At 41.8% G+C, this 123,361-nt stretch overlaps 7 protein-coding genes across 7 annotated transcripts; 3 read left to right on the top strand and 4 right to left on the bottom strand.

Moving 5' to 3' along the window:
• Nucleotides 1-3,492: 3,492 nt before the first annotated feature.
• On the bottom strand, nt 3,493-4,059 carry LOC119735292. The gene has a single exon (XM_038208991.1). The coding sequence runs from the start codon at nt 4,057-4,059 to the stop codon at nt 3,493-3,495; it is 567 nt and encodes a 188-aa protein (XP_038064919.1).
• Nucleotides 4,060-19,912: 15,853 nt separating this feature from the next.
• On the top strand, nt 19,913-24,319 carry LOC119735291. The gene is made up of 2 exons (XM_038208990.1): nt 19,913-20,024; nt 23,475-24,319. The coding sequence occupies exons 1-2, from the start codon at nt 19,913-19,915 to the stop codon at nt 24,317-24,319; spliced, it is 957 nt and encodes a 318-aa protein (XP_038064918.1).
• A 1,034-nt stretch (nt 24,320-25,353) lies between these two features.
• LOC119735290 (uncharacterized protein K02A2.6-like) lies at nt 25,354-27,032 on the bottom strand. The gene is made up of 3 exons (XM_038208989.1): nt 26,702-27,032; nt 25,948-26,589; nt 25,354-25,481 (listed from the first exon to the last, which is right to left on the bottom strand). Exons 1-3 carry the CDS (start codon nt 27,030-27,032, stop codon nt 25,354-25,356), a joined length of 1,101 nt encoding a protein of 366 aa, XP_038064917.1.
• Nucleotides 27,033-48,117: 21,085 nt separating this feature from the next.
• LOC119736195 lies at nt 48,118-53,576 on the bottom strand. The gene is made up of 6 exons (XM_038210221.1): nt 53,058-53,576; nt 52,584-52,692; nt 51,414-51,527; nt 49,698-49,757; nt 49,020-49,232; nt 48,118-48,345 (listed from the first exon to the last, which is right to left on the bottom strand). Exons 1-6 carry the CDS (start codon nt 53,058-53,060, stop codon nt 48,152-48,154), a joined length of 693 nt encoding a protein of 230 aa, XP_038066149.1. The 5' UTR covers nt 53,061-53,576; the 3' UTR covers nt 48,118-48,151.
• Nucleotides 53,577-56,751: 3,175 nt separating this feature from the next.
• Nucleotides 56,752-102,860, top strand: LOC119735692. Its single transcript, XM_038209546.1, is given in 31 exon segments — nt 56,752-56,994; nt 60,799-62,839; nt 63,836-63,906; nt 65,444-65,642; nt 66,284-66,569; nt 67,561-67,608; nt 67,785-67,834; nt 68,372-68,613; nt 70,182-70,307; nt 71,013-71,123; nt 71,335-71,472; nt 72,721-72,813; nt 73,198-73,318; nt 74,873-74,986; nt 76,329-76,516; nt 76,648-77,947; nt 77,950-78,137; nt 78,235-78,422; nt 79,645-79,799; nt 81,309-81,433; nt 82,244-82,351; nt 83,757-83,915; nt 85,145-85,341; nt 85,991-93,153; nt 93,448-93,759; nt 94,384-94,520; nt 95,779-95,933; nt 96,721-96,804; nt 97,034-97,163; nt 97,864-97,959; nt 98,820-102,860. Coding segments are annotated over 31 exon segments (14,727 nt in total). The 5' UTR covers nt 56,752-56,766; the 3' UTR covers nt 98,994-102,860.
• LOC119735289 lies at nt 99,003-100,244 on the bottom strand. The gene is made up of 2 exons (XM_038208988.1): nt 100,150-100,244; nt 99,003-99,806 (listed from the first exon to the last, which is right to left on the bottom strand). Exon 2 carries the CDS (start codon nt 99,801-99,803, stop codon nt 99,003-99,005), a length of 801 nt encoding a protein of 266 aa, XP_038064916.1. The 5' UTR covers nt 99,804-99,806; nt 100,150-100,244.
• A 5,143-nt stretch (nt 102,861-108,003) lies between the features above and the next one.
• On the top strand, nt 108,004-113,379 carry LOC119735288. Its single transcript, XM_038208987.1, has 2 exons — nt 108,004-108,643; nt 112,534-113,379. The coding sequence occupies exon 2, from the start codon at nt 112,687-112,689 to the stop codon at nt 113,377-113,379; it is 693 nt and encodes a 230-aa protein (XP_038064915.1). The 5' UTR covers nt 108,004-108,643; nt 112,534-112,686.
• Nucleotides 113,380-123,361: the final 9,982 nt, after the last annotated feature.

The raw sequence follows: 123,361 nt of genomic DNA, 5'->3' as shown, positions 1-123,361 counted from the left end.
GGAATGTTTAATTACAAATTCCAAAAATTTAGATTTTACCTAATTTTCAATGCAATATGGCCGACTCGTGAATAAGGCCCATAATGCCCAATGTAAACACAACTTCCACAACCACCTTTTGAAAATGAACAAACTTTTAATGAAGAAATTAACATTAAATGTACAAATGTGCAGGGACAATTATTGTTTGAAACATGCTTGCCACTTCAAATATTATTCGAATTCCATTCAATGTCTTTGATTTTGTTCGTGAATTTAAGTTATTCATTTAAATAAATAAAGACAAAGTTAATTTGCATAGATGGAAGACACTCCAAGATGTCTTTCTGAACAGCCCAATTTGGTTTCATTAGTGCAACTTGGACTTCTTAATTTGCAACAGCTCCTCCTCCACTTCGAGTTCTTATTTTGTAGCCTCAACAAACTAATTTTCTTGTACATTAAAGTAACGCACAAGGTGTCCAATAAAGTCAATAGGCCTACATGCAACTTCTTTGTCACCAACCAACTGCAAAAGAGACCCGTCTCCGTCTCTTGTCCTCAGACTCCATACTTTGTCTGCAGTGCCAAGGCATCTATGACTAGTTCAAATGTTTCCTATGCTGGTATGGATCCTCCTATCCTGGTAAGAGACAAGTTCAGAATAGGAAATGAGATGGATTTCTGGAGAAAGGCATGGGTCTCTATTGAGTAACAGTTGACCAAACGTACAATTTATTTGTAGAGGTTACACAATTACAACAAAAAGAAAGGTGATTTTTTTCACTAAGTGATTTCAAACCTTCTTGTAAGAGCCACGAACCTAAAAGAAATGAAAACATATGGCGCCGACATTTAATCACCACATTTTATCAAAGCCTAATTAAGAAAATCCTGTCTATTGTCAGGCAGAAGAAAACCAGTTTGGGGTCTTGGATTACCTGCAGCCTGAGTCTGGACCTTCAAATCATTCCATTTCTTTCTAACAGCCATCCAGTCTCTTGTCGGTGGTCCTCTGGCTACTCTGATCAACTTGGCTGCTTACAGCGATTTTGCTCCTAGTTTCAACCTGATTAATAACCATACTACTTCAGCTATTTTTGGCATGTGTTGCAGTAAAAGAGCAATACAAATATCAAATATAATCTGCTCAAGATCTCGTACTGTAAATACCAGAAACATTTTTTGCCATGCAATATTGCAATTTAACATTTTGAGTCGTGAGGGAACATTCATAGAGTTGTATATTTGTGGCCTATTGTTGTTTCTGGCACTCTACACTGTTTTTTTTTAACTGATTCATTCAACCTGCCATCATGTTCATTACATTGTTTAACATAATTATGCCACATGTAGTCCCATATGCTGGGAGAGACAGCCTCCCAACCCAACACATTTCTGGTCCTACTTTTTCTAAATACATTTTCAAGGAACACAAAGCATTCTGTACGTGCAGTTATATTCAGACATGGAATCAGGATATAAGATTTTTACAGTCTGGCACAGAATTGTTTGGCAGTTTACAACAGAATTAGAGGTATTCTAAAAGCTAAGACTTTTGACTCTAAATCAGTTTAAAACTGACTTAGAGTCAAAAGTCTTAGCTTTACCTGTAGCCATTTTCTTTGCTTGCACCTGACGTATGTCAGTCCATTATCTGGCCTGTGGACCACCAGCCACTCTTTCGGCACCAGCTTTTCTTCTTCCTTGCCTCAACCTTTCAAGTAATGAAAAAAAAAACATTTGGGTGAATGCCATAAGGACCACAGCATTCAATATATGATTTATCTGAAAACAATACTAGCCACAGAGTTTTTTTTATAGAGACACAACATCATAAAGGAGCCAATTAAGATTCTTGCTAAAATGCACATTGTTAAACCATGGAGGTATTCCTATCTCCATGGTTAAACAAACATTAAAACAAGCCTTCTTGTCCACTTAATTATTAACTAATTGATTAATTAATTAAAATGGATATTTATACACTGATTTTGTTTTTATTTAATTCTTTTGGCCATCCATACACCCTCTGGATTGACGACACACTAAACAAACACAACTATTCAATTGTACATAGAGAAGTAATTAGAAATATTCGTTACCCCATTATGTGGATCAGGGTATTAAGTCCCTGCTTGATTCCACGGGTTTTCCCTAGAATGTCATTCCGGGGTTTTCCTCCCGCCACTAAATTTGGTATTTCCATCCATATCCTCTACCATGCCAACAGACCCAACTGAAAAAAAAGTTGAGTTAGCCTACTGCCACATACATGACATAGGTTATCCCAGCCACTTGTCAAATAATACATACTACTACCTACATGATGTAGGTGTGTATAAGTTGCAAATCGCGGAAGTGACCGTCAGGTTGCAACATTTTTTTTACAAATAATTTGACTTCAGCATGTCCAGACAGTTTGTATAAACAGGGGCCCTACACTACACATTCGCATTTTTTTTTTAAATAGGGGGCCTATATTTTACTTTAGCATGTTTAGTGACAGAAGCCCTTTGCCTTTGTAACATGTCATGAGCTTACACAGGCACTTCAGATATATGTGGGTTTTTTCACACACAGAGTGGACCATAATTTATAGTTCACGACGAAGCAGGATATGCCGGTTAGTTATATCATCATCATGAAGCTATCTAACACGGCGATCATGAAGTGTAGGGCCCCTGTTTTGTTTTGATCAAATAAGGGTCAAAAATATTTTTTATTGCTCAAAAATCACCTTTACAATCAAAAGCAGACTTTCTCAATTCTAATGACACCCATTTTGCAATTTGAAAAGATTCTTGGGGTAGAAATCACGATTTTGGTAGGTCTAACAGTTTGGTAGGTCTAATAATTTTAAAGTGGATTTTGTTCCCTTATTTTATCACGATCGCCTATATTTTATCACGATAAGGATGCAACGTTAAACCATACCTCCATGGTTAAACAAAATAAACTTTCGCCGATTTTTTTAGCTGAAAAGTAAAGGCTCAATAATATAATAAAATCCCCATCACATCTTTGTAATTTTTCTTTTAATAAAACTGTTAACATTATCTGCACACTATAATTGAAAGTTGTAAAATTTGGGAGTTCATAAGATAAGTATTTTTGCCGTGCGATGCAGAAACGCCGTGCGAGTGCGTTGAAATTTACCGCACAACTTGATGACGTCATCCACAGTTTTTCCGAGCTGCACAAGCATCCCGTATCTGCATCGATTTCTAATGGTCCCTAATTCGTCGGATCAGTGCGCGACATCGCGTATAGCTGCAATCGGCTCAGTGAGAACGCGTCTCGGACGCTGAATTCAAACACAATTCAGCAACTTTTGATTTAAAATTGAGATCCTAGAATGCTGTTTTTCTCGGAATACACAGCTGAAGCTGAGCTGAAACTTCATCAGGTGAATTGTTCAGTATCCTTCATTAGATTTTGAACACTTGTGTTGCTTCAAACGAACAAACTGCACAAATTACAAATGATGGACTATATCTTTAACAAGCAGTCTCAAGGCTGAGGGATGCAAGTCACTTTTTTGGTGGAAATATACCGCCGAGACCCATCCTTCTTCCGGACCAGCACCACCGGGGATGACCAAGGGCTGTGGGAGGGCTCGACCACGCCGTCCTGCAGCATCTGTTTTACCTGTCGGTCAGCCTCTTGCCGTTTATGTATCGTCAATCTCCTCGGCGGTTGACGTATAGGCGTTGCTGTCCCTGTATTTATTGTGTGTCGGGTCAGTTCGGTCTGACCAAGTTTGCCGTCCGGGCCGGTGAATGCTCCAGCGAATTCCGTCAGCAATTCAGCCAGTCGGGAACGTTCAACACAGTCAAGGTTCGCGGCTCCTCGCTCCAGGAGGTCTTGCAGATGGGGCGGTACCTCTCCCTGGGCATCCGTCCTCTGTCCGGTGTCATCCAAAGGGAGGTGGTTGACGGCAGATCCTTGTTGCCCGTCCTCCAGCTCAAACACATCCAGACCCTCCATCGGTGAGAAGAGAGCCAAGCGGCTGCCTTTGTAGACCGTAGCGACCGTGACCCAGCAATTGTCCGTAGCCTCCAAGCTGGGGTAAACCATCCCGACTCCCATCCGAGGATCGCCTCGTGACCAGCTGGGATTATCATGTTCTCCGTCACCTGCACTCTCGCCACCATGGATTTGTGCATAACACTTCCCAAGGGGACCGCCTTCCCGTTAATGATGACAGCGTTGTCTCCCCATCGCCATTCGCAGTGATACTTTGACAAGAAATCAATTCCGAGTATCACGTCTGGCTCGATATCGGCCACAGTAAAGGTGTGGTTTGCGCACAGATCCCCCACTTGTAAATCGAAATTGCCCCCTCCTCTTGTCGGCATGGGGCTGCCGTCCGCCATCCTCAGAGCTGGAGATGACGGAAGGAGGTTCGGTCTCTCGGCACCGGACCAGGCGTTGTAGATTCGCTCCGAGATCAGACTCACTGTTGCTCCGGTGTCTAGGAGGAAACGCACTGGTTTCCCCGCGATCCTCCCCACCACGTAGTTCGCCTTAGACGTCCCACCCGAGGCCGGTCTGGCCCGAACAGGCTCCGGCACAGGAAGTTTCGGTGTTTCCTCTTTCTGTGGTCGTGGCTGGAAGAAGGCAGACTGCCGTTTCTGATGGGGGCAGTACCGTCTGATGTGTCCAAATTCGTGGCACCCATAGCACTCCACCTGGGCACGCGCACCTGGTGTATACATGGCCCGGGGGCCGATTTGGGCTCCTCGGCAGGGGTTGGAGGAGGCTGGGCTACCGACCTCACGTCCCTAGCCATCGGGGTTTTTTTTCTGTTCTGCGCTTGCGACTCCAGAAATACTTCCATTTCGGTCGCCAGAGTGACTGCCTCGGTCAAAGTCGTCGCTTTCCCGGAGAAGATGTGACGCTGCAGCTGTTCTTCTCCCAGGGCATTGAGGAAAGCCTCAACCGCCAAATCCTCACGGGCCTGCGTGGGCCACTTCGGGTAGCTCTTCAAGACCAACCGTCGGATTGATTGTCCTAGGCTACCAAGTGACTCGTCCGGGCCCCTCGTACGCATAGACAGCTGTGCCCGGTGTAGCGGAATCTGTGCTGTCTCGCCAAACCGTTGCTCGAAGTTTTCCAAGATGGAGTAATATTCCTTCCGTGCCTCTGGTGTCATATCCGCCAATGCCTCCTGAGCCGCACCCTTTAGGTGAGATGCAAGGAACATCGCCTTCCCCGCCTCACTCCACTGATTGACTGCTGCCACACTCTCGAAATGGATCAAGTAGTCCGACCACGATGAGATCCTGTCAAACCTGTTGGGGAGCATCAGTGGTCTCCGACCCCGCTTGACTGGCACTGGGGTAGCGCTGTCCCCTGTCTGTTTAGGGGCCGCCCAAACATCGCCTACAGCCTGCCGTCCCGTAACAGCAGAAACTGGGTCGGTTCCCCCTGGGATTACCGGGTGGTGACATCCCATGGGATCCCCCAATTGCAGTGGTGTAAGGCCGAGCAGCCGGGTCGGTTCCGCTCCATTGACTCCCGTGCGGAGTAATCTCGTCCCATTGGTTTGTGCGCGGAGCAACCTTGCCGGCTCCGCCCCATTGGCCTGTGTGCGGGGCAGCTCTGCCCCATTGACTCCCGTGCGGAGCAGCTCTATCGGCTCCGCGCCATAGACGTCCTGCGGAGCAACCTTGCCGGCTCCGCCCCATTGGCTTGTGTGCGGAGCACCCCTGCCGGCTCCCCTCCATTGGTCCGTGCACGGAGCAACTCTACGGGCTCCTGTCCATTGACTCGTGTGCGGAGCAACTCTGCGGGCTCCCGTCCATTGACTCGTGTGCGGAGCAACTCCACAGGCTCCACTCCATTGACTCGTGCGCGGAGCAACTCTGTCGGCTCTGCCCCATAGACTCCCGTGCGGAGCAACTCCGTCGGCTCCGCCCCATTGACTCGTGTGCGGAGCAACTCTACGGGCTCCCGTCCATTGACTTGTGCGCGGAGCAACTCCACGGGCTCCACTCCATTGACTCGTGCAGTGCGAGCCTGCTCCGAGTGGAGGTCAGGACTCGCCATACTGCGATAGTGGGGACGAACGTACTGTAACGGACAGTCTATGCACATTTTTTGTTGTCATTGCTTTCTAGCGCTGGTGCTCCGGCGGAGGGGCTCCGGCGGCGCAAGCCTGACCTGGTTTTGGGTCTGGCTGGCGCGCGCTCCGGAAATAGGCTCCGGAAATAGGTTGCTTAAGTGGGTTTCTTTTAATGGGGGACGCGGGAAAGGTCTGGCAAGATGCCGGGGTCATTGCAAGTTGTTACAATTGTATACATGTGTTCAGACTGTGTGTATTTCTATGCTGGGAATCAGCAGTCGTGGTACTGGTAGCAGTGTGGCAGGTTGACCACAGAGTTGTTGTGCTGAATAAATGAGAGTTTCTTCAGAAGTTGGAAATCCTGTGTGTTTGTCCCCTTTCCTTGCGTTTGGCCAGACTCGGAGGACAAGAACCCAATAAGGTCCCGTTACAGTACTGCTGGGGGAGATCCACTACCGGTCGTGCCGCCTGAGGCGCGCTCGGACGGTTTCCCGCCCCCATTATATGGGCAAATCCAACCTGGGGGCGCCCCGAATGGGAGGCCGCAACAGTCGTATCCATGTTAGCACTGAGTGGTGCTTAGATGTGGGGCCTAGCACTATTTTCATGAGCGTAGGGGTTGTGGGTTGCCCCAGGACGAAAACCCGCCCCCGCTGCATCAACCAGCACAGCTCGGAATCGCTCCGAATGGAACAAGACGTCTGCTGCGCCAGCGTCTACAGCACGGGGCGGCCCCTCGCGGGACCTGGCATGTACTGTGTTATTACCAGCAAACTGGGGTATGTCCCGACGAAGCCCCGCCCCCGCTGCATCGGACAGCACAAATCGGGATCGCTCCGAGTGGAACGAACCATCTATTGCGCCATCGTCTACAGCACGGGGCAGCCCCTCGTGGGACCTGGCCTGTACTGTGTTATTACAGAATATCTGGGGTATGTCCCGACGAAGCCCCGCCCCCGCTGCATCGGACAGCACAAATCGGGATCGCTTCGCATGGAACGAACTGTCTACTGCGCCGCCGTCTACAGCACGAGGCGGCCCCTCGTGGGACAGGGTACCAGTCATTGATAATTTATGGTAATGAGCATGCCCATCCCCCGCAGGGGTAGACGTACTGCAATGACTTAACCCCCGCCCAAGTCCCGAAATTCCACATTACCACCCCCACATCCTCCCTCATGAGAAAATCCGTCCCCAGAAACCCCCTTGTTTCCCCTTTCCTCCCACCAAAATTCCCCGGACTATCCCTCAAAAAGGATTCCAACTCGTCCACCGTGACGAAGGTACTGCCGGCTGATCCACTAGACGGGCCCCCACTCCGTGAGCCCGCACTCCAGCCTGCCTCCACGCCGTGTTGCGAGTTAGGTGCCAGACTTCCGTGAACTCCTGATTTCATTGCAGAAAATCTCTGAAAAAATACCTGTTTTTCCGCCTTCTGCGTGCCGCTGCTGCTACCAATGTAATAATAATAATAAAATTGCATTTATTATGCGCATATACCAGAAAATGTTCAAATGCGCATTACAAAAATTGTTTAGCTAAGATATTAAAAATACAAATTCGAATTAAACATTAATCTTAAATGTAAAAAACACTAGATATTTTAGAAAACACTGTCATAGCAATGAAACTTAAAATTACAAAAACAAGACCTACATTAAAAATAGATATAGTAAAACCTTATACGAATGCCTTTGTAAAAAGAAAAGTCTTAAGCTTAGTCTTAAAAACTGTTAGAGACTGAACAGACTGAAATTCAAGCGGTAGCTGGTTCCATAAGCGGGGAGCGGCTTGTGCAAATGCACGATCCCCCATAGTCTTTTGCATTCTCCCAGATGGATAATCTAAAAGCAAGCGCCCATTGGATCGCAGGGAATACTTGGAATGGACCTTAACTTTCAACATATCTATAATGTATCTGGGAGCAAGATCATGAAGAGCCTTGAAGGTCAACAGAAGGATTTTAAAGTGTATGCGAGATTGTATAGGCAACAAATGTAACTGATAAAGTAGAGGAGTAACATGGTTCCACGATGGTTTGCCACAAACAAGCCTTGCTGCAGCATTCTGAACCCGTTGAAGCTTAACTAATTGTGAATTTGGTAAGCCATAATATAGGCCGTTGCAATAATCAAGGCGACTGGTTATGAAAGCATGCGCTAAAGTAATCAATGCATCTCTTGACAAGTATTTCTTGATTCTTCTGATATTGTGAATGTGATAAAAAGTAGTGCAGCATGTGGTAGTAATCTGCTTATGCATACTCAATTTTGAGTCGAACCAGCAACCTAAGTTACGAACTTGTAATGAAGGTGATATAGTACAGTCTCCCACATTGATACCAGATATAGTCAGTTTAGATAATTGCTGTTGACTACCAATAATGATAAATTCAGTTTTGGCATCGTTTATCATAAGTTTATCTTGTAGCATCCATAGTCGTATATCCCTTACACAGTTTTCCATGGCAGTCACCGCTTGCTCTTGGTTGTCTGAACTACAAGGTTTAAATGACAAGTATAATTGGGTGTCGTCGGCATAGCAGTGAGTGTTAGGAAGATGTTGTTCTACTATGTCGAATAGTTTAGATGAATAAATACTAAAAAGGAGTGGTCCCAAACATGATCCCTGTGGGACTCCACAATTCAAGTTGAATTTATCCGACAATTGTCCGTCCAATAAAACACGTTGACTCCTACCGCTTAAATAAGAATTAAACCAGTTTAAAGCTGCACCAGATATTCCAATTTTAGACTGAAGGCGGTTGAGTAAGATTTTTTGGTCAACCGTGTCAAAAGCAGCGCTAAGATCTAAAAGTACAAGTAAAGTAACATGTTGATTATTCATCTTCATTAAAATATCATTCTTCACTTTCAGTAAGGCAGATTCGGTGCTATGATATTTCCTGTAGGCTGACTGAAGTGGTGGATACAATGAGTTAACAGTCATATGGTCATGGATTTGTTCAAACACAGCCCTTTCAGTTAACTTTGATATATACTGGAGATTACTAATAGGCCGAAAATTCTGTAAGTTTGTGGAATCTAAATTGTCTCTTTTCAATATAGGACGAACAAGGGCTTCCTTCCAATCAATTGCGAATACTCCTGTTTCTAAAGACAAATTGATGATCCTGGTAATAACAGGCACAAGAACATCCAAACAATCGACAACCAACTGAGTAGGCATAGGGTCCAAAGAACAAGACTTTTTTGAGCCTTTATCAATGAGAGCTCGCACATTGTACTCAGTAAGTGGTGAGAATTGGTCAAGTGTTACATGTGTCTGCCCAGGTGTGTAAGAATCATTGTTATCAGGCACAGAGTGTAAGTTACAAGAATCAAGCTTTGCATGAATGTCAGTTATCTTCTGAATGAAGAACCGGCCCATGGCATTAGCCAAATTACAGGGATTGTTACAGTTAGATGAAACAATATTAGCTTGTGGTTTCAAAAGTTTATTTACAGCGTTAAAAAGATGTCTAGAATTACAACTGTTCTCCTCAATAAAATTAGTATAAAATTCTTGACGAGCTTTGTTCATTAGGTAAGTGGTATGGCTTCTGTGTGTCTTATAAGTCTCCAGATCCATAATGTTACCAGTATTTAACCATTTCTTCTCTGCCTTTCGACGCAACCTCTTGGCAGTTTTAATGTCGGGATTAAACCAAGGCACAAGTGGTCTAACTATGATGTTCTTAGTTTGAAGAGGAGCGTGACAATTAAATACATTCGAAAGAGTTTGGTTATAACAATGCACCAGTTCATTCAAGTCCCCTGTTTGGTGTGAACACACAAATGTATTGGCAAGATCAGTTTTCAATGAATTCATGTTCACAGATTTAGTTTTCCTAAAAGTCACATGTCTGACTGGTAAAGCAGGTTTACCTATTTTCAAGTTATACAAAACAGAAAAATGATCGGAAAACAAATAGTCAGAGATTGGTAGACCATCTACTATATCGTCACAGCCACGTGTGATGACAAGATCCAATACGTGTCCTTTTTCATGTGTTGGTTGTTTGACATGCTGTTGTAGACCCATTGTCTCAAATAGCTCCAATAGTTGAACTGCATCAGAGTTGTTAGATACGTCCACATGTATGTTAAAATCTCCAGTGATGAGAAGTGGTTCTGAAGCCAATACAATGGATTCAAGATAGGTGCTGAATTCGGCTAAAAATAGAGCAGTACTAATCGGATGATTAGCGGAATACGGTGGTCTATAAACAATGACAAGTTTCAGGGTATGACCACCGTACTTAACAATCCATTCGGAGTGTTCAAATGACTGGAAATTCGTTTCAGTTATTTCAACGACGTGCATGTTGTCTCTAAAGAGTACCGCTGTGCCACCTCCAATCCGTCCAATGCGAGGACGGTCTTTCAGCTGGAATCCCGGTGGAGTTATTTCAAGTTTGTGAGCTGTATCCGAGTTGGTAAACCAGGTTTCAGTCAGTGCAAAGATGTCAGCCCCGTTGGTTGAAGCATAATCCAGAAAATCAGCAGACTTACTCTTTACTGACCTTGTGTTCATGGTACAAAGTTTCAGGGACGATGAAGTATGTGAAGTCGTCGTTTGATGAGTTAAAAAACGCATAAATGGAACAGGGGTTATTATGCGTTTCTTCTGAGACTGCAGACGTATACATGTATGTCTTTCTTCTAGATCCCTTGGGTGACGTGGAAATTGGTTGATAACAAGAGTTATGTTCCGTCTACTAGCACGTTTTCCTCTGTATCGTAGAATACCACACATCTTAAGTAAGTGAAGGGTGTGGGAATCAATGGAGTGTCTTGTGCGTCGCATACTCAATAACTGAGTGCGTGAATATTTAACTTTCGCCAAACTAGGGTTAGGTGATTCCAAGTCTCTGCTCTCGCACAGTGTGTGTTGCTCAACAGAACTTGGGCCTGGGTTTTTGGAGATGTCGTTGCATATAGTCACATCAATTCGAGGGTCATATCCAGGTATGGCTAAGCTAGTATAGCCATGCTTTCCCCAGCTAGATGAGGGAGTTCGTATTAAAGTAGACTTGGTACAATTTAACACGAGTATGCGTGCAGGAAATCGGGAATATCGCACTAAGTCATATCCAAACCATACCTCCTGTAGAATCCCACATGAATGACATTCTGGATGGTATGCTGGCAGTCCAATGTCAGTACTTGTACTGTAAAAGCCAAGTGCGAGTAGTTGACTGGAGAATACTAAACGAAGAGTCATGGCTGCCGATAATGAAATGGTGCAACCCACAAAAAATTTGAACAATCCCGGCGTATAACATCAAAAACTTCACAAAACTGCACAAAACTCACAAAGTCTTCAGCAGAGCAATGTAGCGTAGAACAATTGTGGGGTTCCTCACACGCACTCCAAAAGGACTCCAACACAGGTATACTCATTTCTGCTGGCTCTAGGCTGTTTATTCCTCACAAAAACGTACACCGCAAAACACAACTATTCTCTTCAGCAACGAGGCAACAACAGTACTACTGCGCATGCGCAGCCCGGAAGAACGGGCCTCCCCGGCCGGCCACCAGGGGCTCCACTGCGCGGCTCCACCGTGGAACCGCGCTGGCGGCCGACCGGCACGGACGCCACAATACTTTTGTCAATCCTGGCCAGCTTGGATTGGATTGTTTTTGTTTAGTTTTGTTTACTTTTGTGGATTGCTTGTTGTTACTTGTAATTTGGCCGAATAAATAATAAGAATAATAATAAGAATAATAATTTTCCCCAAAGCATAAAAATAGCCATCTTGAAAAAACGATCCCCTCGCAACCTGGCAAAATAGCGCCACTTTCGAGCCCAATTGCATCCAAAATGGTCAGAATTGTAAACACCAAGTCCGGGCCAGAGGTTCATTGCCATATCTTTTTAATTCCTTATATAAAATATTTTCAGGGTATAATGTTTATTCATGAGCTCGGCGGATGGGTTTTGGCCGATTTACAGGTGTGCACCCCTCTGCGCACGTTGGTGCACAGGTTAAGAGCGTCGTGTGCGGGCGCATCTTCGGAGAGCCCTCGGAAGGAAGAGGGCGTGGCGTCTCTAGCTCTGAGCAATGCTGGTGCGGATGTTATTGACACCGGACGTTGAAGGCTTGGATCCTCCTTCCATCCTCTTTCAGGAGGCACCACGTTTCCGATCGTTGGAGTAGCACAGGGAAGACACAGGTGGTGTATATCCTCAGTTTTGTGTTAAGTTGAGGCATTTATTCCGCCACACGCCGTCCAGTTGGCTGAAGGTTGAAAATGCAAGTCCTATTCGTCGGAAGATGCCAGGAGAAGAGATTTCAACTGGCTGACCGAGGACGGTGCAAAGAGGTGGAGACGGGCTGAGACTGGCGCAATTCTGGATATAAGTTTTGGCCCATAACGTGTACATTCCCATTGTCCCGGCCGCTACTTTAAACCTGTGGAGGGTGGTTTGCCATTTTCTAGTTTTCCCAAGAACAAGGCAGCATATTCGGCGTAGTCCAGGTCAGTGAAGAGTGTGTCACGATCTGGATTCGGTGGTCAGGGTGGCAGCGTCTTTAGGATCCAGTCCATGGCACAACAGAATAAGAGGATGCATCCCTGCCGGACTCCTGATGTGGTAGGAAAGAGGGTACTACCATCTGAATGGTACATGGCAGACTGTAAAAACGTATTTCTTAAGGTGAAAGTTATGTAAAGGATCACTGTGAGTAACCGTAAATGAACTACGCGTTACATTTTACGGACAAACCCGTTAAAGGCCGCTCGCAGTTGACTATGGGATTGGACGCGCATGTCAGCAACCTATTCGCCGCTATCTTAATTGCTTTCCTTAGATATTGCGAAACAGACGGGATTCTTACCAATTGAAGGGCCAAGTTTCTGCACGATTTAATTAGTAATGTAATATTATTTTGTGATCTGGCGACTTTAACATAAATGCACAGATTGACAGTTGCCGGGTAGAAGATATTTTGATAGAGTGATGTAAACAGTTAATTTGTTCGGCGTTTACGTGCAAGCTAACCCAGGAAACTTTCTGCGCATGTATGTAAATACATTTTTGTTTTATTGTGTAAATCGAGGATTTTCTAGTGTTCCTTTTCCCTTTTCCTTTGTTTATACTCTTAACGGGACACTGCGTCCTGGAACAGCCCAATTACAAAACGCGCTTTGAACAAATTAATGTTAATCGGAAAGATCATTTAAAAGTAGGATATAAACATCCACCCGTTTTTGTGTTATTCATGTATTATGCGCCTATCAAATGTTCCCCCCCCCTCCTCCCCCCCCCCGCGCTACCCCAGGACCGATGTCGGGATTTGGTCACGTTTTTCATGCCCCAGGGTGGGGATTTTGGTCACTCAAATTACATTGTTTACATTGGCGTACTGCATGGAAAGGCAATCACTAGTGCGCCTTTTGAGGACGTGTAAGAAACCGCAATTTGTGCATTGGTACTAGTCACCGCTGTTCGCGAGCACGGTGCTGTATACGTGCGTTATAATAGACACATACAACGCGAATATCGTACATTGACTGAAAACGACAGGAACAAAGTATTCGTAATCCGTCGTGTTCGATGAAAACAACCGGGTTTTTTTTCGTCTTTCGTCGGAACGGTAAGACATTCGGCTGGTTTTCTTTCAACCAGATGTTTGAAATAGGATAAGTAAACAATCCAAAACATGACATTTCCGGGGATTTCAGGACCTAGTGCCCCTTTAACTTTTTTTGCATGAGCTCTCATTGGTTTAGTACACGTTTTTTAACCGAGGAGTCCTCGAAGTGGTTTCTGTCCTCGATTCATCGATGTTGCACGTGTGTGTACTTGATTTACACACACATGACATACCGCAGTGTAACGTAAGATGGGCTAGGCCCACAGGCGTAAATGACAGATGAGTTTAAAAAAGGCCAAGATCATAAGATCATATAGGCCACAACCTGGAAATAGCTCAAGCTGAATACGTCAGGATAGGTCCAGGAATATGAATAAAATAACATATTAAAGTTCCCTGGAAATCCTGCTGGAGCTCTCTCCAAAATTCAAGATGGCGTCCAAAATGGCCGCAATTTTCTAATTTTATTATAACTTTGCAACCAGACAAGTTGTAAATACAAATAAAGTGTCAAAACATATGTTTTAAGGCACAATGAATCTAATAAAATCAATATTTTTAATGTCCAAAACTTATAAGTATCCAGAACCAAGATGGCATCCAAACTGGCCGCCATTTTCAATTTTATTATAACTTTGCAACCAGAAAAGTTGTAAATATAGGTTTTCCCGGCTATTTTAAAACATTTATCATTCGAATTCAACGTTTTTAATATTCAAACTCGTCCATCAACAGTGGCGCACCCAGGATTTAGCTTGGGGGGGGGGCTCACAATTTTTTTTTTAGAAGTATTTTTTTTCAAAACATTTTGCCCAAAACGTTTTTTTTGGGGGTTGCAGAATTTTTTTTTTTTTTTGGGGGGGGGCGGAATATTTTGACGTTGGTGGCGCCAATTACATCCCCCTATTATACTCGACAATAGGCCACATACACACCACCAAGGTCAAATCGTGGGAGAAATGAGATAAATTACCAAAAACACACACAAAAACAACATTGATTTAGTGCACTTCCAATGTTTAATTTCGTCCTTTGTCAAGAAAATTTCAAATTCAGTTCAAGCAAAATAATTCAAACGATGAACACACGTTTTTCGTCCCGGAGTATTTGATTTCATCTCGTTTACGCCAAACCTTGTTATTCAGAAATCAAATTCGTCTAATTTATTTATATAAGACGAATTCGATATCTTGTGAGGGTGACCAAACTATGAAATTGAATGGAAAATTGGTTTTGTTAAATGCGTGTGAAACTTTTTTCGGACGAAGTTGAATGTTAGAGTTGGTGAATTGGAGTGAAAAATGTTTTAAAATAGCTGGGAAAACCTATACAAATAAAGTGGCTAAACATATGCTTTAAGGCATAATGAATATAATAAAATCATTATTTTTAATGTTCAAAACTCATAAGTTTCCAAAACCAAGATGGCACTTTAACTAATCTTAATGCAGATGTTCTCACGTGTGTCTTTCACGTTGGCAAATTCCGATAAGACATTATCTCCAACCAGATATTCGAATGCATGATAGAATTACTTCTATCATGCAGGAGGATGCTCCTCTTATCTACGGAACTTTCCCAAAACCTCCGAGATCTTTCTTCGTTTGGCATGAACCTTTCCTATTTTGATCAAAGTTTAAATTGATACAATGATGACTACTGTGGTGTATCTATGGTTACAATGGTAACCTATTAACAACATAGGTGATTACAAATTTTGAGTTAAAAATTAAAAGTATGACTTCTTGTGGGTACAAGCTTTATTTGTCAAAAGCAATTAAGTATTTACCTTAGAATCAAAATCATCACACGATGAACTGCAATTCATTGGCAGCTATTAACGTTACCCACAGGTTGGTTTAATTGTTCGTTGTTTTTGTTTCATCGCTCTTTCTGGTGATTTCATGCATTACAAATTCAAAGCGAAATTTACTGGTGCGGGGCTTCAACCTGAGAACTCCGGATAACCGTTCAAGTGCCCTTACCAAATAATGGTAATAATTCTTTTGTACTAATTGGGGAATCCCCATGATATTAATTTGACAATTTGTTTGCCGATTGAGGGTTTGAATGCCGACTGGAAAAAAATGATGGGGTTATTACCCCCGACTCCCTCCATCCCCCTCTCCTCGCAGACACGGCTCGGGTTTATGCAGACGATGTATGACGGTGGTTAGCACTGGGTCTAAGGTTTGTTCATCGTTTTGACGGGAACCCCACAAAAACTTCTTCCATATAAGGGTTAGCCCTTGGACGTTGTGTAAAAACCGGAGCTTGAATCACTCTCAGAAACGAGATATTGGGTCGTATGCATAAAAACTAGCATTTGCTTTTACTATCTATTTTTTAAGCATTTAATTGCATTTGTATGAATAAAAATGAAGCAAATGCTTTCACTGGAATGCATTTGCTAAAAGCTAAACGCGTTTACATTTTACTTTTTAGCTTTTGCTAGATGAGAAGTGTTTACTTTATTTCGTTTAAATAAAAAGGAGTAAATGCTTCCGATTTCAAGTTTTTACTGGTCATTTATCAAGGCTGGGTTGTGGCTACTTTGAGAAAATAAAATTGCTGCATTTATCAATAATATTTACGCTAAAATTAACACAAAAATAAAAAAACCTTCATAATTATATTAATACCATAGGCCTTCACTTTATTTTGAGTAACATAATGTGCGAAAAAAATTGTTTATTATTATTAAGTCCATTACTAGAAGAAACAATAATTTCGCATTTTGTTCAAAATATGTGCAAAGTATTTTAAGCGTAAAGTTCATTACCGCATAGAATGATTAGGGAGAAATGTTATCAAACGAGACCCTGGGGACCGAACAAAATGAAATCATTGTTTAGTTTATCAGGTCACCAATCTTTGCCACTATGTTTTTTTATATTTCAATAATCAAAAACCTTTTTTACCCGCTCAAAAACGTGTCTGTGATTTTTGATGCAATTGTGACATCTACAGAACACTGTGGTCATTTACAATGTTCATCTATGATGAAAGTATACTTTCTGTATTCTGCAAGTGGTGAAAGTGTCTTCATTATTTTTGCTGGATTTGAGGATCAAATGTAATGTATGCATCACCTTGATTTGGACTATTTCCCTATGTGTACACCCTACGTATGTGTGGCAGCTCGTACACACAAAAGAGGTCCTTTTGTTGACAACCATTCGTCCATGAAAACAATCCAACAGTAAAAAGCGTTTGCTACCTGTTGTCTAGTGAATGCTGAACATTGAAGGACAACTTTTATTCATACAGAATCAAGCATTTGCTTTTCCTTAATGCTTTTAATCCCAAGTCAATGCCTTTAATCCCTAGTAAATTCTTTTAAATTTTGCTTAAACTTCCTAGCATCTGCTAGTTTTTATTCATAGTTACGACCCACTGTATAAGACGGTACATCTCCTATGACTCAAGGAATGTCTCATGAATAATAATTTGAAGTAGCAAAGGCGTACACGACTGAACGACTGTCATGGATAAATAATGTTCCACACATCTCAATCTAAATTAGAACTAACATTTTCTTTTCAGTCAACTGAAGAAATCATCCCGCCAAGAGAATGTGGGCAGACAAGAGTACACGAGTCAGAGATGACAAGACAATGAAGACTGGTGTAAAGGAACTACGCGTGACAGGTACAAATGAAGAAAGACTGATAAGGTGTTAAACAGTCAGTTTATAATCAACTTTTTAAGAGGTTTAATTCCTAACCTAATGCCAATCTTCCTCTGACAAGACTAGTGTTTTACTGGTCCCAGGGGGCAGCCTCTAAACCAGTCAAAGCATGCTATTGTAGGGCACGCCTATGGTTACAGACCAGTAAATAAACTTCCATAGACCCCAATGGTAAATGCTCCCACTTCAGAAATTCGGGAAAAATACTCATAACGCTCCAAGGTGTTCGAGACACACATCAAATTAAAGCTTATTTCATCATCTTTTCTTTTCTTTTCAATTTTTGGGGGTCAACTGATGACTTTTAGGAGAAATTTCCATCCGAAGATGATCACCCCTGAAAATAGTCCTGAAGCCCATCGCCATTTTGAAAAACGATGCCTACACTCCATTGCAAAATAGAGCGCTTTAAGGCCCCAATTTCATCCGAATTGAACGGAACTACAAGTTTACAGTCCCGTGCACGGCTTCCACCCATATTTTTTTACAAACCTTCAAGTTCATGGCCCACAGCATGCTCAAATACTGAAGATTTTGAGGGCTTGCAAATCATGATTTGGCCGGCGTAGGCAATTTTGGACCGATTTACTGGTCTGCAACCTATAAAGAAGCGAGGTTTTGAAAAATTCCCCCAAACCAGTTGTACGGCACGAGGAAGGATGGATGACTCATATCTCATCAAAAAATTGCGAGAAAAAAAATCTCTGACGGCGATTTCTGGCCTGAAAACAAGCCCTCTGTTTGCGGCTACCTTGCAGTAGGGCGCCCCCAACGGCAGTTAATTGAGTTTTTGCTCCTTCCAACCCCAAATGCCCCTCCCCCCTTGTCCGCTCGACATTGCTGTGATCGGACGACGGTCCATTAGCCCAATTCAGATTTTTGGCGCATTTGTTGCGGAACCGCCATTGGTGACCCCTTTTGAAACGCTGCCCCCTCGTCCCGCGCCCCTGAAAAAAAAACACTGTCGTGGAATGTAAAGCGCAGGCGCACACATTTGACAACAAACGATGGAAGGTGCCATTTTGAAATTATAAATTTGCGAGGTTTTGAAAAATTCCCCCAAACCACTTGTACGGCACGAGGAAGGATGGATGACTCATGTTTAATCAAAAAAAATCAGAAAAGAAATCTCTGTCTGCGATTTCTGGCCTGAAAACAAGCCATCTGTTTGCGGGTACCTTGCTGTAGAGCGCCCCCCAACGGCAGTTAATTGAGATTTTGCTCCTTCCAACCCCAAATTACCCCCCCCCCCCCCCCCCCCCACCTTGTCCGCTCGACATTGCTGTGATCAGACGACGGTCCATCGGCCCTATTCAGATTTTGGGCGCATTTGTTGCGGAACCGCCATTGCTGACCCCTTTTGAAACGCTGCCCCTGCCCCCCAGGTCCCGCCCCCCTGAAAAAAAACACTGTCGTGGAATGTAAAGCGCAGGCGCACACATTTGACAACAAACGATGGAAGGCGCTATTTTGAGATTTTCAATAACGAAAACAAAGTATCAGCTATAAAACAAAACTACCCTATTAAAGGAGCCGTACAGAGTGAATATTACAGCCAGATTGAATTACTGACTGACTGCCACTTTTGACTTGACATATAATTGTTGGCCAGTGAACAGAACCGGGCGTGCCCATTTATTTATTTCTTTTTTTTTTATGCTTCAACCTAGTATAGTCATTGGCCACAATGCGCATGCGTAAGTTGGTAATAAATGCTTGTTCGTTAAATAAATGCTTGGATCCGTTTTCGATCAGTATGACTTAGATAAAGAAATCTAACTTTCAGGTAGAAAATAAAGTAAAACATATAATTCCAGTGTGACTCAAAGGCGCAATCTGTAGCATTGTGACTAGACGAACTAAAACATCAGACTTAAGACGTACATATTTAAAATTTAATTATTTTCTGAGACGCTGTGTGATGTGCTAGATAAGAACCTTTTTTTTAATTATTATTAATATCAGGCCAAAGTGATGCTACGCTTTCTGCCGTGGATTCTAAACTATATGAACTTCTTTCAAACCACATGATATAATTTGTTCAATAACGAGATATGTTTGACACATGCGTATTAACGTGAATGACTTAACTTGCCAGCCAATAACAAAATTGCGAGCCAGTGTAGCGTGAATTTAGAAAATTTAGGACTCTCGTTGGTAGTATTGCGCATGCACAAGTATAGATAATTAGAAGAGTGACCGGTCACTCTGAGAGGGTTTGTCCAGAGTCCGATTGGAGTCCGATTTTTATGATACCGGCCTTTCATCTATGATAACCCCTTATGGAATAAATCCGGTCCATTGTAAGCACAAGAAACATGAAAAGACTTCCAGTGCTTGGCCAATGTGAATACATTGTTAGGAGTTGTGTATGCTCTACTGTCATATTTACCAGACTTGCCTTGTATTTGATTTAGAGCTAAAATTAAACGAGGAACACTTGCGTCACCTGGCTCGTAAACTTGGTCAGGAATGGAAATCCTTGGCTACATTCCTCGGTTTCAGCAAAGTGCAAATCTCCAGGTTCAGGGAAGACAATCCACATGAGACAGAAGAACAAATCTTTAGCATGCTCGTCGAGTGGAAACAACAAAATACCTCAAGCTCCCATGACCAGGTTGAAACATTGAGTAACAAACTGAGAGAAGCTCGCAGAGTGGATCTTGCTGATGAGTGGTTAGGTAGGTGTGTCTTAAAACTGTATCACCAGAGGAGCATTGTCTATGGCCATGATTGTTTTCCTTTTCAAAATGTACTTGAATCCATTGGGAAACAATAACAACTTTTGGTTTGATCAATTTGAAACAACAGTTCAAGTTGCTTTAATCATGTTTCAAATTCTTTTTTCCCTACGAAGTTTTAAGTACGTGCTTTTTTTTTTCAACAGAAAACACAATCTGCATTGTTTTCTTATTTGCACGTTTTCAACCTCTGAAAATAACTTGTTATTAACAGTTAACTTGTGATATTTTTTTTTTATGTCAGGACAGAAAAAGGATCACGAATATCAGCCTTTCAGTGGAACCATTTCTATTAATTTGAAAATAAGATGCATCTCTTGGGGTTTGATAAATTTCAGTATACATTTCATTAAAACGGACACCTTATTTCAGGGTTAACGAGGTCATCAGTTACAATGTGCAAATAAATATTCATTTAGTTCGGAGAGGATACATGCTCGTCATGTGAAAAGATCTTATGATGGATGGTAAAGTGCATTAAGTCCGGTTTGACGACGTCACAGCATTTGAAAGCCCAAGGTGAACATCGTAAGGCATATTGATATTATTTATGCTACGAACATATTCATTCGACACGAATCGAATGATTGATTTGATATTAAAATAAGCTGATCATTTTCAAATTCTCCCTACTTTATTTTTCTGTCTCCTAACGTCATGATTCTGAAAACTTGCAAATAAATTTGCGGTTGTCCAAAGAATATCTAGGGGCAATTGGGTACAGTTTTGATGAATGGTTTTTAAATTAAAAAACCGTCTTTGATGTGCCGCTAGAGACCGCCCTTTCGGATGATGACGTAATCATGTTGTTTTTATGGTTTACATTCTCACTAAACACTTCCATATCTGTCGTAAAATGCTTCCATTTTCTAGTTATATTCAATTTATTTTCATTGCACTTCCGGTAACACTGGAAGTAAAGTCAAGCGGCTTTGTGCCCAGGAGTGTAAAATATTGCAATGTATAACTGATCACAAACAGTGAGAACGGAACTCCAATCTCTCGAAAAGTTATAGTTCAAAATAATTATTCAAATATGACCTTAAATCGCTTGTAATTATGATATCTGATAACGTCATGGTAAGTTTTGACATCTTCGGATCCAAGTTCAAGTTCATACCAGGTTTGATCTTCATCCCATGATTCGTTTGGAAAAAAATTGGATTGTTTGATTTGAGCCTCAAGTGGGTGTTCTTAATTCACCTAACTTTGACCTTCCGGTAGCCCCGGAAGTAACAGTCAAGCGACTTCACGTGCGCGACCAAAAAATGTTGATTAATGAATGATCTATGACACAAAATACAATCATCATTGATTATTTTGCTCAAGAGTTAAAAATGAAAGAAGTTAGTCTCTTGTTCAACTCAAATCGCTTGTAATTGATACCTTATGATGTCATCATGACGTCAGAGGAAAATACACACCTTTTGATCGGGATGATGTTGATTCAAAATTACATACCAAAAACTGTTAAAGAGAAAATCCGCGGAGAATTATTGAAGGGACGGAAAGAAAGAAATAACTAGAGATTTGCGTTTGTCGAGTTAAAAACGCAGGTTGATCGGAAAGACATTTTGTTCATTTGCATTGCCCAGTTTTAAGTTTTGAATATTGTTACGTCAGAACAGATAAAGGATCAAAATTCAGCCTTTCCAGTACACAAATTGGCCAAAAGTTGTCATTGCTGGAATGTCAAGATCATGTGTCCCTTATAATTCCGGTATTCCCTGAACTTTTTATTTTACACCCTAATTATCATATCCCACAAAATATTAATATGATAGGGTTGATACTTCATATGATCATGCAGCAACATTCAAAGATAAATATATTACATTATTATTACCTTCTAGTTTATTGTTCTAGAATTATGATGTCATGAATATTTAATTTTCCGCAACCATTCTCAACAATAGGCTGAACGTTCACCCATGGCGGCGTGCTTCTGGAACCCTCGAAGAGAAAAAATATTACTATTATATATTGGTTTTCCCGGCCAATTTCCTAAAATGTTCATTCCCTTATAAAAATCGGTCATTCATTTTCGTCTAAATTTGAGAATCGCTCTGAACACGCGTTTAAGTTTCGCTACCAGAGCATTCGATTCCATTAAGTTCAATCAATTAAGTGACTGAGCAGCACTTTTCGTTTATGTCCATTCAGATTTGTGTACAGACTTCTTTTTCGCTTTTAAAGGGCGATTTCAAACATTCACCATTCTATTTCACTTTTAGTTTAATGCATTCGGCACCAGATACAATTAGAGGTTTCTTTTTCATTAACCGTCAATCAAAATAGATATACCTGAAATCAATTTAGAAAAGGTATGCTTGCATAAATGAAAGCACAGGTAATGTACCGGTAACCGAATGCACGGACAATAAAAAGATTGAACTTTCGTTGAATTGAAAAGGGATTAAAGGCGTGCATTCAAATTCAGAGGAAAACGAATGACCGATTTTCAGACGTGAAAGAACATTTCAGAAAATAAGCCGGGAAAACCTATATTAACGTCAAACAATTCTAAAATTTGCAATTATTTTTGGTACACTAATTTTTAAAAGAAAAGTCACCATCTAACAAAAAGAATTTGTAAAGTGATAATAGCACCTCAATTTTTGGAAACTGAACAATTGCCTGACTTGAAAGAGAAATATCGTGCCAAAAGTCGACCGCTCACTTCCGAAAATCTAACATGTACGTGTACTACTGGAACTCGGTGTTCTCCTGCAAAGTTTAAAACGTACGAAATAATTTTGTAGCGGTCATTGGGTGAAAACTAAAACTTAGAGATGAGACTAAAATGTTTTTAAGGATATACAATTTTTTTTAAATAAACTTGAATGACTCATTGGCACTTGCAAACAAAATCTAGAATAACTTCCGATAAGGACTGCCTTCAAACCAATCTGGCTAAATCTTGAACCTATCGGCTATAGGTAGGTAACTATTCGCGTCGTCATACAGGGTGTCCCCCCAAAAAATGTCCCTCTGGAGGATGTACAGAATTATCGTAATTTATGAAGAAAATTTCAAATTCAAATATAGAATTGATGAGCCCAAACATTTGTCTTTATTGTGTAAAGTTTGTGTTGAATTCGGTGCAGAGGTTTTTGTAAAAAAAAGGCCTTAATGTAACACCAGTCCATGTTTGGGCTTATCAATTATATAATTATATCATTGAATTTGAAATTTTCTTAATGAACTTTGAAAATTCGTTACATCCTCCAGAGGGACCTTTTTTGTGGGGGGGGGGGGACACCCAGTACATTTTCGTTCTAACGTACACGGCATCATGCTGTTATGGTGGCGGAAGTATCGCAGAGCCTTTTGATTTATCCACTGGAGTTCTGCAAGGAGATGTGCTTGCTCCTTTTGTGCTCATCATAGTTGTTGACTACCTTCTAAAGAAAGCCACCGCTGGTTTGGATTTTGGAGTCGTAACTCACCCACGTCGATCTAGGAGATATCTGGCAAAGCAGCTTAATGACCTAGACTTTGCTGACGACATCGCCCTTTTTGAGTCTACGTTACCACGGGCCCAGGCACAGTTATCCAAGACAGCTTCTGTAGCAGAAGGCGTTGGCCTCATAATCAATGTACCCAAGACGGAGTACATTACGTCGCATTGCGAGCCTTCCCCCTCACTTCATGTCCACGGCAGTCCATTTAAACATGTGACTGATTTCAAATATCTCGGATCCATGGTAGCATCCAGCGCAACCGACCTCGAAAGACGCAAGGCACTTGCTTGGACAACTTTTTGGAAGTTGGAACAGCTGTGGAGAAGCCCCTCCTTACCAATTATCACCAAAATGAAGTTGTTTAACACAACATGCATCACAGTTCTCCTCTATCGATGTGAGACATGGGTAATCTCCAAAGACATGGAAAGTAAAATAAACGCTATTGTCACCTCTTGCTACCGCATTATGCTGAGCATCAAGCGCACCGACAATGTCCCCAATGCCACCATCTATACTATGACAAACTCAAACCCTCTTGTGGAGCGTGTAAGAACTCGGCAGCTCAAGTTCCTTTGGTACATACTCTGCATGTCAGACGATGAGCCTGCAAAAGTGTATGCCCTTTATACACCACCCCAGGGGAGGAGACCAGGAAGACAACGCACATCATACCAAACTGATATTCAACGCGTGCTTGGAGATAGTGATGGCATGCTGCGACCAGACCAAATTGCAACACTTGCCCATGATCACAGTAAATGGAAGTAGCTTGTAGTCGACTGATCCGCAGCCGAGGGATGATGAGGATGATGACACGGTATCGACGAAAAACTCTCCTGGTCAGCTCACATCTCACACATCTCAAACGTTATTTCCCGGAAAACTGGCGATATTTCTAAAATGCGTCACCTTCTTCCATGCGACTTTCTTTTCTCACTTTACGATACCCTTATTCGTCCTTGCTTAAACTACTGCAGTATCGTTTGGGATCACACTTCTTCCTCTCCACTCCACTCACTCATTGTCATTCAAGAAAGGGTCATTCGGATCTGTACTTACTCCCTACCACGTGATCATACTGCACCTCTTTTTGTCAAACAACACTCTGTCACCGTGTCTGATATTGATCAAGTTTACTAATGATCTCCTTCCTGATACATTTTCTTCTTTTTTTACTCCAGTTAACGTCTTTCAATACTATCACACTAGATCACACAGCAACCTATACAAACCTTTCACGCGCCCATCTCAGTACAAGAACACACTTCACTTCTTCGGTCCCAGTCTTCGGAATAGCATTGACCAATCAATTAGATCCAAAACCTCCGTGGGCTCTTTTATGATCTCTTTCGATTTTTGAAAAAAGGGACCCGATGTGAAAACAAACGTTAACGAACAAAGAGACCTATAAAGGTGTTGTGTTTATGGGTCCTTTCAAACCAGTAAATAATGGAACGAACTCACCGAGTCTTCACACGAACTTGTGGCATGGGCGCCGCCATTTTAATACACACTGTAACTCATGGAACGTGTAGTTGGTGTCCCTCACAGAACGTATCATAAATGCATGGACATACGACATCTCCCCCTTTAAGCTGTCAACAAACAAAACTGGTTAAACACATTAACAATGAACAATAATTAACAGTAAAAAAATGGCAATGCTCTCTGGCATTCAAACATATGTTGTGAATGCTGGTGGAAAAGTGTACTTCAGTTAAGGTTGTTTTGGTCTGAAAATATGTGAGATTATTCAAGTGCCAAAATCCTGAAATTGTCCAGATTTGTGAGCAATCTAGAGTTCAGTTCTGTGGAGTGTAGAGTTCAATGTTCCAGTTTAGTGCCAGGTTTAGTACACCACATAATCCTGGTGCCAGCGTGGAGGTTTTCCTGTGCGTCGTGGTCTGACTGTTGTTGTTGGCTTGGGATTCTGTGGGTGAATTGGGTCAGGTGGGGTCTGGACTTCAAGAACTGGTTCTGGTTCTGGGATAAGCAGCAAGTGGCGACAGTTACGACGATACTCGACGCCCTGAACGTTGACAATGTGGGAGCGTGGGGGACCTGCTTTTCGAACCACCTCACCCACCGGACTCAGACGTGTTTTGTTGCGGATCCGCACCGTGTCACGTGGTTTCAGCTCACACAGCTGACGGACGCCATGCTTCTCGTTGAAGTAAGACTCGCTCTTGGCCTTACGTTACTTTTCGGCTGCCTTCGGCTGGTGCGTGTTGATTACCCTGGGACGGAGATTGCGAGGGAGTGTTGGCAATGTGGTGCGTAGTTCGCGACCCATCAGCAGGCGTGCAGGACTAAGGTTGAGGCCTGAGATTGGTGTGGATCGGTAGGTCAGCAATGCTAGTTTGGGCTAGAAGTAAGATGTTGGATGTCATACTCACTTGCAAATTGGTTGAACTCGGTCAGGAACTGTGGCCCATTATCGGTGACAATAACCTCAGGTATGCCAAAACAGGCGAAAGTGGCTTTCAACAAGTAAATGACGGCCAACGACGTTGTTGTCTGGAAATGATGGACCTCAATCCATTGCGAAAAGTAGTCGACTAGGACAATGTAGTGTCTCCCACTGACCTCTGCCAGATCACAGGCAAGACGTTGCCAGGGTCGTTCAGGAAGCGGAGTCAAGATTAGGGGTTCCGCTCGCCGTGCTGACTGCTTGGTCTGACAGAAGGAGCATTTCTCTATGTACTGGGCAATGTCGCTCCCAATACCTGGCCACCAAACGGCTTGAGCAGCTCGGAATCTGGACTTTGATATTCCCTGGTGACATTCGTGGATCCTCAACAGCATATCTTGGCGCATCTTTGCCGGGATGACGATGCGGTTGCCATGGGTGAGGATCCCCTGGACTAAGCTGAGGTTGTCTTGGTTCTCCCAGCAGAGCTTCACTGTTGTTGATTCAATGTCGCGAGAGTATTTTGGCCAGCCACTGCGAATGTGTGATGCGACTTGCACCAGCACTTCATCGAGGGCAGTTTCACGCTTGATCTCGTCCAAATTCCCCTTGGGAGACTGGCCAGTGGCTTGTGACCATATGGACATGTGCTTCAACTTTGTCTGGAAAATTGTCACTTTCAGTGACCGATGACTTTAAGGGTGCGCGAGACAGGGTATCGGCCACAGTGAGGAGTTTGCCAGGTACGTACTCTGCGGTGCAGTGGTACTTCATGAGACGCATAAGAAGTCGTTGACACCTCAGCGGAGCGTCCCACAGATCCTTAATGTTGATGAGTGGAACTAGCGGTTTATGGTCAGTCTGTATGGTGACGTGAAGGCCTCGAAGGTACACGTAAAACCTTTCGCACGACCACACTGAGGCCAACAGCTCTTTCTCTATCTGCGCGTAGCGTCGTTCAGATGGAGTGAGGCTTCTTAAGCAGTACGCCACTGGCTTCCACTGTTTGTCATCTTGTTGCTGCAGAATACATCCACCCAGTCCGTATTCGCTTGCATCAGCGCTAACCATGGTCGGCTTATTTGGATCATAGAAAGCGAGTGCAGGAGCTGAAGTGTCTTAATGCTGCAAAAATCTGACTGCTGTGGTGATCCCACACCCAGCTGACATCACTCTTCAGTAGGTCATTTATTGGTGCAGCGGCTGAAGAGACATGGGGAATGAACCGGGCAAGCCAATTGATCATTCCCATTAGTACACCATGTCTCTTATGTACACCACGACCCCGGGTATGTCAGTTAGAAGGTCGCACATGATGCGTTGATATATTTCTGGTGCCGATGTGATGCCAAATGGAAGGCGTTTAAAGCTGTAACGCCCGAATGGTGTAATGAAGGTAGTGAACTTCTGGCTTTCCTCTGTCAGTGGTACTTTCCAGAAGCCATGCTTGGCATCCAGCAGGGAGAATATCTGGGCGCCAGCGACTTTGCCGAGGACTAATTCGACGGTTGGTATGGTAACCTCTCCCTGACAACTGCTTTGTTCAGTCGTCTGAGGTCTACGCATAGGCGAATGTCACCATTCTTTTTCGGCGCTATCACAATAGGCGAGCAGCAATCTGTGGGGTCAGTGATACGCTGAATGATGTTCTGTTGCTCCATCCTCTCCAGCTCCTCTGTCAGTTTGGGCATGAGAGGAATGGGGATACGACGAGGAGTCATGGCACAGTAAGGGGTGGTGGCTTCGAACTACCTTGATGCTAACTGCTTGTCCATGCAGACATCCACCCTCTTTAAAAACACTCTCATAGCTGAGAAGAGTGTAGACTCTGTGGACCAATCCAAGTAAATCACAGGCATGCTTGCCTATGACTGGTTCTCCCTGAGGCCTTGACTTTGCAAATGAGTCTGGTCTGGCAGATTGGTGTGGCTTTTTCCCCAAAGAATCATGTAAGGCGAGTTGAGGACGGCTGTAGGGTCTTATCGGGGACATTCAGCGCGTTGAAGATGTCAAGCGGGAGGATATTGACCTCAGAGCCCGTGTGAAGTGGGAATGACACAGTCTGTCCATGTACATGGAGGTCCTGTCTCCAAACGTCATCGATGGGCAGTTGCTGTCGGCGGATGGCACCGACAAAGAACTCATTCTCTGCAAAAGTACAGGTTTCATCCTCCTGTTCTGGATCTGTCTGGAGAACTGCTCGCATCTGGAGAAAGGTCATTGGCCTTGAAATAAAGGTCCAATCGTTCGAGGTAGTTGATAATTTCCTCTACTTGGTCGTAGGGATCGAGTCGTCCATTCAAAGCTGAGCTACAGGGCACCCCCTGTGACTGCGACATGATCGATGTACGTATACGTACGTACGTACGTGGCGAATTGGACGAAATTAATGGTTTGTTTTGCAAAATGTCAAACTACCTGACGTGATACAGTCTCAAAATGTCACTGATTATGTACGCAAACATTTACTGATCCCACCGCTACCACCATATTGTGTTTATGGGTCCTTTCAAACCAGTAAATAATGGAACGAACTCACCGAGTCTTCACACGAACTTGTGGCATGGGCGCCGCCATTTTAATACACACTGTAACTCATTTAAAGTGTAGTTGGTATTGTGGCGAAAATTACTATAGCGGCAGAGTCCAAAGAGGGCGCGCTAGCGGCTGCAGGCCCCTATATAAGAGGCCGCGGGACAGTTGCTAGAAGGAGACGTACATGTAGACGCAGACGGAGACACAGCCCTCATCAGAGCTCACGCTGTTACGCGCGCTGACGGCGTGCTGGGTGGTGCGGCGGAGTCAGGCTGGCATAAGGAGGCACGGAGTCCGCGGAGGCTACTGGAGGCGGAGCGATGTACAGCTATCTGCCGATTGTAGGATGGGGCTGGGAGTGTGCGCTCACCTACCTGCCGCCTCAAGGAAGGATCGAGACTGGAAACGCCGGGTGACGCGGTCGAGGGCGGGATAGTGGAGGTGGAATACGCACAGGAACGCTATCTAGAGGTACGGTTCACGGGATACAGAGGCTATCCCCAGCTACCCAGCACTGCCTTACTGTAGCGGATAATGCGAGGCTACCCATAGAGATAATTGAGGGGCTCAGAGACCAATCACTTATTAGAGGCTAATTTAACGAGAGGTCCATCATATGACATGATTTGGTGTAAATAAATCAATCAGTAATTGAGGTCATTGACTGTTGTGTACTTAATTGTTTGTACGTGTCCATCTTGGAGGTTGAGGGGCGTGGGTGAGTCCTGCTACGCGTATAGGGCGGTATATTTCCATCCAAACGGGCCTGCATTCCCGGCTGCTGGGGTATTGATCCTAAGCTAGGCTGTCTGGGTAAAGGGACTACGGATCGGGTCACAAATATTCCCGCCACAAATGGTGTCAGAAGTGGGATTGTACGCCTAGCTACCGTATTTGCCCACGTTCTCATCCTTGGGGAGGCGAGGGCAATCATTATTGAATAAATAGGACCCTTAAATTAACTAAGACGAAGACACAAACTAATAATGACAGACCAGACTGCTAAGGAACTTCAGAAGGAGGTGGACAGTCTCCGAGTGGACCTCCAGGGAAGGGAGGATGAGCTCCAGCGTTCAATGGAGGAGAGTTCACGCCAGGAGGCTACAATAGAGAAACTAATGAGTAGGATATCTCGACTAGAGGATGCTTGGAAGAGCATAGGTCAGGGGACTTCGCTGGATTCAGGTGTACACACTAGACTTGCCTCCATTTCCCAGGTGCAGGACATAGGGCAGGAGGCTACTGGAGGTAACTGGACGCCTCCGAGGAGTATCATGAAGAACAATAAGTCTTTGATGCCACAGGCACAATCTGTTAGCATTAGAGGAGACACAACGCCACCTGTGGAGGCAATCATGGAGTTACCGAAGCCAGTGGAGGTCATAAGTGAACTAGAGAAAAGTGAGGAGCCAGCTCGTGAAATAGGAGGCGCAGGAGCCTCTAATAAGGAGACACCATAACCTCTCAAACGAGATCAAAAAATAATCGGGGAGAAGCAGTTACAGGAGAGGCTGACTAAGAGCTCAGGTCGCCCAAGGATTGTCCCAGACCGCTTCGGAGGAAAACAACCGTGGATGGACTACAAGGAACATTTCGAGTCATGTAAAATAGCCAATAGACGGCGTGCTGGATGGTGCGGTGGAGTCAGGCTGGCATAAGGAGGCACGGAGTCCGCGGAGGCTACTGGAGGCGGAGCGATGTACAGCTATCTGCCGATTGTAGGATGGGGCTGGGAGTGTGCGCTCACCTACCTGCCGCCTCAAGGAAGGATCGAGCCTGGAAACGCCGGGTGGTGCGGTCGAGGGCGGGATAGTGGAGGTGGAATACGCACAGGAACGCTATCTAGAGGCGTACGGTTCACGGGATTCAGAGGCTATCCCCAGCCAGGCATCGCCGTGCTACCCAGCACTTGTAGCGGATAATGCGAGGCTACCCATAGAGATAATTGAGAGGCTCAGAGACCAATCACTTATTAGAGGCTAATTTAACGAGAGGTCCATCATATGACATGATTTGGTGTAAATAAATCAATCAGTAATTGAGGTCATTGGCTGTTGTGTACTTTATTGTTTGTCCTTGTCCATCTTGGAGGTTGAGGGGCGTGGGTGAGTGCTGCTACGCGTATAGGGCGGTATATTTCCATCCAAACGGGCCTGCATTCCTGGCTGCTGGGGTATTGATCATAAATGCATGAACATACGACAATAGGAACGAAAATGCTAGATGTGAAAGGTTGTAACTAAAATGTGTTTGTTACCCATGTCAAAGTGATTGCTCCTATTGATTTTTTTTTTTTTTTTGGAGTCCAAGATTAAATTCCAACATAAATGTTTCTTGGGGTAATTGCGATTAGAAATCATTCTGTCAAACATTATAGCAAGCAAAAGGGCACCCTATTATAAAATGCCGATAGGCAGGCCTCGCGAGGGTTTCGGAAGCTCGCTGCGTGACATTTTACTTTTAGGCTTTATGCGAGATGGCATGGTATGATACCAGTTCTTTTACAAATTGCATTTGGCCTGAAGGCGTGCCTGCTCAAATGTCAAGGTCGTGTAGACTAGATTGCTGTAGTCCCAACCTTACAGTTTAGAAAATGAATTTTGGGAACACAAAATATGGGTCAAATATAACACAGTCGTTACCACAATTTTACAAAGAACTAATTCTGTGTTGGCAGGAGCTACATCCACAACATAATGTGCAGAAACAATTACGTCCCACTGATATAAAAACACAACTGCTATGGGGTAACCAACTTATAACTTTCAATGGTAAAATACTATTTTTCCGTAATTGGATAAAATCTAACATTATTTATGTAAATAAATTATTTATGTTAAAACAAAACTGATCACAAAACAGGATTGGTTAGTTGAAATATTCATGTTAAAAAGGGCCTTACAAAAGACTGGTTATCAATTATAGTAGACAGTAAAGAAAAGATCGGTGTTGATATTAAACTTCATGTTAATCCTAGTCTAGGTAATCCAGAAAACATTACAACTAAAAAAATATTTATAACACGAAAAACGAAAGAAGTAAAACACCTTACCTTAATAATTGCGACAGCAAATTTTTCCATACATAAAGCAAGAATCAAAATGGGTATAGAAAATAAGAGGATAACTATTTTTAATGTGTTCAATTCAGAGCTTTTATTCAGAGCAAAGTTTCAAAAGAGAAACAAGGACTTCTGGCAACATTTTATGACTTAACTGTATATATTTATTTTATTAATTTGCTTACTGCTGTTCACACTTATATAATTAAGTATATTCGAAATGATAACACCATATACTATAACCTATGGTTCCTACATACATTTATATACATGAAGTACATCAAAACTAATGTTGTGTATATCATTTATGATTGATGTACTTTCTAAACATTGTCATAACTAGATTTGCAATATTGTTATTAATGGAAATAAATTTTGAAGGGGAAAAAAAGGTCGTGTAGCCCTTACTAGTTTAGAATTTTAATGTTAAGAATGCATAAAGTGACTTAATTGTGGATAACTCAGTAAACCATTTTGAACTTTCAATTATACGCAATCAAAAACATTTTTGGAACAGCTTTGTGGTTGTACACGTTTTCATTATACAAGCCATTTTGGGAACTTTGTTTGATTAGATCAAAATCCATTAATCATCATCTGAAGATGTGTGCCAAGCAATGTCTGCATCAAGACGTCACCGGGGGTCATGTGACGTCAATTTTAAGGTTCAATGTTTACAGTACTATTGCATGAACCATAAAATTGAACGATTGTCATCAACCGTCGATGAGTCCATAGACAGAGATGTTATAAAGAGTTCCGAAGTGAATACTTCACGCGCACAAAATGTGTGTAAAAGAAGTTAGCGCGTGATTCAGCCCGTGAACCATAGATATAGTCTATCTATAGTGAACCAACACGGGCGCGTATTCCATTCGCTTGCACTACATTTTCCGGTTCTTAATGATGTCACACTTCGGTACTTTATAGATGAAATTTATATGACGTCATTACGAGGTTTGCCTGCTTTTATTTTAGGGTCATGTGACCTTTTCCTCTGGTAGGCCTGGAAGTGAGATTATTACAGATTTTAATTTCAATTTTAAGAATGCATAAGGCGACAATTATTTTGATTATTCATTTCTTATTTTGTACTTTTCATTATAGACAATCGAAACATTTTGAGAATAGCTATGTGATTGTTCACTAACAGCCACTATCTCTAGTTCCGTTTTAATGGCAAATTTTAAAGGGTGGTATCTAATGTAAATATAGTACGTGTGTATATCCTTCACAGGAATAGCCCAGGGGAAAGATGCGACAAAACAACAAAGCTGTGCGGAGACTATGTTATGCATTAAGCATAACTTTAAGAAAACATTCTACTGTGAGCCATGTCAAAGTTTGATCTGCAACTCCTGCAGTGGCAGCAAAGATCATTCATTTCATCAGCACTTAACTGTTGAAGATGCTTCGGCAAACTATAAACAAGCCTTGAAAGATCAGCTGCAAGGCTTCAAGGTTGACTTGGCTAAAATCGACCACGCTTTGATGTCTATATCTGAAGCTGAGGATACACTCCGCTCCAGTCTTATTCAGGCACTGCAAGATGTGCAAGATAGGGTTGCTCGGGCAAAGGAAGAAGTCGACGCAGAAGGGAATCGAGTGGTTCTTAAACTGAAACAACTAGAAAAGAATCAAAAGCAAACTCTGGATGAGAAAAGGAAAACACTGACTGAACTGCAGTGTCAGACATCGCAAACGGTGGGTGTAGGAAAGGATGTCATGCAGGAAAAATCAGCCAATAATTTCCTTGTCCGCTACCCTGACATACACAAACAGCTGGACGGGCTGAGCAGTCAACTTCATCGGATTCCCAAGATTCACCACAAAATTTGGTGTCTGAGGTTCACGAAAGGTCAGACCCTTCGTGACATCGATCTAGGCGTGGTGGAGGAGGAAGGAGACGAGTGGGAGCTTGTTCTTACTTTTGGCAAACGAGGAAAAGATAAAGGGAGGTTTCAATCAGCCAGAGGAATCGCTGCTGCTGCTGACCCTGACGAGATTGCAGTGGCAGACCAGAAGAACGAGCGGGTGGTAATCTACGACAACCAGGGACAACTAAGTAGCACGATTCCTGTATATGCACGTTCGTATTTATTACACGTTCATTTACATACAATACCTAAGTTGTCGCCAATAAAATAAAAGAAAGAATGGCAGACTTAGTTGTTACTCATAACTTGAATTGCTAGGAAATACCAGCGAAATTATGTGCGTTGCCTCGATTCCTAGTTCACTTCCTCAAATAAGCTTTAGTGCGATTTGAATCTTAGGAAACCACGTGATAGCATAACATTTCTGATTCATTTAAATCGGCCTATTTACACACTGTGCCCTTACAACACATTCCAACTCCGGTGATTTTGCAGGGCATGTTTCTACAAGTCCAATTAAACAAAAGTGTAGCCCCCCCCCAAAAAAAGTTCTTTGCATGTACATCTGCATTTCTCCATAATTCGTAAGAATGCAAAATAGGTACGTGTGATTGGACATGCAAAGTTCTATACTTCATTATAGAATAACTTAATTCTTCAAAAAAAGGTGAAAGATGTGACCATTTCCATAATTGGTATCTATAAAAATCTTTAAAATTAAATTATTGTATTCAATGGTTTATTTTGTTTTCCAGAGGATGTTGTTGCTGTATCGAATCTGTGGGTATGTGCTAACTCCGACAAGATAATGGTTTACCATAGGGACAATAGGCCAGCATATGAGTTTCATACAGTGCATGAGAGTGAGATTGACAGGACAGACGTGTGGCTCGCGAGCGTAGCTGTCATGCCGAATGGTAACATCATAGTGGGTGATGGTGTGAGGAATTTGTTGACTGAGCACACACTCCATGATGATCACGCCTTACATGTACGCACCATAAAACTGCCGATTCCACCTGACTTCTTGGCTGTACTGAGCAATGGTTGGATTGTGACCAGTGACTCTAACAAGGGAAATGTGGAGACATTTGATGTTTCTGATGGCAAAGCTGTTAAAGTTACCACTATCCTACCATCAATCGACAGTAAACCGGTGAAATTCTGCCGGGGTATATGTAGTAACAACTCGGGTATCTTCATTGTAATGGACACAAACGAAAGCAACGGCGGTCACATACATCACTATGACATTACAGGTCAGTTTGTCAGCTGCGTTGCCCAGGGTCTGTACACCCCTAACGGAATCACATTCACAGCAAATGGGCAGCAGCTGGCAGTGGCTGACCTGTACTCGGTCAAGATATATCACAAGGTGTGATGTCATCCAGCTGTCCAGCATGAGACTGACTGGCCTAACCCTTCCCAGCTCCAACTAAACCATTGTTATATTTGTTTTTTCTTTCTTTCATAATCACTTGCAAATGCATCAACTATTTCCTAGTTTTCGTTTTTATACAAATCTACACTGATTATAGTGCGCCGCATAATACAGCACGGTAATCTGAAAACAAATAAATCTGTGAACAAACAAGACAAAAACAAACACAACAAACAAACAACACAATACTCCCCACAGAAAAAAGTCACACTGCACGCTTTGCCGTCAATGGTTAAAAGTAGAAGGGAACCTTTTTTGGACGATCTCAAAAGTTGGGACAATCCTAACTATAGATGGGACAATGTTACTGTTTGGCTGTGACGTCCACTGTGCTATATCTAAACAGCTGACGTTATCAAGTGGCCAAAAGTTGACTGAAGCAAACACCTAGACCTCAGTATATATAGTTATTATATACTTGTATCTAGCTGGCCAAAATCAGAAGAAAGTGTTTATAATCTGCCTAATATCTTACTTTAAGTATTCACGAAAGCGATCTTTCTTTCTTGATTAAAATCGTAAGCAAAACAAATACTCAGAACTTGATGAAAACACTTGTGTTAAAACAGTTCGGAATTTGAGAACAGTTATTATTTAAATCTATGTTGTTTTGAAGTAATTTCATTCGAAAACAAATGTACAACGTATATGATTCAGGGAGAGAGAATATTTTGCAACTTCCGAAGACAAGTATTTCTAAAATATAGTTTGTACATATGCTAACATCAGTAATGTTTAGGCCTAAAAAATAGTGTTTAGGCATGTATTTATAAGGTAATGCAGTAACTGTTGGTTTTACGATATTTTGTGGTTGAGTGTTAAGTCAGATCAGAAAAAAAAGATACAAGGAAGATTATTCGATTAATTGAATTAACTGTAAATAATTTCTTGTTATTCCTTCATAAACTGTGTAGGGATAAATGGCTTGCGTTAAACCTTGTCGCTAAAAGGTTTACATCCCAATATACCTTTCAAACTTCATTCTCTCTACCGTACTTTCAGTGGAGGCGCTGTTCAAATCCGACGATTATTAACACTATATTGCAGGATAGTGCACAAATACCACTGTAACCTAGCAGGCTATGTCCGTATTTTGGGCATAGGCGTAAATTATTGTGTTGGGGTGTCAGAGTGGGGGGGGGGTGTTGAAAAAAAGTGTTTGACAGAGCTGGGGGATTTTGAACACCTCCCCCCCCCCCCCAATCCGCGCCTGAATTGTAGGAATTCCATTCCTTGACGAGAATGGAAGGCCAGCTATTGTGGAACTTTCACTCCCTGACGTGAATGAAAGGCCTGCAATTGTAGTACTTTCGGGAATCAAAGGCATCGAAAATTGTAGAATTTTAGTTAGTTTTTCATTTTGTTGGAAAACAAAAAGAAAATCGGGAAAATTTTGGTTTAAATTTCTTATAGTTTGCCATCAGTGTTAAATTCAAGCGGAAATAACACAACTATAACAGCTTTAAAACTGTCACACTGTTGAACAATATTTTTAACACAAAATAATTTCAGCGAGAACATGATAACAGATTCAACTGGAAAAAAAGATTCATATATTCTTTGAAATCTCATTATTTTAAAACTGCACTCACTATGTTTAAACAGTGTCGCTTGGTGCATGTGATAATTCGTGTTTCTTTTTCATTACGACTGTTTTCTTCTGAAATCATGTTGTTCATCTTGCTGACGATTAAATCTTGTGTTACTAGTGTTGTTTCATGACAAAGACACATTGAGCTACTTTTGTAAGATATTCGCTAAACATGAGTTCATGTTAATGGTTGTGCCAGTTAAAACATAATTGTGCCAGTTAAAAAGCAGTGTATCGACAGAATGCGGTAATTGTTTATCTGGTATCTGTCAGTGTACAGAGTGAGTAAAAAAACCTTTTTAAGGAAGTTCTGCATGTAGCGCTTTCCAGATCTAGGTTTTGAAAGCAAAATGAATAAGCTTTCTTTTAGTAAAAGATTCATTAAAATCACTCAAGTACATTTCTAGTTATGGAATTATGGATACAAACACAGTTTGATAAGGTTGCCACGGATCACATTGGTTCGCGATATTTCAGTAAAATGTATTTCAGTAAACTATATGAGAATAATCCCTTAAGTCTCTTGGTAGCCAAGTAGAAGACAGGGCAAGACTAAAGTGGGGCTGTTAAGGTCAAATATATGATACAATTGTGCACTTTGTGACTAAAGCATGAAACTTCGCATGTTGGTTCTTCATGCCATGAAGAATATTTTCAGATGAAGGACATTTCATATTTGACCTCTGGTGACCTTTGAGAGGTCAATGAACTTTACATACACTATTTATAATAATTGTTCTTGAAAACACCACTTTCCTTTGACCCCAGTCTATGTCATAGGTCTCCAGGCAATGGAAATAATGATCAGATGTGAAAAAAATCATACCTGACCTCTGGTTACCTTTCAGAGGTCAATGACCTTTATATACGGTTACACCTCTATGTTCCAACACCCCTATGTTCCGACTGCACATATTCCTATTCCTAATCCTAACCCTAACCCTAACCCTAACCCTAACCGGGAGTAACACAATCTAGGTTGTCGGAACATAGGGGTGTCGGAACATAGAGCAGTCACCATATATACAGTATTTATAGTTATTTATAAGATTAACACTTTAAACCCCAGTTTTAGGACCCAACTCTAAAAGTTAGGTGTTCATGCTATGAAAAACATGTTCATATGAAGGGCATTCCATGTCTGACCTCTGGTGACCTTCAAGAGGTCAATGAACTTTGTAAGCCCTATTTTTAGATAGTTTTAAGATTTACTATTCAAAACCCCATTTTTTATGACCCAGGTCTAAAAGTTGGCTGTTCGTGACATGAACAGAATTTTCAGATGTGTAAACATTCATATTTGACCCCTGGCGACCTTAATGAGGTCGATAAACTTTGCATACCCTATTTGCCGCTATTTATCATATTCAATATTCCAAATGCCACTTTTTCATGACCCAAGTCTAAACAGTTCAAAACAAGTGTATTTTAAGTATTATTCTACAGCATGTCATGAATTCAGACCCCAAGGACTTTTTCATGACCCAAGTCTAAACAGTTCAAAACAAGTGTATTTTAAGTATTATTCTACAGCATGTCATGAATTCAGACCCCAAGGACAATTTTGTTATGACCTCTGATCTCAATTTCCCTTTTTGAAGGGTAGACAGGGGCGCAACAGAATACAAGAGGTACATTGGACAAGAATCACACTCTAACAGTGACCAGTGGGCTTGGTAAAAAGGTTAAACATGTGGTGATCCAAGTCCATCTAGATACCACAGAGTGTAATAAGTACACAGGAGTGACTATTGTGAGACATTTGTACATATTACATAGTATAGAAAGTCCAACAGTCTTCTATCCCAGTCGCAACATGTTGCGTCAGTCAATTGAAAGATGGAAATAGAGGTCGGATGTCAGTTTTTATTGTGGGATTTGAATTCATTACATGACTGTACAATAGGTGCAATACCTTTCTTTTGCAATATTGAGGCTTGGGTCACGAAAAAAGGCGTTTTGACGAATAAATATAAAAAAAGCAAAAAATAAAGTTATGTCAGTTCATTGACCTATTAAAGGTTACCAAAAATCAGATTATGATGTCCCCATATCTGATAATTATTTTCATGTCACAAAGAGCCAACTTTTAGACTGGGGTCCTAATAGTTGGTTTTGGAATAATGAATCTTATAAATATCTATAAATAGGGCATACAAAGTTTATTGACCTTTTGAAGGTCACCAGAGGTCAGATATGAAATGCCCTACATATGAAACCAAAAATCATAGCACCTAACATTTAATACTTGGTCTTGAAAAGGTTGAGGTTTAAAGAGTAAATCATAATAACCAGTAAATATGTATTCAAAGGTCATTGACCTCTGAAAGGTCACTAAAGGTCAATTCCTTTTTTGCTTTCACATCTGATCTTTATTTTCATGGCCTGAAGACCTATGACATAGACTTGGGTCATAGGAAAGTGGTGTTTTCAAGAACAATTGGTATAAATAGTGTATGAAAAGGTCATTGACCTCTAAAAGGTCACCAGAGGTCAAATATGAAATGCTTAGTGTTGTGTTTAGAAAATTAGAAATATGAACTGAACTGAAGTGTGGTTGCCTGAAGATTTTTAATTTTAATAATTTATATGTTGACGTTTTGGAGGCAGTTATAAACAAATCAAAACATAATTTCGATTTTGTTTTTCAATACAATGTTTGTATTACATGTAGCACAGTTTAAAGGGCACTGAGTTCGTTCATTTTTAAAGCAGCAATTTGCTTGTATAATGCATTTTTTTCCCTAGAATTTCTTAACGGATTTGTATCCACTTCTGTTGTTAGTCGTACCTAATGCTGTAACAGTTTGTTACAGCAGTTAATTAAAGTTATTGTAAGTCATTAAAGTTAAAATACAGTACATAAATATTGATTGCTTGGAGTGGTGTGGTAAACCTATAGCTTCTCCATCGAGGTAATGGAGAGTTCTGTTTTTCCGAGGCGATACCGGCGAAATGGATCATTCCATGCATAACCGAGTTAATGGCAGTCTGGATCCCCCTGCAAGCGGGTATCATCGTCGGATTACATGGTGTTTAATTAGACATTACTAGATGTTTGGACCTTGATTGTCATCGTATTACAAAAATTGTATCCAAAAGTTGACTGATGCAAACACCTATACCTCAGTATATATAGTTATTATATACTTGTAACTAGCTGGCCAAAATCAGAAGTTAATGTTTGTAATCTGCCTAATATCTTACTTTAAATATTCACGAACTTGATTAAAATAGTAAGCAAAAAATACTCAAAACTTGATGAAACACTTGTGTTAAAACAGTTCGGAATTTGAGAACAGTTATTCAATCTCTGTTGTTTTTGTAGTCATTTTATTCGAAAATAAATGTACCACGTATATGATTCAGGGAGAGAGAATATTTTGCAACTTCCGAAGACAAGTTTTTCTAAAATATAGTTTGTACATATGCTAACATCAGTAATGTTTATGCCTGTAAACAATAGTGTTTAGGCATTTATGTATAAAGTAATGCAGTAACTGTTGATTTAACGAAATTTTGTGGTTGAGTGTGATATTGTGATAATTCGCGTGATAATTCGTGATTCTTAATAAGTTGCAACGTCTTGACTTATTGAAGGTTTCTTGATAGTCTAGATTACGACTGTTTTCTTGTGAAATTTACGTTGTCATGTTGTTCATCTTGCTGACGATTAAAGCTTGTGTTACTTGTGTTGCTTTATAACGAAGATACCTTGAGCTACTTTTGTAAGATACTTGAAAGAGACATATATCTGATTGTGCTCTCGTAGCCATAGCTCTTCTTGAACACAGGATACATTTCTAATTTACGCTTCTTATACGAAGACCACTTGATTTACGAAAAAGGTCGTCGAAAATTGTGAAATTGTAGACTATATCCTCCTTGCTAATATCAAAGTTCAAACTCTGGTCAAAGTGGGGCAACTGATGATGGAGACACTTGTGGTTTTTCATGACGAAAACACAGAAAACGTTTTCTTTAGTTGTTACGCACTTTATGTTAAACCGCAAATCATTAGCTTCCCAATGATACCAAAATCATTTATGTAGTTTAATTTATTCCAAAGATATGCCACAGTAACTCCAACACTGTCCCGCAGAATTTCGCCAACCTCATTTCGAGAAAAACGGCTTAAAAAAAACGCAATGCGCCGCCAATGGCAGTGGAAAACGTCCTTCGGTTTCCAACTTTCGGGGATATTTTTTTCGCAACAAAAATGCATAGTGTGAATCTTGGATACCTTGGCTGCTCAAAAATATGAAAATGTTAATATTGATTTTGACATGATTTTTTAGTGTACATGCAACTTCGGGCGCTGATTACTCAAACTATGGTTTTGGGGGACATTCCTCATTTTGCCACGTAGGTCACATTTCTCAACCATCAGTTTCATGGCTACCTTGAAGTTTCAATGGTAAGCAAAATGTGATTTATTTGTTCCCCAAGAAAATAGTCCAGTCCTATAATTCATATCTTTGAGTTGAAATCAAGCAGATCAGTTTATATTTTACAATACAGGCAAGATCTTGGTTATTAATTCTTTAGCACATCTTTTGCCATTTTCGCAAGCTTCATTCAGTTCCAGATGCAGTGTTTTCAAAATCAAATTCAACCCTGAAATCAATTGCAAGCAATCATCCTTTACTTCAATAGTCTCAAATGACAGTTTGTATGTCACAACAATGTTTTCTTTCAATTTATACTGACAATTAGGAGCACAAAAAGATGCACAATGTTTTAAACTTGTTTGTAGTGGCTGAGCCAATTTAGTTTGAGTGCATATAACATAATACATTTCTGTTATTAAATTAGCACACACCAAAAAAATATGAATTCTAACCTGTTTTGCTCACTTGTAAGAATAGAATCTAAGTCAAAACGATAAGTTATTTATAGGGCATCTTGCACAAATCACCATTTTTTTTCCAAACCACATTATTGATTGGTACATTTTAAGTGCAGAATAAACATTGATGTAAGTTCATGACATTTATAGTATGGCAGATAGGTGATGGGATTGTGCCTTTGATGACACAAGCATTACATTTGGCACCTTTATGTCACAAAAAAATAATTTGGCTAGAAGGCCATGGCAGATTTAAAACAAGCAATGGCATCCATAATCCATTTAAAACAAATCTTGAACATTGCTTTTATATAAATTCATTTTTTCAAAGGACAAATATGCGACAAAAATCGTTTTCATGACATACTCTGACTGTGTTCCAAATGCCATGTTTGTACCATCCAAGGCACAATTTCCCGAAATAGTTCCCTTATCTGCCCAACTATTACATCTAAGTTATACGTTGATACAAATTCAATGTTTATATTGTACTATGTGCTATGATATTTCAAGATTAACTTTTAACATGTGCTCAAACTTTTTAGTTTTCAGATCCATCCATTTTCGTTCTTAAAAATTCTCCCACTTACTTATCATCATTATTGGCTTTTATTCGTGCCAGTGTGCTTTTTCTTAAGTAAGAGAGGCATAATTATACATTTAGTGCTCAATAATTATTCATCGTTGATTTTTACTCTTTTACCGACTGAAACATCCATATTCATACTATACTGTGTGCAATAATATACAATATTACTTTTTGAAATGTGCATCACCTATTCAGGCATTCAAATGCATCATTAGTTTCTTTAGCTAAAAAGTCATTATTAAAACACTGTAGTGTTTTTTTTTCACAATTGCAACAAATACAAGTACATGGTCAGATATTAAATACTTCATTCGTTGTATTTCACATCAACACATAGGAATTGCTTGGTGAAGGCGTCAATGTCGGCAGTTTCTTGAGCATTTTTGAATACTTAAATCTTAAACGTAAATATAGTTATTCCCAAAATCTGAATAAACTACAACAAAACTCTCTTAATAGAATTGACCCAATAGGTGAGTATATAAGCAGTTAATGAGTGGCAAAGACGTTGTAAGTTTCAAGTTTGTTATCATAAGTTTAAGTCTCCATTCGGTCCAGTGGATGTCATTGAGGAATATACTCGCATGTAATTTTGCCGTTGCAGTAGGGCGTCATCTTCTGTGAAATCATGTAGATCATGTTGACGGTTTTAGATTCATGCGCCTGTCAAACGATGGTCCTGTTTGGATTACGTGATATTTTGTAGAAGTAAATATAGGCGTGGACCAGCAGACAGAAGGGCGTGGTCATCGGGCCAGCATGTTGCTTGCACTCATATTGGCAGCGAACCGAACTGGCTTTTTTCTCACATATATATTGCTTTCCCCGATTACAACCAGATACTTCATAGCCTATGAATGCACGCAGCATTAGGCATCTTTGCTCGAGTCCTTCGAGCTGCCGTTGGTTATCATCAGAGCACACCCGCCTCCCGTCTTTCTCCTTGCAACCACCCCAGAGTTATCCGATCCACTCCGTGCCAGGAAATGCTTGCTGTACAATTTCACTTATATTAAAATATGTTTCTTCCTTGGAGTTGGGTGCCATCAGATGAGCATTGAGACTTTCACATCTCGCGTAAGCCTTAATCCACGTGAGTTTGTCTAACATCACCTCGCTGTAGCAAGAATGACTGAAATACACCCATCCTTGTGGACAGCGTGTACAGGTTGCATTTGTGCCAAGTGCATCGATCATCAGAGCAAGCCAGCCTCCTAACAGAATGTTTTGCATCTTCAGATACATATTTATGTCATCCAATTTGTCAATATTGAATTTACGTAATTGATCTGGTATTTGCAAATTTGCATGGAAACCAAAGCAAGTGACTGACAGATCAGAACGTATAGCCAATGCATCAACTTCAACTTCAAATCTCTATATCTCTCTCTCTGAAAACCACATTAGACTCTTTATTACAAGTGTGGTCCAAAATTTCGGTCAAAATATTCGGGCCACCGGTATCAAATGATCGCAAGGAGCAATGCTCATAACGATTATTGGCAAGGTACAGGTTGAGTCAAAAAAAGCGGAACCCAAACCCAATGAAATATATTTCATATTTTAAAAAATATGTAGCACCAAAAATAATAATGACTGAAAAGGCAATTTCATAAGCTACGTTTAGATGAAAAAAAAATACTATAATTGCTCAATCCGTTTAAAGAATATCACCATTTAAACACAATGACCCTAAAAACCTGTCTCGTCCGAAAAAGGCAATGCATTGTGTGATTTAACTGTTTTGAACAACAAAGAAAATGACACAGAATACTTGCTCCAACAACTGTCACCAAATGTAGTACACAATATCTTTATTAACAACCGTGGTTAGGCAAATAAAATGATTTATAAACATGCACTTTTTCAAAGGACGGGTCTCCAGAGGGATTCTGTTAAATATTTTAACGTTTAAACTGAAATTTTATCACTGGTGATGTTAAAGACAATTGCGACGACGATTCTTGAAATCGCATTTTTGGACGAGACGGGTTTAAGGGTCATTGTGTTCAAATGGTGATATTTTTTCGAACGGATTGACCAATTTCAGTCATTTTTTTATCCAAAAGTACCTCATGAAATTGGCTTTCTAGTCGATATTATTTTTGGTGCTACATATTTTTTTAAACTTGAAAAAATAATTTTTGGGGTTTGGCTTCCGCTTTTTTTTTTTGACTCACCCTGTATATGCACGTCTAGAGAAAATGTGTGATATTTTTGCAGTGTGAGCAGTGGCAGTTTGGGGGGAGGGGGGGTGTTATCGCTTTTATTTTTTTTTCTGTACAAAATGGCCGCCAATATGCTTGTCACCGGACTAGTTGGTAACAAGCATGTTTTGTCCGCCCAAAAGAGCTGTTATCGCTGTAATGCTATATCACATATACAGCTACAGAGGTGCATACCTCGCCAAAATCACAATGAACTTTATTTGATTCACCTCATTTGATACCGACCAAACCCCCAGGCTGATGGCCTTATACGAATTACAACCATTCATGAAGTCGTTTAAAGAAAACGATGAAAGACATTGTGACGCGATTATACATAAGAACATGGGGATTGTGACTCATGCTTTAAAAAAATTCCAACCGACCAGATAAATTAGTCTTGAGATACATTTGAAAAATAATTTAATTTAAACATCCAGTAACACCGGAAGTAAAGGTCACCTGATTTTGAATTGTTGCGATTAATTATCCGTTAAAAAGGAAAAACTTGAGGAAGAATTTCCTGCAAACTTGAAGTCTACATTTCTTGCAACTGGGTTTATACTTCATGCCTGAAGATCCGGAAGAGACATTATTGTCGTAAAAGAGGACCTCGAGTTTATATATTAGAAGTATCTTGATGGTTCAAGAGGTGTTTTTATCTTGAACTTTGTTCAAAATGTCCAATGTGTATACGAATATCAGACCTGAAGGCAACTAGTCAACTTTGGCATTGATACACGCGTGGAGAATCTGTCAATTACCAAGAATTGCACCTGCAAACAAGAGGAATATTTCAGCGACAATAGGCGCGTGCCAGGTACATGACTATACCCAGGAGAACAATAGGACTGAACGTGCCGACTCACCGTTTAGAAGGTCAAACTTATTTACTACGGCCCAGTAGAGACAGAGACGCCGTATAAGGAATTCACAGGTGTTGATCTCTTTCATTTCCAAATAAAACCTCAAGTTCAATTTACTTCAGACAACACTACAGATGGGGAAAGAATCAATACCTTGAATCATGTTGAAAATAGGTTCCTGAAGCCGAGAGCCAATTAATTTTAGAAATGGGATGTAGAAGAGGAACAAACTTGGGGTGATACTTTAGTCATGTCGGCAGGCACATTACATTCGACTACAGAAAACAAATATTTGAAGCTCAGAACCAATTAATTTTAGCATGTAAAACCAGTGTCAAACTTTACAGAAAATACATATTTGAAGTTCTGGCAACCGTTAACGTGCCTACAGAAAATAACTATATGAATTAAACAAATAGTTAGTTAGAGGATAACTTGGAACACATTTTTCAACATAAAATAGTTATTTTTACAGGTGCATAGCACAGGAACAAGCTAGAAATCTCGAAATAACTACTTGTAAAAGAAGGGCAACAAGTATACAGCTTGGGAACGAGGTTGAAAATAAGGTAATGTAACAAGTTGTTAAATCAAGCAGAACTTTGAAATGCATCTAGCGGAAGTTTGCGATTTTCATCTGGTCACCCTGGACTTCTGAAAGAACAACTCCTGTGTGATACACTAAATTATGTACTTCGTGTTTCATTGTAACATAATTGAAAGTTAACGTAACAAGATAAGACATACAAGTTTCGTTTTGAAAAAAAATCACATTTTATTTCGATCATTATGAGTGCAATCATTGTTCAAGTAGAACCCACTGCTCATAAGGTAATCCTTACCCTTAGAACCCCGTTCCCATATATAAGGTTAATCGATTCACCCAAACAGCTTGCTAAAATGACACTCAAAAGTCGCATTGTGATATTTCATGACACGTTTCACACATGAACAATTGGCACTGATAACTTCTTGAATATCAGCAGGTTTAATTTTGTGGAAAGAGGGCAGGGCTTTGATTTATGAAGGAAATTAAGGGGTAAAGACGACGATATGCCACCAGAAAACAGACTCAAAAGCCAAGATGGCAAACTGCAAAAAAAGCAAGAAAGTCACATTTTTAAAATTACAACTAACATCAGTGTATCTGGAGACAGACTGCTGTAGCCTGCAAAAGTCACTTTGGTACTGGGAAGTCATTTGCAAAAATCAGTTTTGAACAGAACTCGTAAAAAAATAGAGGTGTCCTAAAAATAAGGATTGCCGATGAATAGAATGTATGATCCCATCAATTTATGAGGCTTAACAGTAATCACATTCATTATTTTAAAAACGCTTTCCCTGTCACATTGACATCACAAAGCGGTGTTACATTATAAAAATACACGAATTCTTTGCAAGAAAACTATGTTATTAATAAAACAAAATAATTAAAAACAATTTATAATTAATTAAATGTAATGCTACGGTACTGTTTATCAAAAATATATATTTCTGAATCTATCAAGCTACAGTCAGCTCATTCCACAACATTGTTTGTACACTGTCAATTTCAAATGAGGCGCTTAGGCTCCGCCCCCTTAACTACCAGAGTGGTGCTATTAATCAGGGAACCTCTGCATCATTTACAACAGAAAATAAAATGTTTAGTGGCTCTGCAGCACTTATCAATCAGCAAGTTATCAATTTGTTATCGATTGTTTGGGAATGTACAACATTTGCTTAAACTGCAATTTTTCAGAAATAAATAGGATCAGTATGTCATATCAAATTGTTAACTGACTTGTTGCACCTTTTGGGCTTGCAGATGCTGGAAAAAGCAAGAAAACCAATCTGTTCTCGTAGTCCGGTTCCCTGACCCCGCTTAAGGTGAAACGGGAATTGTTAGGTCAGAGAATCAGTCTAGCAGGCTTGTACCCCGTGTGTAATCAATTGCAAGCTGGTCGGCCGACCAGCGTTGGAAAAAAAATAAATTTTTCTTGAAAATGTCATGCAGCGCACCAGGAGCCACGATTTTACAGGATATTTTAAACTGTCACTCCCAACAATCCAGTAAGGTATTTCGTGATAATTTGATCATTTCGTTTTCTGATATTTGCAAATGTTGTATCTTCCCCTTAAGGAAAATTACATAGTTCCTGCAACTCCGCGTGCCCTTGAAGGAAGGCGCCTCCCTTTGCCGGGTTTGGTCGCGACTATAGCAAGGGCGGATCCCGAACCCCACACCCTACATTTTTGGACCCACTTTCGGGGAAAATTATTTTGCCCCCCCCCCCTTATGTTCTTGATCCACCCTTGGACTAAATGATTATTTACCTACTAATTTGTCTAGAGTGGTCCACCTTTATAATCATTTATTATTAACATTCAAGTCCTAATTAGGCAAGAACACTTGTAAGATAGCAGCTGCATTGCAACATTGGTATCTCCAAAGACGACATAAAAACCCAGCCAGAGAACAGACTGAAAGCAACCGCCGGCGCCGTCAGCAGAATAAACCGCATCAGTTCCGGTGTAACTCCGTCTCTCGGTGAGTGACTTTTATGGGCGTCGCCAGGATTTTTTTATGGGGGGGGGGGGCAAAGCACATTTTTTGTTCCCCCAAAGTCTTGTAGGTTCCCTTGCATATTCTAAATTTATAATTTTTTGATAGTGGGCGGGCACATTTTCCCCACCCCCATTGACACCCCTCCAGACGCCCATTTTGTTAAATGTGTATCAAATAAATAGCAGTATTGTTTCCGTTTGCAGTAACACCGAGTGGTAATAACTACTGTCGCTCAATTGATGTTTAGTTCCAATAAGAATTTGTCCTGCTTATTATCAACTTTTATTGAGAAGTTAATTAGTTCCGATAAGAACAGTCCTGCTCTAAGTTCTCATCAAAACTAAATATCTACTGAGCGACAGTAGCTATTACCACATGGTGTTACCGTAGCCCAGGTTGGAGGAAAGGGAGTCTTCCGTTACGTAGGGAGGAAAGGGAGTCCACCTGGGCTAGGTGTTACCGCAAACCGAAACGATACTGATACTCCACCATGCAAAGCCTGAAATTAATAGCAAGTATGACTTCACATCTCTTGTCTTTTTCTCCTTTTTTGTGTGGCTTTTACGGGGGGGGGGGGGCAACGCCCATGGTGGCTTTGTGCATAACCTGCCGGGTTATAACCGAGCTTACGTCTTCTCCTCTAGGAATGAAGATCCAATAAGGCAGAGTGTCATGACAACCATGCACAGGCAACCCGAAGCGATGACAATGTACGTGACCGTCATCAGCCAAAAGGTGAAGTAGTACAGCGGCCCGTAGCAGTAGTCCACTGAGTCTGGGTCTTCACTGGGTGAGTAGTTCCGGTACACCCACACATTGCCTTCGTGATGAGAAAAAAAAATGGAGGTCATGATTATCGGGCGAGTTCTCCTAAAACGATAACCTAAAAAACACCGTGTACACACAGTATCTGACACTCTGTCTCCCTACAGTAATCATAAGGACCCCCGCGAACATCGCCCCAGCTACGCATGAAAAGACTCTGTGGTTGTAGGCTAACGTAAATATTCATTAGCGTTTTCCCCAGCTCAATGATGCCGAACTGGAGAATATTGTATATTGACAATAAAGATGCTTCCTGTACTAAAAAAAATTGTATTTACAACCGTAGTTACTGTGATGCAAACGAACTGAACTTTTCTGAGGTTGAGCAATAATATTCTTCTGCTGAGCTGGACAAGTTTCTCCGAAGCCTTTTTTTGCTCGCAAGGTGCATACTGCAACGGGAATCTTCGGCAACTGAATAATTATGTATGAGGTATAGTAAACAAATATAACATGGTTTATTTCCTGTGGACAGTCGATATTAGCTCCAATCGGTATTGGGAGTTGACAAACTAGTTCCCTCGGCTTCGCCTTGGGAACTAGTTTTTCAATTTCTAATACCTCAGGGCGCGAGTATCGACTGTCCACCCTCAAACCATGGTATATTAATTTTGTATACTATCCACCCAGAACAAGCTACATGTACATGTACATTTTGTTAGTACCTACCAACAATCATAAATACAAATAGGAAGAACAATTGGACTCGTCGAAGAGCGACAGTAACTCGGCACATTGTTGACTTCTCGTCCTCGGGATGCCGGGGCCGGCAGAACCTGACGACGACATCAAGCAGGGTGCGAGGAAAATAGCAGGCTCCTGTCACGAGCAAATAGATGGGAATTTTCGGCTCCAGAGGGCAGTCGTGTATAAAAACAGCGCCTGTAACAGAAACAGAATGACCACATGTAAGAACCACAAAACAGTGCAACGATGACCTTTTGCTTCCAAATGTAAGGCCAACTCTGACTGAACTGGCTCGTAGAAAATAAAGGTTTTGGCATGAACGGGGAATTGCTTTTATGTGAATTTAAAAGAAACCAGATGAAAGTGAATCGGACATAATACATGTACAAGACATCGACAAAGAAACTGTTTGCAGAGTGCAGACGTGACCTGGCCGCATAATTTCTGGAATTTAAGTCTGGCCGGTCACATTTAGTTAACCGTTAAATATTATGAAGGAGAAGCCTAAACATAAAGCAAGAACACAATATCGTTGACCTGCCAAAACCCGGAAGTGGTGCCCTCTATAAACGTTCGGCCATGTTCGGTCACAGTGGGTCGGTTTAATCGAAAGGGGTGACTGCAATGGGAGCTTTAAGATAAAATAATGAAAGGCCTTACCCATTACAACCATAGAAACTGGTATGGTTGGCCACAATGTGATGAGGATTGTGCACAGAGCTGTGCAAAAGAAAAGAAAATGCCATGCCATCTGGTCATTAAAATGACGCATTAGGAATGGTAACACTATGGAACCCATGTCCTTATAAAGGTTGCAGACCAGTAAATAAATAACTTCCGTAGACCCAAATGGTAAATGCTCCCACTTCAGAAATTCAGAAAAAAATACTCACAACTCTCCAAGTGTTCAAGACTCACATCAAATTAAAGCTTATTTCATCATCTTTCATATTCTTTTCAATTTTTGAGGGGTCAACTGATGACTTTTAGGAGAAATTTCCATCCGATGATGATCACCCCTGAAAAATAGTCCTGATGCCCATCGCCATTTTGAAAAACGATGCCTACACTCCATTGTAAAATAGAGCGCTTTAAGGGCCCCAATTTCATCCATTTTGAACGGAACTACAAGCTCACAGTCCTGTGCACGACTTCCATCCATATTTTTTACAAACCCTCAAGTTCGTGGCCCACAGCATGCTCAAATACTGAAGATTTTGAGGGCATGCACATCGTGATTTGGCCAGCATAGGTAATTTCGGACCGATTTACTGGTCTGCAACCATAAAAGTTAATGGGCGGACGTAAAGTAAAGAAGTGAAGTCACTAAATGTTGTGACTCGAGTGGCCAGGGGTCGAGTCGAGTATAGAGCGTGCATAGTTGAACTCAAAATCTACGAATTTAACCGGATTAAATTACATCCGAGCACCATGTATAGGATCTACGACGTGCGTAACTCAACTTCTTTTTCTTTTTTGCATTTAGACCTTTTTAATGTTCTGACTAGTTTTATCCAGTCAATGGCAATGAATGAGTTTTGTTAAAGATAGTAAAGTATATCACATATTGGAAACATTGCGAATTGATGACTGCAATAAAGTGAACATTATACCTCGACTTCGTTTAATCGATCACGCGTCTAACAATTCGCTCTTTTCACGCTCCGCCATTGGGCATGCAGGGCCTCGATCTGGCAATTCTATACAAAAATAGCCGGTTAGGTGATCTGAACCCCAACGCGGGAATCACTGAACCGGCTATATTTATTCTGTAAAGTTGCCAGATCAAGGCTCTGCATGCCCATGACAAAAGTGTGAAAAGAGCGACGTGGGTAAATTCTAGCACGGGAGTCTGTGTCTGGACTATTGAGTGTATGGTACCAGGACGTTCGTTTAAAAAGTAAACTTGAGCTGGCGACATTTGCATGCTCTATTAACTCAACAAGGTCGAGTCCTTTTGAGTTGATTAACAAGTGCACCCAAGTCAAATCGAGTCTCAATCTTATACTGAGTCGGCATTTGAGTCTCTGATATAAATTTTACGATCTAGCTTAGTATCACAATGTGAAAGTTGAGTTCTGTGGTATTTTGTTTATATATTATAAAGGCCAATCTGCCCATGGCCTTGCCCGCCGTAATTAGTGTTCTTTAATTGGGCACACAGAGTAAATTAGTTTGAGAAGGACTAAAACTTTGAAATATAATTAATGACCTCGAGTCCAACAGCCACATCTACAATCAATTTATGCTGTGATTTTAAGACTATATGTTGCAATGATTATTTTAATCGTGCTGTGCATTAGCTCTTATAGGCCTGTATAGCAACTTCTTATTGGTCCTTGGGTATATTGACCACGCCCATCGTTAAGACATTACCTGACAATAGAAAGATGTTGTGCAACTTGCGGAAGAACTGCAGGGGTGTGGAGGAGGTTCTGGTGGCTTCTCTGACTTGATCGAGGAGAGGCCAATACGAAGAAGTTGCATCATCTTTTACAGAGGAAATCATACAAGCTTTTAATTGCCAATCTACCAATGGGAAATTATCATTATGCCCTTTTGGTCACACTTGCTACACGGCACGGGTCTTTTAGACTTTCCATCTCGCGTGGGGAGTGCCAATGCGGGAAAGTAATTAACTCTCCGCGTCTAACAATGTTTAAACTCTGGCAACAGAGCTTCTTCGAGTCACTTTGGGGTCGGTCGGTCGGTCCCTCAAAAAAATTGACCAAAAACGAACCCCCAAAGTGTCCCATAAAACTGTAAGTACCAAATTTTAACTGTCCACAAAAAGCCAAAAGTAGTTGACAAAAATTGTGTGACAATTATTCGTAATGTTGTTTATGAACATTTTGTACATGGAGGCAAGGTAATAAGGTCATAGTCACGTGGAATGCAATGCGCTAGGAACTTAAGGGGCTTCCATACATCACCCCTGCCTCTGGCCCTGAGTCAGTTTATGAGTCTCCAGGGCGTACAGCTTACACTGGAGGAGAGAGTTGCATTATGAAGGACACTATTTACACTGTGACTTTGTTTGATTTTTTTTTATTGCTTGTGGACCTTCTCAGCTTCCGTACTTTTGAGCTTTCACCAGACGGATGTTGGTGTACCCAGTGAACCGAACCCCCTATTAATGGCCTCTCATGTAGGTCTAAACCATTAATATCCAACTCTACATAATCATTATGCCATAGACCTTATTCACGAGAAGCCATTTTCGATCGTGTTCCCTGAATGTCATTTAAATTGCAAACTGTTGAGTGGGATGGTGCCAGACTATATTTTGTGATGGGAGTGCGCGTTCCAAGCCTCACTTTGCACTTTTTTTTTAATGTGGCTGAAAATATTAGGGTATATGAATTAGTATGTTTAATCAGTCACATTATTTAAATTATACATCACAGAAGACTGGTATCAATTTATAAGGAACTTATTTCATTGTTTCTACTCCGCAAGTTCCAAAAATGAGTTAACCTCGTTTGCAATTCAATAATGGCCGACTCGTGAATAAATTTAAGTCCATAGTGCCCCCACATGACGTACCTTTGAAGGCATCATCGTAAACTGTCTGTGTTGCATTAGAACCGATATCTACGGTATAACCGTTGTCTCTCTTCGTATGACCAAAATATGGCAATTCTGCATTCTTACTCTAGAACAAAGATATTAAAAAAATAACACTGCGAGTTTATTACCAGAAAGAATGGTCCATGAAATGAGTTTTATCCTGGAGCATATTGGAGGCAAATATTTAATCCACTCATATACACTTTATGAGACACCCCCTATTTGGTAAAAGTTTTTGCACAGTACATCGGAGGTCCAAGTGGCACAAGATGTCTACATACACCATGCCACCTACGGAAGAAGGTCGTGGGTTCGACTCCCACCTATATAGCAGAGCAAGCTTAAATTTAAATTTCCCCAAAAGTTCTCGAACAGCACTACGTGCTTATAAAAAAATACAACCCGTATTGAACTGACCAGTCTTAAATCATCAACGAAATTTCTGCTTACCATTTTCACATAGAATTTGTAACGACTGACGAAGTACGGTAGTTACGGAAACTCGAGATCCGACCAGTCAGGTTAAAATGGTTGAAACACGGATTCGTTCACGATACAAAAGCCAAGCAGATTTTTCTTTTTCCCCAAAAAAGAGACAGCAGTTCACGTACAAAAGTGACGAGTTAGCGGCAAAAAAATATAACTTTAATTCCCTGTCATGCGAGGATAGCAAGTATACATGCAATGAATTGAAGCAATCACGCAACTATTTTGAAGACTATTGCGTTTCAGTACCAGAAATAGATCCCTATTTTTAGTTCGCAATAAATTGACGTCAATGTTTTGCGTCATATTGCACTATACACACTGCAAATGTGTAAACCAATTGTCTGTGTATACGCTTTGATGACTAAACAAAATAATACATGGATATGGTGCTGTCCCGCCATTGCCCTTGTCAAAGGTCGTGAGTGCCAGGAATAGACTTTAATCAGTCCGTTGTTGCCCAAATGACGAAAATTATACCACCGTCATTTAACCATGAAAATCTCACATAACTGTTAATAGAAGTTTCAGAACACGTAACAAAGCATTGATGATCTTTAAAGTTAATTAGTGTGACTTCATTTTGAAAATATATATTTTTTTAACATGGACGGATCAGAGAAGAAGTCATCGGATCGTTAAATGGGAAGCAATCAAAGTTAAATGTTGAATTATCTTTACCATATTGACGAAAATGGGCATTCGGTCATTTTCGTTTCGATTAACACTTAAATTGCGTTCCCTGTGCTCTTCAACAAATTAGATTTTTTTTTTTGGCCATCACTAAATTTTTAACTATCTTTTAACTGGCACCTCACCTTTGCCCTTTTTTGGGCGTCTGCAACCGTCTGAACAATTAGGGCACAAACAGATCCGTTTTGCGAGCAGATCGGCTTACGGTGATGGTCAGCTTTTTTTTATCGTCTTTCACCGCAATTTCGAAAAATTGGCAGCCGATAATTCGAAATTGCTCAATAACTAGAAATTAACATTGGCCGATCTTGCGGTCGATTTTAATATGTCTGAATCAAAAGTAAATAGCTTTTGTATCGCTATAGAATAGTTTTTGGATGTGCTACCCTCTAATTTCTTTGTTTTTATTTTGGTCTGCTTCGCGAGGAAACTGGGTTCGCCTTCCTCGGCCGCGAGAACGGAATTCCACGGTCTGGAAATTCAAACTTTCTCATTGACTAACGTGGGCCGTTTTTTTCGGTCGATGTCTCATTCAAAAGTGTATGACTTTAGAAAAATAGCAATTTAGAAAAGGAATCTATTTTTGTATCGGGATAAAACACGAAAATGTCACCATGCATATTTAGTAATACTCGATCTGCTGAGATAAAGCCAATAAAATCTATTAATATACGACGTTTTTATACTTAGGCTTGCTACCCCTAGAACAGCCCCCCCCCCCTTCCTGCCGCGAATTATTTTTTTCCCAAAACAACATTTGGATTACATGGTTGTTGAGCGCCCTCTACAATACTTTTATGATACGTACACAGGTCATAGAGCTGTATAATAATGACACAGGTAGATATTACCATGAGTTTCCAGGACGGTCGATCGAGCAGTGCGATAGCTCAGTTTGAGGTCGCGATTTTGTACCGCGATCGAGGTACCCTCGCGACGCGGTATGGGTCCAAATCATCGGTTTTTCCCGAATTTGTTTTTTTCTAATCTGAGGATTCTTTTGATGATTTTGTTTTTTAAGGGAAATGTAAAGTTGGAATTTCATTAAGTTCTAATTCATATATTTTTTCTAATTTTATTACGTTCCCCAATTCGATTCCTCTTTTTTTTCTTCTAGTTTTATATTTTTTTCTCAACTAAGTCCAAAATGTCGTAGCGTACATCCCATGCAGATTTCGTTTGGGAAAAACATTCCCCCCCCCCTTCCCCCCTCCCCTTGCCAGGGAAGACTGGACAGTTGCATTGCGTACTATTGGCCGGGCGGCCGGCCGCCGTCCGGCCGGAAACTCAGCGCCCGGAAACTCTCTATTGAAGTTGACGTCGCCGAGTATAAACGCCATAGAGTCGATTTCTGAAACTGAGTTGGGCAGGATTTTCAGCCCGTATTTTGAATAAAACGAAAATTGCAGGATAAAGATTTAGGCCTATATACTTTGAAGTGTTGTTTCATAAGTAGTGTGCTAAATTAAATCAACCTTTCAAAATAAAATGAATGACCTGCCAGATGCGCCCACAATCCTAATAGACTGGTGCCGTGCATGGCCCACTATCGCGGCATAATGGGACAACCGTTGGGAACTATGTAGCTTCAGCGAGCTCGCCGGCGTTATTAGTTATTATTTGGAAATCTTCCACTCTCAACATGGCATTGATTGAATTCGATGCAATTAAACTATCCCCCTTCCGCACGCGAGGCTATTAAAATCATTTTAATACTGAATACTCCAGCAGTTTCAAACCGCTAAATACCCGTCGCGTACAGGCGCACATGCAGGCCTCGCGTCCGAAAGTGTTTTCCAATTTCCAAGCACTTTAAATTGGAATCTTCAAACGATATAGGCGATTCTAAAGATTATCTTTGTTACAAAACTGGGTCACTGAATCCTTACAAATTAGAGCCACCAAAAAATCTAGTTACATCAAGGAGCTATAAACACAATCGTTGTAAAAAGAAAGAAAGAACTTGCATTTCGGCTTCGATGCCGCGAATGTCGGACACTTCGCCCCATTTCCACGTCGCCCCATGTCACTTCGCCCCTAACCACTTCGCCCCATCCCCACTTCGCCCCATCCCCACATCGCCCCATCCCCACTTCGCCCCATCCCCACTTCGCCCCATCCCCACTTCGCCCCATCCCCACTTCGCCCCAGCCGTTACATGTAAAAAAAAAAAATCTTCATCTATTTTTTTGGCTTAAAAAAAAACTATTTCAATAGATTCACTAATTGCTAACCAACGGAAAGAATTAGCCCATCACCAAATGAACAATTCATAACCAACCTCTCAAGCTAGGCTCTCCCCTACCGAGAAAAAAGCTTGAAGTAAAAGATCCAACTTTGTTCCCAACCCGGCTATACCAACCCGTCTCCCACATATCTGAGAACGACAATACCTTTGACATCCTAATTTCACTCTTGGAGGAACCAATCTCATCAATGAAGTTGTAAGTCTCACATATCAGACAAATTTTGACGGAACATTTTCCTCAAGGCAGTGAGTTCCTTTGAACTCACTGACCCATACCTACGGGATTCTTTTGAATCCAGCGGCTGATGATTTTATTTAAGCCATCATTTCTCTCATCTGTGTCTCGAGCACCTCATCAGAGAGTTTGTATTTTTCCTAAGTTTCTAGAATTGGGAGCATTTATTATCTGGGGTCTTTGGCAGTTTATTTGGTCTGCACCCCTAACCTTCCCTTTTTTATACTACATGGGGCGAAGTGGGGAGTGGGGATGGGGCGAAGCGGGGATGGGGCGAAGTGGGGATGGGGCGAAGCGGAGATGGGGCGATGTGGGGATGGGGCGAAGTGGGGATGGGGCGAAGTGGTTAGGGGCGAAGTGACATGGGGCGACGTGGAAATGGGGCGAAGCGTCCGACACCCGATGCCGCGCGACAACGTGAAGTATGACCTTTCACCTCCAACCTTTGTACCAATCTTTATGCATCACTTCACATCTCGTTCCCGGGCCCGCCATTTATGTGCGTGTTGTATTTACTATCTGCATGCAATATCGTGCATACTTGGACGAATTTCAACATGGCGCGCTTACGTTTTCCCGGGCGGCCTGGCCAAAGATATGGCCGATCTCTCATACGTTTCATGCCCCACGAAGCCCGAAACTCACAGATTCTCTTCTTCAATCTCACAGCCAACATCCAGAGAAATTTGAGGTGGTTTTACGACACGTTTGGCGACTCGGACGAGGTAAGAAACGAGTTGGTCACGTTTTTCCTGTTTTGCAGGTCGATGCCACGATGTCGGTATGCGTGTTTCGCGGGGAGGACTTTGCCTTGGTTGTCACAGAACCCACCCGCGAATTCAGTGGTTTTTAGTACTAAAGAAGTTAGATTTGAAATGTATTTCACAATAATTCAGCAAAAAAAGAGAATAAAGTGTTTACAACAAGGCCTGTTAAATGTTGTTGAAATCATTAAGTTTTAAGGCTGCTGTCAATGTCATGGCTGTTGCCGTGTTGGCCAATTTACTGGACAACCTCCGTGAATAAAAGGCCACACTTCCACCATGTACAAAAACATGTCGAACTTTGTCAGATTTGGATTTTCACATTTAGGCTTAGTTTGTAGTTTATTTTTGCTTTAGAAATAGAAGCATACTCACCCTCTTTAATTAGAGGCTAATCAGAAGTGCTGCCTTTTTCAGATGTCTATTTTTCGTGAAATTTCCAGATTCGTTTGCACAAGTTTGCGTGTCAAAATTTCAACATGAAATTGCACAAAAATTAGACATCTGAAAAAAGGCAGCACTTTCTGATTAGCCTATAAAGAGGGTGAGTATACTTCTAAAGCAAAAATAAAACTACAAACTAGGCCTAGGGCCTAAGCCTAAATGTGAAAATCAACATTTGACAAAGTTCAACATGTTTTTGTACATGGTGGAAGTGTGGCCTTTATTTAGGTAGTCCAGTAAATTGGCCACATTTATGAAGCTAGTCATGCACGTAGTGGAGCACACAGGCATCACTGGGCATACACTAGTTGCAAGAATGCTGTTAAGTTTCATCACCCGGTGTCATGCCCATCTAAATTCCAGCCGTAGTTGATATCATTATCAACTGGGGCCTAGTCTAGCACTAGCTATAGCTGTATTTAAAGACAGATTTGTTCAGCCGGGGGGGGGGGGGGGGGGGGGGGGGGGGGGGGGGGGGGGGGAGACGGCAAACGTTTAGTAAACGTTACCTTGGCGGATATGCACTGAACATATGCAGTTACTATTTTTTTGTACTTAAAACATTTTCCGGTGACAAATTTTAGTCTGGCTCCATGCCAACATTATCGTTGTAACTTCGTATTCTCAAGATGGGAATCAGACCGTTTTACAATTTCGGAGTTCATATCCCTTAAAAAAAATCCTCCAGAGCCACAAATCTGAAAAAGAAAATGTAATACTCTGCAATAAAATGTTTGAGACATGTTAAAATAATAAAAGAAGAATATTGTTATTTTTCGGGGATGGGAAAAAAAAACCTTAGAAATGTCGGCAGCGGTGATCAGGATTGGACCCGGGTCTTCCCGCTCATGAGATCCATTGCTTATCCACTAGACCAGGTGTGCTACACAATTGTTGGTGGTAATTTAATATATCTTATAATTCAGCCCTATCTTTGAGAGTACAGCGCCCTCTGTTGGTATGGATTGTCGCCGGCAAACCTTTAGTAAACGTTAGCTTGCCGGCATTACCTCCGGCAATATATCCACTATCTAAATTATAACATGCTAAACAATAAAACAAATAAATGTAAAATGGAGATTAAGATAACATTTTAACGTTCTTTTGAAATCTCCCTTGTGATTTTATGTGGCTCTTTTATACTTTAAAGAACAATGGCAATTGAATGCACCAAATTCTGAGTTCTCTCGTAGCGACATTCCTGTGCCTAGTGCAATGTCATTGACCAAAAAAAACACCACAGAGCTACATCTATCAAGCCAATCCCAGAGTGCTCAAAATCCCATTGAGTCAAAATGGCTAATTCTCTTAAAGTCTTTTCATGATTGGCCAGATTTAGCCCATTCATTGGCATATAGACAGGGTTGTCCCCTAGGATGTCACTGCCCCGCTCACGAGTGACTGTCAGTCAGTCAGTCAGTCAGGACTATAGACAGGTCCCTCTTGCACCATTAAAAATTGTACAATTAAAAAAGTTGATGAATGATCATAAATTATTGCACTTGTGATACAAACACTGTATTTGTGCAATACATGTATGTACATGTACATGCGGCTGAATTAGCACAGGTTGGGGAGTTCACATGTACCACACAAATACATGTACATTGTACTTCAGGCCTTGAATTTGGGAATTTTTAGGGCAAGGCCACTTTGGCCTTGAATGGAGCAAAATTATAGAGGGCACCAAGGCCAGTTGGGAGGGCACCAAGGCCAAACTAATATCTGCAGAAGGGGCACAGAGGCCGGCTAAAAAAAAATGCGAATTTATATCGGCGATCATGTAGTTTATGGCCCCTCTTTAGTTTCGATCAAATTTGAGTCAAAGATGTTTATATCATTCAAAAAATTACCTTTTCAACCTAAAGCAGACTTCTCTCAGCTTATATGGCACCTGTTTTGTAATTTTGAACACTTTTTGGAGGATAGAAATTATGTTTTTTGTAAGCGGTTTTATGGTTGGTGACTAGCCCCACAAGTGTGGCCGTCGGTATGCTGCGCTTTGGTTCAGCGCAGCATACCGACGGCCACACTAGTCATGCTAGTGGCTAGTTGGTGACGTGCGATCGCCATCTCTATTTTCGTGTTGCGTTTTTTCGTTGTCGTTTTCCCTCCAAATTCCCCTTAAAAATTTGAAACCCTTCCCTCTATCTATAACCTACCTGCATGTTCTTAATGTGGCTTAAAAGTTGATTTTGTTCTCTTAGGGAATCGGGCCCATAATTAATACACGATCGCCATTTACAATGTCCGCTTTTGACAATCGGAATTCGGAACGCCATGTGCACGCGTGTTTTCACTATGCTCCGAGCTCGTTTGCCTCGTACACGAACATCAATGTGTTCTGTATGTACCGCGCATGCAAGCACTGAGAAAAAGAAAGTCTGTTGACTGCACGTAAGATCTGCCGTACTTAATCCTGCTGGTATGTGTGTGTACGAATACACACATATATTTTTGCGGCGGGGGTGTCGCTACTTGAAGTATCGGCACATACAGGAACTTGATCCTAGAGCGCGCGTAGATCTTTGGTTGTCAGTGCGGTGTACATGTATGGCATGCAGTGTACATCATGTACTGTACATACAGTGGGGAATCGCCGGCGTTTTGCCGGCTGGCCACGGCCGTACTCACCGCGCGCGTGTGATTGATTCGGCGAGATATTAAGACAACTGATCGGGCTGGCATGGCATCGAAATACATTGTCAATGTGTGGAAAAACAACTGGAATCAAGGATTGTAGTGGTTTTAATAGGCTGATAGATGTTTTTGCAAAAAGGGCACGACGGCCAAGGTAATTATGGGGTAAGGCAAAACTGGCCGTGAAGACAGGGATTTTTTGTGGGGCACCTCGGCCAGTAAGAAGGCAACGACGGCACTGGCCGTCGTGGCCGTCGTTCAATTCAAGCCCTGTACTTGATCAATAGATGTGACAAAACTTTCCAACTTTCCAATCTTTGGGTGGCCATAGAGATTGTCTCAAAACTTTGGCCTTTTTTTTTAATACCTTTGTCATATTTGGGACTGTGTGGTCGCAAGATGCAAAGGCTCTATGTGGGCCAGGAACTTACATACATTTGAACCTGGATCCCTCTCAATCCTTGAATATGCAGGGAACTAATGGCATATTCTTTTTTCTGGATATTACTGCCAAGGGACATGCAAAGTAAAAGCGGAGGCTGTGTCTTCTTAAATCCTTCCAATAAATCCTTTCGGTTTTGAAAAATTGGGCAGGTTTTGGGGCAGTATTGTGCATACGGAATGAGGCATACATGTATATTGAGGTCACAATCTGATGATCTTCTTTCTTGCCTCCAACAGGAAGAAGAATTTGATGGCTTTACCCTGGATGATGGAGAACTACAAGCATACCAGCTACTCCAAGAAGAGGAGGCCCTGGAGCGGCAGAGCCAGTCAAAGGACCGAAGGATGCCCCAGCGATCCACGCTGCAGCCGCAGCTGCAGCGAGTGCACAGCTCTGGTCGGAATGTCCGGAACGTTATACGCCGATCCTACGCGGCAATGCTCCGTGGTGAGGAGGACTTGTCACCAAAGCTGTACACACTGAAGAGACCGGAGGAACTGGTAGGATATGGTATCCAGCCGAAAGGTAAGGTTGTGGAAAAGGAAAAAGCAGTGCCATCACTGTCATCAGAGTCAAGCTCGCCGTCGAAGATCACTAGTATCAAGATTAAACTGTTGCCAGATGGCAAGAAGGCCAAGATCGTCCGCCACCGTCGACCTCCGGCCGCTTTGAATCTGGATTTTGTACGGCCTGACCTCGGCGTACCGAAGGCCACGTCACTGAACAAACAGGAGAAGAGAGTTAAGTTGATGCAGGAGAAGTTCCTTCGAGATCTGAAGGCCAGGGAGAGGATCCGCCAGCGGAAGGAGCGAGACAAGCTTCGGAGGCAGGACAAGGCCCGAAGAGAGAAGCTGAAGCGTGATAAGGCAAAGGAGAAGAGGCAACAGAAGAGATTGCAAGATAAGGCAAAAAAGGAGAAAATGCGGGAACGCAAGAGAGCCAAGGCGCTCGCCAAGAAAGAGAAACTGCGGGCCAAGAGGAGCAGGGTCCTGCTGCCTCAACAGAAACTGAAGACCACAGCTGTCAAATTGGAACCGCCTAGTCTACAATCCCAGGATGTCGTGAGGATATCGGTCCCTGCCAACAAGCTTTCAAACAAGAGAACTGACGTTGCAGCACGGCAGATATTGGCCCGCGCCAAAGGAAAACAGAGGAAGCCAGTCACAGATACAAACCTGACCATGGTCGGTAAGAGGATGATTAAGAAATCGCTCATGCTGAACGACATGGTTGCAGATGTGAACTTCCTGCAGCGGACAGGTAGTCCATCTCCGCCCAGCAGGACAGCGGCAGCTTTAAAGAAGATCAAAACATCCGGTAAAGCTGTAGTTACTGAGTTTAAAGAGAAAACTAACAGTAAGAATACAGCCATCGTTGTCAAACACAAGAAGGTCCCATCATTGGTGCCAGTAAAATCCAGTCTCAAGAGGAATCAAAAGAATCGGAGACCAGCAGCAAGCCCAATATCACCTCAGATTACAGATCTTGACAGTGACGGCATCGTGTCAAGTCCGCCGTCAGCCACAAAAATTGCAGGTACATTTTTCCTCCCGTCTTTCAGCGCCCGATCTTCCCGTATTATCAAGCCTTGCAAGCGTTATCTAGAAAATGATTCGTCTCCATCCTCAAAGGCATCAAACGTCTTGTCCAAGCCAGTTTCAGAAAGTTCACCAAGAGAGGAGTCCTCAGTCTACGAGGAGCTAGACGATACTTTATTGTTTGCGGATGTGTCCAGCGACGATGATTTGGACTACCGGCCTGGCTCTGTTCCTACTAAAGCTCACTTCAAGTGTTTTGGTCGTAAGAAGGGCTTTGTAGCCATGAGGCCAACAGTAAAACATAAAATGGGGAACAAGAATATACAAACCGGCCGAAACAAGTTGATACAGAGGTACCAGAGGGCCATCCAGGCACAAGAACCACAAGAAGACATCAAAAGACAGAATGAGAATGCCCCAAGATTAACAACTTCAAATCTACTCCAAACTGTCCGTGTAAAGAAAGCCTCTAAGAGAAACAGTTCCACCCCAGACAAAAGGAAAGCCCGAGGATTCCAGATGGGTGCTTACTCACACATCAGGAAAAAGTCGGGGACAGAGGGCGAGAGAAAACCACAACTAGCCTCCCCTGTTCTTCAAGAGGTGAAGGGTAGCCACCGCGCACACCTACATAAGCTGGCGAAGGACAAAAGGGCGAGTCCACACTCGTCAGAGGTGAAGACACCACAGCATTCCAGATCGTCCCTCGGAGGGGATAGGGGCACTCACCTGGATGCTGGTAAGCGCAAATTAAGAATTCAGGCGATTCACAATGCTGTGTGTCACCAAGAGTTTGCCGTAGAGAGTCCATTTTTCAAGTGTACGGTTGACAAACCATGGCCAATCATGAACAAGTGTCGGTAGACAATTTGAGATTCGAACCAGCCAATCGATCCTGTTAGCTCTGTGGTCGAGTGGTAAGACACCTGCACTGGAAAGCAGGAGGTCGTGGGTTCGAGTCCCGCCCGAGTGATTTTTTCCAACTTTCACTCGGGAGGTAACACACTGAGTATAAATAGCGTTCTGCCGCCTTACCAAAAAAACCACCGTATTGATAAAAAGAAAAAGAAAAGGCAAACAGATACTTGAATCATACGCTTACGAAACTACTGACCGGAAACACTGACAATTTCAAATGTCCCGTGCTGTGAATTTGTCGACCATCTCCCACAATGCCCTGGGAAAAATTGAACTCTCCGTGGCAAACTCTTGGTGGCGCACTGCATTGTGACTCACCCGAATTACATAAATGTTCCTTATTTGCTCATTGCACAACTAGTAAAATTGCGAAGTTGACAACTTTTTTTAAGGTCGAATAATACTTTCCATTGTGGTTATGATTTCAATAGCTGCTGGAACGGTCAATTTAATTTTGCCTCAATAGGTAAATGCAGACGATGGTATCAATTGAATTTTCAACAAGAAAATGTTAATTTATTTTTTGGAACATTGGTATTGACATTACCTATGTATGTACTTCATACATGTATCAGTACATCTGTGTTTGTGTTTTGAAGTTTCTAAGATTTTTTGGATTTTGTTGTTGTTGGGGGGGGGGGGGGGGGGAGGGGCACGTGCTCTTTCACCTTCTGGTGTTTTTTGATAATTGAATGAAAAACGTAATGTAGTGCAAAATAAAAGCATAAAAGGTTTATACCGCAACCCCATTTGATCACGTTTTGAGCAATCAGCAATAGGCGTAATCAGCAACTGCTGTTTATTTTTTCTCCAACAGTCTCTAAGCAGATGGTAGAAGCCATGGAAGCCGACATGTCACCTGAACAGACCGCCGACAAGCCATCCAAGGTAGGATCAACCACTGAAAACACTGTCATGCCCCCTCTAGACAGGTGTTTTAGAGTGGTACCAAATCAAAATTGATAGAACTCCCGTCAATATGAATGGAGTTTGGTTTCAATCTTGCCAACTTGATGTAACAGTTTTCCATTTTGACTTGTCTCTGGAGTTGTTTTGAACTACTTATTCATCGGCGTCGTCAGTGATGCTAGCCACCTCAGCAACTCCGAAAATAAGCATTCGCCACCTTTCTCTTTCTAGTCAGCTTCTCGGATGATTTATGGACATGATCCTCTTTTCTTGAGAATGACACTATACCTTACATTTTCACAGTATCTTTTTAATTAACCCTAACCACCCTGAATCCTCCAAAATCCTTTTTGCAAATTGGAGGAATTTGCAGGATTGAGGTTACATGGCCAAAGTGCGTTGCTGATTTCGGAGTACGCACTCTGTCAAGGTCTTGGGCCGGACCTTGTGTTGTTTATGCTCAGCCGTGCATAAAGTTAGTCCTTGATTATACTGGACATCCTCCGCACTGCTCCAGGATGTCACTGCCTCTGCCTCAGCCTATTGACAGTCATAGCCAGAGGATTTTGCAGGTTTCAGGCAGTGGTCACCCCTCCATGGACCATATTCAAGAAACAACGGAGGAATTTGCAGGCTTGAGGCTATATGCTATATTTCCATGAGGCGGATTGGAAGAGTTTGCAGGATTAAGGCTACATCCTAGCAAAAAGGCCTAGGGAGTTAGGGTTAATACTACTATTTTAATACTTACATGTACAATCAAGTGGACCTTTTCATAATATTTTGTCAGTTTCGATATTAAAGAGCCCTGCAATGTCACTCTTTTTAACGCAGTCCTTGGATATCCACCTTTGTGTCCCATTTAACCTTATTTTCAATTTTCGTTTTGCCATTTTCAAGGGTATTTTGGTGCCTTTATTGTTTTTATGCTGATGCTAATTTCCATATTCATGAATGAAACTGTGATGTCATTCCAGGCAGAAACCTCAGTGTTTCAGCTATTTCAGCACAAAAAGTTGCTGAAATTTTCGATATTTTGCTAATGTAATTATTCTTTTCTTTGGTCATTCCTTGTTGTGTCAGTACATGACAGTAAGCCAATGAGTAAACCTTTCTCACAAATGTTTTCATTTAACAAATTTGGGTTCACAATTTGAACAGAAAACCCCTAAACTGAACAGAGTGTCTTCCTGAAATGGCTTCACAGCAACAACGCCCTCAGTTGTCCGCAAAAAGCAAGGACAATTTTAAATGTTTAAAGAAGTGCACTTTTCAATAAAATTTATCGCAAAGGGATGTCAACTATTTTTCATACATTTAAGGTGAGTACATGTAGAAAATGTGTTTTCCTAAGAAAAATTCATCGTATGGCCGTGTTTGTAACGGATGTTTGCGTTCAAACACAAATTGAAATGAAAATGGAAAACTTGATGCAACAGTTCAATGTGTATTTCAAGTCAACTCGTGTTGAAAGTTGAATTTGTTTTGAAATTCCAAGTTGTTTTTTTCTTCACAGAAGCCCAAAGTGGACGCCCAAGTGGCCACTGCGACGCCCATCCCTCGTGGGCCGAGAATCAAGCATGTGTGTCGCCGTGCCCCCTTGGCCTTGGGGTTAGAGGTCGCGACCTTTCCTGACCCTTCCTTGTCTTCGGAGCGCACGCTCAGTGCCCTGCCTCAGGAGAAGAGGGACAGCGTGAAAGAGACGGTCAAAATAGGTATGTGGAAATAAAAAAAAAACATGAAACCAGTGGGCTCAATGCATGAACAAACGAGGGGGCATTATGTAGAAACCTTTGGGCTAGGGCTGTCCAGAGTAATCGAATATATGATCATCAACTGAATATTAGCGGGCATGCAACTTTCCCTCGGATCCACTGATTTCCTCGTTTTTTACTTCACATGAATGCCATTACCTGGTTTGGAATTTCCTCGTTTTTTCCCCTAAATTCCTAGTTGCATGCCTGCATTAGAATACTTTTTTGCCGCTTTGAATATTCGAAAATAAGAAAAACATGTAGGTACATGTACACACATGACTGTGATGTTTACTCTACCACAAAGTTGCATCATTTTTTTGTCGGATGCCACTTTCTTTTGTCAACAGCTCCATATTGATCGCTGTATGTAAATTTTAACTGGTGCGGACTGGCGTCCCCTATTTTTATTCCGATTGGAGTCCATAAAATTCTAGTTTAACAAGGTAAAAGTCAAAATTGGGGTGGGGTTGTGAAGTCAGGATTTAACATTTGTTGAACTGTTGATACAAGACCCGCATCGTATCTGTGCTGTTAGTATGCCAAAGATTTTCAACTTCCTTTCAAGCCTAGAACTTTCAACTTCCTTTCCTATGTCCTAGAATTGACCACCGATGGTGGAGAGCCCCCAGAATCGCCCAGCAAATACAGCCGGAAAAACCGGGGGGCCAACTACAAGAAGATACGCCAGGCGCTGCTGGCCGGCAAGGGGGTAACCGAGGATGACCGCGCCCCGCTCTCCGGGGAAAACCTCCCCTTCATGCACGACAGAAAGTGCCGCTTGGCTCCCTACAAGGGGGTGAAGGTGGGCTCAGCCAAGCGGCAGAAGTGCGGGGAGTGCGAACCCTGCCAGCAGAAGGAAGACTGCGGGATCTGTGAATTCTGCTTGTAAGTTTTGCGAGAGGGGGTTACTGGGGCTTTTAGATAAGTGTTGTGTCATCCGTCGATCAAGTTGAGGAAAATATATCATCGGCATTGATTTACATTTGGAAAGAGTCAACATCAGCTTTAATGCCGCTTCACACTTGAAGCAAATTTTGTGACGACGGCAAATTGGCCATTTAGTCATGTTCCCTGAATGTATTTCATAAACTGTGAACTGTTGAATGGGATGGTGCCAGACTTTTTTTCACTATAGCCTCACTTGCATTTTTTTTTTAAATGTGGCTTAAAACATTGTTAATCACAACTTTGAAATGATTCATCAGAGAAGACTGGTATTTATTTGTAACGTCATTACATGTTCTTTCATTTCGCTACATAAGTTCCAAAAATGAAGATTTTACCTCACTCTCAATCCAATATGGCCGACTCGTGAATAAGGCCCATTGAAGTTTCATTGTATTAACCAGTCTGTAAAATGATAGCAATTCAATGCACTCCAACTGTCTTGAGCTAAGTTATGTGCTTTCAAAGTCAACAAACTATTTACATGTACTTGTCATACACAAAAATTAAAAGTTGACTGAAATACTGAAATCCACTTCTTTTGTAGTAGCCCTTCCCGACTTTTACACACACCTGGAGGAGAATACTGCAATCTATTTTAATTCTGATTTTTTTTCTGATTAATTCTTGAGCTTTTCATGTAGTAGTTGTAAGGTTACAAAAGAGGCTACAACACATTTGGTGTTAAGATCGTTTTCTTCAAAAGGCGCTTGTACAGATTTAATTAATATTTCCATATTTTACATGGCAAATTTTCAAGCACATTGGCTGTTAGCATTGAGGCAACAAGTTGGCATTGTGGTAAAATACTTTTCATTTTTTTCTGGACTTCAAAACAGTCGACCTCTGATTCATGTAATAACAGTGTAAAACATGCTTGAAATTGTTGGAATTTTTAATTACTATTTTTTTTAATTATTATTTTATGCAGAGACAAACTGAAGTTTGGAGGTCCCAATAAAAAGCGACAAGCCTGTATGTAAGTAGAAAACTAATTGCATTGCCTATGACGTGGTGGTGTAACTCACCAAAAGGAAATGTACCTTTAAGGCAGTGTTTTGTGAAATCAGCTGCCCGTTCTAAACCTTCTAAGCTTAAGTAACAGAAAATCCTAAGATTTACATATATTTGAATCGTTTCTTGTTCATTTTTCAGACATCGAAAATGTTGGAATCCACGGTATAAAAGTCAGGTTCTACAAGAAGGTATGTCCAGCATTTGCAGAATGCACCATAAAATTCAAAAAAATTAAAATCCTACATGGTTATCTGCACCTTTTAGATGATGTCACTTGTCCCAAGATGACATCATCATGATGTCACGCTGGGTGACACCAGTTCACTTTGGGGTCTTTGCCTAAGTTCAGTTTTATGGGAATATGACTTTGTTTTATGTCAAAAGTGCCAGTCTGAATAAAACATGTACAATGTCGATTTGGGGGACAACTAAAAGAAAACAAAAAGAAAAAAGAAACAAAATCAGAACAAATCAAAGGCTTTTCGGGAACTATTCGGAAAAGCCAAAAAACCCAAACAATAGGGCTGTCCCAAAGATGTTGAATATTCGATCATCAATAAATGTTCAAATAGCTTTTTGCTGGTTCAAATATTACAACAAAAAATTTCAATATGGAGGTATCCTCCATTGCCGAAATTTGCCAAAATCCTCCAAAACGGGTGTGGATTATGATGGATTCAGGTACATTCAGTCTTCCTGTGACTACTGTTTTCCCTGCTCTGTAGTCGAAGAAGGCAAACGGGAGCAGCTGCCTGTACCAAGTTTCCACCAAAAACAAGTCAGGGTCACTGATGCCGTTTACCGGCCGCGGGCCAACCTCAAGACATCATCGCCCTTCAAGCAGCGCTCGTCTCGTCTTGGCAAGGCCAAGGCCAGGATCAAGCTGCCCACGCGACGCGGCACTATCAAGGTCTTCACCAACAGACCCATGAGCCGGGCCCAGAGGATACAGATGGAGAAAGAGAAGGTGGGAATTATAATAGTGAAATACAGCTGGACTTGTAGCATTATTTGTTGTTTTTAATGAGGTTTTGCCGTCTGCCGTCTACTTCGTGAGCAGTGGTTCACTTTGCTTGTGATTAACTAGTAAACAACTCGTGAACACACCAAACCTTAGAAAGGGTTCCCGTGGCCAGGAAGAAACCTGGAAAATGTCATCTTCAATTTCCCGGTCTGGAAAAGTCACAGAAAATTATTAAATATGACGAAAGTCATAAAAAAGTCGAGAAATTTCGTGAGAACCAGTGTTTTTGTTTCAATTTTAAAGTTTGTATATATTCATAATTTAGCATAGGAAATCAGATTGTTATGCCCGACAAAATCCCACAGATTTCGCAGTTAGTTGCACTTTAACAATTTCACTTCTGCTAAAGCACTTTACACAGAACATGTTTTACAGTTTTGATCGGCATTTTGATAAACCAGGTCATGATTTTCGTAATTTGATCATAGACAAGGAAAGGTGATGGAATTTTGCTGTCTGAAAGGTAACAGGTGGGGTTTATGGGATACTTGCACTGTTCTCCTTTTTCCCTCTTCTTTAGAACAAAGAACAAAAATGTTCTTAGGGTTGTCAGGTTTGTGTAGCGGTACTTTCCTCGCCTTCCACTGCTGTGACCCGGGTTCAAATCCCGACTGGGCCAATATGTGGATTAGGTTTTCAGTCCCTGCCTGATTCCGTGGGTTTTCCTCAGAATATTCCTCTGGGCTTTTCCTCCCACCTCTAAAACTGTAATTTCTTCTCATTGTCTTCTCTCTAGGTTTCTTCAGGCTTTTGAGCTACAGTGCTTAGGGTACTTTTGAGGAATCCTTGGTTTCATTACCAGAAAGAAATAAAATAAAGACCGGCTTATGGGGTACTATAATTCCCTTTTTGCAAGTACCCTTTAAGGTAGCTATCATAACAACATGCACCCATAATGTGTACAAATCCTCCATCGTTGACCTCCTATTTTCCTTCTTTTGTTTGTACTTTAACCCTAATTTCCCCAACTCCTCCAAAACGCTCTTTTCAAAGGATTTTGCAGGATTGAGGATATGGAAAAAAATGTGTGACTGTGTCAAGGTCTTGAGGCCAGACCATGTGTTGTTTATGCTCAGCCGTGCATAAATTTAAGCCTAGATTATACTTGAAATCCTCCACACTGCTCCAGGATGTCACTGGCTCTGCCTCAACATTTTGACAGTTATTGCCGGAGGATTTTGCAGGATTGAGGCAGTGGTCACCCCTCTAAGGACCACATTTAAAACATGACAGATAATGTTGGAGGCTGTATGCAATTTTTACATGGAGGCAGTTGGAGGATTTTGCAGGATTGAGGTTGTACCCTAGCAAAAATTCCTAGGGAGTTAGGGTTAAAGAACTTACAGACGAATTGTACATTTTCTCTAAAAGTGAACCTTCGCCTAATCTGAATCAACTGAAAAGAATCCTTTGCGCTCTGGGACCAGCTTTACTAGCCCTGCCTCGTCTTGATTTTCACGTTGTCGGTCAGAAACTATTTACGTTGTTTTACTTTCCTTCTTGATTTCCAGGCCAAGTTACGCAAGTTGGAAGCGAACAGGACCAGCTCCTCTAGCCTGACCGTGGCCAAGTTGAAAGCCAAGCCCCAGATTGAGCCGCTGAAGATTACCCATCATCGTATCAACATTGACTTCAAGGTAATAGATATCAATAATGCCACCATCACCCAGATTACCAGTGTTAATGACATGACCTTTAAATTAATACAAAAAAAGTATAAATCTGTTTTCAAATTTTGCAAAAACATTTACATGAAACCTTAATTGTTACCTACGGAGGCAGGATGAGGAATGTCCCCCAAAACCTTCTTTTGAGTAATCGATGCCTGAAATCGGAATGTACTAGAAAAAAACATGTCAAAATCGATATTTATTGTTTTGTATTTTTGAGTAGCCGAAGTATCCAAGATTCACACTATGCAATATTGTTGAGGAAACAATACCCACAAAGGTAGAAATACAGAAGAACGTTTTTCACTGCCAATGGCTGTGCAATGAGTGTCTTTTTTTGAAAGTTGTTTTTCTTGAATTGAGGTTAGCGAAACTTGGCAGGCCACTGTTGGAAATTCCTGCGTCATATCTTTGGAAGAAATTAAGCTACAGGAATAAATTTGGTATCATTGGAAAGCCAATGATTTGCGCTTTAACATGATGAACATAATTGTGAAAATTCAAAGGTGGGGGTTATTCCTCATTATGCTATGGCAGGTCACAATTATATAAAAAGGACCAATGTTCATGTCATCTTCCCTTTTAATAGTTAAACATACATAGCGCGTTGTGTCACGTCCATTGTAACACATTTTTAATAGATCAAATGTGTTTTCGATTGGATCATTTCAGGAGGATTACGACATTGAGACAGCGTGGCAGCGCGGCATTGCCATCCTGTCGTCGGAGCCGATGGTACCCCGCACTGTGTGTTACCTATGCAGCAGCACTGGTAAACATGAGGTATGCAATTACATGTGAACGATTTCAAGATACTTTGATGAGTCAAATTCACCGTACATTTCATATGCAATTTGTCATAAGTTACAATTAGTTTTAATCATTAGAACAAACAATTTTCAGATCCACTTAAGAAAACATGAACACTAAAACAAGCACAGCATATGGAGATAAATGAGTATCCACCCTCATTTCCTATTGTTGACTCCCACAGCTGATCTACTGCAACGTTTGTTGCGAGCCCTTTCACTCGTTCTGCCTGGAGGAGTATGAGCGCCCTCTAGAGGGAGAGAAGGAGAACTGGTGCTGCCGACACTGCAAGTTCTGCCACGTGTGCGGAAGGCAAGACAAGGTGAATGCACTTTGCATACATTTTTCGGTTATGCGAAGTCAAGAATTGTATCCCTTAAAGGGAAAATACAACATTTGCAAACATCAAAAAATAAAACTACCAAATCATTTTGAAATACCTTGCTGGACTGTTAGTGAATGACATTGTAAAGCATCCTGTAAAATCATGGCACCTGGTATACTGTCATTTTCAAGAAAAGTGGTATTTTTGTATCAATTTCCAACACTGGTCGGCCAACAGCGTTTTCAAATACTGGCCCCAATTGACCATCGCACTTGTTTGCAATCGATTACACGCCTATGAACGGGTACAAGCCAGCAAGACTGGTTCCCTGACCTTACAATTCCCCAATGAATTTTAACCCGCCCTGTTTCTTCTTATATGGAGTCAGGGAACCAGACTACAGGAAAATGATTGTTTTTCTTGGTTTTTATAGCATTTTCGAACCCGAAACCTCAAAAAAGTCAGTGTAACTATATTTGCTATATATTTCCAACCCCCCAATTCCATTCATTTCTGAAAATTGCAGCAAAAGCAAATGATGTATATTCCTGTTAAATAGTGATAAATCTACATGCTTAAAGCTTCCCTCAGGTCAACCTTAACTTTTTTTACGACCTGAGTGATATCAAGACGATCGGCCTCAGTCGGCGCTCAAAAAAATGGACAGTCGCAAGAGTAGACAAATTTCAACTTTTGCACCTCTGTGGAACGTGGTCCCAACAGATGGGAATCAATCGCAGTAGATCTATGTATAGTTACAACGTCTTGCATACATCCGGATCATCAAAATTCATTGTGAATCGTTGCGTCACGGGTGACATGAGCATGGTTGCAATTATTCTGTGGCCAGATGCCATTTGTTCAACGATAATCACACGCCTTCACAGTTTTTTTTACCTGAGCATGACTTTTGTACTTCATGCCGACGGTTCCTTTGCGGTGCAAGCACATCACAGGTCGATCTGAGGGCAGCTTGAGAAATTTGCTTAATAGGCAGTTTTTGTTCAGCAAAAATAGGTTACCAGACAAATGCCTTGTAGTTACATTGACTTTGATTGGCAGGTACTCGTCTGGTTTTTACTAGCTATATTTTCTGGTAACCAGCTCTACAAAATTATATACATGTACTTTGCTTCTGATTCCTAACTCTCTCGAATACGACTTAGTATAAGTTTAAAGAAATTTAAAGAAATTTTTAGAAATAGTTTTGGTATAACTTCTACAAAACTTTGTTGCTGTTTGCAGCTTTTGACGTGCGACAAATGCCACAGCAGTTACCACCCGGAATGCCTGGGACCCAACTATCCAACCAAACCATCCAAAAGGAGAAAGATATGGGTGAGATAATAATCCTATACATTGTTTTGTTCTATTCAAATATTGATCCTTGCACCCAGAGGCAATAAAACGGAACCCTCCTCAATCCTCCAAAATCAACCAGTCGTTTTTGGAGGATCTTTCTGATAACCAGCTCTACAAAATTATATACTTTGCTTCTGATTCTTTAATACCAGCCTTTAGACACATTTATTTGAAAGTTGTTTTCCTTAGTTATATATATTTAATTGTTTATGAATTGTTAAAGCGCATTGCGAGCTCGGCGGTCCTGAAATGTGCTACAATATAAGAATGTGTTATTATTATAATTACTCTCGAAAAAGACGACTTTAGAAACAGTTTTGGTATAATTCCTATAAAATATTTTTTTTTCTGTCATTAAAGGTATGCACAAAATGCGTCAAGTGCAAAAGCTGCGGTGCCACCACCCCGGGTCAGGTGCCCAACGCCCAGTGGTCACATGACTTCTCGCTGTGCCAAGATTGCGGTAAACTCTTTGACAAAGGTAAGGGGTAGAACCGGAACATATTTCAAGCGTGAAAAGTTTATCGGTTTGCAGTTATTTGTAATTTTTGACGCTCTGTCAGTACATGGGCAACCAAAATTACTGCTGTAGTGTTAAACGCGTAGTGTCGAGCCTCATGATGTGGTAAACGTAATTAAACTTTATATCTTGCATTGTGTAAAGGAACATTAATTAGGGAATTTCACATATTAGAATCACATGTACATTGTAGGTTTGATTTTTAATAGACTAAACAAGTTTATTTGGAACGAAAAAAGCCTGTGTTGCTAGCACTCAGGCATGCAACTTTTCCTCGGATCCGCTGATTTCCTCGTTTTGTACTTCTCATGAATGAATGCCATTACAAATTGAAAAACACTATACAAACTGTAGTTTGGTTTGGAGTTTCCTCGTTTTTTTCTAAATTCCCAGTTGCATGCCTGAGCACTGTTGTTTGGCACTTCAGCAACAAGTAGAATTATTGCTATTGCCATATGACAGGCGTAGGTCAACTTTTTCGAAAATAGCCATTGCATGTAAGGACTAGTTCATACAGACTGAATCCGAGTAGGAATTTGTAACATTGCCACAGGTAGTGGTGCTGTAAATTTGTAAATGTAGATAGTGGAAAGGTCTAGTTCGCGAACAAACCGTTTTGTTTGTTCCGACCACCCCGACTTTCAAAATGCTCCCTTAAAGATATAGTCCATCATTTGTAATTTGTGCATTTTGTTCGTTTGAAGCAACAAAAGTGTTCAAAATCTAAAGAAGGGTACTGAACAACTAACCTGATGAAGTTTCAGTTCAGCTTCAGCTGTATATTCTGAGAAAAACAGTATTCTAGGATCTCAATTTCAAATCAAAAGTTGCTGAATCATGTTTTGAATTGTTTTGAATTGCAGCTATAGGCGATGTCGCGCACTGATCCGACGAATTATAGCAACCGCGCGTGCCTGTGCGTCGTGCCAATGCTTGCGTGCGCTGCGCCGAATAAAAAAACGAACTACTAATTTAAATTTTCCTATGGTGCGTTGGAAAGGCCTTCTTTCATTGATTACTTCAAAATGATAGCTTGCCCAGAAAGATTAGTTTCACAGGGAGTTTAGTCCACTTACTATCTTTCAACCAAGTATGTTTTTCAACAATAATACGCCAGTTACTTTTTCGGATTGCTGCAAATGATGGACTATAGCTTTAAGCACATTAAATTGGCAGTCAATTTCGCTTTGCATTCAAATTTGCGTGATTTACGCATCTCGGCCTTTAATTCATTAGTCATTGTACAGTTACTCCCTGTAAAGTGTGATCGTAAAGCGGATCTGTTTGTGCTCAGAGACAATTTTTTTTTTTCAGAGTGTTGCATGCAGACCTCCCCAAAAAAAGAGAAAATACGGTTTTTGGTTGGAAGAAAACTTGCATGTTGAAATTTGTTAATATAAAAAAAACAATATTTGCTGAAGACCACGGGGAGCACAACTTGTACAGCAGCATTTACAGCAGCAGTTCTGTATATTGAATTGCTCATTTTTATTCTCTTGTTTTGTTTTCCTGCAGGGAACTACTGTCCGATTTGCAGCCAGTGCTACGAAGATGATGACTATGTCTCCAAGATGATGCAATGTGCACAGTGTGACCGATGGGTGCACGCCAAATGCGAGGGGCTGACAGGTATGGCAGGATTGCTGTATGTTCAATACTGAGTTTCACCCTTCACCGTTGTATTTTTATAAACACTGTATACTCAAACTACTCGGGTGAGACTCGAACCCACAACCTCCTGCTTACTATTAATTCTGACATCTTACCACTCAACCAGGATTGCTGTAGTCATGTTCTCTAGGCGTAGGCCTGCAGCTATATGACGTCACAGTGAATTGATACGTCAAATTGAGTGACAGCATACAATGCACTGTGCATCAGTTGTGTTTGAACTTGTTTTAATCATAAAAATGACCCTCCCAATTGATTCCTCATGCCCAAAATGACTCTGAAAAGTGGGGTCATTTGTCACTCTTCACTGTTGTATTTTTATAAACACTGTTTACTCAAACTACTCGGGTGAGACTCGAACCCACAACCTCCTGCTTACTATTAATTCTGACATCTTACCACTCAACCAGGATTGCTGTGGTCATGTTCTCTAGGCGTAGGCCTGCAGCTATAAACATAATTTTCATGACATCACAGTGACTGCGTCTGGATTGATACGTCAAATTGAGTGACGGCATAGTACCCAGCAGTTATGTGTGAACTTGTGGTTTTTATAAAAATGACCCTCCCAATCAATTCCTCATGCCCAAAATGACTCTGAAAAGTGGGGTCATTTGTCTCTGTACGATGTCTAAATTCAAAGTTATGGCAATTATCGATTTTCATTGGAAATCCAAGATGGCCGCCAAGCGGACCCCATGAAACAATATTTCAAAAGGGGAGCACACAAATTTACTAGACACCTTGAGGATTACAAAAAAGTAAGTTAAAAAAATATATCATCGGGGTGCATGGGGACCCCTGTTTCCTACTAGACTATGCTTTTAGCGCACAGACATGGGGTAAGGCCACCACTCAAAAAGTGATGTCACAAACTAATAGGTCTTTACTATTAGTAGTTTGATAGAAATTTAACCCAATCCTGTACTGTCACAAAGCCTTTTGCTCCTTATACCGCCCCCAAACCACCCTAGCACTCTATGGTTGCATGAATTAATCAGGGAATAAAATATCATGTAATACAAATGTAGTACAGAAGCTAGTTTCAAAATGTTGACGTGGTTTGGGTGATACACCACATTTTTATCATTTGTAAAGGCTTATCTGGCGACCAAAATAGAAGCAATTACTGATGTGCTCCTTTGACAAGTGGTGTTTTCAAATAGCACATGCCTGAACTTCAGCACATGTGTGAGTGCGCATGAGCATGGTGTCACCTCAGTAATGGTGGTCATTGGATTGCTCATAGTTGTTAATCACTATACACCTAACTTTTCCATTCATTGTTGGACCATTGCAGATGACATGTACCACATCATGACCGATCTACCAGAGAGTGTCCCGTACCACTGCACCAAGTGCGAGCCCGTCAGGCCGGCTAAGTGGCAGGTGGAGCTAGAGGAAGAAATGGAGGCGGGCTTTCAGAACGTCCTACGGGCCATGTACCACTGCCGCAGCGCAGCACACCTGGTCAATGCAGAAAAGAAGGTATGTGTTATCACACCCCTTCAGACTTGCATTCCCGAGTCAGTGCCCAACCAAATAATCTTAGCAGCAACTCAGTTCGACCCAAATAATTTTAAAGATTGTTGATGCTTACAGTGTTGTTTTCATTTCAGGTCAAGCACGGCCGGTCTGCCAACCGTTCAATCTCTCCCGCTAGTTCCAGTGGAGCAACCCGTGACCTCACAGCTTCCCCGGCCCTGAGTGAAACGACGTCTGTGGATTCGCATTCCAGTCACGGGGAGTCAAGAATGGACCTTATCTCTCGCCGGGTCTCGCCCAGATTCTTAAAGGACCCCAAAGTTCACCAGGAAAATCCACCCTTGAGAGCTAAAGATAGGACCGAAGCGAAACCTTCAAGGACAAGCCCTGTCGACATGGTGATGTGCCACCTTGGAAACAAAGATGGGGAAGATGAAGCCTTCGTTGAGAAAGTAGAAGCTTTGACAGATACGGCCGTTGAGGTTATGGAAACTGCCACAGACAGCCACGATGGGGTAGATGTCAAAGATGATGTTGCTATGGACACACAAATCAATGAAACAAAATCATCCAATGAAATTGCAGCTGATACAGTGTTCTCTGAAGAAATGTCTGTTGCTGAAGCTGAACTATCATCCAGGGAGTATTGTGAGAGCCCTGCCATTCTGGATCATGCCCAAGCTGCATCTTCTGTCGTGCAAACAGAACAAGTTTCCTCGGAGGACAAACATCTTTCTGAGGGGATACTTTTGGGGAACAGGACTTCGGGGAATGAGCCACCCCTCCAGTTCAACTCACCGGTACCTCCCGAAACTGAGCACCATGAAACAGGGACAGTTGTTCTGTCATCAGAGACATCCAAGGATGAGCTGGTAGAGTGTCAGCCCCTGGGAGAAAGTGTCCCTGAACTCAGTGGCAAAGATCAAGAGGATGGTGATGACGCAGTGATGCCAAGAGTTGCTCATCCCACTTCTGACACCATTTTGGTTTCTGAACAAGTTGCAGCTTCTCCAGATGTTCAGCTGAGTAACGAATCTACTGATGTAATAATGAAATCCCCGGAAGCTCCTTCAACAGAAGAAGTTCCTCATCCCTCTTCGTGCAAAATTTCTTCTCCAGAACAGGTGCAGCAAAATGAAGGGAGAAGTGCAGAACTCAGTGAGACTAGTGAAGAGGTTATTCATGTTACGAGGGAGGAGTCTGCTAGTGTTGAAAATGCACTTGCTGAGCCAGGGCCCCAGAACATGGATAAACCTGCCCTGAGTGACCCAGCCAATGATTGTAAAGATGTAGAGGCTGTTGACCAATCAGATGTCAGAACACCAGACACCAGGGAGTCCTCAAAAGAACAAATTGGTGTCCTAGCAACTCGTGACATCACAACTAAAGATCCATCTGGCACCTCTGGTATCCAAACACCAGAAAACTCCCCCGAATAAAAAGTGAAGTTGCCCCTGCAGACAATGTCTCGCCTAAAGACGGAATCCAAAATTTAGAAGATTCCATTACCTCGGAGGTGAGTCTTTTCCGAGGTCTGACAGAGAAGTCACCATCTGAGGCGGACCACCCAAAGGACTTGAAAACAGTGAACAAGAGAGTGAAAAATAAACACTACAAGACAGTGGTAAGTTGAGAAAATTTTGTAGTGAGCACTTTTTTTGATTACATATAAATTATATTTTTGTCGTGTGTCAAAATTCACATCTTTCCCCCCTGCGTAGGTGGAGTTTTGCGATGACTGCGTCCGTATCATCCAGCAGTCGCTGTCATCAGAGACTGACCAGTCACTGAATCTCAAACGCAACAATCGCACCGCCTGCTCCCTCTTCCTCAAGAACATGGCCAAGATGTTCCCCTGGTACAAAGTGGAGACGTCCAGGTCCTGGGAGCAGAACCAAAAGTTTCCTGAGTGAGTGGATTGTTTCATTTGACTTGGGGGTGGGGGAGGTGGGGTGTCACTGCAGGATGTCTCACAAAAACAAAGTTTTAAAGATTGCATTGTCAGGATTAACAAAAAAAGATGTGTAATTTAGAAGGCCCTTACCAGATTATATATTTGAAAATCAAGTTAAACTTTCTTGTGTCACACCCGATTGTAAAGGTGCAATTTGTTTACAGCAACTTAATCATTTCCAAGTTAAAAAGAGAAAATTTCAAATTGCAGGCATGATATTTTCTGACTTTTTTATCCCAATTCAGACTTTTTGAAACTTAAAGAAAGACATCATATAGAAAGAAATGCATCTTTCTGAGCTTTTATCCGATTGTCAGACTTTCTCAACCCTGAAATTGTGGTTTTTCAAAATTAAACAGAATTTGAGACAGTATGGGGGGGGGGGTTTACTAAACTGAACTACCATTCATTCAGATTTTAAACCAAATTACAATAAACCAAAAGCATTTTTACTTTCCAAAAAATAGCTGTGAATCAGTATCATCGAAATTTTCATTTTTGTGTTCAACTTCCTCAATGGGAGACTTTTGAGACGGTGCTGGCGGCAAACACACCGGTCCTGTTTCCATTGTTTGCATCATTTTGAGCCAATAGCTTAAACATGATGCAAACAATGGAAATGATCTGATACACCGTGCCTTATGGAGACATGCACACAATAGGGAACAAAAGATTGTATACGTCTCCACAGGGCAATTTCTATCGATGAATACGTCTCCACAAGGTTATCACGAAATAGATAAATTGATTTTACTCAAAAACTAGGAATTTCCAAGGTGGGTTGATCCGTCGCAAATGGTAGAGTTTTAGAAAAGGGATATTAAGTCCGAATTTCAGCCAAGGAAATTCATATTGGTTAAAATAAGAGCATTTTGAAACTGTACTTTCAAACTCAAATACTTTAGTGCACGAGAACAAAGAAATGTCTCCACAAGGATACAAATTTCAGTATGTGTGGACCGGTGTGTTTGCTGCCACCAAGGTCTCAAAAGTCTCTCATTGATTTCTCATAAGCAATGATGTCAAATTTGACTTTCAATAAACTGATCACTTGCAATGTTGTAACTATTTTTAACATGATGTAGGGTGTTTGTTTTTTGGAAACCTTTCTGTCATTGGTCCAGAATGATAGGGCCACTTCTAATCAGCCAATCATATCCTTGCTTTCATTATCCAGTGGGATGCTGTCCCAGGCTGTCCTCCCACCACACAGTGATCATATGTACGCTCAGTGGAAGCACACCAATTATCCGTTACCCTCCATGTGCCAGCCGTCCACGTTGAAGCGTCTTCCTTTCTCCCCGACAAACAGAACGCCGGCTAGAATCATCGGTAAGGTGTAGTCCTATAAGCACAACAGAGAGTGAAATGAACATCTTTCTACTGCTGCGCAGAACTCAATTAATTTGATTTTTTTTTTTTAATTCGGCATGGCGATAGCATGTTGTTTGCGATTTGGTTTGGCAATTGGAGTTCGGCACGGCACCATCCTTTGGCTTGACAGGATCTGCCGTTCTATCGTCATTCCATGATGGCACGGCAACCACATGGCTGTTTGAAACACTGTGTCAATTGAAAGTTGGGGCAAACTTTTTAGGGAAAGAATGTAGCGTCCAGACACCACTGGAGAGTCAAGAAAATTTTCGAAGTATTTCCTGACAAAATAGGAAATGTTTCTCAGTCCCAGATTCATGTCTTTTCGACATATTTGCAATGACTGATCTTTAGTAAGATGATATATTTGATGCAATCAAGCTAAATGAGTCGTTTGTCGGGAACTTTCATGTGGAGATACAGGCCAAAATATGGCCACTTCATCACATCTCTTGGTGTTCCAACTTCCATAATTTTTGAACTAAAGATGGTACCAGCATGCGGTTTTCACAGCAGTAATGCTTAGATTGTGCTCTTTTCAAATCTGTAAAAAAAAAAAATTGACCAGGGTCAACAAACGAGTCATTTAGCTTGATACCATCAAAAGTAGCGTCAGGTTGCAACATTCTTTCCCACTTTAGGAATACGCATGCTCTTTTATAGTAATCTCTGTTACGTCCGCATCACATCGTTGGAATTGGCGTGAATTATTGATTGCGCCGAAAGTTCATTGATCTTCTTGAATGTTATATTTAACTTGGCGTGCTACTCTAGATGCATTTAGTTTGACTATTAAGTTTGGCGTTCAGAGCAACTGCCGTGCTATCGACAAGCTATTGGCGAGCTCATTTCAATTGAGTTTGGCACAGCAGTCCGTAGCACGGCGTTTAGAACGGGCCTTATCTGTTACAACTACTTCATTCTTTGTTGACATTTTTGTAAACATACTAAATTATCTCAATTATGATATATATTTACTTTTGCAAATACAAAAGATACTAGACCTAGGTGTTGTTCTGTCCTTGATGTGGCACGCTTGCCTGGATGCACTTTTTTTTTATTGCAGCATACATCCTCATTTAACCAATCACATCACGCACTCTAAGACGAGTATTTATCACGCTGTGTGGATTTAAGACACTTAGCTTGTATTGTTTTCACTTCAATTAAACTTATGTTACGATACATAGTTCATTCCACTATCCACTAGGCTACTGTGGCAGCTCAACGAAAGCTGTTCTTTGAATGCTTTAATGTACATGCATGACTGAGTGATAGCAATGGTGTGACGTCATTGTTATTTTCTTATGAATAAACATCAATCTATCTGAATAATCATGATCCATTGATGATGTGTGCTGCAAATAAAAACACACCGCTGCCTGGATCCATTGCTCCAGTGCGAATTTCAAACCCTACGTATGAAAACCTAATCCACGGGATTTGTCGTTCTAAATCTCTTTTCAGGAGGGAATGCACAAGTGGCTCCATTGGCTGAGCCGAGCACAGACGATACTAGGAGATGCTGTTTGTGTGGTCGCTTCTCGGACGAGGACCCCAACGATGGCGGAAGGTTACTCTACTGTGGACAGGTATGCACCCTTCTGGCCTGTCAATCGAGCAGTGCCTATTGACCAATTAGATAAAGAGTTTTCGGTCAGGTGACTAAGGTAATACCGTGGAACGCCGCTATAACAAACATTGCGGGATCCGCAGAAATTATTCGTAATAGCGATCGTTCGGTATAGCGATTTTAAGCTGTCGGTGCTCCGGTACTCACTTTTCAATAAATGGCGCCCTTCATAACTTCACCCTGCACGCCCTGGTAGTTACTGCAAGACAACTTGGAACACGTGCCGACTATTGAATTATGTAATTACACAGTTTTGAGCTTACTACCTACATCGATGGGTGGCTTTTCCCTTCTATGCCTTGGGGAAATAATAGCCATTTGTCGCTCTTCTGTTGGCATTTTCAACAACAATGTTCGGTTCGTTTTGTACACAAAAGTCAAGAGCTAAGGACGATGTTCGGTATAACCGAATGTTCGGTATAGCAACACTCCACTGTACCGGAGTCTTATATAGTGTATGTATCTACCAACAGTTAGGTACACAATTATTAGGTACCAATTAGGTAACAATTAGGTACTCTATTTATAGTAAAAGACAGGTAGCTCTAAACTACTTTGAGAAATGTACATGTAAATATAATTTTAAAAGTTATTAACAATAAAATAACTGTAACAAAATAAATATTCTGCTGCCTACCTGACCCTATGTACTCCCAAAATTGTAGGGTCGGTTAGGTTACCGAGAACGGTATTTAAAAAAAAAAGTTGTTACCTGTGAATGTTTAAGGTCTTGCTCCCTGACTTCTTACATGTTTGTCTGGTCTCTCAGGATGAATGGATCCACATCAATTGTGGACTGTGGTCGGCAGAGGTCTTTGAAGAAATGGACGGATCACTGATCAACGTCCACGCAGCCATATGGAGGGGGCGACAATTGGTGAGTCAAATTTAGAGCCGCAACGATAATTACCTTTTTTCAATGAACTCTTACCCTTTTTCCAGTAAACTCCTACCTTTAACCCTAACCTCCCCAACTCCATCAAAATCCATCCCCCCATTTTGGTTGATCTTATGGGACCTTGTCCTGCAGGCCTGGTTTGACTAAATTTTGTTGGAGTATGATGGACTTGGGCCTGGAGGCCTAAAGCAAAGCATGCATGGGAAGCAGTGTGATTGATGGATTTTGGCGGCCTTGGTCCAGTACTTTAGTAAAACGACAGTTGGAAGTTTGGGTAAATGCCAGATGCAACCAGTGCTGTAGTCGAGTCCATCGTAAGTCTCCACAAGTCCCTGCAAGTCCATCACAAGTCCATTACAAATCGATTACAAGTCCATCACAGGTCCATCACAGGTCCATCACAGGTCCATCACAGGTCCATCACAAGTCCTTCACAAGTCAGTCACAAGTCCATCACAAGTCCATTACAAATCAATTGCAAGTCCATCACAGGTCCATCACAAGTCCATCACAAGTCCATCACAAGTCCTTCAGTATCAAGTCAAGTCACTTGCTATCCAAATGAACTGTAACAAATGCATTCCGTTACTGGTGACTGGAATTGCGAAAGAACTTTCGAAAGACTCAGGTTAAAATACAAATAAAAGAGGAACAATAGGGGGTCCCCGATTGCAGGCAAATACACACCTGCTTGGGTGGGCATGGGGTAGGGGCTGGGGAGGGTAATCAATCATCTCTTACTTGGTTACATTTTCCAGTTTGATTGACCCTAACCGCCAAGGCTTTTTTGGCTAGGAACCATCCTGATTCCTGCAAAATCCTCCAGTTGCCACCCTGTACAAATTTGATACAGCCTCAATCCTCCAACATCATCCTTTAGTTCTTGAATTTATTCCGTGGAGGGGTGACCACTGCCTCAATCCTTCAAAATTCTCCGACTCAGTTTTACACATATTGGAGCAGAGCGGATATATAATCCAGAAGCAGTGCAGATGATATCTAGTATAACCTATAATTATGCATAATGTCTGCATGGCTAAGCATAAACAACACAAGGCACAGCTTAACACCTTGACACAATGCATCCTCCAAAATCAACTGGCACTAAAATAGATACATTCTTAATCCTCCGAAATCCTCTAAAACAGCCTGGTTGATTTGGGAGGATTGAGGAGGTAATTGAAAACCGTGGGATGAAAATGAAGTCTTCCTTTTAGAAGACACAAATTCTTAAACTAAGAGCCTAAAAATCCTATGCAAGAATGTTTGTTCACTGGGACAAAGTCAAAGCGGGACGTTCTTGGTGAAATTAATTTTGAGACCAATGATTGGAAAGGTTAGTGAACGGCTGGTGTTTGAAATTTGCCCTTTTGAAATCCCACAGCGTTGTGAGGGGTGCAGCAAGTTTGGCGCGACAGTTGGCTGTTGCCAGAGGGGCTGCCCAGCCAACTTCCACTTCATGTGCGCTCGGGAGAAAAAGTGCGTCTTCCAAGAAGACAAGAAGGTTTTCTGCGACACCCACCGAGATAAGGTGGACCGAGATGTAAGTTGAGGGTTTTTGCTGGTTCAAAAAGAGGGGGCCTGTATCATATTTATCTTTATTAATTTTATCAATTTGTATGTTCTTCTCATACATGATATTGGAAAGTGATACATTAATTACTTATAAATTGTCGTCACTGAATTGACACCGAATTCTGCCAAAATAATACGTTCATCAATCTCACATTCTGTGTGAGATATATCAGATTGTGTGGGGTTATTTTTGGAATGTTTTGTGACTTTCACATTTCTGTAACTCCAAATTGTAACTGATCATTCATGCATAGCACATAAATGTGACATGTTGAATAAGCTCAAAAGTATCATACACACATGGGTGAGCTTGTCTTACATACGCAGTGTGGACTTCCGAACAAAAGACGTCCACATAATGTAGGTAGCACCGACGTTGTGTGGACTTGCCCACGTCCACACAGTGTTTCCCCATTTCTGGAAAACAGGTTTAGAGGCATTTTTGGGTTAGGTTTATCTGTAGCAGAATGAAGAGAAACACTAAAGGGAATCATTGAAAAAAAATTGGGTTGTAAGAGTTTTCACAGTTTGAGAAAAATGAGTTTTTCCACTGGTGTTCCTTAACTACACGAAAAGAAAGGAAAGTCCACACTACGTATGTGAAACAGGTGTGGGTGTGTATGTAGAGGCATGATGGTTGAACGGAAACGAAAATGGACAATAAATATGCTACGTATAAAGATGCATCATTTGGGTACCGTGCCGAAAATGTCGGTCTGAATTGACCTTAATATGATGGTGGCCACTATTGAAGTGACCTTCAACATGGAGTGAAATGGTACAAAATCGTTACCAGTTTGTCAAGTTTTATGGCATTTGATCTAAAAGGTATATACATGCATCAATGGGGATATAGGAATAATTGGGTCTCATCACTGTGGCCCTGGTTCGTTCCCTGCAAGGACCACATGTGAGTAGAGTTGTGCGTTCATTTTATCCTGTGCCACAAGGTTTTTCTCCGGGCCCACCAGTTTTCTTCCCTCCAAAAAATTGAACACTTTGGATTGGTGGCTGTGCTCCGTGGTCATGTATGAGTCATTTGGCTGGCTACCAAAGGCTACCTCGACCACGTTGTAGCCGTGTCCTTCGACATTCAGCTTCTCTGCTGAGAGTAAGGATGATTAACCTCCCAAATTATTATCATTATTAATATTATAATATTGTCCCCTGAACAATATTTGTTTTGTCTTTGTCCAGACCATCCAGGAAGGCAACTTTGCTGTTCTGCGGCGCGTCTGCGTTAGCTTGGACAACATGAAGCTCAACCGCAACTTCACCCAGGGTCTGGAGGTCAGCCGCATCAACGTGATGGTAGGGTCACTGACCGTGGATGACCTGGGTCGCCTGGGACCAGCCTCGGACCAACACGACGCTCTGTACCCCTTAGAATTCAGGTGAGGCTTGATGCACAAAGTGATTGACCGTATAGGTCTCTCTCAAATGATGTCATTTCCTACAGACCAGCCACGGACATCAGCATTGCATAACGCGCATCGGCTGCGTCATGTTTCAAACACATTTCGGGCAACAAACATGAGTGTTTGGAACATTTAAAACACTGCGCAATGTGTGTTTGATTGCGTAAAATACGCAGTTGCATTTCTCCTACAGATATTGCCGTCTTTTAGAGACCTAAACACAACCATGCTCCCTCTGCTCTGGAAAAAATGTACATAATCATTTGTTGAAAGTGGCAAAGTGCCCTAAGTAGTTGCCGGAACAGATTTAATCGACTGTAATGTAGTTAAATGAGATGGGTTCTGTTTTTAGGCTACTTATTTACACCAAGAATTTTTGAGCTGCAATCATAGCCAATTTTGACCAAAAATGTAATGGTTTTACTTGTTTTTTGCCTTAAGTTCATTGGCTGTTAGTACTCCGGATGGTAGTAAAAGTCGCTTTTATCACTGTTTTCCTGAATGCCCCTTTTGGCTTCTGTCTTCTGTGTATAAAGTATGTGTGTTAAGCCAGTATACCATCCTTGCACATATTTTGTTAGTGTAATTCATGCTTTGTCTTTCCTTTGTTGATTTTCTAAAACAGGTGTCAGAGAGTTTACTGGAGTACATTTGATGCCCGACGCCGCTGTGTGTACACCATCCGCATCTTTGAGTACAAAGCAGTTGCTACTCCGAAGTCTCCCCTGGACGTCAACCACACCACAGCCCACAGCCCTGGTATCCTCAACAAGCGGGGGTTAGGAAGGTCGCACGCACAAATCACAGAGCTAGGCAGCGACATGCCCAGCATCCCAGAGATGGACGAGGAAGGCTCTCAGCTCGGGATGGAGAAGCCTGGGGTGGAGACCATGGATGGGGTCTTTGAGCTGTCGTTGGACAGCACAGGACTGGAGTCCTTGCTGGATCCGGAGATGCTACTGCAGTGCGAGGCGGAGCTCCGCGATGGAGGCGTGGACCCAGAGGCGGTGCTGTCTGCGGCCTTGGATCAGGTTGAGGCAGAGATTGCCATGGAGATGGGTGATGCCTTTTCTGACCAGATGCAAACTGCACACCTAGAAACACCAGCTGCTTCCTTAGAGTTTCCTGAAGACTCGTTTGATACATTAAGTAAAAGCTCTCCGATGTTTGAACCAGGAGAACTTCTTGAGTCATTCAAGACCTCTGCTGAGGATATCAGGCTTACTCAGTCTTTTCCAGCACCCTCTACCAGTGTTGCTCTCAACAGCACTGGCTTATCGGAGAAAACTCTCAAGAGCTTGCCTGTAAGTGCCTTTACAAATCAAAGCTCCCTGATATCAGATGCTCCGGATGGAGGATCTGATCTCTCACAAAACCTCGGTCGGATGGTTATGAATTTGAACTATGCAGCACAGAGTGGACAAATTGAGGAGGCCAGGAGAAGATCATCCCAAGACAGTGTTGCCTCTGCAAAGAGTGGGTCTGAGACCAACACATCAGAAATGCAGACAACGGTGCCTTCAACAGGGTTGGAACTGAATGAAGAGCTAAATCAAAGCCTTCAGACTTCATCGAATGCTGCAACACCAGTCAGTTCAGAGAGCCAAGACTTCAGACTCATAGAAGTCAATGCAGGTATCACCTCTGGGAATGCTATGGAAGTATCATCAACAGATAGAGTATCACCTTCTGATTGCACTAAAACAAATGCTGGATTGTCAGTAGAAACATCAAACCTTTTGTCACAGTCTTCCACATCCGCAGAAGCTCTTCTTCCAATGAGTTCAATTCTCAATGTAGGACAATCACCTCCTACCACAGCAGGACAGGTTTTAGATCTGATTAAGCTCCAGGGTGTGTCAACATCTCACAAGCCTGCCATCACTTCCATCAATAGCACCCCTATGAGCATCCCTGCTACAAAACCTGATAACCAAGACGTAATGGTTTTATCAGGGGACACTCCCACAAGATCTATATTCAAGTTCATTGACAAGCTGTTGACTGAAACAGGCACCAAAGAGACTCATAAGTTTGACTTGCCTCCCTCAATAATACCCCAGGAGACCACGAACAGCTCAAAACTGGACCCTAATGAAACTCTCCCTTCAAGTGGCTGCGAAGCACAATCCACCATAAAAGAAAGCCACCCACCTGCTTTTGGAGGTGCTGCTGGAATAGGACTAGTGAAAAATGATAGCACAGTTTGTTCCAGAGGTCCTGAGAATCCAGTAGCGCTTATTTACGACAGGGATGATACTTTGTCAACAGACATTAAAAATGATGACGGCGACCTGCTGAGAGGGTTCCCAGTATCGTCAGGTGTTGAATCAGATACAGGCTGCTTGAGTTCCCAAGAAAGTACTAATGCTTCAAAGAGTGCACAATATACCTGCTCAGATGAGGACACTGATCTGAGCCAGCGCACACGAGACATAGTCACAGATGTTATTGAGCTGGAGAATCTGCGTGGATATTCAGCTCTTGCCTCCACAGAGCAAGAACCACCCTTAAGTGTCACTGAGATGGCTGTGTCCCGGCCGAACCAGAGCGACATGGATACCTCCATCTGCACATCTGCTGGTCAATCGGGCAACCTTGAAGTGACCTCAGATCTGACAGTGAGCCGACCATCTGTGGATTGTCAAGAGGTGCCAGATAGAGCTCTGTCAGAGATTGCAAAGGATCAGAATGTCCCAAGTGATGATAAAGTCATGCCTGAAAAGGATAGCCAAACACCATCAGAAGAACTATCTAGAAAAAAATATGAAGGGGTCCCTGCTGAACCTCATTTGGATGACCTTGATGATAAGGTCAATGAAGATATTGATGAAGGGAATATAAGTAATGTCAATTCTAAGCCAGTATCTGCAACTAGAACAGTGCCAGACGATGTTGGAATAGAGTCAACATTAACTGATGACATAAATATTGATGCAGATTCTGCGTTAGTTGCTAATGCTACAGTGGCTTCAGAAGATGTAACTTCCGTTTTGGGAGGAACTGAAGAGCTTGAGAAGTTGTCTGAAGAAAGTAAACCTAGTCCTGACACAAACTTGATCTTTAGCTCCCATCCAGGTGGAAAGAAGGACTCAGGGGTGGATGAAGTGTCTCAAGTCACAGTAATCGATAAACGGTCTTCAACCAGCATCACAGAGCAAGATGCTGCTCTCAACCAGACTAGCGACAAATGCGGTCTGGACGTGGAAACCATGGAGGTAGATGTAGATGTCCTAACATGTGTACCAGCAGGAGAAGAAAAGGAATCTTCCAAAGAGCCAACAGACTTAATAGCACCTGAACATTCTGTGGCAGATGGTGACAAATTGTCTCAAGCGATACAGTCTGCTGTATCCATAGAGGGTGTTCCGGGAGAAGATGAGATGGCAACTGTGAAAGAAGTGGTTTTAATCGACACAGACATTCAAGGCCAATTCTGCGATCATAAGAGACACCTGAATGAAGTTGATGGTTCTGAGGGCGGCCCGAGGTCTGAAGTGGAGATTCAGGAAGCTTGTTTAAATGAAGCGGCAGAGCCAGCTGCAAAGAAAAGAAAAATAGAAGACCCAGTCACTGATGAACCCTTTGAGAGCCTTGAGTCATCTCAAAGTGCTAGAGTGACTGTGAACTCAGAAGGTCCAGTTCAGCATGAAGGATACACAAGTTTGCCATCTCAGGTGCCGCAACTCAGTGGTACTGATGAACACATTGAAGACACTGGTTGTTGTACTCTTCCTGAGACCAACTTATCCACAACTCTGGCAGTTGAGTCTAGCAAACTAGTAGTACAATCAGCTACGAGAGATGATGAAGAGGATGTAGCAGATACAGGTGGTAAGCAGTCTGAAGTTGAAGCCCATCTGGAAATGGAGGTGGATGAGCCCTTACAATCACAAAAAGGGTCTGGAGATTCAGATGGAAGCGTGTCAGTTTCAAGTCAAATGAAGGCCACACCAAATCCAGGGTGCAGTAAAGAAAATGAAACAAAGACCTCAGAGGCCTTCTGCATTAAAACTGCATCTGAAAATCAGGTTTGCTTCACTTTGGAAGACACAGATGACGACGTTTTTCTTAAGAGCAGTGATGAGAAGAAGCAAGATGCAGACAGGCAGTTGGATAAAAGTGACCAACACCAAAAGTCCAACCAGACTTTTATTTCCCAAACACTGCCAAAAGCAGTAGTCGTCCTCCACGATATTTGTAAAGTGCAGAATAATAGAGTGCGCAGTATGTCTTGCAATCTGGCATTGGAGTCTTCAAATGATTTGGAGAGTTTCGCACCAAGTTCACCCAGACCTGACCAAAGCCTGTCTTTTTCCTCCACACCCAATTCAGCAAAATCGAAATCTTTGCCAAACACACCTTCGTTTGTTCGAAGTCTCTCAAAGGAGTTACCTTTCCTAACAGAAGCAAGGACCAGCGGAGGTATTGCTGAAGCAGAATTCACCTCCAGGGATTCCAAAACAGAGGGGGATATTGTCAATGAGGTATTGAAATCCTGCCAGGAGGAGTCTTACGAGTCATCTGATGAACAGCCTCTGACACGACTGTCTGAGAAGCTCAGTAGGAGCAATGTGCAGGGGAGTGCAGACTTAAAGGAGGTAAAGAAGGAATGCAAAGACATCAATGAAGTTTCAGGGGACTTTATTCTGGATGAGAAAACTGGCCTTTTTGTTGTTTCCCCAGTTCTTCCAAACCAAAGTCCCGGAGAGCGCAAGAAGTACCCTATGAGGTCAACCTTCTCCCGACTGACCCGCATCATTGAAAATCCAGAAGATAAAGTCCCTCGTCGCAAGAGTAGCTCAAGCAGTTCCTCTGCATCCAAAGAGAAAGGTCATCAAGAAGATGACCAGAGTGAGACTAAACTTGTGGAAACACCTCAGAGTCATGTAAAAAGACGTGGTCGGCCATGTAAGAGAGGTCGGCCATGTAAGAGAGGTCGGCCACGTAAGATACAGTCTCCAACTGACCAGAGTGAGACTAAACTTGCAGAAACACCTCAGAGTCATGTGAAAAGACTTGGTCAGCCTTCTAAGAGACTTGGTCTGTCACATAAGATACAGCCTCCAACTGAACTCGATAAAGAAGACGAGAAAAATTTTGCGGTAAGCCAACCATTTGATACTCCCAGGCAGTCTGAGAGGAGGGACACGGATGCATCTCAAGAAGTTAACCAGAACAACAGCAGTTCATCATTTGGGCTGACTCTAAAGAGTGTCAACAAACGACTGCAAATTTCAATGCAAAACCAGGGGTCTGATGGAAAGGATGACATTAATGATGACGATACACCTCGGTCTTTGAGGAAGAGAACTCCAGGGATCATTTACTGCGATACTTACAGGATACGGGATGCTCCCACACAACCCCAAAAGTCCGCCAAAGAGTTGGCGGAAACAGATTCAACTGAAAAAGGAGAGCAGAAAGCTGAGGAAGAACCTAAGAAAAACTCAGTAAAGCCTGTAAAGACAGAGGAGAACAAGCAAGCCGCTGAGAGTAACAAGAGTGTTGGAACTAAGACCTCATCTGAGGATCCAAAAACTGTTGGGAAAGGAAAGGACATTGGTGTAGATACTGTTAAATCCTCTGAGGAGAGTAAGGCACCAGCTTCAGAACCTGTCAAGCTCAGCAGACGATGGCCACTCAAACGAGTCATGGGGGATTTTGTATCCAATGAGGCACTCCTCGATCTCTGGACAGGATTGCAACCAGATTTGGGCCCCTTGAAGCAGAAACCAACAACCCCTACAGAGGTTGAAAATCCAGAAGGATCCAACAAGAAACCGACAACATCCATAGAGGTTGAAAATGCCAAAGTGTCCCGTGGCCAAGCTGAAAGCACCTTGCAGAAAAAGCCTCTCAGCACTGGACCAAAAGATACAGCAAAGGTCATAATTAGCCCTAATCCAGTTTCAAAAAGTGTTCCCTCAACATCTTCTGCTGTAGTAACTACCAGTTCAGGAGTCGCCACCCCAGCAACATCCGGTCGAAAGGACTACCTGAAATGTCTCTTCAGGAGCAATGCCAGCAACCAAATGCAGAGGGTAAAGACGGCCACAAACCAGCTGAACCTTGGGTACAAGCCCGTAACTTCCGAATGCGTCATCATGAGCCGTCAGATTATCACACTGAAACCTGGTCAGGTTGTGCATATGAAGAACACAGAGAAGCAACAGCGACTTGGGTCAAGGGGACGAGGCTATGGTGTGGGAAGGGGGCGTGGAAGGGAAAGACAAAGCGGAACGCAAGAGGTGCATCAAAGAGCAGATGCAACGTTCAGACAGACTACCATTCAAGATCCTCCCCGTACTAATGTGGACACAAATAACAAACTCGGAGACAAATCAGTCATTTCCATCTCGGGGCAGAGTTTCCCTCCTATGACCCAAACATCAGTTGATGCTGCAAAGAGTAACATTGCAGTTGATACTGCAGAGAAACAAGACGAACAATTTAAAAGGACAGCTACATCACTAGGTTTACATTTTGGTCAGAATTCATTGGATAAGAGTGCCAGTTTGAAGAATGAGCAAGGAAAAGCTGGCCCAACTTCTCTTACAGTGAAAAACGTGTCCAGGGACATATCGCAAGTAACACCTCACACCTTCACCACCATCAAGACTCCAAGAGTCTCCACATCGGTAACAGCTAGAACTCTTGCCCCCCAAATGACCGTGGTCACCATGATCCCTGTCTCAGGTGCCCAGTCCTTTCCTATTTACTCATCTCTAACCCAAGTGAGTGCAACACCTGCTTTGACTGTTCCCCTGCCAACAACCTCTGGTTTCCTGCAAGCCCCTGTGTCATCCCAGGCTGATGTTACACTGGTACCCACAACTAAGATACTAGATGCCAGCAGCCAAGTTCTGTTTGCTGTACCAACGGTAAACAATGAATTAGACAGCTGTACGAGGTTGGTACAAAATCTGCCCTCTGTTCAACAGGTGGTAACAAGGCCATATCCCAAAACATATCCCGTTGTCTCCAGTATCAACACGTCATCGGTTCACCTAGGCTTGAATCGGAGTATAACACCGAGATTCATGAAGCCTGCATCAGCAGCCATCATACCTCCTGCATCCAGCATTGTCCACAATCCCACCCCCACGTGCAATACAATCGTGCCAAGACCCACCAGATCTCCCTTAGCCCAGGTCATGTCGACACATTCTCCTTCCCCGTTCATGTCCGAGAGGGCGCTGCTTACGCCAGTGTCGACCCTTACAGGGAGTGGGATGTCATCAATTAGTCCCTTCCCAGTTCCCATCATGGCAGCCCAGCCGTCCATGTCGCTGGCATCTCCCAAGAATGCAGTGGACCAGCTCTGGTCCATCATCCAGCAGCAAGCTCAGCAGGCTCAGCGCATGGGTATCATCCCAGTCCAGCAGCCACCTGATCCAACTCTCATCCACTCTTACGCCACCACCAGTAGCCTTCCAGCAACCCCACTGGTCATCTCCAATCCACTGAAACGATCCGCACCGGATGACACGACCAAGAGAGTTGGGGCCAAACGGCGGAAGAACCCCCTCGAGGAGCGGATCTGGTTTGATGAGTTCGGTCAGCTGCGTGCAGAGCCCGAGTTGGTGAAAAACTCACCACCCAAACAAGCCCCAGCCAGGGAGAAGGCACCAAAACCATCTCGCTCACGACCTCGTATTAAGAATGCCTCAGGTCCAAGGATGAAGATGCCAACGTTCACAGGAATCTACCAGGAGGACAAAATTGGTGAAAGAGCCTCAAACAAACCCGGTGACACCAAAACTGAATTCAGGAAGCCAACATCAGGTGAGAAAGATCCCTTTTTCTTCTTAACAATTGAACAACTCTTGCTCTTTGAAAATGTATCCATTCACAAATGATACTCTGATTGCGATTGATAAATGATTGCGATTCCTTTTTTCTTAAGACTGGTTCCCTGCTAACAGGTTACTTGCCAAACTGCCGTGCAATTCTCCTTTGCAAGTGGCTCTGTGATTCTGCTCAGCACACAAATTTGTTATTAAAGTACCTTATTTACTTAGCCTAATAAAAAAGGTAGTTCATCCATCCAAAATTCTGGTTTTCAAACACTTTTCTCAGCAGAAGAAGGCCACGCTTCAAAGAGACCCACAAGAGTGCCAACCCGCATCCCGCCGAAAACTCCTCTCCGCAAGGAGGACCCAAAGAACCTCCAAGCATCGGTTGAGAACAAGGAGAACTTGGGTGATAGAGGGAGCCCTCCCGGTCCCGCCCAGGTACAGGCCAATGATGGTTTCAAGCTGCTGTTTGAGGTCAAGAGCGACGACGGGTTTGAGACCAGGGCGGAGTCGATGGAAGAGGCGTGGCGCCAGGTGGTGGAGAAGGTGCAGGAACGGCGCAATGACACACGCATGAAGAGCCTGTCGTTTGCTGGTAAGGAAAGCAGTGTCTTCTATTATTTCATAAATCTGTTAGCCCATTAGCTCCGATATTGCTCCAAATAACCCTGCCTGTTACTTTCTGTACCACGCTAAACCACCCTGCCTGTTTCTCCCTGTACCGCCAAAAACCATCCTGCCTGTTCCCTGTTACGCCCTGTACCACCCCAAACCATCCTGCATGTTACTTCCCCAAACCACCCTACCTGTTACTCCCTGTACCTCCCCAAACCACCCTGCCTGTTACTCACTGTACCGCCCCAAACCACCCTGCCTGTTACTCCCTGTACCTCCCCAAACCGCTTTTTAGTCCCTGTACCACTGGAAATCACCACAGCACTTTGCATGTATGGATCCATCAGGGAATAAATACAATGACTTACAATGTAGTGAAGGTACTGATGGGTTAAGTCTAACAGGCTGCCCTTTTCAGGGTAAGTTTACTTTCTAGTTACTTGGCAGTATCTGTTTGCATTTGTTGGCACCTCTGCGTCAAGTTCTTTTGTATTACCCACGATGCATAGCCCATTTATATACAGAGCTTTAATTTGAGTGAAGTGACCTGATAATATTGGACCACTGAGTCTTATTGTTATTTTGTTTTTATGTTTCTCCGAAGGTGTGGCTCCCATGAAGATGTTGGGCATCAAACATGACGCCCTGGTTTTCCTGATCGAGCAGCTCTTCGGTGCCAAGAACTGCAAGCGTTACCAATTTAAGTTCCATCAACGGCATGCAGGAGCCACTACAGAAGAGGTTTGTAGCCGCTTCTCTGTCTGTCCAGCATGCAATCTGTTTTTTTCCCCCCACCTTGCGGGTTTAAAGGGACCATGCAATGTGATTTGTTTGAGCAGTACTTGAAAATGCACCTTTGAGTCCCATTTGACCTTATTTTTTAGTTTCTGTGGTGCCATTTTCACGGGTGTTTTAGTGCCTTTTTGGTTTTTATGCTGATGCAAATTTCCATATTCTTGACCAAAAGTTGAATGTAATTTCAGGCAGAAACCTCAATGTTACAATTATTTCAGCACCAAGAGTTGCCAGAATTTTTGATATTTTGCTGTCATAAATGTTCTTTTCTGTGGTGATTCGTTGTTGTGTCAGTACATGGCAGTAAGCCAGTGAGCAAACTTTTCTCACAACTGCTTCCAATGAGCAAATTTAACAGGGTATTTGTTACTAGTCCCATCTACGCTTTGAGTAAAGTTTCTGTCATTCCGGGTAATTGGAAATTATCATGCATGGCATTAAAATAATGATGTGCATCGGGTCGGGTCGACCAGGCCAAACCGACCCGAAACATTATAGATATAAACCGAATCCGAACCGAAACCGATCTTAACTCCCTCAAACCGACCCGAACCGACCCGACAAAAAATAAGTTAAAACCGAACCGAGCCGACCCGACCTGAAAAAACCCTGAAAAAACCCCGAATATCTGGCCCGGACAAAGTGATCACTTTTTTGTGCCTGCCCTTACACACGTGGCATGAATTCTTTTGCAAAACCATCGTCTCTCTCTCTGTAATACTCAGTTGGTTGATGGAGAGATAACTCTGCTTATTGAACAAACGCATGGTATCATCACTCGGTATCATGAAAACTGTTACAAGGTATCTATTTCACTGTCAGTCCCGATCCGACTGGAGAAATTAATACCTTGGTAACATGATAGTGCGCTCGGTGGCCACACCACACAATGGGCTGTGGTCACAGTGACTGTCAATAATATTGCATCACCTAAACTTCTTAACTGTTTCGGTTTATTTCATTTTTTTTCAAAATATGGCTAAAGCGACCTGACCCAACTCGAAAACGAAAATGCAAAACCGAAACTGACTCGACCTGACTAAAAAGATAAACAAACCGACCCGACCCGACCTGAAGTTGGTTTCGGGTCGGATTGGTTTCGGTTTCGGGTCGGGTTTGCACGTCATTACTTTAAAACAAACGTGCATGAAATCCCCCAAAAAGTAGAAACTGGTTTTCATTTTCCAATGTTGTTTTCCTGCAGGAGCCCCCGCTGAACCCACACGGCTGTGCCCGGGCCGAGCCCTTCAAGACGCGTTCCCATCGCGACATCTTTGACTTCCTGGCCTCCCGCCACCGCAAACGGCCCGAACTGGAGGAGGACACGCAAGAGCAGGACGTGCAGCACAAGTCCTCCAAGTAATGAGCCAATCAGAAATGAGCTATCCAAGATCACATGATACTTGTTATCCAATTAGGATATCTTTTGATACAAAAGATTTTTTTCCCCACGAATCAGATTTCACTATGAAAGGTCACCTGGTTTTTTTTTTTTTTTTATCCATCAGAAATGATATTCCTGGTCATGTGATCTTGATAAGCCAATTAGATTCATGCTGGCATTAAAGGCCGAGTGTAACAAGTAGTCACAGTGTACCAAAATGGGGGAAGAATATTGCATCCAGACGCCTTTTTTTTCATGATGTGTTATCTCAATGAAGGTCAGTCATTGTAAAAATGTTGACAAGACATGAATCTGGGACTGAGAAACATTTCCAGTTTTGTTAGAAAATACCTTAAAAAGGCACTCGACTCTCCAAAAACTTTGTACACAGCCAAAGAAGTTGTGTCTGGATACTACATCCTTTCCAAAATGGGGCCCTAAAAAATCTAAAAGATGTACATTTTGTGAGCCTGATTTTCAGGAAACAAATTTGGAAATCTTTGCAAAGGTTTACAAAAGAATTACATATATAGGGACATTTCTGTAGAAATTGGGAAAGTTTGGAGGGTGCAAAATACTTTTAGGCCGCCTACCTCATTCGAGCCATACCAAAGGTTTGTTATTCACTGAGATCAAGCCTTCAAAGCAGTCTCCTCACTCCCACAAGTACCGAATTGTACCCATTGAACCATGCCTCAAAAAGTGACTTTGAATGATCTGTAAAGAGGATCTTTTACCTTTTTTCCCCCCTTCCCATCACAGACGACCCACTAGTCTTGATCTTCCAATGGCGATGAGATTCCGTCATCTTAAGGAGACGGCTAAAGAGGCAGTAGGAGTCTACAGGTCAGTACGTGCCTACTAGAGTATGGACTCCTTACATCAACAGTATAATTATGGCGATTCTTAACCGCCACAGGCATAATTTGTGTGACATCCTTCTTTTTTCAACTTTGAAAAAGTTATGAATGTTGCTTATTTGAAAATTTGTTTTCAACTCTGACTAATTTAGGCAATGGATTCCTGGACAAAACATTCTATTTTCATTTACTTATTCATTCATGTTTGGTTGCAGGTCCCACATTCATGGTCGTGGTCTGTTCTGTAAGCGACCCATCGAAGCATCCGAGATGGTGATTGAATATTCCGGTACCGTCATCCGCTCCATGCTGACAGACAAAAGAGAAAAATACTACGAGAGCAAGGTAGGGTGTGCCAGTGCTGCCGTCAAATTGGTAGATGCTCCTAAGCATCTGAACCTTTTAGTTGTTTGAATGGAAAACTTGCAGTCTTCTTTACATCCATTTGCTGTAGCTATCCCCAGGTCTAAAAATAGGAATTATGCAAGTTTTTATTTATTTATTTATATTGTTTTGTGAACTCGTTGCCTGAGGCTTGCTTTCCTTCATCCTATGATCTGCTCTTCATCTAGGAAATCATTAATTCCTCAGAATTGTTGAATTTGGCCCATCCCTGTTATTTCTTTTCCCCTTCACTAGTCTTTGTAGCCCTTTACGTAGAGTGGCTTTCAGCCTTGTAATGGATGACTTCCATAAAAGAAATATAAAAAGGCAGGTTCTAAAATGCAATTACATGTGTACTACATTGTATTACATTGTATTACATTGTATTACATTGTATTTATTCACTGATGAAGCCACACAACTATTGAGTGCTCAGGTGGTTTCCGGTGCTACATTGAGAAATAGGTAGGGCAGTTTGGGGCACTATCATGAATAGTGGCTGGCTCTTGCACCCCTGAATTTTCTAAATGCTGTTAAAACCTTGCTTACGACTTTGATTAATTGAAAGGAATAGAATGTAGTCTCAACCATTACACTGTATTACATTGTATTTACTATTTAAACAAACCTGGATCATAATGGACCTTTTCTTTTGTTGTAGGGCATTGGTTGCTACATGTTTCGCATCGATGATTTTGACGTAGTGGATGCGACCATCCACGGCAATGCTGCAAGGTTCATCAACCACTCTTGCGACGTGAGTTTAAGAAAACTTTGTACAGGGGAACGTTGCTATACTGAACACCGCTATACCGAACATTGTCTTTGGCTCCTGATTTTTGTGTACACAACGTTCTGAACATTGTTGTTGAAAAATACAAGCAGAAAGTGACAAGTGGCTATCATTTCCCCAAGGAAAAGAAGGGGAAAGCCACCTATTGCCGTAGGTAGTAAGCTAAAAAAAACTGTAATTACATAATTCAGTAGTCGGCATGAGTTCAAAGTCGTCTTTCAGTTAACTACAAATACATGTACCATGGCATGCACGGTGAAGTTCTGAAGGGCGCTATTTATTGAAAAGTGAGTACCGGAGCACCCCCACCTTAAAATCGCTATACTGAACGATCGCTATTACGAACAATTTATGTGGATCCCGCGGTGTTTGTTATAGCAACGTTCCACTGTATCTAAAAGGGGTTCGGCTGTTTTCATTTTTAAAAGAAAATGGGCACCGGGATTAGAAATTCCCAATGCTTGTGATACCAAGTGCTTAACCAGGACCTTGGAATATCATTGGAAGTGAATGCCATTGGACTCACAGTCGGACTTGAGCTTGATTGAGTCAGATTTTTAGTGAGTCAAAACTTTGAATTTAGTAACCAAAGATATGGACAGGGATGAATTGTGTTGAAGTACTTTCTCTGCAAAATATGTGGTTTTCATTTTCAAATTTGGCAAAATGTATCTCTGTCAATGCGAAACTAATTGCTTTAATAAAACACAACTAAATCAGAACCAATCCAATTGGTTGGTTTCATCTAAATCCAATTCATTATCTTTCTATTTCCAAAGATTTATGAAAGTTATTTTTCCTTTTTCAAATCATTTTATGTTCAGCCCAACTGCTTCTCGCGGGTCATCCAAGTGGACGGTAAGAAGCACATCGTCATCTTTGCCAGCCGCAAGATCCACAAAGGGGAGGAGCTGACCTACGACTACAAGTTCCCCATCGAAGACGTCAAGCTTCCCTGCAATTGTGGCGCGCCGCGGTGCCGCAAGTACCTGAACTAAGAGAGGTGTTCATCCTGCAACTGTGGCACCTTTAAGGAACTGTGAGAACCGGAGCTGAAGAGAAGTACAAATCCGATGATTCAAGAACATCGCCTGCAACTGTGGCTCAACATCCCCGTTGAAGACCTCAAGCTTCCCTGCAACTGTGGTGCACTGCGGTGCCGCAAGTACCTGAACTAAGAGAGGTGTTCGTCCTGCAACTGTGGCACCTTTAAGGAACTGTGAGAACCGGAACTGAAGAGAAGTACAAATCCGATGATTCAAGAACATCGCCTGCAACTGTGGCTCAACATCCCCGTTGAAGACCTCAAGCTTCCCTGCAACTGTGGTGCACTGCGGTGCCGCAAGTACCTGAACTAAGAGAGGTGTTCGTCCTGCAACTGTGGCACCTTTAAGGAACTGTGAGAACCGGAACTGAAGAGAAGTACAAATCCGATGATTCAAGAACATCGCCTGCAACTGTGGCTCAACATCCCCGTTGAAGACCTCAAGCTTCCCTGCAACTGTGGTGCACTGCGGTGCCGCAAGTACCTGAACTAAGAGAGGTGTTCGTCCTGCAACTGTGGCACCTTTAAGGAACTGTGAGAACCGGAACTGAAGAGAAGTACAAATCCGATGATTCAAGAACATCGCCTGCAACTGTGGCTCAACATCCCCGTTGAAGACCTCAAGCTTCCCTGCAACTGTGGCGCACTGCGGTGCCGCAAGTACCTGAACTAAGAGAGGTGTTCGTCCTGCAACTGTGGCACCTTTAAGGAACTGTGAGAACCGGAACTGAAGAGAAGTACAAATCCGATGATTCAAGAACATCGCCTGCAACTGTGGCTCAACATCCCCGTTGAAGACCTCAAGCTTCCCTGCAACTGTGGCGCACTGCGGTGCCGCAAGTACCTGAACTAAGAGAGGTGTTCATCCTGCAACTGTGGCACCTTTAAGGAACTGTGAGAACCAGACTTGAAGAGAAAGTACAAATCCGATGAGTCGAAAACATCCCCTTCAACTGCGACGTGCTGCTGTGAGGCAAGTACCTGAACCAGGAGAGGTTTTCATTCTTTCTACCAGTCAAGCATTTCAGATCTGCAACTATGGCATCTTCAGGAACTTTGAGTACTTGAACTGAAAAGAAAGTACAAATCCGATGAATCAAGAACATCGCCTTCAACTGCGGCGTGCTGCCGTGAGGCAAGTACCTGAACCAAGGGAGAGGTACATTTTAGGAGTTTAGAATATCTTCATGTGATGCGTACGGCGATGCTACAAGTCAAAGAGAATTATATATTGAAGGAGTCAAGAACATCTGCTGCAACTGTGGCATATTGCAGTGCAACAAGTACCCAAACGAAGAGACGTCCAAGTTTATGTTCATTCGCAAATTCAAGATGATTCCAAGCTAACACGGTAATGCAAAGTGTTTCTGCAAGAACCCTTGTGTAGAGAAATGTGTATTTGAGAAGTCGAGAACATCAAGTGCAACTATGGCACAATGTCGTGCCCCAGGTACCTGAACGAAGAGATGTACCTTAATGACGACAGATATACATTCAAGAAGTTGCAAACCTCCCAAGGAATTGTGGCACCCAGCGGTGCAACAAGTACCTGAACTATGAGATACATATTCAAGGAGTGAAAAACATTCCGTTCACCTGTAGTGCACAGTTTAATACAGTAGTGCCACAAATGCCTGAGTGCCAAGACATATACATTCAAGAAGTTGAGAACGTCCAGTGATATTGTGGCGCACTGCTCTGCCGTGCCACAAGTAAAGATTGATGTACCATCAAGGAGTTCTCAAGAACATTCCCTTCTGCTGTGGAGTGCTGGGGTGTCACAAGTCCCCGGACTAAGAGAGATTGGACTTTGAAAAATCAGGTCGCTGCAAGTACCTGAACTCCACGTTATTATCACAAACTTCGAGATCATCTGCAACTTTGGCACACTGCGGTGTCGCAAGCACCTCAACTGAGAAAGCCATGCAGTATGGGATAATGCAACAGTGAAAAGTCTTAGTTTTTTTGTCCAAGGACACAAGGTATTTCACAGTGTTACTTAGAGTCTTCTAAAGTAGTAGCAGGGTCCTGGAAAAAACAGTCGAGGACATGAGTATCGTGTTTAACTGCAATTCCCTGAGATGCAACAAAGTACATGTAATACCTCTGAACTGAGACTGTGCAGCGATAGAGAATAGGAATGTTAAAAAGTAAATGCTGTTTTGTTGTGAATTCACATTTTCCCGGTGGTTTTGCTGAATATGGTTTTCCGTCAGTAAATAGGTAATGCGTAGCACTCGGAACATGAGGATTCCTTGCAAATGTACTTATCCTGCAATACCACACGTACCTTAACCAAGATTGATATATTCAGATGTCGTTTTGTTGCAAACTTGCAACGTTCTTTTCTGTTTTTATGGAAACATGCGGAAAATTGGTTGGGGTGTCCACTTTTCCTGCTAGCTGCCATGTGCCGCGATGCCTGAATTTAATTTGGAAGTGAATTACTTTACTTCACCCTGCAATTCCACTAGTGCCAATTTAAGCAGCTGAATCCAATTCACATAGACATCTTTGTTGTATTGCCATCTGTTGCCAATTAATTAAGACGTATGGCCGTACTGAGACCAAGGTTTGCATGACGGAAAGTGAGGATGTTCTTTTATTGTGTTTTTGTTGCATCAGGTTTTTTCTGCTTTGCTTGAGATTGTTTAATTGGCATCCTGGAACATGTCGAGAAAATGATTTGTCCAAAGATTGCTGCCATTGAAAAACATAAAGAGTGGACGATAATTTTTAGGTCAAGACGCTCGTGAAATTCGCACAAAAGGCAAAGGGCTGTGATTAAGTCTCGATTTAAATGCAAGCTTATTAGCTATACCAAGTTGAACAATTTGTCCCCCCAAAAATTAAAAGTTTTGCAAAATTGTACATATTTTATAAACAGTTTTTTAACATTACTATGCATATCCTTCGATGTACTTTGGCGATGGGAATCAGTTTTGAACCATGTGTTGTTATCAGTCAATACACCTTTTTCTAAGAGATTTCAATTGAATGCATTGAATGCAATTTGGGTAATTGTACAGAATTTGGAGGTGACGTTTCTATTCCCCGAGTGCCCCTGATATGTATTCTGTCGGGGAATTAAGTAAAGGAAACGTCACAGAAGTTTCAAGCTTGCCCAGTAAATTGGAAACATGGAAAGTAGGGAAGTTACAGTTTGAATTTGAGAGATATCCGGCTGGGGAAAAAAGGTAGTGAGTTCACTGGTTTGTCAGTAGCGTTGTGTTGCATTGCCAAATTGTTTGGGGGAAAGTATTGGGTTTCAGAACAGAAAGTAGGAAAATGTAAAGGAGAGTTAAAGGAAACTGCCAAGGAGAATCTCAGGACACGGAACTTGGTTAAGAAAAACTGGGAAATCCGGTTTGTAGAATGTGGAAATTTCAAGAAGGAATTGGGATTCAAGGAGAAGTTTAATTCGGAAAACATGGAAAGAGATGGAAATGTTGGCAAACAACGGAACTGAAATGTCAAAAAAGGATCTCTTTTTACATTTTGGGTAACAAATTGGGAAATCACTAGATGTAAATCGTCATCCATATATGGACAATATTATGTTTTTCAATTTTTGAATCTTCCATGTAAGTTTTGCATTCTGCTCTATTGATTTTATATTTTACTATTTCTAAGTAAATTTTCACTGTGTTATATTTCTGATATTTTGTTTTTCAGCGTTCAGTGTATAAGTGTAAACTTGAAGATTGGTATTATTGCTATTAAAATAGTTGTATTTATTGTCTCCATTATTTCTAGTACTTTGTTAAAATGATTTAAGAGATATTAAAATGAGAGATGTTGCTTTTTTTATATAAAAAAACTTGGCTGCATTGTGTTTTGTTTTCAGCGTGATTCCTGGTGCTACATGTATAACTTGTTTATGGATCTGGTACACGGTACCCTGTGGAGGCACGGGTATAATAGGGAACAAAAAATTGTATACATGTGTACGTCTCCACAAAACAATTTGTATAGGTATAGGTCTCCACAAGGTTATCACGAAATAGATGTATGGATTTTACTCAAAAAGTAGGAATTTCCAAGGCGTGTTGATACGTCGAACACCTTTATAACAAGGTCCTTGGGACTTCACAAATTACCTTGTTATAACAGGTCTACATCTACGCAGGTACCCAGTAAAGTTCACTTCTGGATGTTAACGCTGAGGTGAAGCTTAAGGTGCATCTGAAGCAGGGGGAAGCTTGTCCCGGTACCTTGTATTAACAGTATTGGAAAAAAACAACAAATACTTGGGACCTAATATTTTGCTTGTTATAAGCATGACGTTGTATTAACAATGCCCTTCTTATCAGGGTTTGACTGTACATTGTATTTTATGTAAGGCATATTGAGACCGAATTTAGCCCAGGAAATTAATTCTGGTTAAAATAGGAGCATTTTGAAATTAACTTTTTAAACTGAATTTTTTTAGTACACGAGAACAAAGAAAATACTCCACAGGGATACACATTCCAGTATGGGTGTTCTCCAGATGTTCAGCTGTATAATGACGATAGTAAGCATCATATCGCCAAGCCCTTTTAGGCTTTTAGGCCAAATGCTATACTTAGCAGGAATTTGCCCGGTGCAGACATTTTCCTTAACTAATGATCAGAAGCAGATTTATTACGGAGCCGAAATGTCTTGCAGTGTTTGTCATGACCGATAGGCCTACTCGCCTTCTCTGCATCACCTAACAAATAAAAACATAAATTTGCTGAACAGGTTTTCCGTTGAGCATTTCCCCAAAAGTGGCAGGCAAAAACAAATAGCCTAAATTGGCACAGTGCGAAATTCGATTGAAATTTGAGAAAGTGTCGACCGCCACAGGTCACACTTTGACGTAGTCCAACCTCATCCCCATGGCCAACTTTAGTTTCAAACTTTCCAATGTAGAAGCAGGTAGTGGGAGCGTTCTGCTCGACACCATGGAAACAAGGTTGGATTTAGTGTTCCCCTGAAACGGTTTACGAAGTCTCGGCTTCGTCTCTGTATCGATTCCCGGCCCCAGATTCATGATACTCGTCCCCTGACGTGACAGACTCCAGTACAATATTGATCCATTTTCTGTATCAGAGACGCCCTGCAAATACACAAGGCAATTGGTTATATTAGGCCAAGTGTTGAAAGTGGCGTCGTTTTCATTTATCTTGGAATGGAGACGAAGTTGCAGACGAAGACGGGATTTCGTAAATCTTCCAAATTTTTCAATTTATACCCACCTCATCTGTTTAGCATATATCAACGCCCGTCGCGACCTGTGGGATCTCTGCTTTTGGGGGCACCGCGCGCGGTCGTCAAGGATCTATGCAAATGATCGACCTTTGCACCTCTGTTTTGACAGTTGGCTTTAATTATTGCGCGACTGAAGAAAAATAGTTCACGAAGGTCACGTAAACGTCGCGTGTGGATAACTGTGATCTTGCCTCAGGGGATGGAAAATGAAATCAAGGTTGACCATAAAACTGAAAAAAATGTGTCGCAGGTGTTTGAAATTCTCTTTGAAATGAAATCCTGCATTTGGAAACTGTCGGTCCTATAAATCGGAGCTGCCACTAATATAGAAAACTATTGAATTATTTTCAATTATAATTTCCAATCGAGTGTGTGTTTTTTTTTTTACAATAATGATGTTCTTGAAAAAATGGATCGTTTTGTTCTGTTTTTTTTTGCTTTCAGCATTGTTTAGGCAACGGTTCCTTTTAAAAAAAAAGAGAGAATTTTTTATATACACCTTTCTTTTGTTTGTAAACATTGACGCCATTTTATATGGACTGCCGCGAGCGCATAAATTGAAGCCAGGGTTGACCATTATTTTTCTAGAAAACGTCCTCATAACGCCTTCAAAACATAGTCAAAAGGCATGTGTAGAAAATATGTTGTATGTTTGTTGACAATGTTGTATTTCCTACTATAAAATAATATTTGGGTTATCTGTAATAACTCTTCTTAATATTTGCAGTGTTGGACCAACCCGTGGTTGGCAAAAATATAGTTTGCAACCAAGCGTAGAAAGGTCTATTGCGCGTGCTTGTTTCACGTTCAAGCTGAATTAGACTTGACTCCAGCCGGGTGTAACACGCTGGTGTGTGCAGTAAAGACGTCTTGTTATAGACAAACGTTTTGACCACCTGCATTGGCTGTTTTCTTCCGAGTGCAGTGATAGGCCTATACCATTTCAGGTAGAATAACTTCACACAGTTTTTGGTTCCAGTCCTATTTTCTCGTAATTGGTATAAGTAAATTTAAATGTACAGGTAGCCTTACTGCAAGTATTCCCATATTGCTTTTTTGTAAAATGAACTTTTTTCCTATACGAGGCCGCAGCTTCAGGTCATTTAGTTCAGACATTGAAGGCTTATATAGTGTGGAGTAAGAGGTGTAGCCACAGCCGAAGTTGAGCCATAGTTTGAAAATTGCCTTAGTATAGCATAATGACTATAAAATTAACGCCGGTTGAGGACACCTTATGGAGAGTCACACACACCGAATATTAAAAGACTTACACGTTTAAAATAACTTAAAAAAAACCCTGACTAGTCTGCAAGTACTGTATGGGAGAATGTCGATCAAGCCAAGCGTGAAATAACTCACATAAATTGAGATCCGTAGAATGATATTTTAATTAAAACTTCTATTGACCTTTTCAACGTCAAAGTTTAATGGGCCTCCCTCCCAAAAATCGTTCAGGGACGCGCTTGTGAACTGAAACTAATTCATTTGCACTTTTTTTGTGAATGGTCGACAAAGGGATTGTGACACTCGCTTTTCGCATTCCAACAAAAAAAAAATAGAAAAAAAAAGATGATGGATGTCTGGTTGAGGCGCACAAAGAACCCGCCGATAAGGGGAAGCAATCGGCAACAAAAGAAAGGTGTTTGGGCCGTTACCTAGGAAACTAACTTCCGGGTCGAAATTCCTTTGCGAGGTTGCTTGAACAGAAGTGGCTGCGAATGCTATATCTGTGCATGTCGCGGGCGAATCAACTGGGAAGTGCAAGCGTATAAATCCGGTAAATAAGGTGGATTTATCATGTCATTGTCGAGTTTTCCATGACATTGTAAAATGATTGCATGCTAATACAAAAGCCAAAAAGGCTGATAGAGTTTTTTTTTAATGAACCTTACAAATAATTCAGTTACAGGAGATCTTTAAGTACAAAGGCTACCTTTCAAAGTAATTATCCAATTCTTAAATTTCGAGTTTCACCCTATAAAATCGATTTTGTAATTGCTATTTTTCTAGCAACACAAAAGTGGTTTACTTTCGAACGAAACACCGGGCGAAAACATCCGTCTTCGACAAGGTATAAAATAGGCCTACATGGGAATTCAATTTACAAATTGTGTGTGTTGGGCGTTAGATGGAGGCACAAAAGCAACTATCAGAATAAAAGCCTTCTTTTTTAGAGGGTTGCAGACCCCAAATAAAAGAAAAATCGAAACTTCGTCGGGAGGGGAAAATCGCATTTGTTGAAGAGTGTGGGCCAGAGCAACATTAATTACTTTTTCTGAAAATCTGAAAGCTTTGCCAGTCCCAAAAGCTATGTTTTTACTTGTAAGTTGTACATTGTTGCAGCTCTTCGTATCATTAATTTTTACCCCTTCCAAAAAAGTGTGTCTTTGACCGTGTGCGCCCCTAGCCCTGCAAGGATACCAAATGGCCCGGTGAATATGCAGAAAGGAATGGGATATGCTGCAGTTGCGTATGACAATGACTTAATTCCTTTTTCGCCTTTGCATTGTGTGGGGGAAATCGCGTATAACAATGCAAATACCATAAAAGAAAACTATTTCATTTAACTGAACGCAGTCTGTCGAGGCTTGTTTGATGACACATGTGAAGTGTGACGATGGTGTGTGTACCGGAAAAGATATCATAGTGTTCGTTACATTCATTTGGCAGTTTGTGTGCAGTAGAAGTTTTAAAATTACAGGTGTTACTGTTAGTTCGCATCTGTTGCCATCCAGATTTCCTCAGGACTATTTCTTGAAGACACTGTTTTCTTTGGACTATAGATCGAACGAATGGTCGAAGGGCCCATTTTCATGAAGGTAAGATCCGTTTATTATGGTACGTGCCTAGTGGTCCGTTTTAGGTCTTCCAAAACGACTGTGTGGTTGATGTATTTATAGACTGTGAGAATAAATACAGGCTATGGTCCTATGAAAATAATGAGTAGACACTGCTTTATATTTAATGTTTCTTGTTAATACGATGCATTGTATCAGAAGTGTTACCATGTGGTTTTCTACCCTACCAACGTTAACCATTTCACCGTTGTATCTGAGGGCTATGATTATTGTATTATATTGGATCGTTTTGAGGGGGATACAAAATATATTGCACGAGCTATGAAAATATTGTACGATGTGCGAGTCAAAGGCGAGTGCAATATTGTCATAGCGGGTGCAATTTATTCATTGATCCCCTGAAGAAAACCGTCAAATATTATTGTTATTTATCAGGCGGACTTGATTCGCAAGAAATACAATTCAAGACACCGTCTACACTTTTCATTTCTCCTAAACCTGACGTTCCTCATCACGCGTATTTATGGTGATTAATTTGATCGATAGCACTTTGCAACAACCATAGAACAAGGAACTATAATCAAAGGTATACCTGAGCCGTTGAGACCAAGGACTGTGACTTTGACTTTTCATACAAGCCACAGCAAGGGGCTAGCCTAGCCCCGCTTGTATGAGTTCTGCGAACAGATGTGACTAGGAACGACAGGTGGTATAGTGGGGCTTAAGAGTTAGAAACAACACACCTGACCCGTCAACTGTCATATACAGTGAATGTATCGAGAGTCACAAGCCGAATGGCTCACAATCAAGTTTGTATACCCAGTCAGAAATTTATCAGCGATCAATCGACCTTTGGAAGGCACCAACAAAATTGTTATCAAAGTGCAAAGCGAATCGCTACATCGCTGCTCGTGGCATAAGCGAGAAAGTACCATTGGAAGGAAGGTGTGCGTACAAGTTTTTAGTTTGAGCTTGTCAGTCACGGCGGATTTGATGTGTCCGCGAGGAAACATTCCAAGTTGCGTTGAATGCTGGTACTGCCCCCGGCGAACGGTGCGCTAGACGGTATGTGGGTTAGTGATTCTCTCGGTGTAGTTGAAGCTGGTGGAAAACTTCACGTAGCTACAATGTGGACCACCCGATGGCACATGCAGTTTTGTACTCTGCTGGTACTTCCACATAAAATACATTGAACCGTGTCCAAGTTTTGCCGTATCACGGCACAATAGAAATTGATACGACCGCTTACTGCATTGTTAAATTCGCTCTTTGAAACAAGTTCAACAGCAGTTCGTACACGCGCGGCCATCCAATGCAGCTGCACAGTTAAGTTTTGTAAACCCTTGCTTAGAGCCAGGAACAAACCATGGTGTACACTAACTTCGGATCATTGCCGTCGCCAAGAGTCAGCGTCAACCGATAAACCTAATCCGGCCTGTGTACACATCGCGGACGCTGTGATGCAAGTGTGGTCTTCTGGAATACTAGTAAAAAGTAGTAAGGAATATATAAATACTCACATCGTCAGTCGAAAATTCAGTGGCTGCATACTTGACACACGAGGAAAACTGTGAGTATGCTGTTTGCTTAATTGCGTGTGACAATTTTATGTCTGGGATTCATAAGCATATCTTGATTCATAAATTTGAATCGGTATAGTAAAACACATACCACGACTGCCACTGTGTGACGTACACGTTTTACCGCAGGTGTTTGTAATCATCCCCAGGGCTAAAACAGCATGCGACAACTTGACATAACCCAAATTGTACGGGGAACTGAATGAATCATTCATTCGCCGCACACGTAATTACATCTGATGGACACGATGTTGACGGACTCTGTTGTGAGAAGTACGAAAATTGGCTAAAAACCAGGTATTTTAAAATTACAATTTACATTCTAACATCGCATTTACGGAGCTTCGACAGCAACTGTGTTTAGTTTTAAATTAGCGGACGACAAAAATGAATGACTAGATACTTATATCCTACCTGAGTTTTAGTTTAGAAAGGTTTGTTTTGTAAGATGAGATCCAGGAAATACATTGAAATAGCTTCAAGTGGATTGATAATAGTTAGTTTTGATTTTCGATGACTTTCAACCGAAATAACCAAGAATTGAGGTAATTAAATACTTATACTTTGCAAATTGCCCGACAGAGGTTACCCAGCTTGTTTTTCGTCTTACAAGGCTCTTTAAAGGCATGTAGGATAATTTTCTGTTCTTGCATTTTGTTCGGTACACCGTAACACCACTCAAAATCAAAAGAAGATAGTTAAAACCTTTCCTGCTGAAGTTTTCAGTTAGGCCTATGTGAATACTGCACTTTTTGAGAAAATTACGAAAATGCACCTTCATTTTTGTCGACGCGAAGTATATAGGTTTCTGTTGACTGCGCTATGGTTAGCGCCATGGTTAGGTCCTAACCATCGCTAGGTTATGATGATTTGTTCCTCTTTCCTTGAAAATGACAGCACCGATTGCACAGGATGTTTGATCCTTTTATTGTCTTACAACCGAGTAGCATATTTCACAATATTTTTGGCAGTTTTGCAATTGATCCTATGTAGCCCCCCCCCCCCTCTCCATACCTTTCAGTCAAAAAATATTTTGCACCACAGAATGTCTTCAATCATCAATCACTGAGAATGCGGTAAGCGTAAATTCCGGCCCTAGATCGCGGGGCCCTTGAAGTACCTTGCCCGTCATTATCATCCCCTCTTTCCCGCTGGGTGTTCTCAACTTCGTAAAAGTCCCTATCCGCCAGCTCTTGACTTTAGGCTCTAGTGAAAAAGATCGAATCATTCGTCATCGACCAACGACTCGAAATGCGGCAGCATTTTGACATATCGGACTTCATTTCAATAGCAGGCGAGCCTGGTAAAACTGGTCCCAGAGCGCGCAAAGCTACACTCTAAAAACTGAAGTGATGAATTCAACACTTACATGTGTTCGGTCAGTGCAGCACTTTGAAAGTGTTAAATCCAGCATTTTAAATGTTAAAGCCAACACTTACAATGTTAATTCAACATTTTAAATGTTGTAAAGTGTTGATTCAACATTTTTCAACTTTAACACTTTGAAAGTGTTGAATCAACATAATCAACATTCAAAATGTTGAATTAACATTTTAAGTGTTGGATTTAACATTTAAAATGTTGGATTTTAACACTTTCAAATTGTTGCACTGACCGAACACATGTAGGCCTAAGTGTTGAATTCAACTCTTCAGTTTTTAGAGTGTATAATCAACTGATTCATCGATCATCGAGAATGCGGTAAGCGTGAATTCGGCCCCAAGTTCGCGGGGCCCTCGCGGGACCTTGCCCGTCATGTCATCCCCTCTTTCCCGATGGCTGTGACTCAACTCCGTAAAAGTTCCTATCCGCCAGCTCACTTTCGGGCTCTAGTGTAAAAGATCGAATCATTCATCTTCGGCCAACGACTGGAAATTCGGACTTGATTTAAAGATTTAGATTTATTTATTGGTATTACGGGGTTATCATATACGAGAGCACTGCCCAGCTGACACTTCAGTTAACAATGAGTCAGCCAGTGTGGAGTACAAAGAGGACAGTGTAAAACCAACACGTTTAGTGTCCTCTGAAATGACATCCCAAAGTACAGTCACAATAGATAATTCATGAAAAATATTCAGTTTATCCATTTGTGGCACTATTTCATATAGCTCTCTGTCCCATGTGTTCACCTTTTATTGCGTCCATTTCAAATGCGACAACCAGGGAAATTTGGCCCTGACAAAACTGTACCAATTTTGTTCATCAGAGCTGCCATATTTCTACAGCGAAGGTCTTTCATACGTGCTGGTGACACGCCTATGGGCGTTTTCGAGTATTTTCCACTCCTCGACGATATTGTGTATAATTATAGCCTATTCACATCAGGATTTTTTAAGCCACCATCTTACAACCTTGCACGCATTTTTTTATTTCGATAAATACCCCTGCATGGAATTATTAATACCTACTTTCCTTTGCAACTTCTGTCAATGCCAATTTTTGTCGGCTGATTGAACGAAGCGTTAAATCTACAACCCTAGCTAGCAAATGTATTAGACCTTGGTCTTTTCATTTCGACAAGTAAGCATAACAAACCGTGGGCGACGAAGTGTGTGAAAGGGAGACTTTTTGAGGATTTTTGCAGCTGTGTGATTTTACGTTCGATTTGGCAGCAAACGAACCAGAGAAATGAAAATACCAGATCGCTGTACCGTCATATATCCTCTGAAATTACCTGTTCAGATCCAATGTGATGTTCAACTGACTGAAAATCAAATGAGCTGGAAGTTATCGTACAAATACGCGGCCTCACGGCCTTGTGGTTTTTTGCTTGAAGTTGGCGCAAACGTATAGCATCGATGTTACATGCCAACTAGGGACCATTCCGAGCAAGCACTTTCACTCACGCGCAGGCCCCCTTTTCTTCAGTTGGGGTGTAACTCCGACATTGTGAAAGTGAAAACATTGCCGATTGAATGGGGCAGGTTTGCTGGTTCAAGACCTCGCTCAGCGTGTCACCAATTTGCTTGAAGTTTCGGAACTGCGCACGGGACAATATCGAACAAAAAGGGTTTTGTTCGTCAAATATAAAGCCACTACTGTTATTTGTTTTTAACTATGAATTATATACATACGTGCTTTTATGTGTACATGGCTTGCGCATATACTAGAAATCGCTGAGCGCTAAAAATGGTCGGTCCGTGTCGAAAGTGCATGTTTTAACCAATGTTCACGTATACAGGCTCACATTTTGTTAACGGGCAGTCAAATTTGTTAGACATTAGTATCAGTTGAGTGCGATTGAGAGATAAAATAGACTTGTGTTGCAGACAATGCTAACATTTTAGTTTCTCCAAAATGAAACGGAGCATCGTTCTATAGAAGAAGGTCGTACCACGGATCCTATGGTTACATCGAGACAAACGTCTGGCCCGCATTCCAACATAATTACGGTATTTTACGGTTGGATGCTCTTCAGGGACGTACTTTGATCGGTTCCTCTATAGCGGGTCAATATTTGATAGCTCCAAACGAAAGAGCGACTTCATTAATGTTCCTAAATTGAATTAGATTCCGGAATTTTATTTTGCACCATTAACTGCGACACTTTTTTATTCTCTTTGAAAGAAACATCGTAATTCTTCAGTTTTTGGAGACCTTTGATAAATTGATAGTAGTCTTCTGTCGTTCATTAGGAGGTTTATGCAAGTATCTAAGACCGCATCATCACTAACTTCATCGAGGAATACTTGTTTCAAAGTCTGAAAGACATGTAGGCCTACGTGTGGTGGGCATATTTGGACACATAAATCTTAATAAATATAGGCCTATACCTATACGTCTGTCCCATCATATAATCATTGTTTAATAATCAGAATGCGGAGTGGTTATTTAGGACAGGGGAGGTTTAACTAATCATTTTCTGTGCATTCCACAGTTGCGTACCATCTGTCGACAGAGCTCGATTGTCATGGGACACAGTGGGCATAGACACGGATACACACGCTTTGGAGATCATGAAATAAATTGCACGTCATGTCTCGCCTCTGGAGTATATGAAACGGAAATTTCGTCGAACTGAAGCTGATACATGCATACCACAATGAGCCAAAACAGAAACCCGAAGATGCAAAGACCGGCCAGGCGCAGTTTAGGGTACGGGTCGGACACCCGGCCGGAGAGCCCCCTGGCTCGCCCGTCCAGTCCCCACTTATCCGGCACCCACGGAGTCACCAGCGGGAAACAGGCCTGGTTATCCCCGGTGACCGACCCCAGTAGCCACCACAGACACGTCCACGCGCCCCGCACGGGATCCCCTAAACCAACCCGCAAAATCTCCTCCACGTCGTCATCAGCGGTACGGCTGAACAAGACCTACCCATGCGGTCGATTCTCCGATATCGAATACTCGTCTGGAGAATCGGATAGTCGGAGTGGCTACGATTCCTACGACAACGCTTCACACAACAACGCCAGGCGAGACCGTAGTCCGCGATACTACCCGACACACGACAACGATTATTCGGTCGGCGGGAATCACAGCCCGGCCATCGTTTATCACGATGAGGATTACTCGTACGGCGGGAGCCAGACCGGGAGTGGATACTTCTACGACAGACCGGATGTGTACCATTGGAACTCAACACCACCAGTTGACCAGTCTGGTGGACACTCACCCCGTTACAGTACACCAGTGTATGCGTACAGTGAGGATCTGGACCGAACAGTCGATGTGGCAAGAGAAACAAAGAAAGCGGTAAGTGCAATAACTTGTTATTACTGAACGAAGTAAAGGTTTCCCAAACTTTAAGCCCCGCCCATGATATTTTGACCAATCACATCACAGCTGCGATTAAAGTCTGACTTGCGTGCCTGCGGGCATGACGCGCGCAGCTGTTGTTGCCCATGTGCGCAGTGCAGTGGGCGGGCCCGAATGGATCGGTCTGTTAAGCAAAATATTCCAACTGGGCAATTTAAACTGGACACTATTGACATTAGCGCGTTCTCTATTACCAGACACCAGCATCACCATTACTGTCGCCACCACCATGAATCTAACAGTTGTGCACAAAGTACCGGTCACAGTTTGTGTTTTAAGTTACATATGTGTATGTGTTTGAATAGACTAAGATGCCCAACTTTCGTACATGGTGTACAGGCATGTAGGATCAGGATCCTTTTAGCTTTTCATGCATTTTGTTCGCTTCCGATAGTACACTGCAAAAACTGCAGTGTTAAATTTACACTGTTGGTATCTATATAGGACCATCTGGTGTTAAATTTTACTGGTGTTGTCCTATATAGATACCGAATGGTGTTAAATTAACACTACAGTTTTTGCCGTGTTACACCACTCAAAACCCAAAGAAGAATGTGCAAAACCTAACCTGTTGAAGTTTTAGCTCAGTGGATACTACACTTTTAGAGAAGACAGTGGCAAACCATGCACAGTGATTCGGTGGGTTACCGGTACCTTTGGGCTAAATGCAAATGATCCTATATGTCTTGAAGATGATGTCGAACCGAGGTTCTCCCTCGAACAACACCTTGACGCTGCAGTACACCCATTGCACAGTACACCCTCTTTGAAGGCATGTGTTGTTATTTAAATTCAGTCACAACGAAAGTACCATAAGTCAATCATGTTTTTCACATGGAAAAAGATCTGCCCTCAATGTGAAATACGATGCAAAACATCTATTGGATATTATTGCAGTTGATTAATGATTAAAAGGAGCAGGTTTTCAAATCCAGCCCTGCCACTATGATATGTCATCTATTTGCACTGCTGAACTTTTCGCACTTCAGAACAACACATAAATAACACCGGTTGAGCGGTGGCGAGCCGCCGAGCGGCTCCGCAACGGTTCTACTGTTTCATGTTCTCTAACCACGCCGCATAAATCACCATAGAAGTACATCATTTATGACTCTTGGGGCACAAGAGCGCGAAATTTGGCGCCGTTCCACGGGGACACACACCAGACAAAAAAATCAAGAAAATTTGGATATGTCACAACGTCAAAACGTCATGTCACATGTGAGCATACTAATACAAAGAAGGAGTTAGGCAAAAGGGTTGGTATTATACCAACTGCCTTCACTCTTGGGCAAATTCTTGCCAATAGTTTGTTAGTTTTTACCCGAATTAACCAGCAATAAGGTAAATTCACACCAATGTTGGGCAAATAACATTGCTACAGTGTTTTACCCAACTCAGAAAAAAGGAGTAAGGCAAATGGGTTGGTATTATACCAACTGCCTTCACTCTTGGGCAAATTCTTGCCAATAGTTTGTTATATTTACCCGAATTAACCAACAATAAGGTAAATTCACACCAATGTTGGGCAAATAACATTGCTACAGTGTTTTGCCCAACTTTAAACATGTATTATAGGTGTTACTGTGCAGTTTATTTAATGTCTTGGAGACAATGGTTACTGTTTTTCTCATTGACATTTAAATGGCTTTCGGAATTATACAACACCTGTATAAATCCCCGTCGTCTGATTGGTAGGTCGATGATCACATGTCATTGGAATTGATCGAGTTAATCGTCTCAACCCACCTCCCAGGGTCTTATTCCAGGTTTTATTTCAGGGTCACATTATTGGTAGCTCTGACCAATCAGATGACGAGGATTTATTCAGGTGCATATTTCACATTCGTGTAATGGAAATAATAATTCATTCGGTGACAAATGACATTGTTCCATCCCTCGGCTTCGCCTTGTTGAATATGGAACATTCCATCTGTCACCTCATGAAATTATTCTTACCATTGCACTCTTACACATTCATTGTATAATAATACACTTTTTGTTGGTCCCTGAGGGGCCTGCCTATAGTCTTTTTTTGTACCTGACTGTATGACTGACTAGAGACTCTCATTTGTAAAGTAGATTTGCTTGAGTCTTACGTTATTATTAATGAATAATATTAATGAACGAGTATGAATGAGCTAAATACCGCTTACTGTGTGGACCACCTGTGCATGAAAAGACCTCGTTTGTAAATAGCCATTTTGAATCAATGTTATTGCATATAAAATTGTATGCGCTCGGGTACTTGAATTCATGCACCTTTACATTAAGAGGCTAGCCTCGCCTTACATTTGGGGAGTGGCGTAGCGGTACTTTCCCCGCTTTCCACCGCTGTTGACCCGGGTTCGAATCCGCCTAGGCAAAAACATAATATATGTGGATTGGGTTTTCAGTTCCTGCCTGATTCCGTTGGTTTTCTTCGGAAAAGTCTTCTGGGCTTTTCCTCCCACTTGTAAAACTGTAACGTACTTCTTCGCATTATCTTAATTCCACAATTGCTTTCGCCCGAGCTGTGCACTGTGCCTCGGGCGCTTTTGAGGAATCCTTGGTTTCATTATCAGAAATGATTATAACGTTGCGTATACTAACCATAATATGTAGTGGAAACGGACGAAATATTGTTTCAGAGTAAATCCTGGGTTTTTTTTAGTCAGGTGTCAACAAAGTGATGAATCTTCAATTCTATACAGTTTTCGGTGTGGTGGTTTATGTAGTGAGTTTGTTGATTCTAAAGCAACTTGTGATAGTTATGCACTTCGGGAAACCAATTATTTCTGAAGTTTCGGAGTACACAATGACGAAAGATCAACAGAAACTTAATTCAAAACTCGTTTCTTTGTAACTTGGACTCGGTGCCTCGAGAGTAAATTTAAAGCTTTATTTGTTCATTTGAAGACAAAGTTGTGAAGTGTTGAAAACTACGAAGTGTCAACATGGAGCGGACAATTATAATTATAAACTTGTATTGATATTGTTCCGGTTTCGTTTGACTCTACGAAACTTGTGTAGTGTTTTTTCTATTATTTATTTACCAATATTGAAGATATGACGAATTGAAATGAACCATGAACCATACTTATTAAGCCCAAATTTGTAACGATTTGGAAAGAATGGAGGCAAATTGTGTGCAGTAATGTTACAGTCACGTGGTATCACAAATCGCTATAAATCTAGGTACAGTGTTCCATATGTGCCATCGGCATCGCATTTTTGGGCGACGCATTCTAAAGCTCTGGCAAGAATCATTTTGATAGATTTCATGCAACTTTGCAAGACTTTTGTGCAAGACGGTCAGAGGTTATGGAGCACTCGCCCTTGTTAATATTGCACCCAGCTGACCCAGTGTAGGGTCAAGCGGGAGTCAAGTTTGACTGTTTCATTTTTTATTCAGTCAAATCTATCATTAGGCCTACGCGTTTTAAGAGGTGTGTCACCCTTTTTCTGCGGTGTGTTTGCATTATTACTTTAGGATAATAATAGTACTTTGTCGCAATTGTAGCCGCTCAGAGTGTATATGACTTGTTTAGCCTTGCCTCAGGGCTCACTCGGCATTGTGCAAAAAAGACCCATGGCCTGCGTTATGGTTCGTGAGTTTTCACGGACGCCACGCAGCAGTGTGCCTTGAACAAAGGTTAAAAATTCGGCATGAAAAATTGAATCCTTTAAATGAAATCTCTTTAAATCCAGGAAAGTATATGCCCTATGAAGGACAACCATTAACAAGGGCGGATCCAGAACACAATGCGGGAGGGGGGGGGGCAAAAATAATTTTACCAAAAAGTGGGTCCAAAATTTAGGAAATGATCAAATTATCACGAAATACCTTACCCGATTGTTGGGAGTGACAGCCTAAACATCCTGAAAAATCGTGGCTCCTGGTGTGCTGACATTTTCAAGAAAAAAAATTATTTTTCCAACGCTGGCTGGCCGACCAGCTTGCAAATGATTACACACCTGTGAAGGGGTACAAGCCTGGTAAACTGATTCTCTGACCTTACAATTCCCGTTTCATCTGAAGTGGGGTCAGGGAATCAGACTACGAGAACATGATTGGATTTTTTGCTTTTTCCAGCATCTGCAAGCCCAAAAGGTGAAACTATAATATACAAGTGTAAAGACTGATCCAGAGCTGGGTTCTTATTACCCCTTCCCCTTCCATTTTTTTTTATAAAGAGACCCTCAAGTATATTTTATATATATTTTAAATGCTATATTAACAGAGACATTGACAGTACATGTTACAGACACACATTGTGGTTTGGTCGGTGACCGCACTTCTTGGCCTGCAGGCTGTATAATATAGACACAGACGGCCATTAATTTTACAGTACACATTAACCAGCAACAAATGCCACCGTGTTAATCGCTTTATGTCGGCGATAAAACCCGCCAAAAAAGTGACGGGGCCAGGTGTGGACTTTACGCTTTGGGCGGCTTAAAAGCACTCGGCAGTTGCCGAGAAACTGACGCTTGTCTCCCCGCGGATTTCACTGGAATACACGGTGAACAGTACTTATGAACGACATACCTCAACCAGTAATTAAAGATATTTAGAGTGACTAATTGCCGCAAATAGTGTCCGGTTTATGTTGTAATCAGCCTTGTTGATAGGCGTTTGTTTGCTTGTCTTTTGGAATGTTGGCATGTATCCAAAGTTGGTTTAAAGGGCATGAAATGAATTTTATTTGGGCTCATATTTTGTGCAAACATCTACTCCTCTTAAATGTATGGAAGCTATTTGACATCCCTTTTTGGTTGTTTGTATTGAAAAGTGCACTAAAATTTCAAATGTCCATACTTTTAGACAAATGAGGGCACTGTTGCTATGATGTCATTTTAGGAAGACGCTGTTCAGTTTAAGGTTTTTCTGTTTAACTTGTGAACCCAAAACGTTGCTCATTGAAAACACTAGTTTTTGTGGAAAAAAACTTTGCTCATTGGCCTATTACTGAAACAACAACGAATCACCAAAGGAAAGAAAATCTACGAAAGCAAAATGGCCAAAATTGTGACTAATTTTGATGCTGAAATAGCTGTAACATTGCAGTTTCTGCCTGAAATGACATCACACTTTGTTCGTGATAAGGGAAATTTGCATTAGCATAAAAACCAAAACGGCGCCAAAATACCCTTGAAAATGGCAAAACGAAATTTAAAGGTTCAATGGAACACAAAGATGCATTTCGAAGGGTTGCATTAAGACATTACATTTTCATGGGCCCTTTAAGTCGGAGTTGTGGTGTCGCGAACATCAGAACGTTTTTGATTTTACTTTTAATTCAAAAGGTCTTGATTACTTTTCCAGATTTCGTTTTAACTGCGCCGTTTGTTTAGAAGAAAATATGAGACCATTGGCAATCAGACGCTCTTTTTTGTTTTTAAATAATTGTTTGGTTTATTTTCGTGACGATGACCTACTTTTGGATGTCTATCAATTCCTGATCGTTCCAGATCGAGTGCGATTTATAAAACACAAAAGATCTTACAAAGATCCCGTCCGGGACTATTGGGAACGAGCATTTGATACTGTTACTTAAGACTCGACCCTTGGGGCCGTGGTTATTGAATAACTGTTTGTTCACTTCATTCACAGATGTATTATACTTTGGAGGGTATTAGTCTGAAATCAGAGCAATCTGGGGTTTTCTTTCTGTGTGGAGGATTGTACAGGGCAAAGTATTCCCTTTGGCGCTTTTCTCATTATTATCTGCTCGGAGTTGTTAGATCGACTTACGACTGTCAAAGTTGTAAACGAGGGGACTTTAGCAGCGACGCAGGGCCGGAGGATCGGGGGTTGAGCTTGCAGCATTCGTCGCGCTTTGCACGTCCGCCACGTCAGCTTGGGTTGCCAAGATGTGACCTGCTTTTCCGGGGGCGGATTCAGGGACATAATGGGTGTTGCTCCATATTTTGTTCAAAATTTTAACAAAAGCCAAATGTACCTGTATTTTTAAATGTGAGATTTACATCATTTTCTATCTGGATAGTGCTCTAACACGTTCAAACAAAATGGCCATTCATCCTGAAAACGTAGAAGGCGGTTACTATTTCTTAAACTTCTCGGTCGGCCCTGTAGACTTGTACACTTATGCGAACTAAAGCTGTATACTTCCCCTTGACTAAACTAGTCGAAATTGTTGGACAATATTATGGGGCTGCAAAACTCATTAATGTTTTCCCCTTTGACTGTACAGGGTGAGTCAAAAAACGAAACCCGAATGTCGGGACCATTAGTGAAGTTCTGCATGTAGCACTTTCCAAATCTGTGATATGAAAGCCCAAATCTGTGATATAAAACTCCGTTTTAAAGTTCTGTCTACAAATCACAAGAAGGTAAGTGTTCTTTCAGCTAAACAGAAACAAATCACATGGGGATGTGTGTGAATTGTTTTCGTTTTGCTGAAAGAAAGCACACCTTTTTTGTGATCCGTGGACAAAACTTTAAAGCGGCGGTTGTGTTTAAAATTGCGTATCTTGTAAAGTACATGAGTGATTTGAATGATTCTTGTACTAAAAGAAAGCTAATGAATTGGGCTGTTATATTCCAGATTTTGAAAATGCTACATGCAAAACTTCACTAAAACAATGGTCCTGACATTTGGGTTTCGTTTTTTTAAATCACCCTGTACACTTATTTAGTTGGAGGAAACATATTATTTACTAAGTATGATGACATTTTCCAATTTGAATTTAGGTCACGATCTCCAGCCACAAAAATATAAATGAATAAATGAATAAAACTAGAAAGCACTCAGAGAGCGCAAACCTCCGCCAAGGCTAAACAATTCCCCGCCATATCGTCAGTAGGGCCTATACACGGAAAAGAAACACTCGCATAAATGGTTAAAAATACTCAAAAGAATCAGATATCCAGACCCGAATCCAGATCATTTCCAAAATCAAATCGATTTGTACTTTGTACCAGGACCACCCCTAAAAAGATTTCCATGCAAATCCGTCCATACCTTTTTGAGTTATCTAAACAGACAAACCAACCAACTAACCAACAAACCAACAAACTAACCAAATCAGATGAAAACATAACTTCCTTTGGTCGAGCTAATGACAATAAAATAACAATAGTATCGATCAGTGAAAGTGCGACTGGTGTACAGCATGAAGCAGCGGCAGTGGGGTTGCAACATTTTTAGAAAGTTGGCGATGGGGTCAGACAATAATCTTTTATCCCGGGAAGTAATTTCGTGTAACGGTGGGGGTCGCTTATAACGGTTACATTAATGAGCTCATTTCAGTGCTGCCGGCTGGCAATAAATTCGATTTTACTGCCAGGTTTTGTAGAAAACACTTTTTTGTATAACGGTATACTTGAGATCCGGTTGTTGTGTGACAGAGAGGCTGTTGTAAATTACAGGTTTTATGGAGTAATAAAAACAGTTCAAAGCAGAGCGCGCAAGCAACGAATGATGGACGGATGTGCTGAAGGATTTAAAGGGGCAAACTGGTTTGGACTTTATTGTTATAAGAGGAACACACACCTTAAAGAAACAGAGATAAGAAATTATACAGGATGTATTGTAAAAGGTTTAAAATTACCCAAAACTTAGTATTTCACAATATTTAAAGCGGGATTACCCGTGCTCTGGTCATAAAAACAAAATCAATTTAATTCATAGTGTCCCCGCATGCTAACGATGGAGTACAATAATAACTACTGTTAACGGGAAAGAGACAGGTACCATATACAACAATATATTGTTGTGGTTTTTTTCTAATTGGCTTCAAAATGGACTTTTATATTGTTTTATATTTCAAGCTGTACGGCTTCTAAGTTAGAAAGCGCATCGCCATAGGGTTTCAAGTTTGTTTTGTGGAAAACTGCTCGAATCTTATAGGAAAATGAATGGTTGGTTCAATGGTTCTGACTGATATTTCTTCATGAAAAAGTCCTGTGAACGTTTAGATTATTTAAACTTCCCTTTTGCAAGAACCGTTGAAACGTTTAAGCCGTATGGTCCAAAGTTACGGTACTTCGTCATTAAGACTTTATAGTTAGCCCTGCCACACTCTTGGGGAACGGCAAACGGGGATCACTCAGAGAGGTATTGCTTAATTTGGTGATCCCCCAGAGGGCCACTGACTGGCTCATGCGCTGTCACTTGTGAGCTGGGCAGTGCTGTCGTATCGGATTACATTATAATCTGGCTCATATTTTAATGCAGACCAGCTAGATCATACCTGAAAAGTTCCAGTGGATAGCCATTCTGAATATCAAGTGAATATAAAAGTATAGCACGGACAAGATTTATACATAAGCTTTAAAGTCTTACCGAGAACCACACGTTGTTGGTTATTCTCTCGGGGGTTTACGTTTCAAAGGAGTACCGTGTGTGACACAACCTCGACCCCAGGGTGTCGAGCAGTACACGCCCATCACTACCTGCTCTCTCACCCTGGTATTGGATCATTTGCATGTGCAAGATTGTTGAACACGCGCATGTGCGTTATATTATCGTTCGTTTTTGTATGCGGTGTCCGGGGTAAAAACAGAGTCAATTCGTCGCAGCGCGAGCACAGCGTGAGTTACAAAACACGATTTTTTTAAAAATTAGAACTTTTGCGATCTTATCTAGACAACTTGCAGTATCACATTTCTTATTAATATGAACAAATTGGAAGAGATAAGAGTATTTTCGAGAAGGCGTGGACGAATGATCGCGAAAACACATACTGCACGTTGTGAATAACAACACCAAGTACACGATATAAATCCATATTAGCCAATTGCGGTATGGAATCAGGATGCAGGAAGAAAGTTTTCTACCCAGGGCTTACTATTGGAAACAATGTTGGAAATAAAGTAAGCACTGGGGACGAGGTTGTGTGTGACCGGGATTCCGTATAACGACTCCCTCGGCGACCCTAACATCTCAGCTTGGGATGAAAATGCGCAGACGCCGTTGCCATGGATACGGTGTACGCTATTTATGCCGGCAATATATCAGCGTGAAAAATGGGGGCGATCGGTTGCCGCAGCGTTGAACGAACAACTGTCACAAGTCCAGCAGTTGTCGTGCTAGCGCTAGCAGTTGTTATATTGTCCAGTCGTTCATGAAATATTGGCTGTATATTATAGTGGTCTTGGGGGACTGTGTAATTTACGGGGTGAAATAAAACCAATGTTTCCTGGTTGTGAGTGAAGGGATTTTGTAGTTTTTAGCTGCAGCATGCAATTGACAGTCACGACCACGTGAGTAGTGGTGCATTTATAAGAACAGACCTTTATATCATGTATATGACTGAGGCTACAGCAGGTCCACAGCCTCCGAGATCATTGGAGCTTGTTCTTGGGGGACGTACGACCTGGTTCTTGTGTGTCCTTTCTCTCTATCGTACCGAATGCGAGCCAGCTGACTTAAACTTTAAAACTTCAATCGTTCGTTGTGATAAACAGTAAAGGCGGAATTTGAGGTATTTGTCGAACTGGCCCACTGACAACCAAAACGTATTCAGCACTGAAAAAAATACAAAGGAAAAAGCAACAAAAACTTTAAAGTTAAATAACTAAATATATACTGGTATAGAAGTGCATCTGTATCATAAACAGACCCCCCCCCCCGGCTTTTCGATTGGCCAACCGGGCAATTTTTGGATTTTGGTCATACCATCCCCCACTCCCCATCACAAATACGCCACTGGTAACGTGTGTAGTAGTCTCGAAACCCCGGTCATTAAGTCCCAGTTCGGGCTTGGAGTTTTAGACTAGGCTAGGCTTGGGAACTCGAGCTCAGTGTAAAACCACCTGTATTGGATACGCAATCACCCACCGCAAGAAGGCATCAGACGATCGCGCACAGTATAGAACAACATCCTGGCCATGGTCGGTCTGCTTCAGAACATCAAATCCGAAGCCGCTACATAGACGCAGCCGAGGATTGGAAAACGCCTCAGAGGAGGTCAATCATCGCAAACGCCCTCATTTTCA

This window comes from Patiria miniata, unplaced genomic scaffold (assembly GCF_015706575.1).
Source record: "Patiria miniata isolate m_02_andy unplaced genomic scaffold, ASM1570657v1 HiC_scaffold_29, whole genome shotgun sequence".
NCBI classification, from domain to species: Eukaryota; Metazoa; Echinodermata; class Asteroidea; order Valvatida; family Asterinidae; genus Patiria; species Patiria miniata.
Note: the sequence above shows the minus strand (reverse complement) of the source record. Positions and strands in the feature narration are given on the sequence as shown.

What these genes read in the sequence shown, in the direction of transcription:
- LOC119735288 (XM_038208987.1), top strand. Translation starts at nt 112,687, where the DNA reads ATGCATACCACAATGAGCCAAAACAGAAACCCGAAGATGCAAAGACCG.
- LOC119736195 (XM_038210221.1), bottom strand. An exon ending in AGTTTCTATGGTTGTAATGG is followed by an intron (nt 49,233 to 49,697) that starts GTAAGGCCTTTC and finishes TTTCTGTTACAG; the next exon opens with GCGCTGTTTTTATACACGAC. An exon ending in ATTTGTATTTATGATTGTTG is followed by an intron (nt 48,346 to 49,019) that starts GTAGGTACTAAC and finishes CTCATCACGAAG; the next exon opens with GCAATGTGTGGGTGTACCGG.
- LOC119735289 (XM_038208988.1), bottom strand. Translation starts at nt 99,803, where the DNA reads ATGTTCTTGAATCATCGGATTTGTACTTCTCTTCAGTTCCGGTTCTCA.
- LOC119735291 (XM_038208990.1), top strand. Translation starts at nt 19,913, where the DNA reads ATGCTCGTCGAGTGGAAACAACAAAATACCTCAAGCTCCCATGACCAG. An exon ending in TCTTGCTGATGAGTGGTTAG is followed by an intron (nt 20,025 to 23,474) that starts GTAGGTGTGTCT and finishes TGCTCATCATAG; the next exon opens with TTGTTGACTACCTTCTAAAG.
- LOC119735290 (XM_038208989.1), bottom strand. Translation starts at nt 27,032, where the DNA reads ATGGTTAGCGCTGATGCAAGCGAATACGGACTGGGTGGATGTATTCTG. An exon ending in CACCGCAGAGTACGTACCTG is followed by an intron (nt 26,590 to 26,701) that starts GCAAACTCCTCA and finishes TATGGTCACAAG; the next exon opens with CCACTGGCCAGTCTCCCAAG. An exon ending in CGAGTTCAACCAATTTGCAA is followed by an intron (nt 25,482 to 25,947) that starts GTGAGTATGACA and finishes ATTCACCCACAG; the next exon opens with AATCCCAAGCCAACAACAAC.
- LOC119735292 (XM_038208991.1), bottom strand. Translation starts at nt 4,059, where the DNA reads ATGGTTTACCCCAGCTTGGAGGCTACGGACAATTGCTGGGTCACGGTC.